Source organism: Myotis yumanensis, unplaced genomic scaffold, assembly GCF_028538775.1.
Source record: "Myotis yumanensis isolate MYYU_CA2020_CCGP unplaced genomic scaffold, mMyoYum1.0.hap1 SCAF_16, whole genome shotgun sequence".
NCBI lineage: Eukaryota > Metazoa > Chordata > Mammalia > Chiroptera > Vespertilionidae > Myotis > Myotis yumanensis.
In genome coordinates this window covers 39,776,652-39,897,896 of record NW_027223767.1, presented here as the reverse complement: position 1 = coordinate 39,897,896, position 121,245 = coordinate 39,776,652, and the positions used below count along the sequence as shown (strand labels likewise).

The following is a 121,245-nucleotide window of genomic DNA, read 5'->3' as shown; positions in this document are numbered from 1 at the left end:
ATTCAGAATTCTAATTCAAGAATGCCAAATTCTAAACTTCTTTTATATTTATAATCTTTTTTTAACCCTAACCTAAGGGTATGTTTTTATTGACTTTTTTGAGAGAGGCGGGGAGAGAAACATTGATGTGAGAGAGAGATTCATCAGTTGCCTCCTGTACTCGCCTCTATGGTATCAAACCCGAAACCTAGGTATGGGCCCTGACTGGGAATCAAATCCGCAACCTTTTGGTGTATGGGATGACGCTCCAAACAGCTGAGCCACCCAGCTAGGGTTCTTTTGATATTTTATTGTTTTTTAAAATATATCTTTATTTCAGAGAGGAAGGAAGAGAGAGAGAGAGAAACATCAATGATGAGAGAGAATGATGGATTGGCTGCCTCCTGCATGCCCTCTACTGGGGATCAAACCCACAACCCAGGCAGTGCCCTGACCAGAAATTGAGCCGTGACTTCCTGGTTCATAGGTCAGTGCTCAACCAGAGCCACACCAGCTGGGCAATTGCTAATCACTTTTAGAACTTGAGGAGGGCACACGTAACTCTTGTGGTATTAACAGTAAAGCAGTTGTCCTAAGGTTATTGCAGGGTGGACAGAAACTTCCCATGGAACACCTGTGTAAGACTTCCTTGATTTTTATATTTGTACATGAATCCAGACCTGGAGTGGAACCTCGCCATCTTTCCAACATAAGAGCTAAGTGAGTTACAGTTATTCACCCAGAATTCGGTTCATTAATACAGTGTAGGGGTTAAGAGCCTAGGCTTACATCCTGGCTCTGCTGCTTCATGTGACCGTCACTTAACCTCTCTTGTGCCTTAGTTTTCTCACCTGTAAAATGGGGATAATAGTACTTACCTTATAAGGATGTTATAACTATTAAATTTCATAGCACAGTGGGGCCTTGACTTACGAGTTTAATTCGTTCTGAGACCGAGCTCGTTAAGGAGCTCGTTAACTCAAATTACTCTTATCAACTCAATGCAAAAAAATCTGCCGAGAGACTGCTGGTATCTCAAGAAACTCGTTAGTCGGGACACTCGTAAGTCAAGGCCCCACTGTACATAGAAAGTTCTTAGAACAGCTTCTGATACTCTTAGTAAATGTTGGATATTTACTTTCCTTGAATTTTCAGAACACTAGGCAGAAATACCGTTAACACAGTTCCTTGATGACCAACAGCTGGGTTCCCCCGACCACTTTTAGGTGAGATGTTAGCTCGGATGCCTCTGGAACCTGGCTGCAGCGGTGTGGAAAGGCACCTCCACTCACCCTGCGGGAAACGGGCCAGAGAATGGACTAGAAATAGGGGAGGCCACACGCTCCACCGGGAGTAGTAACCACCTGCCTGGTTCTGCCCCAGGCCCCATCCCTGAGGGCCAGTCTCCAGAAATCACACATGCTGTGGAATTCCATCCGTTGTTAAAGGACAGCTATTTGACCTCTTGTGGGTAAAGGCGGAGAAGTGCCTCGTGGAGTTTCGGGCGGTCACAGGGTGTGTGTAACGCATCTGCCTGGGAGCTGCACAGGGCAGGTGCTCAGTCATAGACGGTGCCCTTGCTGTGCTTCTTGTTGGGTCCTCCCTGGGCTTGAGGTCTCCTTAGAGCCAGGTCAGTGGGGCGGGCTGTCGGGAAGGAGCACCCGTCTGCTCTAGTGCAGAAAGGCGTCCTCGGCTCCAGCACGCGAGGTCGTTATCTTGGGGTTGAGACGCCGGAGGGGGCCCTGCCGAGTTCGGTTCCATCGGGGGCACTTAGCGAAAGGCAGCGCCCCTATAGATCGCGCCGCCTGCGTCTGGGGTCCAGCCGGGCCGCGCGGGGGCGCCCCCTAGCGGCCGCCGGGGGCTTCGCTCCGTCCCAGGCTGGGCGGCGGCGCCGCTCACGTGACCGCGCTCGGGGCCTGCAGCCGCTGTCACTCACCGAGAGGAAGGAACAAGATGGCGGCTGCGGGTGCTGTAACTCGCCGGGCGTTCTCCCTCCACCGACCCGCCCTCCCGCCCGGTCCCGGGGGCCTTTCCACCCGCCCCGGCGCCCCCACCGCCACCTCGCCGCCCTCCGCTTCCCCTTCTCCCCGCCTCGGCTCCGACGTGAGGGGCCGGCGGGGCAGGCCGCACCGGCAGCCCGCGGTCCCGCCACGTTCAGACGCGACCCAGCGGCAGGTTCCGCTCGCGGCACCGCGGCGGCCGCCGGGGCAGGTGGGCGGCGGCCCGGGCTGCGGCGACGCCCCCCGCGGCCTTAAGGGGGCTGAGGGTTTAGGCAGGTCCCCCCCTCCCCTCTCCCTCGCCCGCGGTTTAACGTTGCGCTGAGGACGCCTCAGTGGGTCGGGGGAGCCTGTGGGTCCCGGGTTGGTCTTCATCCCTGAGCGCCGCCGGGCTCGGCCACAGGGGCAGTGAACGGCCGATGGAAGGGCAAAGCAGGAACCAAACCAAACCAAACCAACGTGGCAACGCACCCGCTTCGAAGTCAGTGTGGCAAAATCCAAAATAAAAGTAAGACGTCGCGGGCTCAGGCGGCTGTTGGTCCCTTTGCGTCGCCGGAGGAGCGCGGTGTCCCCGCTGCAGGGGACGGAGGTGCGGTGATCCCGCAGCCGCACTTGCTGAAGACGGACGGGCTTCTGCACCGACGTCCAAGCACACGGCCAATATTGGGGGCCTTCCTAGAAATGACCTCTTTTTATCCAATTTCAAGGGATAAAAGCCCTTCCTGGGTCTGTAATAAGTTTCTCCCTGGTGACTCTCTCCAGTTTACTCGCAGTCTCTCCAGGTTGGTGCGGAGATGCATTTAAAAAAAAAAAAAACCCACGCAATTACTGCTTTATGTTAAATATGGTAGTTGCATGTTCCTGAATTATGGAAAAAGCATAACTTGTAGCAATTCAAGATTTTTTCTTTATGTTTTTTAAAATATATATATTTTTATTGATTTCGGAGAGCGAGTGAGAGAGAAACATAAATGATGAAAGAGAATCATTGATCCTATTGGGGATGAAGCCAAGCAACCAGGGCATGTGGCCTGACCTGGAATCCAAGGGTGACCTCTGGTTCATGGGTCCGTGGTTCATGGGTCCACGTTCAACTACTGGGCCATACCGGCTGGGCTCTTTAAATGCTTGTTAACCTGGATTAACTAGGAATCCCGTTTTAAGAGTACTTGTATTTGAGGAAATAGGATCTATAAAAACGAAGGTGTGTCATTTGATTTTTCCAAAAGAGACGAGGGTAGCCCTGGCCCTATACTTATTAGAGAAGTATCAGTATTAAGCCAAGTGTAACCCCACTTAGACGGTCCTAACAGCAAATGAAAAAACTCACTTCTTATCCCCAGAATGAAAGACCCTTAGAGACTGACTTACACTATCCCAGCGCGTTTTGGCAGGGCAGTTCAGCTAACATTAACTTCTCTTTGAAGGCCTAGCAAATAACATTTAGGATTGATAGCTGTGTATATGCTGAGTTAAATTAAAATTTGTGGTTGGGTTTCCTTTTATGTTTTATTTATTTACTAGAGGCCCGATGCACGAAATCTGCACAAGGGGCTCGGCCCTCGCAGCCTCGGCTTTGTTTGGAAGGTCGTGCAGAAGGACGTCTGGAAGGTCATCTGGCTGTCCGGTTAATTAGCATATTGCGCTTTTATTATTATAGATTTTAATATATTTTTTTTATTGATTTCAGAGAGAGAGAGAGAAACACCAACGATGAGAGTGAATCATTGGTCACCTTCCTCCTGCATGCCTCCTACTGGGGATTGAGCCCAAAACCCGGGCATGTGCCCTGACTGGGAATCGAATCGTGACCTCCTGGTTCATAGGTTGACGCTCACCACTGAGCTGCTCCACGGTTTAAAAAAAACCACCTTGCATATTTATGTACTTACATGACATTTTGTTTTTCTTAACACTCAGTCGACCTTGTATATACTTGTCCTATCTTTATATGAAATTACAGATTATATGTGCTTATATTAATCTTATATAACCTGCATCTCCTAGCAAAGTGTCTTGCATGTAGCAGTAGCAGATGCTCACCAAAGATTGGTGGGATAAATGATTGTTAGTAGGTGAGAACTTGTAATAGATGAAGGTTTGATCATCTTCAGTGAGTGTTATAACTCTAAATATTTTGGATTTGGGAAACTAAAAATTTTTCTAATTACATTTTTTTTTTATTAGTTAAGGTATTACAAATGTGTCCCCATCCCCCCCATTAACCCCCAACTAGTTACATTTTGATAGGCAGTTTGACCAGTGAATGTTTTTAGTAGCAGAATTAGTGTGTTTTGAGCTGCTATTTCATATTGCTTGCCATGCATTTTCCTTTCTTTATTGGATGTGGTGTTAACTTGTTGGATGCTTTACTTTTCAAACACATTATTTCTCAAGATTATGGTAAAAGCGCACATCATAGTGACCAGTTGTTCAGTTGTTCTGCCGTTCGGTCTATTTGCATATTAGGGTTTTATATATATAGATAGAATGAACTTGCTTAATTAGACCTGCTTTCTGATTTAGCTAAACTTTTTCCAGCCCAGTGAAGCACCCCAACTTCTCTTTAGGTAACTGTCAGCAACACGGCAGTAAATATCAACACAAAGCAGATTATTATTGTAGATCATGCAGGGAGGACAAAGGGTAAAATATTTCACTGCAGCAGTGTTTGACTATATTCTGTGCAGTGAGAAAACCTGAAGTCATTTTCAAGGTCCACCATTTCTTACTTCTTTTCAGTTGGGTCAAGTTTCTAAACTTTCTAAATCTCTGTTTTCCTAATGAAAAGAAAATAGGATTCTACTGAGTCTTCTATCTACCTACTCCAGGACTTCTGTGAGGATCAAATGAGATGAGGCACATGAAAACGCTTCACAAACATTTGGTTAAAATGTAAAATGTTTGCACCTGGCTATAAAGCAAGTCATGTTCCTGAGCTGAAGAAACTCCAAGGAGGCTAGTCCAGGAGTGGGCAAACTTTTTGACTCGAGGGCCACAATAGGTTCTTAAACTGGACCAGAGGGCCAAAACAAAAGCATGGATGGAGTGTTTGTGTGAACTAATATAAATTCAAAATAAACATCATTACATAAAAGGGTATGGTCTTTTTTTTTTTAGTTTTATTCATTTCAAACGGCTGGGCTACTCACTAGGAAGAGGAAGCCAGCAATTGCTACGTGAAATCATTACCTGGCGCCCACAGCAACTGTTTCCTGGCTGGGCTGGGCTGTGGGCCACATTTTGCACCAGAGGGTCTTGGCACATTGGCTGTGATTTGGTGGGGTATTGCTCTGGGGTGGTGGCGGGGCCTGTGTCCCACTTCGGGAAAGCTGAGTGTTGGTTTGTGGGTGTCAGATCTGCAGTGCCGTTTCTTTTTAAATGGCCAGTGCGCGTCATGGCAGCTCCTGCGTTGAGCTGGTGGTCAGTGTGCGTCATAGCTACTGGCCAGACGGTCGGATGGACACAGGCTTTTATGTATATAGATGCTGGCTTTAACACCCTAAGTGTCGTCTTCTTCTTCTTCTTCTTCTTCTTCTTCAAGAGAGGAAGGAAGAGAGACATAGAGAGAAACATTAATGTGAGAGAGAAACATCGATCTGACCAGCTGTCCTCACATAAGCCCCAACCAGGAACCAAACCCACAACCGGGGCATGCACCCTGACTGGGAATGAACCTGCCACCTTTTGGTGCGCAGGACGATGCTCCAACCAACTGAGCCGCACTGGCCAGGGCTTTTAGGTGCCTTCTCCATGTATGCTCACATGGTAGAGCTCAGAAAAGCAGCTGTTTGTTACTTTTCTAGATTAAGGGCTGTGTTGAGTGGGGGGGTGGGGGGTGAATATTTTTCCATACCATTATAAAGGGTGATTCACTTGGTTTCAGACTCTCTTTCCCCAAACGAATTGCTCACCCTCCAAAACCCCACCTATAGACATTTTGGAGACATCACGGGTTCAGTGGTAGCCCCTGTCTAATCGAGTGGCAAATTAAGAACCAGACACGGATCCTACAAATTTTGAGGAAATGGCAACATTTTAGAACTGTAAAGTGTGTCCTCCTCCCCACCACCCTAACTGCTGTCCGTTTTGTAGGTCAGCTACTTTTCTTGGAAGCAGTATGGCCCAGAGGAGGAAGACTGTCTCTCATATTTCAGCTTTCAGGGGTTCAGATTGCCCGAACTGGACTAGCATTTCTGAATTTCCTGGGATGCCAGGCTCTGTGGATTCCTTGGGAAGCTCTGCAGCTCCTCCCAAATCCCCACCTCATTTAAAACCCCTGCCCCCCACGTCCCTGGGCTGCTGGTGTCTGGAGCCGCAGGGTCTACAGCTCAAATCCTGCCTCGCTGTGAGGGGAAGGGGAAGCTCAGTGGGAGGTGGTTGGTCCCTGGTGATTCTGGGAAAAGGCTCACCCTTCTGCAGTCACTCTCAGAACAATGGTAACAAAGGCTGCCTAAATAAAGGTTGGAACCTGAGGCAGGGGAGGGGTGTTTGGTTGCTAAGGGGCACATGCATGACACGGATGCCAATTGTGACAAGGCTGCCAGTTGTTGGGCTTCCGTCCAGTGCCTGGGTCACTCACTGTGGCCCACTCACCTGGGTCACTTGCTGTGCCCCACTCACCTGAATCACTCGTTGTGCCCTACTCGCCCTATTCACCTGGGTTGCTCTCTGTGACCCACTTCCCCGAGTCCCTCGTTGTGACCCACTCGGCTGGGTCGCTCCCTATGCCCTGGACCTCTGCTTGTCATGTCTGGGCTGCACCTCTGGGCCTCCTGGCCCCTGTGTATGTGGCAGCTGTTGTGGCTGCTGGTCCAGGCAGCTCAACCTTCAGAGTTGGCCCTGGACCCTGTCCTGCTGACCTCCATCCCCTCGGGCCCGACCGAGCCCTGGCCTTTGGATCAGCAAAACCCCCCACCTGAGACTTCAAATGCCTTAAAAGAGGTTAAATCTCTGTTACTCCAACAAGAAGACTCGGCTCTGCCTACAGAGGCCCCTGAGGAAGTGAAACACCCTCCGAACCTTCAGGAGGCCCCAGCTCAGCAAGCCGAAGCCACTTCAACCCAGGCGGAGACTTCAGCTCAGTTCCCACCCCAACAAGAGGCCTCAGCTCGGTCTACAGTGTCCTCTGAGCCACTGAAACCTTGGTCAGTCCACCAAGGAATTCCAGATCAGCATCCCATCCCCGCTGAAAATGTTGAATCTTCGACCCAGTGGAAGAGCTCACTTCTGCCCCAAGTGCCTCTTGCCGGTGTAGAACCTTCTTCGGTCCATCAGAAGGGTGGAGCTCAGCCTCCAAAATCCTCTATAGATGTTGTAGCTCAACCTTCGATCCATCATGAGGTGACGGTCTCACCTCTAGGTTCGGGTGAAGCTCAGCATCCAGTGTTGTCCCATATGAATGTTAAAGATGTGGGTCTGGGGGTGTTGGTAGCTCCAGAGTCCACTAAGGAGATTGAACTGTTTGTAACTGGGCAGGAGGTCTCAGATCATCCTCCAAAGTCCACAGAGGAAGTCAAAGCTCCAACCCAGCAGGAGACCCCTCCAAAGCCCCCCGAGAAGACAGACTCATCTCCATTGCAGCAGGAGACCGCAGCGCAGCCTACTTTGGATGCTACAGCCCTGCAGCAGACTACAGCTCCTCCAAAGCACCCGGAGGTGCCACTTCCCCATCCAGAGACTGCTCAGGCTCTGCAGCCAGCCTTGACTGAAAGCACTGTTCTGCCTTTGGATCTGGAAGTTCTAATAACTCGTCAACCAGAGCCATCTGAGACAGTTCCTCCAAAGACTGAACGGAGTGCCACCACGAACATATGTGAGCTCTGTGCCTGCAGTAATGGGACGCTGTCCTGTATTGGTCTCGGCCCAACGGAGAGGCTCCGCAGAGTGCCTGTGCCAGAGCCCAACAGCTACAAGGGCACCTTCTCCGTCTTGTAAGAATTGCCTTTCCTCTTTGGTTCCCTGCATCCTACCTGACATGGCAGCCTTTTCCCTGAGGTCTCCCTTGGCTTTCCTCATCTTCTCCAACCCACATTGACGGACACTCTGTTATCATTTCTTTGTCAACTATTTCTTATCTTCATTCTCCTTCTTACTGTTGTTTCCTCCTTCATCAGTCTTTTAATTGCCCATATTATTTTTCCTTACCCGTTTTTTAGTCCCATTATTTTATTCCTTAACCTCTAATTACCTCCCACTTTTGCTCCATCCTCTTTACAGCAACACGGCTTTCTCCCCATCTCACTGGTAGTGATACAACAAAGCGGTTAAGAGTAGAGATTCTAGAGCCAGAGTGACTAGATTTGAGCCCAGGTAGGTCATTTATTAGTGTTGGGACTCAATTTCCTCATCTGTAAAATGAAGATCATGATAGTTGCCATCTCATAGGATTGTTGTAAGAGTTAGATGAGTGAATATATGTAAAGTACTTGTATCGGTGCCTAACATATGTATGTGTTAGCTATTATTATTATTAAATCCCTCAGTTATATCCAGAACTCATCTTTGCCTCCTGGCTTTCTATGTATATCACCCATTTTGTATCCAACCCAGGGCTAAGTACTGTGGGAGCCACAGAAGTGTGACATTGTCTATAGAACATGACAATGGTAGGTGGGAAGAAAGAGAATGTGCATAAAAAAGGAGGTAACATATAATTAAGTACTAAAAGAGATACAGACCAGAGGTGCAATACTTCAGCAGAATCTATAGTCATTGGGGTGTGGAAGTCAGGAAAAGCTGTATGGATAAGCTAGAACGTTAGCTGGGATTTAAAGGATGGCTATGGTTTGTTAAACAGAGAACTACTAATGAGGGCAGTCTAGGCAGAGGCGTGGCTGGAGGAATAGACCAGTCTGGTTGTAAAGAATTGGTTTGGGAAGCAGTGAAAAATAATGATTATGAAAAACCTTGGCTCTCAGCTATAGGGGTTTGGAAGTTACACTGAGATTAGGAGAGCCACTGGACGTTTTCAAGTGAGAGAGACAGATGATTAAAATAGGATTATTTTCGATTCCATACGTAGAGCTATCTAGAAAGGAAAGCTTGATTCGGGGAGACCAAATAGAATGTGCTAGCAAAATCTAGGAGTAAAGTGGGAAGGCGCTGAATCAGAGTAGTTGTGATAGGAGTAAAAAGAGAACCCTGGAAACACTATAAAGCAACAACTGATAAGGTTTAGTGACTGACTGGAGATGGGAGATGGAATGTACAGGAAAGAGAAAAATCAAATATGACCCTGTAAAATTTCTGCCCTGGATGATGAGGACAATGGTGATACGACAGGTGGACATCCATCGGTTGGGAAGGAGAGCCTGTGTGAGGGAGATGAGTTCAGTTTGGCCATCTTTTCTTGGTGAGCGTAAGCAACCAGAAGGCTTCGGCGGAGTGGCAATGTCCCCTAGGCAGAGGGGCCGGTAGGTGGGTGTTTGGCTTTTTCTGACCTTCCTGGAAAATGTGTCTGTAAACTGAATAGGTTGTTGCTGAGGGAAGAGGACAAAGCTAAAGGTAAAGACAAAGTCATCCACAGAGTTAGTGGTTGAACCTGAACCTCAGGAATTAAACAGCTTCTTTTAAATACTTGTAATTCATAGATATAGTCTCACTGTGTGTTTTTAAATGTCACAGAAGTTGTATAAAATGTGAAAATCCCGCCCTCTCCCACTCCTGTTAGCATTTTGTGTGTGTCTATCCTTCCATCCAATCTCTTTTCCTCCCTTCCCTTCCCTTCCCTTCCCTTCCCTTCCCTTCCCCCTTCCTTCTTTCCTTCCTTCCTTCCTTCCTTCCTTCCTTCCTTCCTTCCTTCCTTCCTCCCTCCCTCCCTCCCTCCCTCCCTCCCTCCCTCCCTTCCTTCCTTCCTTCTTTCTCTTTTTCTTTCTTTTTGCATTTTCCCCTAAAATATTAGTACTTTACTCCTTGTTCAGTGATTTGTGCTTTTCCCTGTCAAATATGTCTATGAGAGCTTTCCATATTAATCATTTCATTTCTAACTGCCCTTATACTTCTAAGACCTGGAGAGATTTCCACAGAGGCACTGAGCTAAAGCTGGGTGTGGCCTGGCATAAGGTTTCTTTATGTTTATTTACTGATAATGATAAATTTTTGCCATTTTTCTGTTGAATTATTCTTTTCTCATTGATTTGTAGAAGTCATTTTAGATTTTAGAAAGAGTGCATTCCAAGTCTTAACTGGAATTACCCATCCAAGAGAAGTTCAGGTTCTGAGAAGCTGCCTCATTACATGTCTTTGTTAATTGTGCAGAGTGGGAAGCTGATAGCTGTGGAAATCGGAAGACTGGTATTTCCTGCATTTGAATATTCCCCCACAAGGTTGCCATGATGTTTTACTTATTCTGTTCATTCTTTTCCTACTTATTCAAGGATATTAATTATTTCTTCACAGAAACTTGCAAGGAAACTCAATTTCTTACATCAATAAAGATACATGGAAGCCATACCGTTTTGTTGCAAAACTGTGAGTATATTCTCTCCAAAAATGAATATAAAAAATAACTAACTGCATTGTACGATCCTTCTTGGTCCAGAATTTTGAGGTCAGTAACTCTGATAAATGGTATTTCCCCCTCCATGTCCCAAATCAATCACCATTGATTTCATTTCTGTTTGTTTTAAAAATTAAATTTGGCAGGCCCTCTTTTTAAAAATATATATTTTTATTGATTTCAGAGACAAAAGGAGAGGGAGAGAGATAGAAACATCAATGATGAGAGAGAATCATTGGTTGGCTGCCTCCTGCACACCCCCTACTGGGGATCAAGCCCACAACTAAGGAATCCAACCCTGACCTCCTGGTTCATAGTTCAACGCTCAACCACTAAGCCACGCCAGCAGGGCTGATATATTTTAATTGTCCTCAAAGAAGTTGTGCCAACTTACACTCCAATCAGTGGGCCATGACAGCATCTATTTCCCTCTACCTTTTCACCACTGGATAGTCTCCATTTTTTGGCTGATCTAATAGGTGAATAAATTTGAATTTTTCTGATTAATTGTGAATTTAAGTACTTTTATATATGTATTGAACATTTGTATTTCTTCCCTGAATTTGCCCTGTCCTTTTTTGCTCATTTTTTAAATATTGATTTGTAGAAAAGTCTATTTAGGTACATAAGTGATTTGGGAAAAAATATTTACATCAAAGTACCTAGTATTTTTCATGACAGTTTGCGTGTCATCTTATTAGTTCAACTTGAACAGATTGTCATAAATGACTTCTGAATTATTAATAAAAGACATAATAATGGCACCATTACCCCATTTATATTTCTGTGCAGTAAATAGTTATAGTTATTTTGTATTTTGATCCAGAAATAACCTTTTCATTTTTCAGAAATCTCAGTGGAAATAATTTGAGAGAATTACATAAGGATTCATTTGAAGGCCTGATGTTCCTCCAGTATTTGTAAGTTAATTATATTTATTTGAGTTTTGTTTTTGTTTCTATTTGAGTTTTTCGTTATGTTATCGATAAAATAAATAAGGGTTTCAAAACAGATTATCTCTACAATTTCTCCCATCAATAAAATTCTACAATTTTGTAAGTTTGTGTAGGGCTCTAGCCCATCTCTAGCACTTAATATCTCCTATGCATTTTCTTTTTTTTAATCATATGGACAAGATACAGATAGAAAAACTCTTCAGTTATAGAGGAAAAGTGGTAATATGGTGTAAGTAATTATACACACCCATATGAGCCTTGTTATATAAGTGTTCATATACCATCTGCTTATTTTTATATTTAGTTTAGGGTCCATGATCAAATTGGACCTATGGTGTACGTGTTTTTACAACCCTTAAGTTAAGAATGATTTTTACACTTTTAAAGGGCTATAAAAGAAAAGAAACAAAGGAGGTAGGTATTCGAGACAGACTGTGGCCTGCAAAGCTTAAAATATTTACCACCTAGTCTTTACAGAAAAGGTTTTTGTTTGTTTGTTTGTTTAATATATATTTTTATTGATTTCAGAGAGGAAGGGGAAGGGAGAGAGAGATAGAAACATCCATGATGAGAGAGAATCATTGATCAGCTGCCTCCTGCACACCCCACACTGAGGATTGAGCCCACAACCTGGGCATGTGCCCTGACTGGGAATCTAATCATGACCTCCTGGTTCATAAGTTGATGCTCAACCACTGAGCCACACTGGCCAGACTACAGAAAAGGTTTTTAAATGTTGATTTAGTAAAATGAGAGGAATTCAGGTTAACCTCAAATTGTCTCCTATAGGACAAGAAAATATAGAGCACCTGCATTAATTTGAATGCCATTAACCCAGAATTTTTTGATAATTTAATCTAAATTAGATTAATATTTACACATTAAATGTTTAACTAAGCAGATGAATTATGTAAACATAGTATTAAGAACATAGTAAATTACCTAGAGAGCAGACTGGTGATAAGGATTTCAATACAGGAATTGTTATATCAATATTAAAAAATAAATGCTTAAAATGATGGTTAAGTGGTATAATTAGAAATGTCTACACTAAATAAGCATATCAGAAATGCCCCACCTCCACTAATTACAAAATAAAAATCTCTCCAGCCTCCTTGTCAAGGAAGAAATGTTTGCCTAGTAATTCTGTTTATTTATAAGGAGATTTTCTTTGCTATAAAACTCAATTATGATCCTTTGTCCATGGCATCCAGAGCTGTGTATGCTTAATCCTTATTAAGCAAATGAATGATGCTCTTTAGCAAATAGATTCTTTTTTCAAATGTAAGCCTTTTTCAAAAAAGGCTTAAGGGAAGTGAGTATAAAGAGTCTCATAGGACACTAAAAATAGCCCTTTGGATTATCAAACATTTCAAGCCTCAGGAGGACAACCACTTTTGTATTAGTCTTGGGTGTCTGCCATCTGGGTTCCAAACCTTACAGTTTGGAGAAAAGCAAATGAGGTAACTGCTCAATAGATTAGGTTATTGATTACTTCTATTGTGAAATACTTTGTAAGCTAATTATTTCATGCTATCATAAGTATTCCCATTCATTTAAAAATGCCAATCAAGAAATAAGCTAGTAAAGACTAGCACTGTACCTAGAATTGTAGGCACAAAGATGGGTAAGACAGGGTTTCTACCCTTCTAGTAACTCATGATCTCATGGGGAAAGTCAACATAAGCTCAAACCATAGTGCACAAGTACTAAATGGAAGACAACATGCTGTAGAGGCACACAAGAGGGAGCCATGAAGTGATAAAACTGAAAATCATTTTTCTCCCTCTACTTCCCAACTATTTGTTTATTTCATAAACTAGAGGCCCAGTGCATGAAATTCGTGCATGGGTAGGGTCCCTAGGCCTGGCTGGCAATCAAGGCCAATCGGGGCCTTCTGGCTGCTGGCCAGGGCCTTCCTTTGTTCTGCACCGCCCCCTGGTGGTCAGCTCATGTCATAGCGAGCAATCGAACTCCTGGTCTCCCGGTTGAACTCCTGAGGGGACACTTTGCATATTAGCCTTTTATATAGAGAGAGATACTTGAATTTTCATATGTTCACATGTCTGTTTTTAACATAGTAGACAATGCAAATGAGCAAGACTCAGTGCATACTTTCAAGGAGTTATTCTCAGAAGAAATAGGATGCAAAAATAACTTTTAAAACGAGGAAATAGATATGGGCAATGAGAGCTATCAATTGGTTTTGGTTACAGCAGAGGGAAAAGAGACTTCAAGTTGGATTAGCAAAGATGTTACCAGAGTAGCTTTTTGAACAGGACCTTGAAGGGCCCTTGGGGATCATCAGACAGACATCTTGGGTAGAATAAGCTTTCAAAAGGAGCACATGGAAAGGCAAGACACAGGAAAAATACATTGTAGAGTACAAGTAGAGAGAGTAGGAATTTAGAATCAGATCATCTAAGGCTTTGAATGCCAAGCTACCATGTTATCACACCAGTGCTCTAGAACAAGCGTTAGCCTACAACAGAATCACTTGGAGGGCTTGTTAAAACTCAAGCCGCACCCCACAGGTACTGATTCAGTAGGTCCAGAGGAGGATTGAGAATTTGCATCTTCAGTAAGTTCCCAAGTGATGCTGGCTGGTATTTGAAAGTCACTTCTGGAGAGCTAATCTAGTGACTGTGCAGGATGGATTAGAAAAGAGGAGACTACAGAGAGAAATACCAGTCAGAAAACAGTTATACCCATCCAGGTGAAAAGTGAGGGACTAAAGTGGAATCAATGGAAATAAGAGAGCCAACTATAGACAACAGTGGGTGTTTTAATTCAGTGCCATGTTGTTTTCTGTTGCCCCACCACTGTACAACTGAAGCAATTACATTCATGGATTCTTAAAGCAATGTAAAATAAAAAATGAATTTCTATTAATGTAATAGAAAGTATCATTCTAAATTAGTTCAAAATTCTGTAGTATTAGAGAAGTACCTTCCTTTCAAGTTATGTGAAAAGGCATCTTTTATTTCATCTGATATTGAATTGGCTTAGACAAACAGAACTAAACCAGAAAGGTGTGTAAATGTGAGACCACTTCTTTTAATATTATACATTTATAAATACATATGAACAGACAACCTTTGAGCTCATAATCTAAATTTGATGGGACCATAAAAGGTTATCTAGTTGATTCTTCTGCTCTCAGGAAAGATTACCTTTAAATTCTATCAAGATCTGTAGTTGCATATTTTATTTATGAAGATCATGAAAGTGAGAGAGGTGAGGGCAGGGTTAGAGGCTCTGAAAGGTTCAAATCACAATTCCTAAGATTTTGAGTTTAGACTAAAGTTACATTTTCAATATTATCTAACCTCTACCAATTATTCCTACTAATTAGATATCTAGTAGCTAATTGAGGCACTATTTTTCTTTTACTTTTTCTAGAGATTTATCCTGCAATAAAATAGAATTTATTGAAAGGAATACATTTGCATCACTACCTTTTTTGCGGTATATGTAAGTTATAAATATAACTTCATTATTTTTATAATTTTTATAAAACTTAATTTTAAACCTCATGGTTATTCACTGTTTTATATCTAATGTACCACATATTAAACATGAAACCATAAATCATAAGAAAATCTCTTCTACAGTGAGATTTATTTAGTGTGTGGAAGGAGTATTGAAGTTGTTTTATCATCCTATCTAATAATAGACAAACATGGTAATTGACAGTACCTTCGCTACGCTTCCCATTGGCTAATCAGCATGATATGCAAATTAACCACCAACAAAGATGGCAGCTAATTTGCATACTACAGGCAAATCCCACTGCGCCGCCCTGCCTGGGGCTGGCGGCAGCGTGATCCCTAGCCTCTGGCCGCCCCAGTGCAAGATCCCGGTCTGTGGTGTGTGGGGCGGGGCGGGCGGGGCGGGCGGCAGCGATATCCCCAGCCGCCACCCTCCCAGGACGGGATCCGGACCTGCCCTGTGCGGGGCGGGCAGCAGCGCAATCCCACCCCAGCCTGGGATCCCAGCCTGTCATGTGTGGGGCGGGGGGGCGGGCGGGGCGGGCGGCAGCAGGCGTCTGACCCAGCTCGGGATCTGGGCCTGCCAACCGGGAAAGACGGGGCAGACACCGCAGGATCGGGCGTGCCATCTGCTACCAGGGGAGCAGGCCTAAGCCAGCAGGTGGTTATCTCCTGAGGGGTCCCAGACTGTGAGAGGGCACAGGTTGGGCTGAGGGACCCCCCCCCCCCCCGCCAGTGCACAAATTTTTGTGCATCAGTCTTCTAGTATATAAATTAGAATCACTGCCAAAAGATAAATGATCTGAAATAATATTTTTTGTCTTCTTTTGCTTATGTCTTTTTGTAGAAATCTTGGTTGCAATTTAATCACAAAAGTGAGCTTTGGAACATTTCGGTCCTGGCAAGGAATGAAGTTTTTAGACAAGTTGTAAGTGAAGTAGAAGATAAACATATGTAAAAAGCTATGTGTAACAACATCATACAGTGATTGGTTAGCTGGATGTAAGCCCAGTTTGAATTCTGAAAAGTATGGCTTATTTTTTATTCAGATGAGGAAACTAAGGTACAAAGAGACCAAGAGACTTGTCTAACTCATATATGGCACTGTCTGCTTTCTTAGTGCTGACCTTTGGCATGGGCAATAGAAGGCACCAAGCACATAACATTCAAAGTAGCATCGTCATGGGGATCCCAGTGGTGCTGCTGCTCCGATATATGAATGGTCCTTGAAATTCTACACCTAAATTTAACTTTGATTCCTGTTCATGTGCAAAGTTCCAAACTGCTTAAATATATGCAACATAGAACTGAAATAATTAAGTTTAGCTCAGAGTTCTCCAGGGAGCAAAAGGTGTGGGTGTTTCCTCAGCCATGAATCTCTTTTACTAATAAATGGTAAAGCAGAAAGAATTCCTAAAAATCTGCCACAGGGTCCTTCTCTCCCCAGTCACCCAGAACATTATTTTTCAGAAAGTATTGCCTCTGAAGTGAATATGGCTGTGTATGCTAAGGTGTGGTGTGAAAAAATATAAAGAAAAAAATAAATAGCTGTAGCCCCATTCCAGTTTCTTTCCCGACTCTCGGAAGGAAACCATCCCGTCACTCTGCATTGCTCTAGAAAATCCTGTCTGTTCACAGCTGTAGGTACAGCTGTAAGAGTAGAGGCAAACAAATTAATTTTAAGTGTTGACTTCAAATAGTCGAGTGTCAAGAAAACAGAAACCACAAAACTGACCCCAAAATTTGGTAGTGAAACCAGGATGTGTGAGTCCCCCCACGTTGTTCCTCTTTATCAAGATTGTTTTGGCTATTCTGGGTCCCTTGAATTGCCATATGATTTTAGAATTAGTTTGTCACTTTCTGGAAAGAAGTCAGTTGGGATTTTGATAGGGATTGCTTGAAACCACACATCATTTGGGGAGTATGGCCATTTTAACAGTATTATCTTCTGATCAGTGAACAGAGCATGTCTTTCCATTTATTTAGATCTTATTGAATTTCTTTGAACAGCATTTTGTAATTTTTAGCATATGAGTTGTAAACTTCTTTGGTTAATTTTTTCCTAAGTATTTCATTCTTTTTGATGCTATTACACATAGAATTGTTTTCTTCATTTTATTTTTCTATTACTCAGTTTTCTATTACTCATTGTGTATAGAAATATAGTTAATTTTTGCATATTGGTCTTGTACCTTGCAACCTGGCTGAACTCATTTATTAGCACTATTGTTTTTTTCTAGATTCCCAGGAATATGTCTCATGGTTTTCCAGTTTTCCAGACATAGGTTAGAGAACTTCAGAGTCTCTATGGACACCTCATTTCTCAGCTTTTATTTTTAAGTTTTTTGGTTAGGCTATTTTTTTGTGTTTTTGTGCTGTTATACATTGCCTCAGCGGCTGCCATGTTAAAACATTTACCTGTAATTGTTTTCAAAAAAATTTCCCCTGAGGAGAGAGGCTTTTGGCAGAGGCAGCTCTCAGTCAGGTCAAAGACAAGTCTTTCAAGTGAGGTCTTCCAGGGAACCATGAAACAGTTCTTTGGGAATGAGATTTTGTTTCTGCCTGTACTGGGGATGTGGACTATTTTCCAGGGTTACCCATGGGAGGGAGAGCAAAGGTCTAAAATGAGTTCAAGCAATACAGATCACTGTTCTTATGATTAATTTAATTTTTCTTGAATAAATGTCCCCTGAATTCCTGTAAGCCTGTTGGTTAAATTTCCAGAGTTTGAAAAAGTTGATTCTATTTTTGCCAGCTGTTTTATGTTGCCCTTTTTAGGGATGAATTTTCAGGAGCCTTACTCCACCATTTTCACTGATTTACCTACACATGGTTTTAAATCTCTAAAGTCTCAACGACTACAAGCTAGTTAAATATTTAATCATGGGAGGTGATTAGGAAACAGAAATAAAAAGAGAAAATGTAATTTTCTCTCCCAGATGGGCATATGACATTTGAAAAGGTATTTCTATGTTTGGTAGCCTCAAAATTAAGGTTGAACTATTTTAAACTCCTTTTCTTCATACAGGCTAAACACAGGCTTTTAAGTCAGAACTGAATTCAAATTCCAGCTCTGCTTCTTACTAGTTTGACAACCTAGGGCAACTTATATAACCTCTCTGTGCCTCAGTTTCCTCATTTGTAAAATAGGGTAATAATATTTATCAATAAGGTTACTGTGAGGATTAAATGTGAAATGCTCATCACAGATGCCCAGCAGCCTAATTGGTATTAGCTGTGATAATTATCTTTATAATATTCTGTAAAAGTACACTAATGATTCTTTTTTGTTGTTGTTAAGCCTCACCTAAGGATATTTTTCTATTGATTTTTAGAGAGAGTAGAAGGGAGGGGGAGAGACAGAGAGAAACATTAATGTGAGACAATCGATTTGTTGCCTCCCGCACGGCGGGGATCGAGCCTGCAACCCAGGTATGTGCCCTTTACCAGAATCAAACCCTCGACACTTCAGTCTGCAGGCTGATGCTCTATCCACTGAGCCAAACCAGCTAAGGCCACTAATAATTCTTGAGTAGAGTTAACCTAAAGACAGGTTTTCTTTTCATCCTGTTTCTCCTTGTTTTGTTTTTTGTTTATTTGTTTTGTTTTTAAAGAATTGAGGAGAAAATTTATTTTACCATTTGGAATGAAATTTTGTGTCAAAAACGAATTTGTTCATTGTATTGATATATAAACAAAATGTTATTTATTTATTTATTTATTTATTAAATATATTTTATTGATTTTTTACAGAGAGGAAGGGAGAGGGATAGACAGTTAGAAACATCAATCAGCTGCCTCCTGTACCCTCCCACCCCCCGGGGATGTACCCACAACCAAGGTACATGCCCTTGACTGGAATCGAACCTGGGACCCTTGAGTCCACAAGCCGACGCTCTATCCACTGAGCCAAACCGGTCAGGGCATGTTATTTATTTATTAAACAAACATTTATTAAATACCTCGTAAATGTCAGGCACTATGTCAGACACATTGTGGTCCCTGCCCTCAAGGGGCTAATGGTCCAGGAAATGTACAAGTAAACAGGTGATTACATACGATGCAGGCCTGTGATACAAGAGTAGACATGGGAGTATGTGGTGGGAGCATGGCTTTCACCAGGTCCTCTTAGATTTATCCCTTCTTTGGCTCCAAAACCAAGGAATTAGTCCTATTTTTGTCTTTAACTGGGTGGTTTAAACTATGGAATTATTTAATTTCTAGAGATGAAAGAAAGTCCCTTAAATTATGAAGGACACTAGAAAAAGTATTTCCTATAGAGCATAGTCACTTCTAGGGTTTTCATTCTGAAAAGTTCTTCAGCAGTTTCCCCCTATGTTGTCTACTTTCCTCCTTCCTCCTCCTCCTCCTCCTCCTCCTCCTCCTACTCCTTTACTTTCTCGTCTTCACTTTATCATTTAGAAACCTGGGTAATTCTCTGAAAAGGAGTGCTGTACGGTTTCTAAGGGTGATCTATATGGATAAAGACAGAAAGTTATTTTTTTCAACCTTCAAGTTTTGTACCAACAAAACGAATGTAAACTTTCATGGCAATTATTGAAAATGTAGATAATTTTAATTCCATTGCATTTTTCAGAATTCTTGATCGTAATCCTCTGACGTCTGTCCACGATCCATATCTTTTTAAATTGCCAGCATTAAAATATTTGTAAGTATTGCTCATGAGATGATTTCTGCTTTCTTACTTTCATCAGTGATTAAGTACTTTGTGTTTTGACTAAAAGGTCATAATTTACATTTTAACTGGGCGATTGGATAAGAGTTATTGGCACAGAAAAATGATTAAGAAAGAATGCATATGAACAAGACAGCCAACAGAGGAAGGGAGCGGCGTTGAAGAACACATACAGATTTAGAACATGTAGATGCATGTAGAAATACTGTTGACCTCAGAAAGAAAAAAGAAACAAGTTGTGTGTTACGTATTAAAAGAGTAATCAAGTGGTGGACACAATAGAGAACGAGAAGTAGGATAGGGGTTTTAATAAAAGAAAAAAAGATTGTATCACCAAGGTCATTCATTTGATGACACAAATAAATTTAAATTTCAAGAAGAGCTCTCTGAAATTATCATCTTTGGCTTTGATTTTTTACAGAGAGGAAGGGAGAGAGATAGTTAGAAACATGGATGAGAGAGGAACATCGATCAGCTGCCTCCTGCACACCCCCTACTGGGGATATGCCTGCAACCAAGGTACATGCCCTTGACCGGAATCGAACCTGGGACCCTTCAGTCCGCAGGCCGATGCTCTATCCACTGAGCCAAACTGGTTAGGGCGCTAAGTGCCTTTGTAAGTTACAGCTTTTGTCTTGGGGTTTATATCATGCATGTCTGGGCTTTCTCCTCCAGAGACATGGGGAGGACACAAGTGTCACTTACAACAGTTGTGAGCGTCCTCATGATGACCCCTCAATTGGAAAAATTGTAAGTTGATTTTTCTTATATTTACTTTCACTTAGTCATTCTTTAGGCTTCTTTTATAATTTTCTTAAGTCAGGCTTCTTGAGGCCAGGTAATCACATAAAGTGTTTTATGCCCAGAGTAATTTCTAATATATGTGCCATTCACAATTAGGAATTGAGAAAAGGGACTCCATAAGATGGGGACTTATCCAAGAGTCTTCTTAGAAGTCTTCCCTCTTCCTGTGTATTCTCAACCCGAAGTGAGACCTTTGGGTTGGGAAAAGGAGATACTTCTGAATTAAACTACTTGTTAGTGTCACCCAGTTGTAATGCCTATCACCTTTATTCTAGGCATTCCATACCCACTACCATTCTTATCCTTCTGTTGGGCACTTCTGTCCTCCGCTCTATTTATTTACTATATTCAAGAGTAGCAAATGGCCAGCTGATCCCTACCAAACTGCTTTTGTTGTTGTTAATCCTCACCCAAGGATATTTTTTTCCATTGATTTTTTAAAAAAATTTTTAATCCTCACCTGAGGATATTTTTCCCATTGATTTTCAGACACAGTGGGAGGATGGAAGAAGGGAAGAGAGAGAGAGAGAGAGAGAGAGAGAGAGAGAGAGAGAGAGAGAGAGATTGACGTGAGAGAGACACATCAATTGGTTGCCTCCAGCACATGCCCCAATCTGCCAGGGATTGAATGTGCAACAGAGGTATGTGCCCTTGACCAGGAATCAAACCCGAGACGCTTCTGTCCCCAGGCTGATGCTGTAACCACCGAGCAACTGACCAGGACTCCATTGATTTTTAGAGAGAGAGAGAGGGAGGGAGGGAAGAGGAGAAAGAGAAAGAGAGAGAAACATTGATGTGAGAGAGACACATCCATCCGTTGCCTCCAGTACTTGCCCTGACTAGAGCTGGGATCCAAATCAAGACCCTTCATTGTGTAGGCCAACGCTCTAACCATGGAGCAACTCTGGCCAGGGCAGCCCCAACAATTCTTTTCTTCACAGCTCTGTGGTAGCCTTGGTCTACCAACTCAAGTAGCTCCTTTGTCACTAATTTAATTCTCCGTGTTTCCATTTATAGGATCTTACCTAGCCATTTGACCTGCTGCCTCTGCCAATTTAGAAATAATATTGAGACTGTTGCCAAGACAGTCAAACTGCACTGTGACACTGGATGTCTGAAAAATACGCCTTGTGGTGAGTCTGAATTCCCAAAGATAAACTTTTAAAATTTTATTTATGTTTTAATTTTTTATTTTTAAGCGATGATAATAAATTTTTAAACAAATAATGTAACTGCATTGTTTTTATTCATTCATTCAGAGTTCAATTGCCTAGATTTCTAAGAACTACACCTTGCTCAAAGTCAGATAAAGAGCAAGAGAGGAATAGAGGGGGAAGAATGGAAGGGAGGAGGGAGTTAACAGCAGTGGCCACATAGTGTGTGTTGTGCTCTCTGCTTGGTGCTTTACTTACAAATGAGAACTTGTTCATTAGTGTGTCAGTTTGTAAACTGGTTTTGTATGCATGAGGTTTCAATTGCCCTTTGCCTTGTAGGACAGGTATAGATACATCATTTTAAAAAATATATTTGATTTTTTACAGAGAGGAAGGGAGAGGGATAGACAGTTAGAAACATCGATCAGCTGCCTCCTGTATCACCCCCCACCACCACCACTGGGAATGTGTCCGCAACCAAGGTACATGCCCTTGACCAGAATCGAACCTGGGACCCTTCAGTCTGCAGGCTGACGCTCTATCCACTGAGCCAAACTGGTTAGGGCTAGATACATCTTTATTTTGTTTATTTTTGCAATTTCATAAAAAAGAGTACAAATGATGCTGTTTTATTTGGAATTTGAGAGTTTCTGGATCCATCCCCAGAAGCTGCCACCCAGCCCTTCTAATGGATGGGAGGGCTCTTGTATCCTTAGACCAGCGGTCGTCTTAACACCATCCAACTCTGAACTTGCTCTGAAACACAAGGTTTTCTATCAACCAAACACACAAGTGCTTTTAAGTACCTTCCTACGTATTAGGCTATTGGCACCTACTTGATAACTTCCAAACTGTGCTTTCATGCCCAGATAGCACAGGTCTCTGTCAGTGATCTGGGGCACATCATAAATAATAATGCTGTTGCTTATTTTTCAAAACAATGTTTTGACCAATTATGTTACTCCCTTTTACCTCAAGGGTGGGCAGAACAGGCATTTTAATCTCCTTTCCCAGGTGAGTAAAAACAAGGTCAGAAAGTGCTAAGTGCTGTCACCTAGTGCCAGGTCTTTGGTTTCAAGTTGGGGCTCTCCGCAAGCCCATGTTCCCTCTTTCTCAGGACCCTTACCTCCTTCTCTGGCCCTCACCACCAGCAGCAATATTTGTAATTGTTCGGGGAAAAAACCCCAGCTGCACAATGGTACATTTGACCTTCATGCAGTCAGAAGCTTTGGATGGTTCCCCAAGTCAAGCTGAAAATATAAGAAATGACATGAAATGAAAGCAAAGTAGGCATCTGACAAAAGTTGCTCTTTTCACCCTAGCCCAGTGGTCGGCAAACTGTGGCTCGCGAGCCACACGCGGCTCTTTGGCCCCTTGAGTGTGGCTCTTCCACAAAATACCGACTTCTGCGCATGGGCCACAAAGTTTCAATCGCACTGTACATGCGCACCTGCACGTGGTATTTTGTGAGGGAACTGAAGGGTCCCGGGTTCGATTATGGTCAAGGGCACGTGCCGTGGTTGCAGGCTTGATCCCCAGTAGGGGGCATGCAGGAGGCAGCCGATCAATGATTCTCTCATCATTGATGTTTCTGTCTCTCCCTCTCCCTTTCTCTCTGAAATCAATAAGAATATGTATTTTTTTAAAGTTGCTTTTCCCCCAAATATTATTCCATAGATTTATTGAACATTCCACAGTGGCACACAACCTGGCAAATCTCTTAATCTATGTCCCAGATGCCTGCCTAAATTTAAGCAAGGAGCAAGAGTGGACATAGTGGTTTTTTCTGTATAGAGCCTTCTGTTATGGGGGCTGGGCTATATGGAAGTAGGGACCAAGCTAAGGAATCGATGGGTAAGTGGAGAAGAGTGTGTCCAGATGAGGACCTGTTAGCAGAGGGCATTAATCATGGTCATCTGTGATGGTAGCAAGAACACGAGCTCCCTGAAGAATGGAGAGAGGAAGCCTCCAGCCCCCTCTGCATCTCAGGCAAGACAGGAGGGGTACCTGAATGTGGGGAGTCACAGTAGGTCTTCAGGTTCTCACTGAGTGGGTCTTCCAGACTTGGCATTTCTTCAGTAAGTGGCAATTGGCCCTTGGGGACTAATGGAATAATCCTAAATATAGTTACTATATTCCATACTATTGAATGTTCTCAATAAACAACCACTTTTAAAAATGATACCTTTTCTCCTTTTGTTGTGTTGACAATAATAAGTTTAAGTTGGGGTTTATTTTTCTCCTAAATGGTACTCTCGTATTTGCTGATTCCCAATTTATCTGACTGGGATGGATGGCTGTGGACGGACAAAGAGCTGTCCCGTGAAAATTTCAGTATCAAACGTTGCCTCTTCTTTTTTGACAGATGAAGAACTACTTATAGAAGGACCGTTTATGAAAGTACTGCCAGGCCGGAAGGACACCAGCACTGAACTGACTATTGAGCCAGAGAGGGCATCCTCAGACAGAAACGGAGAGAGTTCATCATCCCTAATGCGTGAGCAGCTAGACTTTAATAAGAGTGATGTTATGCGTGCACCAAATTACATATTGCCCTATTTCTTGGAGGAAAATTCAGAAAATATAGAACCAATGTTATTACCATTCATTAAACTCCTTTTTCAAATGTGCAGGATGGAGACATGTCCCTGAGTCATTTGATAAACAGCAGAGGGAATCTCTCTCTTAAACCTGAATTTTACCATTAAAGTTACAAAAATAAATTGAGGAAGCTATTTTCCGGAACAGGCCCCCCGAAGGCGCTGCTCAGTAAACAGCAAGAAGAAATTGTTTCCAAGGCAGTGCGGGATGTGGGTCAATGGATAAAGCAGAGGCTGGAAGCCCAGGGTGAACAGGAAGAGGAGGAGCCCAATGAGGTGAGGACAGCTCCCCAAACATAAGGCCTGGACTTCTAGTCAGCTTAGGACACGCCATGAAAGCACCCAGGCGGGAAGGCGGGGCGCCGGATCCCAATCTTGTCTTGGCCAAAGGAGGGGCTGAGGCAGTGATCCCCTCCTTTGCTCATTTAGAGAACGGCGCCACTGTTCCTAGGATAGACGAGAAAAGATAAGTAAATTGTACAGAAAATGCTAATGCTCAGATTACGCAGCACATTAGATTTGGTATGTTCTTTAAGAGCCTACAAGCTATTCACCTGAAAGAATGGGGTTTTAGAGTAGTAGATAAGAATATTTAGCCCTGGCCAGTGTGGTTCTATGGTTATAGCATCGGCCCACGCATGGAAGGGTCAGTCTCTCCCTTCCACTCTCTCTAAAAATCAATGAAAAAAATATCCTCACATGAGGATTGACAACAACAACAAAAGGAATAGTTAGAATAGGCTAGAGAACAGTTAGTTTTTATCCTTTTCATCTTTTTTTTTTTTTTAATACGTCCTTTGTTTTTGTTTTTAGCTCACAAAAGAAGTGCCAGGATATGGCTATAACAAGAATCTCATCGTGGCAATAATTGTGACTATAGTAACAATAATTTCTATTGTAATTTTCTGTCTCATTGTGGTAAGACAACAGTCGATTCAGATTTCCAAAATATATTCCGTCTTTAGAATAGATTCAGAGCCCACAACCTGAAAATCAAGTTCACTTTCCCACCTACTCCTACTTGATATTCCTCTTTAGTCATGAGCACTGAGAAATGCTTTGTTCTTTTACTACAAATTATATTCCAGGGATTTTTAAAGGAAGCCCACCCCACTCCCAGAGATCTCTGTGGAAGTGAAATCAAGATAACAAGAATAGTTTGAAAAATTAAGTTTAATAAGCCAGAGCTGACATGATAGCAAAATTTCTTCAATTCAAAATGGATGATGTTAATTTGATGGACTCACCAATTACTCTCTTTCTATCGCTGATTTCTTTCCTTGTTGGCTGAAGTGAGGAGAGATATAGGATCTCCACCTCATGGAGCTATGTCACCCTGGAAGAAAGGACGTGGCTAAAAGATAAAAGTGTGGTCTTGTCAATTCATAAGATTTACTCAGCAGCTTTCTTCTCCAGTGTGTAAGATACAGTGTAAATAGGTTCAGTTAAAACACAGCAACCTGAAGCCTGCATCAGGCTTCTTTAAAGCAGGTCATGTTAGAGTCACCTGTTCCTGGCCCTTGCCTGTGTCCCTTTTGTTCAATTACTTGATGCTGTATTTTCCCTACAGGCAGGTTGCTAACATTAAAGAGTGACTTACTAAGCTGGGGATCTTGACTCTGCCCTACTATCCAAACTAATTTACCTTTTCAACAGTCATGGCAGCCCTCCATTCAGACAAAGCGGCCCCTCACCATAACCCAGCCACACCATGCCCGTTCCCACTTTTGTTTGTGCCTAGCCCACCTAAAATCCCCTTATTTTTCTCTGCCTGCAGAAGTCCTGTGAATCTCTCAAAAGCCAGTTCAAGTTCATCTTTCTTCATGAAATCTTCCCTGAGTATTCCAGCCCCGCTGGTCCTACTTCTTTTTCTTAAGTTTTGTCACCATTTTTTTTTTCAGGGCAATAGTGAGGCATTCCCCTCCCCTGAGAACCTAAAAATATGGTAAACAATTTTTACTCCGCATCCTAGCCAATTTGGTTCAGTGGATAGAGCGTCAGCCTGTGGACTGAAGGGTCCCTGGTTCGATTCCGGTCAAGGGCACATGCCTGGGTTGCAGGCCCAATTCCCAGTGTGGGGCATGCAGGCGGCAGCCAATCAATGATTCGCTCTCCTCATTGATGTTTCTATCTCTCTCTCCCTATCCCATCCTCTCTGAAATCAATAAAAATATATTAATAATAATAATAATAATAATAATAATAAAAGGTGGCACGCCAAGAGAGAAATACTAAGGTTAACACGTCATGGAGCAGAGTCGAGATGTATAAGGACCAAATGGCTTCCTGGTCCATCAGACTTGAGTAAAACCTGATGGGATGTATTAACTGCTAAGGAGAAACCTGTCTATGGGCAGGAGGGTTGGTCAGCAAAAAGCAGAGGAAAGGGGAAGAGGAGACCAACATGAGCCCTGTCCATCCCAGCATTGCTTACGTGTGGGGATGGCCTCTCAGGAAGCGGATGTGGAGAGTCAGGCCCACTAGCCAGGCTGTGCCTTTGGGGAGACAGATGGACCCTGCTCAGTCCTTTCCGTTAAACACTGGATTCAGCTCATTCCTTTTGTTCTAATTCTGTTCTCACCAGTGGCCTTCTGATTGTGCTTTAGTGGGCCATGGTGGCCTATCTCCTCAGAATGTATTTCCCTGATCATGTAGAGACAGATGCTGTCTGTGGAGCAGATGTAGTTCTCATTGTCAGGTCATAATCTGGCATTCTGATTTTTTTATTAATCCTGCGGTATTGATAAGGTCAGACTTCCCCTGTAGGAAGAAGTGAATTCTCTCTTGGTGAGGACAGAGTCTGATTTCCAAGCTAGGAGGCTGGGGACCAGCATGGGGATCAGTTGGCCAAGGCCCCTGGGAAGAAAGTACCTGGCCATTGCCCAGACAGTACCCTCTACATCTCCAGGTGGCATATGGCTCTTTGCTTTTTTGGAATTTCTATAAACTCCTATACTGCATTTAATGTCTATGTAATTTAACTTTACATTTATATATATGGTTTCATTATTTCCTTTCCCCACTTAGATAAGCTTTTTTGAGGATGTGGACCATGCCTTGTTTTGTTTTGTAGTGGACAATAATAGTGTTCAAAGGCAGAAAGATGAGGCATTTTGTCAATTTCACAACGAGGACTTAATATTTATTTGAAGTAGCATACAGAGTCCAGCAATAGACAGACCCATGTGTTCCTAAGACTTTTGAAATGTCATCTTTCAACATTTTAATCAGTGAAATATAATTAAGAAATGGTAATCAAACAGCTACTTAACTATTTGAGGGAGAAATAATAGCAGATCTCTATTTCTCACTTTAAACCAATGTATGTATATACGTAAATGTAAAGAAAAAAAAAAAGAACCTGTAACAGTACTAGAAGAAAATAGAAGGAATACTGTTGTAATCTAGTGGTGGGAAAGAACTTTTTGAGCCTGATACCACAGGCAGAACCCTTTGATAGATTTGACCACTATGGCACCATTGGCAAACTTAGCATTAGTTTATGCCAAGCATAGGATGAACAATTTTCCATATATTGTTCGATTAAACCCTGTGAGGATGATAGTACCACCCTCTTCCATAGATGGAAATCAACTTAAGGCCCCAGTGGCAGAACTCCATTTTGCCCGACTGCAAAGCCTGTGCTTCTTACTCCACCGTTCTGTCTCCTCAAACACAAAAACACTGGGGAGTATTTGAAACACTGAAATTCAGTGAAAGCTACTGAAAGGAGTAAGATAAATGAACAGGAAGATGATAAATAGTCAAGGGGAGAAGAGGGCAAGGGCTGTGAAGAGTAGGCTTTGTGTTGACAGTGTCACCATATCTGTCAGTCCTCTCATGGCTTATTGGGGTGTAGGTTTTGTTAACAAGGCCTTTGTCACCTGGTGGTATAAAAGTAGTCTCTGGTATTTTCTTCAAGTCCTTTTTATAACACTTCTTGTTATTTATAAGTTTTTAAAATCTGTCTATCATTCATTTTGTTTTTAGTCTGGTTGACTGTTTATCCCCCACACAAAGATGCAATTGTTTTAGAATCTTTTATTGAATGACTCATTCTTTCTTCACTGATCTAAAATACTCTCTTTGTCTGGTTTCTGTTCTGTTGATCCAGGTTTTTTTTCTGTACCAGTAGCAGTATCACTATATAGTTCCAATTCCTTTTCATATATTTTGATATCTAGTAGGATAAGCTCCTGCTTTTTTATCTTGTTTCCCTACATTTCATAGCTATTCTTGCATATATTTCCTATTAAATGTCAGCTGGCCGGTTTTTGTCTTTTTTGGGTGGGGAGCAGTTTTGTTTAAAAACTATCTTGGAATTTGAATAGGATTGCAGTGCATTTGAAGGTTAATTTGTGGAGAATTGACATGTTTACAACATTCCAGGAGCTCGGTCATCATTCTTCCTAATGTCCTTCAGAAGAGTTTTAATGTTTTCATCACATAGGTCTTACACATTTTTTGTTAAGTTTATTCCTAGGTACTTTATGTACTTTCATTGATATTGTAAATGGGCTCTTTCATTTTTTTAACTAGTTATTTGTGAGATATAGGAAAACTATTGAGGTTTGCATGTTGATCTCTTGATCATGGATTTAGCCCTCTTACTGAATTGTTGTAGTACTGACAATAAAATTTAATAGATGCTTTTGGGCTTCTTAGGTTATACATCATCTCATGTGCAAATATGTTTTATCTTTTTTCAATACTTTGTTTTTTAAATTAAATTGATTAGGACCTCCTAAAAATGATGAATAGTAACAGTAATAATAGGCATCCTACTCTTGTTCTTGACCTTAAAACAAAGCTGCTATGTAGGTTTCTGGTAGATACTTTTATTTTTCTACTTCTAAGAGTTTTTTGTTAGGAATTATCTGCTGAATGTTCTCTAAAATAGCCAATAAAATACATTGCCAGCTGCATGCAAAATTCTAAGTTAGGAACTATGGAACAAGAGTCAAAGGAGATAGTGGTCATTGTGATGAATAATCATGATGTTGTTTTCTTCCAAAACAGATTTATTGTCGTAGAACACCATCAGAGGAAAGTAAAGAAGGAAGCTCAAGGTAAATATGAGTCTGGCAATTTTTAAAGTAGAATTTTAGAAGTAGAGGAGCTTCCTCTTCCCATAAATAGCTTGAGGTGACCTGAAAATGGTTCCTTATTCACTTGACCCAGAAAACCCCACAAAATCAGGCAAATCAATAGATTCAAATCTTCATGTTCACTTTAAGAACACTAGTGAAACCCAGCCACCATGGCTATGTTTGAGCGTCGACCTATGAACCAGGAGGTCACGGTTTGATTCCTAGTCAGGGCACATGCCCAGGTTGTGGGCTCGATCCCCAGTGTGGGGCGTGCAGGAGGCAGCCAATCGATGATTCTCTCTCATCATTGATGTTTCCATCTCTTTTTCCCTCTTCCTTCCTCTCTGAAATCAATTTTTTTTTAAAAAGCCACCAAACATCCTTCAGATATGTGCCATTCTGGTTAAAATGGTAGAGTTAGTAGATATGCCCAGGCCAAAGAGTAGGGCTAGAGGCAGGGTCGGGGGCCCAAAAAGAATGCTCAATTTTTGCAGAGCGTAGGGATGTAGATGTAGATTCTCTGGTCATTTAGCACATCTAACTGAACAAAGCTCCCAAGATGTGGCACAGAACTCACAGAGCTCATGGGGGGATTAACCCATAGATATGTTCTCCCTGCCACATTGAGGTGATCCTTCCTGAAAAAGAACAGACTGTCCCTCAACCAGAAGAGGAGGATGCACAGAAGAAGAAAAAGAAAAAAGATATCCCAGAAGAAACTTAAGAAACAAAAGTGTATGGCCTCGGAGTAAATTCATCATAAAATAAATACTAATAAAAGTTAAAAGAAAAGAAAACTAGAGAACTTAGAACTTATCAATTTCAGTCTCCTCATTTTCAATGAGGAAACCACCAAATTTGTAAAGAATACTTATTTATCCTGATGCTTTGTTTGGATTTTGCAAAATGAGCTCCCAGCCAAAGCTGAGATAGAATGGGACTGACAGATGCGTCTGCTGTCACTGGTCCTCTAAGGAAACGGTGCAGAGGGAGAGGTCTTGGTTGGACGTGTTTCTGCTGGTGGTGGAGGCTCTAGGGAAGGGGTCGGGAAGGCCACATGGTCTTAGGGTAAGGCCACTCGTCTCCTTCAAGGCTGATGAAAGGTAGAATATATGAGTTCTTCCTGTAAAATAGCAGGAAAACGTCTCATCCTATTGGTTTTCAGGCCCCTACTCTATACCCTTTATCCAAACCTCATAGAATTTTAACTGGGAGAGACGTTAGACAATAATTTGTCTTTTTCTTTAATTAAAGGAAATGGAGAAGGGGAAAGGGAAGATATCTTGCTCCATGGTCACACTGCTAGTGTTAACGTAAAAACATTCAAACCTGTAAAGAATTTTTGTGAGTTTATTTGAGCCAAACTATTGACAATTGTCGGGAAGCAGAATCTCAATGGATTGGGATAATGCTCTGCAGAATGGTGGTTTTTCACCTATTTTTATACATTACAATCAAAGGAGGAGATGTAGATGGGTTACATGAAATCCATTGGTGACAAAGTAAAGAGGTGGGAGAAAGCAAGACAGGGTGGGGGGCGGGGAGAACCTCTGGGATTGGATAAAGAGTAAAATGATAGACTCATACTTCTTTTACTTAGTTAGGTACAGGATAGTTAACAGTCAACAATTAACATAACAATAACAATAAAGAAATTTGTTGTGCCCTGAGGGGTCCGGGAAAAGAGAAGTTAGAAGTTACCCTGACATTTCAAGGATATGTTATCATAGATGCAAAAAGCCAATAGGCTCAGTTAAGGTAAAGATTGACCTTGTCAGGGAAGATACCGGCCTAGGACAAGACTACCCACCATAATTGCTTTTAGTTAAAGTTTTAATTTCAGACCATCCTTGTGGCTACTTTAGGTCTTAGAGTTTGCAAGACCGCCATGCAGGCCTCCCCTGAGCTTGTCAGGTTAGCATGTGGCCCCTTTCGTCCACAGTAGTGTCAGAAAGAAGATGGCTCCTTTCCCGTTGGGGACTTCTTCATTGATTGTACTGTGCTTGGCTGTGAGGTACAGTTTATGTCACAGCTCAGTACACACATACCGCACAGACATAAGTAGTTTCTAAGACAAAATTATTATGCAGTCTGATTTTTTTTTTCTATTCTGTTTGTATTCCAAAGGGAATATTTTGTATTTTGGTGCTGGTTATGACCTTTATTTATTTATTTATTTATTTTATATATTTTACTGATTTTTACAGAGAGGAAGGGAGAGGGATAGAGAGCCAGAAACATCGATGAGAGAGAAACATCGATCAGCTGCCTCCTGCACAGCTCCCACTGGGGATGTGCCCGCAACCAAGGTACATGCCCTTGACCGGAATCGAACCTGGGACCCTTGAGTCCGCAGGCCGACGCTCTATCCACTGAGCCAAACCGGTCAGGGCGCTGGTTATGACCTTTAAACTGATTTCACAACTCACTCATCTGTGCCAGCCTGCAGTATGAAAGTCGGCGAGCTAGATAACCTGGCTAGTTGAACTCGGACATTTAGTTGGTGTGTTTTAACTTATGGGATAAAGCAGCTAGCAAAATAAAAGCACCCCCCCGCCCCGCGCCCGTGCCCGCACCCTGCCCCAGCAAATGATGCCTGTGAGACCCAGTCTGAAGCGGACCTATGTACCATGTTTCTGCCCAGTGTGGTGGTGCTTTTTTGCTTTCACTGCATGAGGGCACTTGGTCAAGGGCCAAGAAAGCGAGTGGGGCTGAAAATCCTGCCTGTACTCTATGCCAAGCCACATACAGAGTCTCCCCCAGAGACCTTGTGGGGCCACTTTAAACAGACAGAGAACTTCTGCAAGTCCAGCATGCAAGGGCTCATTTTCAAGGCCCCAGGTCTGTGGTGACTTTGAGTACGGACCCAGGCACCCATTTAGTCCTAATAAGACCAGAGCTGTGCATGTGAGAGACATGGAAATGGCATGAATCACTAATTGTCAGCATGTGTTTTTCCTCCAAGGGGCTTTTTCCCATTTTTCCAGCGTATGAGACGGTCACCGGAACACAAGATGGAGGTAAATGTGAGGAGGATAAAGTACTGTGGGGGGACAAAGTAGGAGGAACACAGAGTTCCTATTTCCCTGTCTGCTCTCTAGGAAGGCGGTTTCTGGAAGAGGCAGCCGCTCTGGCTGAGAGATATATATAGACCTCTCAGTGCCACACAGGTAGAGAACATGGCACAGGAGCTACACGATAAGGATTCGGCTACTGAGGATGAGCTGTTCTACAAAATGTAAATGATTGGGAACAATTTGGAATTCTTGTCAAAAATGAGGGAGTAATGAAGAGTCTAATTGTTCCTCTCAGGAGTAAAAGCCTTGGCCTTCTTCTCACTCCAGGTTGCGTGGCGAGTTCTCAGTGTTGAAGGTTGCTGCTACAGACCCTGCGGCCAAGAGCCCAGCAAATGAGCACATGACCCTGCCACCCAGCGAACCCCCTCGTCAGGCTCCCTGAAAATGTTATTGACCTATGTGTACAATAAATATTGTTCTTTTTTTTCGTTCATTATCTTGTGATTTTTTTTTCTAGCTTTATTGAAGTATAGTTGACAAATGATAAAAACTTTTAAATCCTTTTTTTCTTTCTTAAGGAGGGTGGGAAGAATCAGCTTCCTACAGCAGAACCCAGAAGAAAACCAGCTATTCCACTATGGAGAGAGATGCATGAATGCTAGTTTGAGGATTCCAATCTGATGGCAATATATCTGGGGTTCAAACCAGAAAGGATCTGGCTCCAGTGCTCGGAAGAGCAGTGAAAGGCAGGAACGTGACTGGCTTGGAAAGGTGAGAATGGCCAGAACTGTCGTAATAATAGCTAGTCATCTTCAAGTGCTTGCTACAGACCAAAAACTCTCCTGAGGATGTGATCTCATTTCATCCTCACATCAGCTGATATCTTCCCCAATTTAAGGATGAGGAACTGAGTCTCAGAGAGGTTTTGAAACTTCCATGAATTCACACACTCTGACCCCTCTTCCCAGCGCTAAGGGGCCATGGGTGGTGTGACCTGACTTCTCTTTTTTGAACATCAAGAGGAGTTTCTATCTTCAGTGTTAACTCAAAGGGCCTATGAAAAAATACAGGCACTGTGGCAGGTGTCTTAGCCCCACGCTTATTGGGTTGCCTTGGGCCCGATTTAGGGAGGACCCAGAAAACAGCACGGGGTAGAGCTGGGGTTCGAACCTAAGCATTCCTGGCTCTCACGCCCACTTGCTCTCTTACTGAGAGAACTACGCTCCCCTTCCAACTAGACTCAGAAAGAGCTGGGCGAGAATTTATTATCTGTGCAGCCTTGGGCCCCCCACGTTGGCGCTCTCAAGCCTGTTTTCTTATCTGTACCATGGGAATGACAAAGGCACTTACCTTCCAGGTGGCTGGTAACGACACATGTTTTTACCTGGCAAACAGCAGGAGCTTCTGTTTACCACGAATATTAAAACCCCGACTCCCTCATCTCTTAGGTTAGGGCAGAGCATCTCACATTTTACTACGTTTTTATTTCTAATCTTCCTGCTCAACCATTAACCATAGTGTAGGCACTTAGCACTCACTCACCTAGCCTAAAAGCTAGGGAGCCAGTGCGTTTTCACTCCTGGAGAGAGAATTGCACCGTGGGCCGGGGCGGGGCCACACCCCAACAGCTGATTCTATAAGTGGGAACAAGCTCTGGAACCTCACCTTCTCAGAGATGCGAGAACCGCTTCATTTCAGGAAAGGGCCATAGAGCACAGGAACCCTTCTCTCACCTCCCACCCCCGGTTCCCCTCACTCACTCCCCGCAGAGGTCAGTGCAACTTGCTTCCCAGAACTGGCCTGATCCTCAACCAGCCTGTAGCCACCCACAAGGACCGACTCCCTGGACCCGCATCTAGCCCTACCTCCGCATCCCTGGTCACACCAATGCTCGCATCTGCCAAGTGTCTGAAGCGCCGCAGTCCACCCCTTGCTATTTCTGTTTTGAATCCATTAGAAAGAGAAACGTCACGTCTACGATGAAAACCAAACGTAACTATGGCTCGTTGAGCTTTGCGTCTCCCTGCCGCTGAGCTGGGTAAAGGAGAATGCCAAGGGGCCTATCGAGGCGCGTCCTCTGAGAGTAAGGTGTGGGCTCCGTGATTTTCCTGAACGCCTCCAGGCGGGAGGCTCCGACGTGGCCCCGAGCCCTGTCCCCGGGCTGCACTGATGGCCCGGCAAGGCAAGAATGGGGTAGCGGTCATTGATCCCGTGTTACAAGTGGGCAACCTTCGCTGCAGGAGGTCAAGCGGCAGCCCCAACGCTACGCAGCCCCGTGCTGAGGCCGAGAGGGGGCAGGCACCCCGATGCCGAGTCTAGAGTCTGACGCAGACCCTGCGGAGAGCGGGCAGCGAGGACGCGATCGGCCCGACGACCGGCCTCGGCTCTCCGAACCCGCCGGGTCACCAACCCCGAGCCTCCTAGAGCCACTCGGGGGCTGGGAACCCTGGGCTTCCTGGAGCGCCAGCCCCGCCCCCGCCCCGCCCCCGCTCCTCCGGGCTCCGCGATAGGCTCCGCGGGCCGGGGGCGGGGCCGGACGTCGAGCCGACGTGATGGCGTCAGGCGCCCTGGGCGCAGCTTGCTGTTGTCAGTAACTGGAGGCCGCGGGGTTCGGGGCGAGCTTCTGCGGCTGCGGTGGCCGGGGGTACCTCCTGCCCCGCTCCCCACTTCCTTTGGTGAGTTGGGCAGCGGGGCGTGGAGGGCGGCGGGCCGAGACGCGGGCGGGCGATGGGCCAGCGGCCCTCGACGTGATCCCGAACCCCCGGTTGCCTTGAGACCGCCGTGCTTCGGAGCCCTCACCCTCCCCAGCCCAAACCCCGCGCCCCGCTTCCTCCTCCCGCTCTCACTGCCGCTGCGGCCGGTCCCCTCCGTCTTCTCCCCCCGGGACCCGACGCCAGCCCTTCCCCACCCCTTCAGCACCCGTCTTGCGTAAGTGCAGTCTCACCCTTGACCCCACACTAGCCCAGTTCCAGCCCCGATCGCGGCTGCAGTCCTCCGGCTCCCGCTGACACATGTCATCCTCACCCCTCGGCCCCTTCGGCAAGCCTAGTGCTCCGCGCAGACCTTGAGACCCACCATTCTGGTTGCCTTTTTCGGGGTCCGCTTTCTTACCCCAATCTCCCTACAGCTCAGCTTCCCAAGACCTGCTCCTCCGAAACACCACCTCTGCCCACTCTCACGTAAGACCCACCACCCAAGTAAACTTGGGGCTCACCCCTTTCTTCTCGATAACTCTGGTCACAGTCTCGTCCCATCCTGTATCTTGTCTGCACAGACTCAAGCCGGAACTAGGACCTAACCTATCATACTTCCTGTCCATTTCCAGCCATCCTGAGGGCATCCTCCATCCCTAACTCTTAGCTAAACCGCCCCCAACGCTTGCTGCCTCAGTTCCTACCGCTCCCACTCAAAAACTTGTTTAAACGGGGGTCTCCATATCCTTTCGCTTCTGTTGTCTTCACCCCAACCCCTCTACCCATTCTTCCCTTGACCCAGCACCGCCCCCCCATTCAATCTGAGATCTTAGTTTAGTGTCCTGCCCGCCCCACCAGCTGCCCCTCTACAGCCAAATCTAGGTGCTTGTTCAGTCTAACAGCCGGGCAGTTAGAGACTGAACAGCTTGCCTGGTGCGTGCAGGGCCTCAGATGTAAATAAGTATGGAGGAGGAGAGATACACCCCCTTCAGTCAGTGGCTTTTCCTGGATACCTGGTCCCCTATATCTGTCCCAGAGATTATTAAATTATGTGTGCTGGCCCCTGGAATGGTAGGTATCTTTCAAATGCCTGGTAGGTGAGGAATGGCCACCCATCCAGCTCACTCAGTCTGGGGCAACCGAAGCCATCACTTCCTTTTGGCTGGTGTTCTGGCCTTGAAGAAACCTAGAAAGTACCGCTGTGCAGGATTGGCTGTGGTTACAGAACTATGTCCATGTGTGTTGTCCTAGCACCTGGAGAGGACCCTCACAGAGTGCTCCTCCGGACTAGAGCTGAGAACAGACCAGTCCCAACACTGAACACAGGGAACACTGGGAGCCAGAGGAGATGTTACATGTTGTAAAGAGTGTAGGTGAGTGGGTCCTGGGAGGCTGAGGCCTAGGTGGGCATGGAGGCTGTTGAATCGCTTCCTCTTTTTGCAGGGGTTGCATCATTGACTTTTGGCCCCTTGGTTACCTATGAACACAGCTTAGTTGTCTCAGAGTAGCTCAGGCAGAGGACACGCCTGGCCCCAGGCCCCATGCTCAGCCTGTATAATCTGGGCTTTTGAGTGCATGTTCCCTCCAAATTCTGGTGACCTGGTTTCATAGGATTGGCCAGTTGACAGCAATTTTAAAGGGCCCCAAACAGAATCATTGTCTTCCCTTGCCATTTGTAGTCTTGTTCATTTGAAAATTGAATGCCCTTCTACCTCCAATATCTCCCCATGAAGGTGTGATAGGTCAGAATGGTTTTCAGCCTGTTGGTAGCTTGGTCTAATGGAAGGAGTTCCCACCTCTGAAGAGTTGTATACTTCAACTCTCCACAGTCTATGATAGGGAGATACCCACCCTGAGCCTTTATTTTATTCATCAGTTGACTCAGCAAGTATTTTCTGAGCCCTACTGTGTGCCATGCACTGTTCTAGGCACTAGAAATGTAATGGTGAATGAACTGGGCAAAGTACCTGTTTTTATTTGTTCAGAGTTTGGCCCTTGCTAGAATCCTAAGGGTATTGGACAAGAATATGGGGGTGGGGTGGGGTAGGGGGACGGGATGGTGGTTATTGGATGGAAAGAAAGAGGGAGGAAAAAAGATAGCCAGTGTTAACTGACTTCACATTTCTGGCCTCACCCACTAGCCCTTGGTCTGGGAATCACAAGCTAGAAGTTTCTCGCCCTCCAGTTGGACCAGAAATCCAATTTTCTTCAGGTGGAAGGAGATGCTGTTTACTCATTCATCGCTCACAAGGCTGAAAGATCAGCTGCCTTTCTGAATCAGAAGATAACTTTGTCATTCTTTTCCAACTGAAAACCATGACTCATCAATTGGTACTGTAGGAGCTGAATGACTTAAACGCCAGGCTGCTCTGAACAGCCAGGTACAGGATTGGATTCAGGCCATCGAGTGGAGGCTGTTGGGAATGGCTGAGAAGTCTCTAAGGAGAGGAGGTTGCTGTTTACTGATGGGTGGAGTGTTTTAAAGTGGTGAAGCCGGTCATCCATTTCTTCTTTTAATGTGAGTCTCATGTAAGCCATTTTTCTCTTTTCTTTCTTCCTTGGTTTCTGGAGGAAGTGAAATTGCACATACTTAGGGGTTAGGCAGCATAACGAAGAAAAAACAGCCAGAACAATTCTTTCCTAACTGCGTGTTGGAACATTTAAGAAAGGATGGCTCTGAAATTCGGCTGCCTCAATGGGTTGGGGCTACAGATCTTTTCAGCAAGATGGTTTCCTGTTGATGTTAAGCCTTATTTGATAAATGGAGTTTCTGAGTGCCTCTTAAGGCTCTGTAAGTAATAAGTTTGCCTGAAACTCTTCGGACCAAAGACCTGAGGCAGTTTGGTCTGGCCACAGGCACAGGATTTAGAATGAGGAAACCAGTGAATGCTGTTCCCTACCTGGGACCTGTTGGCACTGAGCTCCAGTGCTCTTTATAAAACCCTCCTCTCCCAGGACTGTTGTGGAGTTAAATGAGATTAGAGAAGTTTGAAGAGCTATGTCGGGGTGGATTAGTACTTACGGGGAGAGGCAGACTTAGCAGAGTGTGGAGTTTCCTAAAAGTCAGAAAGTCACCTTTTCCCCTAAATTCCGCTGGTGCTGTTTGAAGAACCCTTTCAGACAGTAGTGCTGCTCAGGGTCCCTCCGTACTCCCTTCAGCCTAGGCCTCTTTGGAGCCACACCTCCCTTTGGTTTGGTTCTTAGTGTCAGTGAAGAGTGTTCTGTGAAACAAGCCCCATAGACTATGGGCTACGTGGTACAGCCCCGCAGGCCAAGGCCAGGTTCTCTGGCTCCAAAGCCTAGGGCTCCATCTAACTAACCCCTTTCAGCAATTCCAGTGGCCCAAGCCTTCCCTCAGGCCTGCCTTCTACACAGAGCTTGGAGATCCCAAACTGACCTTCCCTTGGCCAGCCACAGGCCAGGTCCATCAGGGCTTAGACCTCAACAATCTGAATCATAGCCCCCCACAACCCAGGCATGTGCCCTTGACTGGAATTGAACCCAGGACCCCCCCCCAGTCCGCAGGCCGACCTTCTATCCACTAAGCCAAACCAGCTAGGGCTGTTTTTGTTTTTAATTATTGATTTGAGAGAAAGAGAGAGAAAGGGAAATGGGGAGAGAGGGAGAGAAACATTGGCTTGTTGTTCCTCTTATTCATGCATTCATTGGTTAATTCTTGTATGTGACCTGACCAGGGATCAAACCCATAACTTTGGCGTATTAGGATGATGCTCTAACCTACTGAGCCACGCCGGGCAGGGCTACTTTGGTTTTTAGTAGGCCTCTGCTTGGCCAGAGCATCCACTTATTGATAAGCCTCCCCCCCTCCAATGAGTACTCTCATATTTTCAGTTAATTAGTTAATGAGGTCTTAATGGGCCCAGGCTATGATTCAGATTGTTGAGGTCTAAGCCCTGACGGGCCTGGCCTATGGCTGGCCGAGGGAAGGTCAGTTTGGGGTCTTTAAGCTCTGTGTAGAAGGCAGGCCTGAGGGAAGGCTTGGGCCACTGGAATTGCTGAAAGGGGTTAGTTAGATGGAGCCCTAGGCTTTGGAGCCAGAGAACCTGGCCTTGGCCTGCGGGGCTGTACCACATAGCCCAGAAGGAGCCCAGCCTCCAGGATCGGGCATGTTTGCAGAGGTACTCACATGCCCTTTTCCCTGTCGCCCTGGTGGCCAGAATGTGGAGCTGATCTCCTGGGGGTGGCCTGAGGATTCTGGGTAGGTGTGAGCAGGAATAGAGTTGAAGGGTGAGGCAGGCAGACAGGGCTGCAGCCCAGGCCCAGTGTTCTTCCTGGTGGTCTGTCGCACCCTGACTAGAGCTGGCTCTGCAGGGCCCTCCTCGTGCACACCTCCCTCCCTCTGCATGTCCTTACTTAGCGAGGTTGGCTCTGGGTCCTGTTTGCCCTCTGCCAAGTCCAGGATTGATCAGAGCCTTTTCCACCAGGGCCACCAGCTGAAGAGCCTTCCTTCCCCCATCCCTCATTGCCCCCTTTTTCCCTCCTGCGCCCTTTCCCCCAACCCTTAGCCCTAGCTCGCACCAGCCTCTTCCAGAAGGGAGGGGATTGCACTCATTCAGGAGTCTAGAGGTTTCCCTTGAGCTGGTGTTGGCATGGTCCTGGCTGGGGTAGTCTGCCATATCAGCTCTGGGATCTTAGGAATTTCCTTGACCTGGGACAGCCTCTATTTCTTATCAGTCAGATTGTGGTAATACAAGAGCCTTCTAGAGTGGTTATGAGAAATAGAATGAGGCAATGTATGTAAAGGGTCTAAAACTCATTTAGCAGGCCTTGGTTTTGTGAACTTCTTTAGGCCATGAGTTTTGGGGAGCAGAGACAGCAATCACCTTTTATTTTTGGTGTCCCCTCAAGCTCAGCTGTGTGCTCACTAGAGATTTGTTTAGATGTTAATGTGCCTGCCTGGTCCTGGCCTTTCCAAGTGGCTGGCGTGGGGCCAGGCCAACCAGCAGCCCCCTCAGACTAAGACCACAGCCCCTACCCCCACCCCACCTTCACCCTCAGTCACTACTCCTGGGAGGAAGCCAGCTGCATGAGGGATTTTCCTGTGTACTGATTCCACCTACTTGTGCATATTCATTTACACAGTGGCATTCTCTGCCTGTAGATTTAGGTGGCCACATCCACTGGGATTATAGATACCGTTTGTCCTTGGTACATATTAGCCCTGTCCTAGGCACTTTCCACAGTCATATTCTCCATTTGAGAGGCTGATACAGTGCCCCAGTGTGCCTAGTTCGTTAATGGCAAACTGAGATTAGAATTGTCAACATAAGAAACATGCAAATTTACAGAGAATTTTTGTGAGTTTATTTGAACCAAACTGTCGACAATTGCCAGGAAGCACAATCTCAAGGGATTGAGAAAATGCTCCAGAGAATGGCAGTTTTGCACCTTATTTTATACACTAGAGGCCCGGTGCATGAATTCATGCACTGGTGGGATCCCTCGGCCTGGCCTGCGCCCTCTCGCAATCTGGGACCCCACTGGTGCACGATCAGGGCTGGGGAGGGACCATGAGAGGGCTCCAGGGCGTGTCTGGCCAGTCTTGTCCAGTCCCAATTAGCTGGACCCCAGCAGCAGGCTAACCTACTGGTCAGAGTGTCTGCCCCCTGGTGGTCAGTGCATGTCATAGCTACCAGTCGAATAGTCAAAACGGTCACTTAGGCTTTTATATATATAGATTACAGCCAAAAGAGAAGATGTAAGTGGGTTAGATACATCTTTTACATAGTTGGGGACAGGATAGTCAACAATTAACATGATAAAAATAACAATAACAAGGAGAGGATTTGTAGTTTCTAATCTGATCCATTGGTTGTGCCTTGAGGGGTTTGTAAAATGAAAAGTTACCCTGAGCCCTAACCAGTTTGGCTCAGTGGATAGAGCATCGGCCTACCGACTGAAGGGTCCTGGGTTCGATTCCGGTCAAGGGCATGTACCTTGGTTGCGGTCACATCCCCAGTAGGGAGCGTGCAGGAGGCAGCTGATCGATGTTTCTCTCTATCCCTCTCCCTTCCTCTCTGTAAAAAATCAATAAAATATTTTTAAAAATTTAAAAAAAAAGTTTGGGGCTCCAGTGGCGCAATCGGTTAGCGCGCAGTACTTATAAAAATTTAAAAAAAAGAAAAGTTACCCTGACATTCCAAAGGTATGTTAACATACTAGTAGATCAAGCAAGCCGTGAGTTTGACATGCTTGATGTAGATGCAAAAGACAATAGACAGGCTCAGTTAAAGGTTGGCTGTTGTCAGAGAAGATGTGACTACTTCCATAAATTGCTTTTTAAAAAAGTTTTAATTTCAGACTATCTTTTATGGTTACTTTAGGTCTCTGAGTTTGCAAGGCCGCCCCACGCAGGCCTTCCCTGGGCTTGTCAGGTTAGCATGTTGCCCTGTCCGTCCATAGAACCCGTGTTGTTCCCCTTTACTCGAGTCCCTGTGCTACTCAAGCTTGACTTTCGCAGCCCAAAGGAGAAGCAGATGTGTAACCAGAGAGTCTCCCTTTTGAAGCTGTTTTGTTGTAGGCAGCGGTAGGAGCAGTGGGGTTAGATCAAACCTGGGTTCAGCACCCTCGACATTTGGGTTCTGGCTAGGAAAGAATACAAAGCAAGACCCAAGCTGTAAGAGAACATTTATTGGGTAAATTACAGAGGTAGAAAAAGTAATTCCTGGGAGAAATGGGCTTAGGAAACAAGTTATGGAAGTAAAGGAAGGGCCTTGGAGCTTGGGAGTGAGGAAGCTAATGGCAACCTGCTGAGGGGGTGGGGTTGGGAGGGAAAGGCTCTGGGCCTGCTCCTGGGAGGGAGAATGCGCTGGGTCCTCCGTCCTAAGGGTTTTAGGGGTGGAGATTTTAGGGGAGTCCCAGGAGAAGATCTCAGTAGAACGTTCCGTAGTCTTCCGGGTGTGTCCATTCAGGATTGATTGGCCAGCAGCAGGGCAGGGGGTCATTATTCAATGCAGCTGGTCCTGATGTCAGCCTGGCTGGTTTTGCTGCTTATCTGGGCCTGGAGCTGAAACACACCTGAGGCCTAGATGTTATCTCTAGGGAGGAAAGATCAGGGGTCCAAGCCTCATGACCTGCGATATGCCAGCGATATGCCAGGGGAGGAAAAGTCACCCTGGGGCAAGGTCCCGCCGACAGTTGATTGTCTATTGCTGGGCACCTGCGGCTTTCCACCCTGGTGGCCTTCCGTACCTGACCCTTCGTCCTTGCTCTGCTCACGTCTGTCTAACTGCCTACAACACTGTTCACTGCTGCGCGGCAGACACCAGGCTGAGACAGGAGTCAGAGGGGCGAATGCAAGGCCCAAGCCTTGACTGACCTGTGAGGCCTACTTCCTGGTCCCTGCGGGTTCTTTGCACAGACAGCTGCAGTGTCCCCTGCACCCTCAGCTCTGTATATAAATCGTCAGCCTTTCATTCCCTGCGTTTGTGCCAGCGTTTGGAGTGGCGTTAAGGGTACTTTCCACCCACTCCTTGGGGCAGGCCCATCCCTGGCACACAGGGCTCCTTCCCTCCCAAGATCCAGGCCCTCGGACTTTTTCCTTCCTTTTTTCCTTCCTTAAAACCCACTTTCAATTTTTTACTTTTATATTCAGAGGCCTTTCTTTCAGTTGCAGTAGAATGGGCTGACCTCCTGCGGCTGCTTGGGGGCCTAGGGATTGGCTGGGGGTGGTGAGTTGGGAGCTTGCTCACCTGGCCACCATCTGTCTCAACAGGTGTCATGTGGTTTTTCCTGGGAGCTGCTGCCTGAGTGGAAATGCTGTCAGTGGTGGAGAATGGAGTGGACCCCCGGGATGCCATCTCGGTAGGTGACAATGGAGGATCAAGAGTGGGGAAGGAGGTGCACAGAACAGCCATTTCATTGGCTTTCCTCACTTTGAAATGTATGGACACTGTCTGGAAAGAGAGGCCTCAGGCTGAGAAAAAAGTTATAGCAGAAGCAAGCTCTGAGGAAGTCCTGCCCTTTCTAGGCCATCTTATTGGTGATAAAATGAGAATTTACCAAAAAACAGTTGGGATTTAATAAAGGTTACCTGAAAATGAAGGATTTCTCCAAAGAAGATATATAAGTGGCCAGTAAGTACATGAAAAGATGCTCACCATTATTAGACACTAGAGGTCTGGTGCACGAAATTTGTGCAGGAGAAGGGGGGGCCCTCGGCCTGGCCTGCACCCTCTCCCAGTCCGGGACCCCTCGAGGGATATCTGGAGGGATCGAGTCTAAGCTGCAGTCAGACATCCCTCTCGCAGTCTGGGACCCCTCGCTCCTTACCACCCGCCTGCAGTGGAGGCAGGAAAGGCTCCCACCACCGCCACTGCACTTGCCAGCGATGAGCCTGGCTTCTGACTGAGCAGTGCTCCCCCTGTGGGAGCGCACTGACCACCAGGGGGCAGTTCCTGTGTGGAGTGTCTGCCCCCTGGTGGTCAGTGCACGTCATAGTGACCAGTTGTTCCATCATTCGGTTGATTTGCATATTAGGGTTTTATTATATAGGACTAGAGGCCCGATGCACGAAATTCGTGCAAGGGGCTCAGCCCTCACAGCCGCAGCGGCTTGTCTCGGCCCTCATAGCCACTGTGGCTGCCTCGGCCCTTGCAGCCCCGGCTTCATCCAGAAGGACGTCTGGAAGGTTGTTTGGCTGTCCAGTCTAATTAGCATATTACGCTTTTATTATTATAGATTAGATAAATGCAAATTGAAGCCATAATGAGATAGTTCTTCACACCCCTTATGATGGCTACAGCCAAAATGGCAGACAATAATAAGTGTTGGTGGGCTTAAGGAGAAATTGGAACCCCCATACATTGCTAGTTGGAATGTAAAATGGTGCAGCCATTGTGGGAAACAGTTTGATAGTTCCTCAAGAAGTTAAACATAGTGCTTCATAGGACCCAGCAATTCCACTCCTAGGTACATACCCATGAGAATTGAAAACATATGACATATGTCTACACAAAAACTTGTTGAAACTGGACAACCAGTGGGTCCCGGCTGTCTGTCACTACTTGAGCCAATTAAGTAGAGACAGGGTTGAATCATGTATGAGCATTTATTCCAATAATGCGGGTAGTATGGGAGAGCAGCAGGTCAGCCACAAACATCTGCTCTCCAACCCTCCCCCTCCATAAGCCAGCTGCTTATGTTGGGTAGGACAAAGATTACATGGGGAAGTAGGAATTACAGGCAAGGGGAAGTAGGCAGTGGGGGCTGGGGCAGGACTCCATTGTTTGGGCAGTGAGGTTGTTAATATTTCCATGATAATAGTTCTTGAATGAGAATGGAAGGGATTCCAAGGTTGACTCCCAGGTCTCAGGGGCATACAACTCCCAGCCAGGGTAGAATGTCCTTTCTTTAATCAGATCAAGGCAATCACGGTACATATTTCTTATAACTATAGCTAGTCCCCAATATTCTGTTTTTGCCCCTAACATTGTGGGTGAATGTTCATAGTGTTAATGTAAAAACATTCAAGCCTGGTAAAGAATTTTTGTGAGTTTATTTGAGCCTAACTGTCAGCAATTGCCGGGAAGTAGAATCTCAATGAGTTAGGACAATGCTCCAGAGAGTGGCGGTTTTTCATCTATTTTTATACATTGCAATCAAAGGAGGGGATGTAGGTGGGTTACATGGAATCCATTGGTGATAGATTAGAGAGGTGGGAGAAGGCAAAAGTGGGGGGACCTCTGGGATTGGATAAAAAGTAAATGACAGCACATTACTTAGGTGGGTACAGGATAGTTAACAGTCAACAATTAACTCTGATAATAACAACGAGGGAATTTATGGTTTCCGCCTTGGTGCCATTTTGTTGTGCCCTGAGGGATCCAGAAAAGGGAAGTTACAAGCTACCCTGACATTTTAATGCCATGTTATCCCAGAAGCAAAAAGACAATAAGCTCAGTTAAAGTAAAGATTGACCTTGTCAGGGAAGATATTGGCCTAGGAAGTGACTACCCACCAAAACTGCTTTCAGTTAAAGTTTAATTTCAGACCATCCTTTGTGGTTACTTTAGGTCTTAGAGTTTGCAAGACCGCCATGCAGGCCTTCCCTGAGCTTGTCAGGTTAGCACGTGGCCCTTTCGTCCACAGTAGCAGCATTGTAGCCAAAAGGTGGGAACAACCCAAACATCTATTAACTATGAGTGGACAAATAAAATGTGGGATATCCATGCAATGGAATACTACTTGGCATAAAAATGAATGAAGTACTGATGCATGAAGAATGCTACAACCTAGAGGAAAAGAAGCTAAAATGAAAGAAAACATGCTACTAGTAAAAGGAAAGAAGTCAGACACAAAAGGCTGCCTATTGTCTGATTCCATTTATATGAAATGTCCAGAACAGGCAACTCCACAGAGACAGAAAGGAGATTAGTGGTTGCCAAGGTTTGGGGGAAGGGAATAGGAGGTGACTGCCAGTGGGTACAGTATTTCCTTTTAGGGCAATGAAAATGTTCTAAAATTAGATAGCGGCCATGGTTGCACAATTCTGTGAATATACTAAAAACCATTGAACTGTATACTTTAAATGAGAGTATTTTATGCTATGTAAATTACGTCTCATGAACGTTGTTATAAAAAAGGAACATTTAACTAACAATATAATATTTATCCAGAATCCTATCACCTAATGATTCAAACCAGTTTTTTTTGCAATCCCTTCCAGTCCTTTTTCAAATAATTGGGTAATTTTTAAATATATATATATTGATTTTAGAGAGGAAGGGAGATGGGGAGAGATAGAAACATCAATAATGGGAGGGAATCATTGATTGGCTGCCTCCTGCACACCCCATACTGGGGATTGAGCTGGCGCAACCCAGGCATGTGCCCTGACTGGAAATAGAACCATGACCTCCTAGTTCAGTGATGGCGAACCTTTTGAGCTCGGCGTATCAGCATTTTGAAAAACCCTAACTTAACTCTGGTGCCGTGTCACATACAGAAATTTTTTGATATTTGCAACCATAGTAAAACAAAGATTTATATCGTTGGTATTTATTTTATATATTTAAATGCCATTTAACAAAGAAAAATCAACCAAAAAATGAGTTCACGTGTCACCTCTGACACGCGTGTCATAGGTTCGCCATCACTGTCCTAGTTCATAGGTTAAGGCTCAACCACTGAGCCATGCTGGCCGGGCTACTTGGGTAATTTTGACATACTTCTATTTTGACAGAACTCTCTTTACTCTGTATTTCCAAAAGACTTGTATATTTTGTAATTTATTCATTTAACAAACATTTATTAAGGACACAAGGTTGAGTGAAAAGAGGAATCCCCCTCCCCCGCCCCCCCCCCCCCGTCCCCCGCCCCTTGCTGCAGATCAGGAAATATTCTTTCCATTTAACAGGTGAGGAAAGTGAGGCTCAGAGAGGTGAAATGTCTGAGGTGCTCCAGCTGGTGACTGACAGCTGAGACTAAACCTGATTTCTCTGAATGTAGACCATACTCCTGTTTGTTGGTGTTTTTATTCTTCTAAAGCAGCACTTGTTGCCTCTTAGCTTCTTGATTCTGTGTGGCATCTTGGTCACGTAACTAAGGTGGAACACCTCACCTCTGTCCTAGATGGATTTACCCAAGTCCCATCGCCATTACTAATGATGGAGCCAATGCTTAACATAAGGTTTATGTGGCTATCAGTTTATTGACACTTGGTTTAAAAAACAGAAGAGCCCTGGCCAGTGTGGCTCAGTTGGTTAGGGGTCGTCCCATGCATCAGGAGGTTGCCGGTTCAATTCCCAGTCAAGGGCACATGCCTGGGTTTCGGGCTCGATCCCTGGTAGGGGGCATGCAGCTGATTGATGTTGCACTCTCACATTGATGTTTCTCTCTCTCTTCCTCTCTCTCTAAAAATCAAAGTATTCTGTAAAAAAATAGATACACAAATATCTTTGCAAAAAATAATAACAGTATCTCTGGATGGTGTGTGTGATTTTCCTTCTGTATACTTTATCTTTATTTTCTATAATTAGCATGTGCTAGTTTTGCAGAAGGCACATGCAGATACATACATACAGGTGTGTGCATGTGTAGTTGTCCATGTATTTTGTGAGTTACATTCCAGAGTTACATTCCAGGGGTCACCATGGGATATATTCTAAAGGCCTGTGTTACGTCTGACCCCGCCCAGGTCATCAAGAAGAAGCTAGTGGGATCCATGAAGGCGTTGCAGAAGCAGTATGCATCCTCGGACACAGTGGTCACCAGTGAAGACGGAGATGCCAACACCATGTGCAGCGCCCTGGAGGCCGTGTTTATCCACGGCCTGCACGCCAAGCACGTCCGAGCGGAGGCCGGGGGGAAAAGGAAGAAGAGTGCCTACCAGAAGCCTCTGCCTCAGCCTGTCTTCTGGCCCCTCCTGAAGGCCATCACCCACAAGTGAGACCAGCCCGGGCGGGTTTGCATTGGGAAGGAGCTTTGGGGGGTGGGACATGGGGCTCTTCAGCTTTGTGGGAAAGCAGCAGGCGCTCCTGTGTCTAGAACATGGGTGGCTGAGGTGGGGGATATTGTCCGACCAAGCCTCATTCGCCCCTCCTTCCTCAGGCAACAGCCTGGCACTGCTTCGAGCCCCTGGCTGGTCACCTGCAGCAGGTGCCGTCTTTTGGCCACACCCTGCAGAGTTCGGTGGCTGCATCAGAGGTGGTGTGGCCTGCAAAGCCTAAAATCTTTACTACCTGGCCCTTCACAGAAGTTTGCTGACCTCTCCTTAGAACGCTTGACCATCTGTGTGCTAAGTATTTACTCCTAACATGGCATAGGGAGTTTTTTGTAAAAGAATGGAATCCAGGAAGAGCATCTGAATATTTGCTCTGAGACACTTGTCTTTGTGGCCCTGCCCCTAACTGCCTGGACTTCGGAGCAAGCAGCTGGCACTGTGCCTCTAAGGGCTATTAAATGCCACCTTCAGCCCAATGGTGCTTTGTCAGTCTCCAGTCTTCCTTCCCATGCCTACTGCCACTGCCCTATCTCGGGTTCTTACCTCACTCCTGGGTGACAGTGGCTTTCTAATTGTCCCCCTTATCTCATTCTGTCCTTTCTTGACATTTACTGAGCTTAAGCGAACCGGAGCCAATCACTGCGTCCTATAGAGCATGGTCTGTCCTCCTATGAAGGGGACATGAGCAGGGGACGGTGGTAGTCAGAGGCGGGCATTTAATCAGATCGAGGCATTCAGGAACTGAGTTTGGTATACCTGAGTCTGATCTTATCCAGAGCAACCCACCCTAAAGTCTGCATAGCTGAGGTCAAGTCACCTTCCTGTGGAAAAACCTATAGCCCACAGGCTCCCAAATGCTAGCCGGGAGCCTGGTTCACTCGGTGGGGGGGGGCCCAGAATCTGCATCCTGACCAAGTTCCCAGGTGATTCTGAGGCACAGCCTAGTGTGGGGACCGTTGCCCCACTCTGCCTCAGCAGTTGGATTCTCACAAACCTGCATTACCTGGCTCTGCCACCAAATCACCCACTCCTCCCCACATTGTAATGGCAGTGCTCCCCACTCCTGTTACAGCTCTGTGGCTTTCCTTCCCTTTATGCCTTTCCTTCTGTTAGTTTCATGTGCCTACGAGGCCCTCCTATCTATTCCCTCTTGAAATCCCACAAGGCCCAGCTCAGAAACTGCCCATTCTATGACATTATTTTCACTCCAACCCGAAAATGATCACTCAGTTCCCACCCCAGCTCTACTAACAACAGGTGTGCCCTGGAAAGCTAGTTACCTGGACCGAGGACAGGGACCATGTCTTTCCCCCGTGTCATTAGTATGGCTCCTGCCAACCAGTGTATAAAACGACATCTCCATGATTCAAAGTCCTTTCTTGACATAATCCCGTTCTCCCCCTTCCCAGGCACACCGTCTCGGACTTGGAGCACCTGGTCTTTGTCAGCACGGACGTGGGCCGCTGCCGGGCCTGGCTGCGGCTGGCCCTCAACGACGGCCTGATGGAGTGCTACCTGAAGCTGCTGCTGCAGGAGCCAGCCCGCCTGTGCGAGTACTACCAGCCCTCCGCCCTGCTCCGAGACCCCGAGGAGAGCGAGTTCCTCCTCAGCTTCCTGCAGGGACTGACATCCTTGTCCTTCGAACTCTCCTACAAGTCCTCCATCCTGAACGAGTGGACGCTCACCCCGCTGGCCCTCTCTGGGCTTTGCCCGTTCTCTGAGCTCGACCCTCTCACTACCTCGGGGACGGAACTACAGCGGAAGGAGTCTCTGGATTCCATCTCCCATTCCTCAGGCTCAGAGGACATCGAAGTCCAGCACTCGGGCCATAAGATTCAACGGAACAGGCAGCTCACTGCCTCCTCCCTCAGCCTGGACACGGCCAGTTCGTCCCAGCTGTCCTGCAGCCTCAACTCTGATAGCCTCCTACTCCCCGAGAACGGCTCCAAGAGTCCAGACCACTCTGAGGAGCCCATGTCCTACGACTCAGACCTGGGGACAGCGAATGCCGATGATTCAGACCCGTCTCTGCAGGAGTGAGTACCACGCCTTCCCTCTCTCTCTGCTTCCTTCCTTCTTCTCTTCCTCTTCCCCTTCCTCCTTCCCTCCCTTCCTCTAGCATGTGATTGCCTGTCGCTGCACACTGAACTCTGTTAGGGCATAAAAAAAGGCAAAGGGAACCTCTCTCTTCCTCAGGGACCGAGGTTGCTGGGAGCTGTAAATGGGGGCGGTGAGGAAATGGATTTAGACAGCGCTCAGGGCTGGTTCAATCCAGCTCTGTCCTGGGCGACCTTTGACAAGTTATTTCATCTCTCTGGGACTCAGAGAAGACAACAATATTTTACACTATCTAGAGAGAAGGAAACTAATAGTTCAGGGCTATATTTACAACTGCCAAAAAATACAGTGAAGCTTGATGCAAAAGGATGGTCTTCGGTGACCTCCCAGAGGATACAAACCTGAATGCTGCCTGGAGGAGGTGGTGGACGAACGGGGCCACGCCCAGCTGTGGAAAAGGAATACGTGGAGCGACGACTTTGACTAGAGAAGGGAACCTGGGTAGAGCCTTCTTCTTCTTTTTTTTTTTTTATGTGTTTTTATTAATTTTATTTATTTTTATTTAAAAAGTATTTTGATTTCAGAGAGGTAGGGAGAGAGAGAAATACCAATGAGAAACATCGATCAGCTGCTTCTTGCATGCCCCCTAGTGGCGATTAAGACTGGGAATTGAACCTTTGACCTCTTGTTGCATGGGACAGTGCTCAACCAACTGAGCCACATTGGCCAGAGCAGAGCCTTCTTCATTCAGGCTTTTTTAACATTAATTTTTGAATAATAGTCTATTTTTATGGTTAAAAAAAATCTAAAAAGTGTTTCCCACCCCTATAACCATAATTATTTTCTTGCTTAGTCTTCCAGTGTTTCTAAATACATCTATAACAAATATGCATATGCAGATTTTAAAATTGTATTTCTTATTCTCCCCCCTCTTTCCCCAAAAGCTGGTATAAATACACTATTATACACCTTGTTTTGGAGGTGATCTTTTCATATCAGAGTTTCTTTTTATTTCCCCTGTGGCATAGTTTTTCATTGTCTGGAAGTGCCTTAGTTTATTTAATCAGCCCCATATGTAGTGGACATCGGAGTTCAGTGTTTTATAAGCAACCTTGCGTGTGTAGTTTTTTTATTTCTCTGCAGTTATCTCTGCTCAGTAAATTCCCAGAAGCAAAATTGCTGAGTCAAAGGATAGATGAATTTGTCATTTCACGGATATTGCCTGTTTACACTCTATTAGCCTTATCAATAGACGGTATTATCAAACTTTTGGATGTTTGCTCATCTGATAGGTAACAAATGGTAACCTTTTTATTAACTATTTTCTTCAGTTGGATCCATGTTCCATCAGTGTTTAGGACCTTCTTTTTCATTCCTGCTGTCCCACCTTTGGTTCAGGTCTTTACAGGGATGCCACCTGGTGTGGGAATTGTACCAGTTTGGGGTGGTGGTACGTACTGGCGTGGAGCAGATCTCATTTCAAGCCCCGTTCTACCACTTACTAGTCCAGTAATGTCAGGCAAGTTGCTGGCTCTTTTTGAGGTTCTGTTTTTTCATCTTTAAAATGCAGATTGTGGCCCTAGCTGGTTTGGCTTAGTGGATAGAGTGTCGGCCTGCGGACTGAAGGGTCCCGGGTTCGATTCCGGTCAAGGGCACATGCCCGGGTTGCGGACTCGATCCCCACTGTGGGGCGTGCAGGAGGCAGCCAATCAATGATTCTCTCTCATCATTGATGTACCTATCTCTCTCTCCCTCTCCTATCCTCTCTTAAAATCAATAAAAATGTATTTTAAAAAATAAATAAAATGGAGATTGCCTCAGAGGGCTGGTTGAGGATCAGATCAGATGCCTGTTAGTGAGTTGCGCACATAAGAATGTCTGATAGGCACCAGAAAGAGCTTCTGAGCACTGAACGCATGAGATAGAATTTTCAAATGTCAAACGGAAGGATTGAGCTCGAACATGTTGGAAAGGAGCAGGCCCTGCCCCAGCACGGCTGGGCCTGTGGCATGACTAGGCTCATTCACATGTCTCAGATATTTGTTGCCTCTCCCTCCTCCCACAGACCAGCCAGCTGTCTCTTTGTCACATGTCTTTTCTTTATCTTTCACGAATCTTGTGATTGGAAAATTCCAGCTTAAGGTCATTGAGCCAGTGGCCATCCACCCTGTGTGGTTATTATGGGGAACTAACTCAAGGGAAGAGGGTCAGGATGTACAGACCAACACTAGTGTGAGGAACCAACATACACTAAACACAGATGTGCAAACACATACGCAGCCTTCTTAGAGCTGGGCTGGAAGTTAGTCTTTGAACATCCACAGAGACTAGCATTTCTTGGAGTGTATGTTTTAAGGGTAAAGAGTCTCACCAACAGTTGAAAGTTCACTTAAGCTATTTTTATATTACTTAAACGTAACTTAAAAATTACCCACACATACCTTGTGCTTATACCTCTTAAAGCTGTAAAACCAGAACATCTACAAATAGCCCAGCCAAAGTGGCTCAGTTGATTGAGTGTCATCTTGTGCACCAGAAAAGTTGCCAGTTCGATTCCATGCCCACATTAAAGAGGATTTAGTCCCTGATTGGGGTGCATGTGGGAGGCAATCGACTGATGATCTCTCTCTCTCTCCCTCTCTCTGAAATCAATAAAAACAAATTTTTAAAAATCCCTACAAATTAAACTTAAAGAAAAGTACAAAACACTAACATTCAAAATGAAATATATTGATATATTATTTCACTGAAACCAAATTGCACTTTGCTTCTTTTGTGTGTTTTTGAGTCTGAATTATAATTATCACTGAGAAGCATAGGCACATTCTAGTGGTTGAAAATGTGGACTCGGGAGCCAGACTGCCCGAGTCTTCCTTAACCAGCTTTCTGACCTTGGGCAAGTTACTCAGTCTTTCTGACATTCACGTCCTCATCTGTAAAATGGCGATCAGAATGTTCCAAAGGGATGCCAGGAAGATTAGATGAGTTAAGATAGTGCTTCGGGCAGTGCCTGACGCATGGTGAGTGCCCAATAGGTGGTGTTATTGTCCTTTACTGCTAAGTCCTCCTGAGAACTGATGACCTGAGTTCTACTTCTTGTCTCTGTAAGCAGTGCTGTGAATAGCTGGTTAGTAACATTTGTCAGCTGTCATCATGAGGTTTTCCCTTGTGGGAAATGATTCTGAGACCATGCAGCCCACCTCTGTGCAAGAAACCACAGGCTCAGACCACTTGGCAGGGGTTCTTTCCAAGGCGGCCATCCAGAACCTCCACGCCATGCTTTTTATTTATTTCACACATGCACACATAGATACTTACGCATGTAATAATGTGCTTTTTTAAGATTGTTTTTTAAGTGAATGTGCAAAGAAATTTTTTGAACAGACATTTTTGATCACCACTGCCCTGAACCAGAGAGAAGTGGAAAGACTAGCAATTTCAGTTCTTTTTTTTCTTTCTTTCTTTTTTTTTTTTTAGAGAGAGAGAAAGCAATAGAAACATCGATTTTGTTGTGCCACTTATTTATGCATTCACAGGTTGATTCTTTTATGTGCCCTGACTAGGGATCGAACCCACAGACTTGGTATATCAGGACAATGCTTTAACCAACAACTGACCTACCTGGACAGGCCTGTTTCATCTGTATGTTGCATTTTACTCAAAGTTTTCTCTTTTTTTGCCTTTTCTTCAAAATCTCATTCTTGCACTTTTTCCAGTTGAGGTATCTATCTCTTATTCTCATTGGATCCTGAGACCAGAACTGATTCCGATGAGGCTCTGTGAACTTGATTTCACCTTGACCTTGGTTTTGGTTTGGTGGAAGCTCTAATTTATTGCACAATCAATTTTGGTGGCATTTTTTTTATGCATCACTCATTTTAACACCCAGTCTACTCAATCATTAAAATCTTTCTTATAGAGTAGGGATCATTTATAACTAATAACCATTTTGGTAATGCTAGTGAGTATTTACATAATTCTCCTTTCCTTACAGTTCTATATTTGTTTACATGGAGGCTAAGCAGTCTTATCAATAATAATAAAAGCAGCTACAATAACAAATTGAGGCTAACATTGAGAGAAACTTGTGCAAGACACTCTTCTAGGCATTTTGCATATATTATCTCATTTAATCTTTATCACAGTCATAAAAGTGGGTGCTGTTACCATGCCTGTTTTACAGATAAGGGAATAAAATCTATGAACTGTAGGTACCTTTGTTGGGGTGCTTAGCAATGTTCTAACCAAGGCCAGGAGGACTCTTGGCTCCCTGCTTTTAATCACTTACTACTCTATCTCCCAGGAGCCCATGAAGAGCTGGGACTTTACAGGGGATATAAAAATCTGTCTCCCTTGCCTAGCTGGTTTGGCTCAGTAGATAAAGTGTCAGCCTGCAGACTGAAGGGTCCTGGGTTCGATTCTGGTCAAGGGCACATACCTCAGTTGCAGGCTTGATCTCAGGCCCGGCTGGGGCATGTTCAGGAGGCAACCAATCAATGTGTCTCTCTCACATCGTGATGTTTCTCTCTCTGTCTCTCCCACTCCCTTCCACTCTCTAAAAATCAATGGGACCCTAGCCGGTTTGGGTCAGTGGATAGAGCATCGGCCTGCAGACTGAAGATTCCAGGTTCAATTCTGGTCAAGGGCACATGCCCGGGTTGCACACTTGATCCCCAGTAGAGGGCGTGCAGGAGGCAGCCAATCAGTGATTCTCTCTCATCATTAATGTTTCTATCTCTCTCCTCCCTTCCTCTCTGAAATCAATAAAAATATATTTTAAGAAAATCAATGGGAAAACATATCCTAAAATCTGACTCCCTAGTTCATTTCATAACGTGGCCCAGTCTGTCAGAGTGGTTTGGACACATACAACTGGTCAGCAAATGTCCCTTCCTCCTTGGCCAGTGGAGACTAGCCCTGTGCTTCCAGAACTCAGCAATCCCTGTGCCCTGCAGGTTGCGCCACTGGACTTTTAACTCTCTGTCTTTAGAGTGAGGCCATAGAGCAGGAACCAGCACCCGCCTGCATCCTCCATAACTATTCTACAAGCACATTTACACCTTTCTCTGATAGGTCACCTTGTTTAGTGAGAGATGATTCACAGGCCATAAAATTCACCATTTTAAAGTATACAGTTCAGTCGTTTTTAGTATGTGCACAAAGTTGTGCAACATCTAGTTCAAGAACACTTCGATCACCCAGTGAAGAAACCCCTTACCCATTAGCTATGCATTTACCTATTTTGGACATTCCATGTCAGTGGAATCATTTAATACCTGGCCTTTTGTGACTTCTTTCACATAGTATGTTTTCAAGGTTCATCCATGTTGCAGCATGTATCGTGACTGAATAATGTTTCCTTATATGGATATACCACAATTTGTTTAGCTTTTTTTCAGTTAATGGACAGTTTTTTAATTATAGCCATCCTCGTGCATAAAGTAGATCTCATTGCAGTTTTGATTTGTACTTCACTACTGTCTAATGATATTGAGCATCTTTTTATGCACTTATTGGCTATGTATAGGTCTTCTTTGGAGTAATGTCTATCTTTGCCTATGTTTAAATTGGGTTGTCATTTTATTACTGGGTTGTAAGAATGCTGTATAGCCCTGGCCAGTGTGGCTCAGTTGGTTGGAGCATCATCCTGTACATCAAAAGGTTGTGGGTTCGATCCCCGGTCAGGGCACATATTGGGAGGCAACTGATCAATGTTTCTCTCTCACATCTCTCTCTCTCTCTCTTAAAAAAATAAATAAATAAATAAACCAGTAAACATATCCTTAGGTGAGGATAAAAAAATCTATAGCCCTGGCTTGTTTGGCTTAGTGGATAGAGTGTTGGCCTGCGGACTGAAAGGTCCCTGGTTCAATTCTGGTCAGGGGCACGTGCCTGGGTTGCAGGCTCGATCCCTGGTGAGGGGTGTGCAGGAGGCAGCCAATCAGTGATTCTCTCTCATCATTGATGTTTCTCTCTTCCTTTCCATTCCTCTCTGAAATCAATAAAAAAAATTTTTTTAATCAATAAACATGTCCTCAGGTGAGGATAACAAGAAAGAGTGCTATATATTCAGGATACTAGAGCTTTATCAGGTATATGATAGTATCTGCATATAAAATATGCAAATATTTTCCCTATTCTCTGGGTTGTCTTTTCACTTTCTTGGTAGTATTCTTTGGAAGCACAAAAGTTTTTATTTTTATGAAGTCCAATTTATTTATTTTTTTTCTTGGCTGCTTATGCAGTAGATGTCATAGCTAAGAAACCATTGCCTGACCCAAAGATATGAACATTTATACCTGTCTCCTTCCAAGAGTTTTATGGTTTTTGCTCTTACTTTTAGCTTTTTGATCCATTTTGAGTTACTTTTTTAACATGGTGTGATAGGAGTCCAACTTAATTCTTCTGCATGGAACTATTCACTTATCCCAGCATCATTTGTTGAAAAGACTATTCTTACCCATTAAAATGTCTTGGCACCTATGTTGAAAATCGATTGCCCATAAATGCCTGGGTTGGTCACCTATTCTTGACTGGAATGTCTTGAATTGTTGTTCTGGATTAAGATGGTGTTGTGTAGATAAGAGCAGAGTTCAGCCAGAAGGTGAAAACTTGAGTTCTGAAATCTTAGTTTCCATAATCCCACATGAAGGAGAGTTTGATGTGTCTTCTAGACCCGGTTTAAGCCATTCGGGCAGATGTGTGCAATCTCCTGGGCTCCAGACAGCTTTGCTGTCATCCGAACCTGCCTTTATCCATGACGGACTCAACTGGGTTCATCAGCAGCAGAGGAGCCAGCAAATAGACTTACTTCAGAAATGGAACTTAGATTCCCAGAAACCTCAGGAGAGGGAGGACGGAGCAGCCACTAGCCAGTGCACATTCCAGAAGGCCCAGAAGTATGTTTTTGCGTGCATGTGTGCGTGTGTGTGTGTGTGTGTGTGTGTGTACACAAAGTCAGTAACACTGGCCCCAGAAGCACCACTTAGGGGCAGGAAGAGCCAGTTCCGTTGGGAGGAGTGAGCAGGAGCACACCTCATGTATACTTGTATGCACACTTGCACACCTTGTGTACACTGACCCCCAGCAGCAATTACTGGGAAGGGGAGCCTTCTCTGACTTCATAGCCAGTCCAGCTCTGAGGTGGACCAGCCCTTGCACCTCACCCCAACCCTACTGCCCAGATACTATTCCAGGAACAAGGTGGGTCCTCACTTCAGCTAAGTCCATGTCCCCGGGGCTGGAGTCCTGGTGCCTCGGTGCCGTTGGGAGCCCAGCTCTGAGACGCTCTGTTCACGGGGCTGTGCCACAGTCGGCTTCGGGAAATGACTGCCCACACAGCCGTTGGTTTGGTTGGGCAAACTCTCCAGGCCCACAGGGAGCCTGTGCAGCCGGTAAAGGCAATCAGTTCCCGTTCACATCAAGTCCTTTCCTCTGCTGTGTGAGCTTTTCACCTGCGATCCTGGGCTCCACAGCTCACTTGCCAGCTGCGGAGAAAGGGTGGTGCTGAGTGTCAGAGGAGGCGGCTGTGTGACCGGAGGAGAGCAGTGGGTGATGAAGAGTGTTGTTTCACCCTGGCCAGTGTGACTCAGTGATTATAGGGTCTGTCAGCCCAGGCATCAAAGGTCTCGGGTTCATTAGCAACCAGTCGATGTCAATGTTTCTTTCTCTCTCTCTCTCTCTCTCTCTCTCTCTCTCTCTCTCTTTCTCTCTCTCTCTCTTCCCCTCCCTCGCTCCCTTCCATTCTCTCCATTGGAAAAGCAATGGAAAAAATATCCTCAGGTGAGGATTTTTTTTAAAAAAGAGTGTTGTTTCTTAAGTCACAAGACAGCAGTTTTCCATTCTTACCACAACCCAGTAGCCATGGGCATTCTAGCTGACAACCTGTCACACAGGTTTCTTTGTTTAAAAACTTCCAGGGTGTTGTCTGAATTCAACAAAGCCCAGGTAAACTCTGTGCCAACCAACGGACTGAGCCGAGAAACGGAGATGCCCGCACTGCAGGCCTCACTCTCCCTCCACGGCCTCTGCCTCGACACCAGCACACACCTGCACATCGAGGCGCCCGCAGAGCCCCTCCCTGCCCGAGCAGCCCCGGGGACTGCAAATGGTGGCCACAAGCAGGAACCGCTTTCCCTGGCACCTGGCATCCTGGGCTTGCAGCATCTGGGCACTGCCCAAGCTGTCACTTCGAGGAGCACTTCAGACCAGCAGCCTTCTAGTCCTGTGAGAGCAGTCGGCCAAGGGGATGGGCAGCAGAGGCCCTCGGTGGATGACGGAGCTGGACTGAGCCTCATGGTTTCCTCACCCACCAGTCCGGTGAGTGGTTCAGGCTGTTCTGGGGGTGGTCTTGGTAAAAGGTCTCCAAGCCAGGATTTCCCCGGTTGATGACCCCAAGTGGTCTCTGCCTTCTTCCCAATTACCCCCTCTCTCTGGGTGGTGTTAGTGTTAATAGCCTCATGATGATGGAGCTGGTGTTTCTTGGTGTGTGAGTAGTGGACATAAGCTGGGCATCATGCCCATCAGTTCCCATGGTTATCTCCTGTCATCTCTGCATCGACTCTATGACAAGATAATTCTCACTTGACCACAGACTCTCTGCTCTTAAGCAACTTAAGGCCTTGGGCCAGGAACTTCACCTCACTGGCCCTTGGTTTCCTCCTCAGTACTTGTTATTATTTTTTTTTAATATGTTTTATTGATTTTTTACAGAGAGGAAGAGAGAGGGATAGAGAGTTAGAAACATTGATCAGCTGCCTCCTACACACCTCCCACTGGGTATATGCCCGCAACCAAGGTACATGCCCCCGACTGGAATCGAACCTGAGACCCCTGAGTCCGCAGGCCGATGCTCTATCCGCAGAGCCAAACCGGTCAGGGCCTCAGTACTTGTTATTAATAAATTGATATTTTTATATAATTCTTTTGAAAATACTCATTTTGCAACATGATCCAGGTTTAGAACTGTGCTGTCCAATTTGACAGCCACTAGCCACATGTAACTATTAATTTTACCTGCTTCTTTTTACATTTTTAAAAAATGCGGCTACTAGAACATTTAAAGTGACATATATGACTCATTGTATTTCTATTGGACAGCACTGTTCTAGAATAAGCCAATCTAGTTGTTGATAACCCAAGGGAAGTCAATCCTGGGAATGTCCTGGAGAAGTGTTGGCCAGTGGAGCAGCAGTCAAAGCTGTAGACCTAAGCTCTTCAGCTGTTTCCGTTTGTTCTTGTGTCATGGAATGCAGAGGCAGGAATCTATGTACGTGTGCTCCTGGACACAGGAAGCCAGGAAACTGCAGCCTGGGGCTCATGTTGGTGCATGGTCTTACTTTTCAGCTCCATCCATGCACATCTCTCCTTTGGCCTGTAACTTCCAGATCCTGTAACTCAGGACGGGACCAGGGCCATGCAAAGTGAAAGAGGCACACACACACCCTTTTTAAAACAGCTTTAGTGCATTTAAAATTGTTATTATTTTAATCAGAGAAGAAGGGAGAAGGAGAGAGATAGAAAACTCAATGATGAGAGAATCATTGATTGGCTGCCTCCTGCACGCCCCCTACTGGGGATCGAGCCCACAACCTGGGCATGTGCCCTTGACTGGAATCAAACCTGGGACCCTTCTGTCCGCAGACCAACACTCTATCCACTGAGCCAAAGCAGCTAGGGAGTCTTGTTCTTACATTTAGATATGTGGTATATTTTGAGTTCATTTTTGTATATTGTATAAGGATGAGGTCCAACTTCATTCTTTTGCATATAGATATCCAGTTCTACCAGCACTATTTGTTGAAAAGACTATTATTTCCCCTTTTTAAAAAGATTTGAGGAATGATGTATTTAAAGTATACCAGATCCTCAATGTATACCTCAATGAGTAATTATATATGATATGCACTCTGTAACCACCATCCAGATCTAGATATTAGAACATTTCCAGCCCAAAGGAAACTACCATAGATTCATTTTTCCTGTCATTGAACTCGTTATAAATGGAATAATACAATATATTACTCTTTGCTTCCTTCACTGAACTGTGCAGTTCACCTGTATATACAACCTGGGACTATAGTTTGGTCTTTTCCACTGATCTATAGTATTTCATTATAAGACTTTATCATAATGTGTGTCTCCATGCTCCTGCTAACACACATTTGGGTAGTTTCCAGGTTTGGGGCCATAATGAAGAACGTTCTTGTACTTGCCTTTTGGTGAACCTATGTACTCATTTCTGTGGGTATATATTGAGGAGCGGAATTGCCAGGCCATTGGGTAGCCATATGTTTAGCTTTAGTAGATACTGCCAAACAGCTTTCTAACAGTCTTGTACCAAGTTATCCTCACACTAGTAATATATGAGCGCTGCCATCTCTTTCTCCTAGCCAGCGGGGTCGGGACAGGGCAGTCCACTCATCAACAAAGCTCTTCCTCTGTTCACCACGTTTTGACCCCCTGGCCTCCTCGCAGCTCCTGACAAAGCAAGTTTCTTGTAGCCCCAGGCACTTCCATTTTCTGTTCCCTGTGCCTGGACCCTTTTATGACTCACTCCTTTCCCTCACTGCTGTCTCGGCCTTCCCTGACCACTCTGCCTCCAACACTGGTGACTCCCTTTCCCATTCATCTGCTTCACTTGGTAACACTCACACTATGTGAAGTTATATCATCTCTTCATTTTCTATTTGTGTATTTCCTGTTTTCCTGACTAGGCTGTTGGCTCCATTATATGAGAGACCATGTCCATTCATTCTGTATTGTCGGCTCAAGCACTGTACCTGGGAGAGAATAGGAATCAATCACTAGTTCTTGAACTCTCTCTTGAAATGCCGGCTTGTAGATTTACACTGAGAAGTGCACCAAGTGCAGAGGTGGGCAGGTTGGTCTGACCAGGGCAGGCTCCACCTCCTTGCCGCCTCAGGGGAGTCTGGTTGCTTGGTAACGTGGAATCAAAGCACCTACTGCTGAGTTCAGTGTGTGCTTGCCCTTTCTGAAGCCCATCTCCTTTGGGGAGTTGTGGATCCAATCATTCCTCCACTCCCTAGTCACTGGGCAACACTGTGTGGCCCGCCTACTCACATTGACCTGGTATCTTCACTCCTCAGCCAGACTCCCCTCTGGATTTCACTGTTGTATAAAGTGTCCTAATGTCCAGGTGGCATTCCTGGAGCGATTTTGGTCCCTAGTGGTAGATGCTTTGGGTCCCTGGTGGCAGGTGCTGCTCTGGCCGAAATTCTTGGTCAGTGGTGATTTCCCCCCACTGTTAAAGGGGCAGGGAGCTGCAGCCAATTAAGCCAACCATGCTCTTTTCCCCATGGGAGCCTGGTGTGCAATGGCTGCAAACAGCATCCTTGGTAGTGTACGAAACCTGTTGCTAGTATGGGTTGCCTTAAGGGACCTTGGATACAGCCCTTTCTGGTGGACACTCGTGTCTGAACTCATGCTGTCCTCAATCTAGAAAAAAAGAAAAAGAAAAAAGGGGGGGGGGGGCAGGGAACTGGCCAGATATGGGCCCCGGAGTGAGCAGGCTGTAGGCAGGTGGCATGAAAGGGAGACGGGAGACAGTTGTGTGCTCCTCTCCCCTACCTCCCTTTCTGCTTTATAACTGGAGGCCTTGGCGTGGGCCACAGCCACAGGACTTGGTCCAATTCCATGTGCAGAAGTTCCAAGGACCCAGTGTTCCCACTTTTTTTTCTCCATTGCTTAAGAGAACAAAAGGTTTCCCCGAGAGTATGATTTCCTGGTGGCTAACCTGTGGTCCCTGGAGTGTGTCTGACCATTTCCTGCTCGTCTCCCTCTCCGCTGCGGATGAAGGAGCCCTCACCAGTGACCATACATCATCTCAGAATCCACATTTGTCTCCTTCTTTCCACTTCCCTCACCTCATCCTTGTATTTTATGTTAAAGATGTTTGGAAAGTCAAGATTTGTTCTTTCATCTGTTATAACTCTATGCCAGGCACAAATAAAAATGTTCCAAACAACTTTGGGGGTAAATCCAGAACTCCATGGGAGCCCCCGGGTGGGATGGAGGGTTCCTAACCCACCAGGAGGGTGGGAATGGGGTAAGGATGAGTCAGGAAAGCTTCCAGGAGGAGGAAGTAGATGACCTCTGAGCTGAGTCTCAAGGGATAGTGGTCTCTCCCAGTAAAGCCAATAGCAGGGGCTGGGAGGTGTGTGCCAGGCTCCCTGAGGCTGCCTAGACAGCCAGGGGTTGCTCCTGCCTATTTTCCTCAGGGAGTTGCCTTGAGTCACAATGACCCAGGCAGGCTTTGTTCAGAGCCCTATAGCCAACTTCATTGACACATTGTCCTGCCACTGGCAGAAGGAAGCACCTGCCAAGTTTGAGGGTTTTCAGAGGAAGCCTTAGAGGCCCAGCTCTGTGAGCCTCCCCCCAAACTCCTGGCTCAGAACTCTCACTCTTGGCTGAAAGGACTCTTATAGCATCGGAATGAAATAAATTGTCTAAACCAATCTTTCGGGGAATCCCCAGTCCTACTCCCCTTCACTGTCTAGGGGAGCAGGGAGGGCAGTCTTTTTTTTTTTTTTTTAATATATTTTTATTGATTTCAGAGAGGAAGGGAGAGGGAGAGAGAGATAGAAACATCAATGATGAGAGAGAATCACCGATTGGCTGCCTCCTGCACACCCCTTACTGGGGATGTGCCCGCAACCAGGTACATGCCCTTAACTGGAATCGAACCTGGGACCCTTCAGTCCGCAGGCCGACGCTCTATCCACTGAGCCAAACCGGTCAGGGCAGGGAAGTCTTGATTTAGGGGTTGGAAATAGCAATGTCAGGTTGAGGTTGGTGGGACTTAACAAAACAGCTGGTCTGGTCCCCCCTGTGTGACTCATTTCCTCTGTGTAGACAGACATGTCTGGTGGCCCAGCCGGCTTCCTTGCCTCTGCTCTTGCACACTTAGGCACAGAAAGGCTGGGAGCGCTTGAAATAGTGGAGGGTGGAGAGGGGCTAGAATCCATTCCCTCAAGCCCCTGACCTCAGACCCACTCCACTTCTCAAAGCCAGTGAGCAGCTTCAGACTCAGAGAGATAGCAACAGAAGGGAAAGAGTAGGATAGGCTGCCTGGGCCCTAGGGGGCCTGCTCTGAAGCGGGGAGCTGAAGCAGGGGTTGCCAGTGAGAACTCTGGGTCCTTCTCCCCCATGCCTCCCTTACCTCAGACCCTACAAGCAGAGCCGAAAAACTACATCCCTTAGACAAATGGTGCTAGGACAACTGAATATCCAGATAGAAAAAAATAAAGGTGGACCCTTCCTCACGCCATACATATAAATGAACTCAAAGTAGATCATAGACCTAATTCTAAGATCTAAAACTAAAGCTCTTAGCAGAAAACAGGGGTAAATTTTTGTGACCTTGAATTAAGCAATGGTTTCTTAGATACAACACCAAAGGCACAGACAGACACAAAAAAATAGATGAATTGGACTTCATCAAAATTTAAAAATTTTGTTCCTCAAAGGGCACCATCAAGAAAGTAGAAAGACAACCTACAGAACTGGAGAGGTTATTTGCAGATTGTGTTTGTTTCCTAGGGATCCTGCAGCAAAGTACTATAAACTGGATGGTGTAAAACAACAGAAATGTATTCTCTGCGAGAAGCCCAAACTCCGCATGTTGGCAGGGTTGGTTCCTCTGGGATTCAAGAATCTGTTCCATGCTTTTCTCTTAACTTCTGGTGTTACCAGCAATCCTTGGCATTCCTTGGCTTGTATACCCATCGCTCCAGTCCCTCCCTCCATCACATTCCTTTGCGCCTCTATCTTGACTTGGCATTCTTCTGTGTGTGTGTGTGTGTGTGTGTGTGTGTGTGTGTGTGTGTGTGTCTTTCTCCTCTTATAAGGACACAGTCACATTAGATGAAGGGCTCACCATACCCCAGTATGACCTCATCTGAACTAATTGCATTTGTAATAATCCTATTTCCAAATAAGGTCACATTCTGAAGTACTGGGGGCTCGGATCTCAACATATCTTTTTGAGGGATAGAGCATCAACCTGCAGACTGAAGGGTTTGATTCTGGTCAAGGGCATGTACGTCGGTTGCAAGCCTGATCCTGGCAGGTCGATGCTCTATCCACTGAACCAGACTGGCTAGGGTGGAAAGGGTTGTTGTTTTTAATGGAGTAAGGAAAATGTTCTAAACTTAGTGGTAATGGTTGCCCAATTGTGTGAATATACTAAAACTATTGTATTATACAGTTTAAATATATTAATTTTATGATATGGGAATCATGTCTCAATTAAGATGTTTTTTTAAAAAACTTAAAAAACAGCCTGTGTCTTTATTTCTTTCCATAGAAAAGCAAGAGCTGGATCTCGGAAGATGATTTCTACCGGCCTCCCCAGGAACAACCCCCGGAGAGTCCTTCAGATGGCTCCGCAGCTTCTCCCAGAGGGACTCCAGAGTCCAGGTCGTGTCTTCTCAGGCATTTTTCTCAAGGACCAAGAAAAAGCTCCTCCATGGGGGCCTTAGACAAAGCTTGTGTGCCTTCTCCAGGAAGCAGGAAAAGCCCGGCAGCCGCCTCACAGGAGCATAAGAACTTCAGGGTGGTGCATCGCAGGCAGATGGGTAGGTAGCTGCAGCATTCCAGGCCTCTCCGCAGGGGCACGCCTTTCAGAAAGCCCTTCTGACGGCCTCTTTTCCATGACCAATTGGGTGGCGTCTTCTCACAAGAAAACACTCATCCTGTGATGAGTAATTCAAGAAAGCATTACAGGAAAAGTGTTATGTATATTTTCTTATACAGTCTCAAAAGTAATGCCCAAAATTGCCTACAGAGTGTAAAAATACTGTTATTATATATTATTTCAGAGAGGAAGGAAGAGGGAGAGAGAGATAGAAACATCAATGATGAGAGAGAATCACTGATCGGCTGCCTCCCATCTCCCTACACTGGGAATGGAGCCTGCAATCTGTGCTTGTGCCCTGACTAGGAATCAAACCATGACCTTCTGAACCACTGAGCCACGCCAGCCGGGCTACTGTATCATATGTTGAGATGGAAACTATTTTCCCTGAAATTACCCTATAAGCCTTATTATATGGAACTCTTAGTTCTGTCTTGATCTCCACACCCTCCCACTCCCGTGAAGTCCAGAATGCATTAAATAACTATAACCTAATTTTTCTATAACCCTCATAAATGAACTTCCTGTTTCAAACAAGCAAAAAAGTGTGCCCCAGAGTCAGTCTCTTTCTCTCATTTTCTGCTTGCAGTGATCCAGCAGAGAATTCTGGCCAGGTTTCTGGGGCCCTGGTCCATGCTGGCTTCTTTTAGGTTTTTCTGTCAGCCTATGTGATATGGTTGTAACCATGTTGGAGAAGGTGAGCTCAGTCCTGGGTCTTCCTCTCTGTCGACACCCACGTCCCAGCTGATCTCACCTACTCTCAAGGGCCTTACGCCAACAGCTCCCCAATGTTTAGCTCCAGTGTGGACCTTGCCCTTGAACCTCAGATTCTCACCTCCATCGGCTCCATGCATGTCTAATAGGCTTCTCAAAATTGACATGTCCAAAAATGACTTCCAGTGATTCTCCACTAATTACAACATTATCAGGTTATTTTGGAGCAGGGGCATGGTACCCTTTCAAATATTTTGCAAGTGGGCACAATTTTTTTAAATTACAAAAATGGGCTCATACTACTCAATACTGTCCAATACCACTTTCTATGCTGATAAAAATGTCCTATGGGGTTATGTTTCTCATCTCATAAAATGCCCAACTTCCTCCTCCCAGATGCCTGGGCTGAAAACCTTGTAGTTACCCTTGACTTTCACATCACACATCAGGTCCACCAGCAAGCCTGTTGGCATGTCCAGAGTCTTCCACTCCTTACCACCTCCACCACCTCATGGGTTCAGCCCACCGACATCCCCGGCCTGGGTTACAGCAATGGCCTCCTAACTGGTCTCTCTCCCCCTGTGGTCCTTCAACATATGAAGCCAGGATGACTCCCCCATTTAAAATATGTCAGATCATGTCCCTGCAGCGGCTGCTGTCCCCTCAGAGCCGAGTGGCTGGCTGGTATTCTGATGGCGGTCATTTCCCCGCACCCATTACAGGACCTCGGGCCCAGGGGTTTTTTCTTGGGCGATAAAGGGACAGGCCCGTTGTCTAAAGTGCCTCTTTCTGCCTGCAGGACTGTCCAACCCGTTCCGGGGCCTCATGAAACTGGGCACAGTGGAGCGGCGGGGGGCGATGGGCATCTGGAAGGAGCTCTTCTGCGAGCTCTCCCCCCTGGAGTTCCGCCTCTACCTGAGCGGCGAGGAGCGCACCTGCGTGGAGAACTGCTCGCTGCTGCGCTGTGAGTCCGTGGGGCCGGCCCACAGCGACGGCCGCTTCGAGCTGGTCTTCTCCGGCAAGAAGCTGACCCTGCGAGCCTCTTCCCAGGACGAGGCCGAGGACTGGCTGGACCGGGTGCGGGAGGCCCTGCAGAAGTGCCGGCCGCAGCAGGAGGAGGAGTGGGTGAGCGTCCAGTACCCGGAGCAGCCCAGCGACCTCCCCGAAGGCCCCCAGGGTGGCCTCCCCTCCCACTCGGAGCCCACGGAGCCCGAATCCCTGCAGGGCACGCAGTTGGATTGGTCCTCCGCCCAAGTGCCCGAGCCGGACGCTATTAAAGAGTCCCTCTTGTACCTGCACACGGATAGGACCTGGACGCCCTATATCTTCTCCCTGTCCCTGGACTCCCTGAAATGCTTCCGCGTGAAAAACAACGAGAAGATGTTAAGTGACAGCCACGGAGTGGAGACCATCCGAGATATCCTGCCAGACACCAGCCTCGGGGGCCCGTCCTTCTTCAAGATCATCACGGCCAAGGCCATCCTGAAGCTGCAGGCCGGCAGCGCCGAGGAGGCCGCCTTGTGGAGGGATCTGGTGCGCAAGGTGCTGGCGTCCTACCTGGAGACCGCGGAGGAGGCCGTGACACTGGGCGGGAGTCTGGACGAAAACTGCCAAGAGGTGCTGAAGTTCGCCACCGGCGAGCAGGGCTTCCTGCTGCAGTACCTGGTGGCCATCCCCACCGAGAAGGGCCTCGACTCCCAGGGCTGCTTCTGCGCAGGTGCCGACTTGCCCTCCCGCCACCCCCAGCCCGCCAGCCCCCCTCTGCCTCCGATGGGGTTGCTGCCTTAGGCTCTGCACCCCTTCCCGGCCCTCCACGAGCGGCCCACCCCACCCCTGGGGTGTTGCTGCACATGAAGCTATCTGCAGCTGTTGCAGCAAATAGTGTCTGCTCCTCCCAGCACCCAGTGAGCCAGTGCCCCTGCCTGTGGGAATCCATCCTTTGCCCTTCCTACCACTCCTGCTCAGGGGGGAGACCTGTGGGAGGCAGCTCTGCTCTGTGCCCCTCTCTGCCCAGGGGAGTTGCGGGAGCTAAGCTCCCCGCTCCCTTCGTTATCAGATTACAACATTATCATGCTATTTTGGAGCAGGGGCATGGTACCTTTCAAATATTTTGCAAGTGGGCACAATTTTTTTTAATTACAAAAATGGGCTCATACTACTCAATACTGTCCAGTACAACTTTCCATGCTGCGGAAAATGTCCCATACAGTAGCTCCCAGCCACATGTGACTGCTGGGTGCGTAAAATGCGATTAGTGGGACTAAGGAACTGAATTTTTTACTTTATTTCATTGAAATGGATTTAAATTTAAAAGGGCCACCCGTGTCTCATGGCCACCATGTTGGACAGCACAGTGGTATATATTGTTCTGCAACTTGGTTTTTTTCTAGTTAAAAATGCATTATGGGTATTATTCCAAGTCAGTGCATCTGCTATATCATCATCATCACCAAACCTCATTCTTCTGGGCTGGGTACTGGCCAGATGCTTCCTTTGAATTGTCTCATTTAATCCTCACAACCACCCTGTTGGGACAGGTGCACTATTATCTCTATTTATAGCTGGGGAAACTGAGTCACAGGGCTGGTAAGAGCCTGTCCCAGGTTCACACAGCTATCCAGGGGCAGAGCCAGTTGAGGGCCATGTTGGTCCCAGAGCTCTGCTCTTAGCCGGGTCCCCAGAGGCCCTCTCTACTCCCTTGTCTTCACGGCTGCCTGATATTCTGCTGCTCATGTTCCGTCTTTAGCTCTTCCCTCCCAATCCAACCAGCCATTTCCCTCACGCTGGGCCCTCCCAGCGAACTGAGCGGCGTGCCTGCTGCAGCGTGCCAAAGCTACGGATGCGGCTGCAAGTGGGTTAGGAGCTGTCCTGTCGGGTGGAGCCTGTGGGACTGGAGGGGAAAGCCTGCTTCAGGCGTCTGGGAGGAAGTGGTCTGTGGTCAGCACCCTTCGGAAGGCAGAGCAGAGTTTCCTGCTGAAAACTTCAAGCCCCCCCCCCCCCCCCCCCCGCCCGCAACCCCCGCCCTCCACTAACACACCCCTTCACCCTCTTCGAGGTGATTCACACTGTGGATGTGAATGAATGCTGGCAGGGGCAGCTCTCACTGTCCCTGCCACCCGCCAGCCTTCACCAGCTTTTGGGCAAGACTGAAACTGGGGAGCCTGGGCTTCCTCTCCGCCTGTAAGGCGAACGCCAATCACAGCCATTTGGCTTGTATTTCATAGTTTGTGGGGCACTTTCAAAACCGGTCTCATTGAAACTTTGTAATAACCCACAGAGTAGCCAGTAGTAGCTGAACAGATACTGAAAGGGAACCTGGCAAAAAATTCACTGAAGGTCAGGATGAGGCAACTGGTAAGCAGAGGAACCGGCCTTGCTAGTCCTGAGGCCGGAGGGATTCTTGTCCCCTGGCCCCGTGGGAGGCTGGGCACGTGCTCAAGATTTGAGCCAGACCCTTGTTTGCCCTAAGCACAGCGACTCTCACTCCCTCTGCTCCCTACTCCAGGGACCTCCAGCTGAGGAGCTGAGGCTGCCCCACACCCCTGTCCTGAGGTATCCAGCAGCTCTCGCTTCAAACGGGCTCCAGGCCCTGCCTCCTACTGCCTTCCTGCCCACTCCCTATGCCCGACTTGCAAGGCCCTGACTTAGTTGCTTCCTTGTCTGGGGCCCAGTGGAGGGACAGACCTAGAGGAGGCTGACATTGGTGAGCCAGCAGCGGGAACATGGAAGAAGGCAGCTAGTTATAAGAGAATGCAGGCTCTCGAAGCAACACAGCCCAGCTCTGAATCCTGGCTGTGCCGCTTCATCCCTGTGTGACTGACAGGTTTCCCAACCTCTCTGCATCAGTCCTTCAGTGGTAAGATGACAGTGTTTTGTTGTCAAGATTAATTAATAGGGTTGATTGTGAGTGGTGGCTGTTCTTATCTTTATACTCTCCTTTTTTATCTTTATACTCTCCTTAGATAGCAGGCCTATCCACCCTGGTTGCTTCTGTGTTACTCAGGAGCTGACTCTGGCCCCGCTGCTGCTCACTCTCCCCATATCCTTCTCCCCAGGCTGCTCCCGGCAGATCGGCTTCTCATTTGTACGACCCAAGCTCTGTGCCTTCTCTGGCCTCTATTACTGTGACATCTGCCACCAAGACGATGCTTCAGTGATTCCGGCCAGGATCATCCACAACTGGGACCTCACCAAGCGCCCGGTGAGTCCCAAGCCCAGCCTATCATGGCCACACAGGGCTGCTGAATGATAGAGACGTTTCTCTATGCTGCTCTATGCTGCTGCTCTTCATCTGTTGGGAGGAGCGTGGCTCTAAAGAAGGCAGGGTCACTTGTTCAGGCCTCGTGATTTGGGGAAACTGATAAAGATAAAAACTTGGTGCTGGTCTAGAGCCTCTGTGCAGAGCTCTGTCAGTGCCTGCCGTGGTCCTCAGGTAGGAGTCTGAAGATGGTTTTCTGCAGTTCCTCATGGCTGCAGACAAAACTTTAAGGCACCAGCAACTGGATGGATGGGCGGGTGGATGGATGGATGGGTGCGTATGGATGAATGGATGGGTGGAGGGGTGGGTGGATATGGATGGGTGGACGGGTAGACGGATAGGTGGTTGGATGGATAGATGGGTGGGTGGATGGGTGGGTGGATGGATGGATGGGTGGATAGATGGATAGTCTGGCCAGCTGGTTGCAAATCCCCTTGGAGCAGTCAGCCTTTTCTGTTGTCAGTGTAAGAACCTGACAATGGAAAAAACTAATGACAGTTACTGGGAAGCAAGATCTCATATACTCTAGACTGCAGTGGTTCTCAACCTTCCTAATGCCGTGAGCCTTTAATACAGTTCCTCATGTTGTGTGACCCCCAACCATAAAATTATTTTCATTGCTACTTCATAACTGTAATTTTGCTACTGTTATGAATCGTAATGTAAATATCTGATATGCAGGATGTATTTTCATTGTTCGAGACCCATAGGTTGAGAACCGCTGCTCTAGAGAATGACAGCTTTGCACTTTCTTTTATACATTACAATTACAGAGGGAATGTAATGAAGATTACATGAAGATGGGAGAAAGCAAGGCAGGGATTGGACTTTAGAATAGTTAACAAAATTATGTGCTCTCTTGAGAGTGGTCACACTTTAGGAGGAGGGGGTTTAAAAAGAGGCATTTCAAAGGTGTGTACCCGAGATGCACAGGAACATGGACAGCGCTTGCTGAAGGCAGAGATAAGCCTTTTGCTAGAGAAGTTACAGGCCTGGGGCCTGACTACCACCCTGGCCTGCCCCGTTGGGAATTTACGATCAGATCACCTTGTGAGGTTAGTTTCGGTTAGATCCAGCACCTCTTTTTGTCCACACCATGCATCTATGTATAAATGTGTCTACTTTCTTATAAAACTGGGATTATACTGGACTCACATTGTTTTATAACACATTTGGTTTACTTAGTATTACATCTTTGATACTTTCTTAAGTTCACCAAATGCTTTTAACTAAGATGTATTTTAAGATGGTTCAGGCTTTCCTCTTCTCCAGCTGAGCTTACCCACTTTTCTGGCTGTGTTACCGTGAGCAAATTGTTTAACCTCAGCCTCCTCATCCGGAAAGGCGGGTTACTACTGTTGTAATGTACCCCGCGAATCACAGAAGGACGCCTCAAGAAGTCGAATTAAAGAGTCATATTTATTGCAATCCGGGACTATGAGGGGCCATTCCCCAATCTCATAGTAATAAGATGGCCGCAAAACCAGACTTATATAGGCAAAGATCACAAAGGTATTGGTTACATCCCAAGGTTTGGAATGAGGAACCTGGTTTGCAAAAAAAGCAGTTTACAGAAGCAGAAGCAGCATGTTATCTAAATTACAGTTTTGGGTCTCCAGGTCACTGAATTGACAGAAACACATTATCTAGAGCCCTCGGGTCTGGAATGAGGAACCTGGTCAGACTTAAGCATGTTATCTAAATTACAGTTTTGGGTCTCCGGAACACTGAGTCAACAGGGACACGTTAACTGGAGCCCTCTGACCTTGGGATAACTGTGCTGTCCTTCCCAGGTAAAGGAAAATGTGCTTCCTAAGACCAGTATGACCACAACCCATGGGATATTCACAGTACAATCAATAGGGTATTCAATCGAATGGGGTGATTTATATAATTCAGAAAATCAAAATAACTTTTCTATTATTTTAGCAAACAAATAAGTACAGAAACCAAACAGCAGGGTTAAAGTTAAACTACAGTTTCTACCTGAGATGATTGCTACCATACTTCATTACCAGTGTCTGTTTCGGGCTCGTGTGAGGACCGAAGGAGACAGTTCCCTCCCGTCACTCGGGCGGTGCCTTTCCCCTCTCCCGAGGCAGGTCACACTGGCCCCTGGGTCACCCGTCAGGGTCCATGCAGTCTTGGCATGTGGATGTGTCCTCGCCAGGGCACAGGGAGCGTGGGACTGAGTCTGTGCCATCCCAGCCTCTACCCTCCTGGGGATGGGAACCCCGAAGACGTTAGCTTCATCTTGTTCTGTTTGTGTGTTTTTTGGTTACCTCATCCCCACCCATACCCTCAATGTTAAGTATTTAAATAACTACATGGAGAAAATTACACCTCAAAATCACCACAAAGGCAAAGAAGCCTTTGACCATAAAACACACTCACTGTTTACAACACCCGGATATTTCTGTTGGGCCATCTCCTTATTCATTGCTGTAATTCTGGTGCCACTTCCTCGTTCCAGCTAGAGAATGACAGTCCTCTTCTCAGCGTGTCTGAGAGTGGGAATATCCAGCTCGCTCTCAGACCCTGGCTTGGGGAACACAGGGAAATTCAGCCTAGAAAGTGCCCGGCTCTCAGGGATGGGCCTGGCTGCTCACCGTCACTACCCTGGCTGACCCACTTGTGCGAGGCCTGCCTGGCACTTGGCAGGACGTGAGGCCAGGACTGGGGCTGCTTTCTTTGTCTGTCGCCTCCACACGCGCGGGATAGAAACAGTCCCTGCAGCACAGAGCCCCTGCCCGTCCGCGCAGTGCTCGGCTATTTTCAGCCACATTCCGTGTGTTATTTCATCTGAGCCTCACCCGAGGCCTGAGGCTGAGTTGTGGTCAGGGATGGGATGGGTGGAGGCTGGGGAACAGCAGTTTGATCTGACTCACAGGGGCTTGGACACTGGGCTGCCCATTGACTGGGGCTGGTACCCCTGGGACATGGGAAAGAGGAGTTGTCCATTGCTGGGGGAAGCGAGAGATGCCAGTGGAGTTGGGGGACCAGAAGCCTCCCGAGGTTCCTGTTACATTCCTGACCCTCCGGGGGCAGCTGGTCCACAGCAGCTCAGCGTCTGATGGCAGCCCCTTGGCTGAGTCTATGCTCCGTGCCAGGGGCTTACATAGACTTTGCTATTGTTGTTGATCCTCACCCCAGGATATTTTTCCATTAATTTTTTAGAGAGAGTGGAAGGGAGGGAGAGAGACAGAGAGAGAGAAACATCTATGTGAGGGAGACACATTGATGGGTTGCTTCCCGCAGGTGCCCTAACCGGGGCCGGGGATCAAGCCTGCAACCGAGGTACGTGTCCTTGACCAGAATCAAACCAGCAACCCTTCAGTTCGAGGGCTGATGCTCTAACAACTCAGCAAACCTGCTAGGGCACTTGGATTATTTTTTAATCTAAACTCAAAATAATTCCAGGAGACAGGTGGTTTTATTTTTTTCCAATTTACACATAAGGAAACTGAGTCACCGAGAGGTTAAGGAAGTTTCACGGGTCATAAGGTAGGAAGTAGTGAGCCAGGATTCAAATCCAATTCTGACTTGAAAGACAGACTCTTAGCTACTGCACAGTAATTGACAGTGGAGAAGACCGCACCTCAGCTTAGACCTGGTCTCCACTGCCTACAGGTGGGTTGGATAAGCCACGTCAGCTTCTCTGAACCTCAGTTTCCTCACCAATGAAGTGGGGATGATGGCACCTTCCCCTTTAGGTTGTTACTGGGGATGAAGAAAGAGCTGGTCAGGATCCTCAGCCCAGTGACTAGCAAACAGTAGGTGCTCAGTACTTGGCTTTGGCATGAGGGCGGGGCCTGAGGGTAAAACTTTCAGCACCCTATCAGGTGGGACAGGCTGAGATGGGTCACTGAACTCTGCATGGAGACTCGGGGAGCCCTGGTGCTGCTGCTGGCAGAGCCGGGGGAACTGGGGAAACCTCTTGTCAAGCTGCGTCTGATCTGTGGCTTCCTGTGGTTGGAGCCTGACTCAGCCAGTCACCTGGTTCCTGAGTCGGCCCAGGAGACAGTGCGTTTCCTTTAGGCAGGAAAGTGGGGGCTGGGAGGAGAGGAAGTCCTGGGAAGGGTCCCTGAGGCCCCGGGGGAGGGGGACCCCTCCTCCGTCCCAGCATGGTCTGGGAGGGCAGCAGCGGGTGCCATGGAGGGAGCGGAGGTTTGGGGCTCATAGAATCTGGGTTCAGATCTTGGCGTTTATGAGCCGTGGGCCCAGGCCAAGTCAGTTCATCTCTCTGAACCCCAGTTTCTTCATCTGTAAAATGGAATGGCACCATCCTCTTGGAGGGTGGCTGCAGCCTGAGTGGGTGGGTGGGTGGGTAATGCAGGGCCTGACCCAGAGGCGCTTTGGAAGGGCCTTTCTGTCTCACCCCCATTGCCTGGTGGTGTCCCCAGGTCTGCCGGCAGGCCCTGAAGTTCCTGATGAAGATCCGGGCCCAACCCCTCATCAACCTGCAGCTGGTGAACCCATCGCTGTACGAGCACGAGGAGCGGATGCACCTCATCGGGAGGAGCCGGGAGCAGCTGAAGCTTCTGGGGGATTACCTGGGCCTGTGCCGGAGCGGGGCCCTGAAGGAGCTCAGCAAAAGGTGAGCTCCCTGCACGTGGACACACGCTCAGGCATCCTCTGGGGACGCGCAGGAGGCAGCCAATCAATGATTCCCTCATCATTGTGTGTCTCTCTCTCTCCCCCTCTCTCGTCCCCTCTGAAGTAAATAAACATGTTTTTTTTTAAAGAAATATATAGAAAGATAGATATGCTTTTATTGATTTTAGAGAGAGAGAGGGAGAGAGAAATAGAAACATTGATGAGAGAAACATCGATTAGCTGCCTCCCACACGGCCTCCACCAGGGATCAAGCCCAGGAATGTGCCCTGACCAGGAATTGAACTGGTGACCTCCTGGTGCCTGGGTCCACGCTCAACCACTGAGCCACGCCAGTTGGGCCATAAAAACATATTTTTTATAAAAGAAGCAGAACAGGCACGAGAAAGAGCACAAGAGGAGCCTCTGCCGGGGCTCAGACCCACTGTGTGATTCAGGGAAGCCGCTTTACTTCTCTGAGCCTCATTTTTCTTGTCTGTAAAATGGGCAAGTCACCCCTGTATTCACGTGGCCTTCTGAGTTGTGGTGAAGGCTGCATAAGAGGCTTAGAGTCGGGGAAGGGACACGGACAGGCAGACAGATGGACCTGGTTCAGCGTGGCATGTGCCATGAGAGAGGGCACCTGACCCAGCTTTGGCAGGGCCCAGAGGGCCAGGGTAGCCACCAGAGGAGATAACATCTGAGCTGAGTGTTTGTGGAGTTCTGCCTTTTCATTAAGGAAAGACAATGTTTTTCTTCTTGCAAAGATAATATTCAAAGAGTAAGAATGAGAATCAGACAGAAAGTTGGGACCCCCTGCAGTCTCACCTGTGGGTATTGTTTGAGCTTCCAGACCTCACTCTGCCTTACACACAGGAAAACAGGGTTACCGCAGCACATGGCACCCTGTGTATAAGGAGATGGGCTTAGAAAAACTAAGGGGAAGGGAAGGCCCGGCTTTCCTGGCTAAGGGGACCTGTGGCACGGAGGGGGGTGGGAGTGTGGCTCACCAGGACCCACAGGGGGCTTAGTGCAGCCGGATTGTGGGTGCAGGACCAGACCTGGAAGGTCCCGTGTGCCACACCAACGGCCCCTGTGTTTTATTCTGCCAGCAGTGGGAGCCATTGGAGGGTCAGAGCAGGAACTGTCACATTCCGATCAGGAGTTTGAAAAGACCGAGTTTGGCAGCAGCCGTAGTAGCTCGCCTAGAGGAAAGGTGGCTTGGACTGAGTCATCCGGGTGGAGGGTGAGAGGACGAGAGGGCTGAGAAGGAATAGGCAGATCTTGGATGTGGGATCCCCTTTCTCTCCGAGGACCCAGCCAGGGGGCTGCCACCAGCAAGGGGGAGCTCCCCCCACCCCTTCGACTTCACCTCCCTCTGCAGTTGTAAGGCCTCTGAGTGTGACAGGCCCAGGTGCAGTGGCTCGCAGGGAAGGCTCTGGACCTGATGGCCCCCAGGGCTTCCATGACTGAGCAGAGGGCAGATGATAGAGGTGACTGTCCATCCAAATCAGCCCCACCCTTCCTGCCAACTCAGGAACAGCCTGAGCACCACCCCCACCCCCGCCCCCTGCGTTTTCCTGGTGATAAATGGCGGCTTCCTGTTCCCAGAAAGCTGGGATTTTCCTAGGGAGACCAGCATAAAGTACTGAGTGTCTAGTCCTAGCTGGTCTGGGCCAGTGAATGGAGCTTCAGTCTGTGGACTGAAGGGTCCTGGGTTTGATTCCCATCAAGGGCACATGCCCGGGTTACAGGCTCAATCCCCAGTGTGGGGCGTACAGGAGGCAGCCGATCAATGATTCTCTCTCATCATTGATGTTTCTATCTCTCCCTTCCTCTCTGAAATCAATTGTGTGTGTGTGTGTGTGTGTGTGTGTGTGTGTGTGTGTGTGTGTGTGTTTAAAAGAAAGAAAGAGCCAAACCGGTTTGGCTCAGTGGATAGAGCGTCGGCCTGCAGACTCAAGGGTCCCAGGTTCGATTCCGGTCAAGGGCATGTACCTTGGTTGCGGGCACATCCCCACTGGGGGGCGTGCAGGAGGCAGCTGGTCGATCTCTCTCATTGATGTTTCTAACTCTCTATCCCTCTCCCTTCTTCTCTGTAAAAAATCAATAAAATATATTTTTTTAAAAAATAAAATAAAAGAAAGAAAGAACTGAGCATCCAGTTGGCAGCGTCCTCACACCACAGATCACCCACCATGTAGCCTGCCTGGCTGCTTGGAGGGACTTGCCATCTCCACCCTGGATTGGCTTCCCCCCTGGACCATAATTGAGGCTGTGGAGTGAGCCATGGCCAAGCCCCCATTCCAGACACCCCAGGGTCTGGCCCCATCCGGCCCAGATGTTCAGAGCATCCTGGGGCAGGTTTGCAGGCTTCCTCGGAATTGGAGCATTCTCCCCAGACCCCAGCACCGTGCACACTCACACTGCAAGGCCAGGCAGGCTTTGTACCCGGGGAGCGTCTGCAGGTGTTTCCTCTCTGTCCCTCAGGATGTAACCCTGGGACCTCTGCCATCAGCGGGGTAGAAACCAGAGCCCGGTTGGTGGTGGAGCTCATCCTCTGTCTCCCCGCCTCCCCACCCACCTCTGAAAGGGGATCTGCCGTGGGGCTGAGGACAGGTCTCAGGTCCTCACAGGGCACCGAAACCAGATGCTTGAATGTCTGTCCCTCAGCCAGACCAGGGCTGCGGGACGGCAGAAGCCAGGTCCTGTGCATTTCTGTCCCCAGCACTGTCCCTGATATGTGTTGGGGGCAATAAAGACAACAGCTGACACCTACAGACATCCACAGGGCAGATGAGAACAGGCTCCAGAGCCAAGCGCTTACTCTCAAACTCCAGCTCTGCAGCTTCCTAGCTGTGCGGCCACAGCAAGTTATTGAACCTCTGTTCCTCCATTTCCTCTCCTCCTCAAAGTGAGTGTTACAATAGTGCTGACCTCAAAGGATTACTGTGAGGAGTAATAAGTTTATATTTATATATAAGCTTTCAGCCCAGTTCCTGGTACCAACTGTTAGCTTTCATCATCCTCTTCCTCATTATTATTTTTATAGACATTTACTTTATTTTATATACCTTTAAGTTAAAAAAGCATTTTTAGCCTTATTGAGGTATAGTTGACAAATAAAATTGTAAGGTAGTGTGTACAGCGTGTTGATTAGCTATATGTACACATTGGGAAAGAATTCCTCCCATCTGGTTAATTAACACACTCACCACATTATTTACTTATTTATTTATTCAGAATTTTTTTTTGGTAAGAACATTTAAGTTCTGCTCTCATTGAATTTCAATTGTGCAATACAAGTCTAGCAACTAGAGTTAGGTAATTATTCATTGTTTACGATGTGCGAGGCACTGTGCCAAAAGTTTTAAATAAATTATTTAACCCTCAAAACAGCTCCATTTCTCAGGTGTGGAAACGTGAGGCTCGGGGAGGTTGAGTAACCTGCCCGAGGTCCCTGTTAGTCAGTCACTGGAAGGCCAGGTTCCGCCCGGCTGGCTGGCTGTGCTCCTTGTCAGCACTCGCCCAGGTGGGAGGTGTCGGTGCCTGCTTAGCCTGGCTCAGGGGATGAAAACAGACACAGGTTGGCTGGGGCTTGGAAACCCTTCTAAGGGACCTCTTGTGTTTTCTTTGAAGGCTCACCCACAGGAATTATCTCTTGGAGTCTCCCCACAAGTACAGTGTCGCTGACCTCCAGCAGGTGAGAAAGTTGCCCCCCTCCCCACTCCCAGACCTCTCCAGAGGGACCCCATTCCTGGAAAAAATCAGAAAGGGAGGTGGGGGTGGTGTTGCTGAGTTCACTGAGACAACACAGAGGTCTGCAGCTTTTCAGGACCTTGGACTGGTGTCCCCCGGTCCCTTGCTTCCTGGGGCAGTGAGTGAGCCCGCAGCGCCCCGGGAATAAGCAGGCACTACAGCAAAGCCCAGGATCACAGGGGTGAGAGTTTGAGACATTCCTTTGCTCAAGGAAAGGAACAGTGGATTTAGGCCTCGCCTATCAATCCCGTGATCCCCACCTGCACAAAAGCTGATGCCTGTACTGCTCGGCCTGATTTGGGGAGGATCTCATGCCCAAATGGAAAGACACTTCTATTGGAATAGGAGTTGTTGGGTTTTTTTAATATGTTTTTATTGATTTTTTTTTTTTTTTTGAGGGAGAGGGAAGGAGAGATAGGAAGATCGATGAGAGAGAAACATCGATCGGCTGCCTCCCGCACACCCTCCACTGGGGATCCAGCCTGAAACCTGGGCATGTACCCCGACCGGGAATCGAACCAGGGACCTGTTGGTGCCTGGATTCATGCTCAGCCACAGAGCCACACCAGCCGGGGAGTCGTTCTTCAGGCAGGGTGCCACCAATAGGCCACGCTTTGCAGACGGCCTTGGCCTCAGCACAGCTCCCTAAAATGCCTGGCGGCCTGCATCTGCCCCTACAGATCTCGGAGGGAGTGTATGAAGGATTCCTCAAGACCCTGATCGAGTTTGCCTCCCAGCATGTCTACCACTGTGACCTGTGCACCCAGCGTGGCTTCATCTGCCAGATCTGCCACCACCATGACATCATCTTCCCCTTCGAGTTTGACACCACCGTCAGGTATGCAGGACACCCAGCCAGATGCCCCACCCCTCCCCTTCCCCCAGCATTTCCGGGTGGCGTGGCAGACCCGGGTCCTTGAGTGGGAACACACTTAACATCCCCTCTGCGCTAGTGCCTCGGGTTAGTGAAGTTGTTTAGAGCAGCTGATGCCCTGGGCAGTCATGGTCAGCCCCAGTGCTGCTCAGGGGACAACACAAGCCCTCAGAGAATGCTGTTGGCTCTCTTCCGGGGTCTCAGTTTTGTCACCTATGAATGGGTTGGAGGAGGGACTGAATGAGTTATTGCCCTGGAGTGTTGGACAAGGCCCCGCACAAAATGGGCAACTGGTGGGTGACCTCTGCCCCTGTCATGGTCGTTCTTATTCCCAGTTATCACTCGCTCATTATCAGAAGCCTCTAAATGGACAAATTCATCCACCAAACCTTCCTTCCAACCCATGTGGGAGTGGAAATCTGAACTGGTGGGAGCATTCATTCATTTTCAGTAGGTGTTCCCTGGCCCAGATTCAGCCCCTGAACAGACCTGGGCTGAGTGTTTTCAACTGCAGAGTATCTTAACCATAGGCAAGAAGTCATTAGTGAGTCTCAGCAGCATTTATAAAAAATGAAATAGAGGGTCAGCAGGCATCACATGACCTTGGGTACGCATCGCTGCAAGAATCTCTTCTCCCTGGATGGAGAAGTGGTGCCTGCGGGCCGGGGGTTGTGGGTGGAACACAGCCCGACTGTGGGCTCTGGTCAGGAACACTGGCCAGCCTCAGGCCCCAGGGGAGGCCTCCGCCCATTCGCACAAGTAGCACTTGCCTCTTTCTCCCAGGTGTGGCGAATGCAAGACCGTCTTCCACCAGAGCTGCCAGGCCGTGGTGACGGGCTGCCCCCGCTGTGCCCGCCGGCGCAAGTACCACGAACAGAACGCTCTCACCTAACCCAGTCTCCTGACCCCCCTCAAAGGCCTCGGGGTGAGGGTTCCGCTCAGCCATGCAGCTGGGTTTGCCATCAGCCCCGGCCACGCTCTCAAGGTGTCAGAGCTGTCTCCCTCGTCAGGAAGACTCTCAGATGTGACTAGAGCATGAGCCTACCAGAGGGCTTAATGATTGATGCCCTCCCCCCCCCCCCCCCCCCGCCATCTGCTCCAGGAGGTGGGACACCAGCAGATGCCCCCTGTCAGGGGTGCTGGGGGCGGGGGGACTTTGCACTAATCAGCTCCAGCTCATCTCACTGACATGGCACCCCCATCAGGGCTGTTCACACACTGTGGAAATAAGACTTGGGGCGCATTTTCAAATCCACATGCCTGATTAAAAGGTCTAGTTTTTTAAGGTGGGTTTTCCCCCTTCCTACTTCAATAGAAAATATTTTTTTATTCTTAACCCTATACAAGTCACCCAAGAAATCCAGGCATTCTCACCATGAGCGAATGTGCAGGTACCGCCAGGCCTGGTCTGCAGACAGGCAGGTGGCTGGGCATCCCTGGGACAGAGCCCGTCAGCTGCCTCTCCTTCACCCTCCCTGGACGCTTGCTGCCAACAGCTCAAGTGCAATGTGCCAAACCGCCCATGGGGCCAGGCGGGTCAGTCCTGATGCCACCTTCTTCCTCTCCCTCTCTACTCCCTGCCCCATGCCCCCCACCTGAAAAGCCCATCTTTCTCTGTGTCAGAGCCCCTCGGCTCTTCTGTGGCCGGGATTCTGGCCCCTGCACGAGAAGGGGCATGACTTCAACCCAGCACTGTCAGCACTTTGCATCATCCTTGGGCCAGGGGCGGGCCCACCCCTCAGCCCCATGCCCTCCCCACTCCTACCCTACACTGGGACACTCTCAGGGGTCCCACCCCTGCCTGCCTGACCCCTGCTGGGACAGAGGTAGTCTGGGCTCACAGAGAGGGCAGCGAGCCCAGGCCGGGGCCGGCCTTGGCACACACTGTGGAACAGTGACCCGTCCTTCACGAAGCGTGCCAGCCCCGCTGCTGAGATGTGCGGGGGCCAGCGGGGGAAGGGCCACGGAAGGGCTTCACCTCCGTTCACAAAGCCATGCATTCACACAGCTTTGCCGGACTGGCCCGGGAGGGGCGCCGCTGGAGACTGGGAAATGTCATTGAAACACCATTGCCATTTGAAGGAGTGTTGGAATGGTTTTCAAATGATATTTAGACCCTTGGGGTTTGGGGGAATCTGCTGCATCCCTCCCTCCTCTCCTGAATCCAGCCCCCCTCTGCCCTGGGGCCCTCTGGTCATCTCTGCACTCAGCTGGAAATTGGGGGCCTCATGTGAAGACCCACCTGTCCTGCCAGGAGATGAGCTTACTCCCACTTCTCCCTGGGGGTGATTTGGCTGCTCAGTCACCTGTCTAGCCCCGTGGAGCTGGATAAATTGTGCAATAAAACAGAGGAGGTACTAGGCCGGTGGGGGAGGGGCTGCCACACAGCCTCCCTGTCCCCTCTTGTAAGATGGTGCACACCTGTGCCCAGCACACCAAAGCCTCCAGAAGCAGAAATGGATCCTTATCCTCATCCCACCCCTCAGAACATTTATGCCAGCACAGCCTGATCGGAGCCCCGACTGCCCCAGATCCCTGAGTGGGCAGGAGCCCCGCCTGGGTGAGCAGTGTGGCCCTGGCTGGGCCTGTGTGTTCTATATTCCACGAGGTGCCCTAGGAGGGGGCAGGAGTGAGACCTTGGAGGCACCCACTTCAGTCCGCTCCACCCCCGCGCTCCCAGAGATTAGAAGCATTAAATCTGACGCTCCCCATCCCCAAAAGCTGCTGCTGCTTTCAGATGAGCTGAGTTGCACCTCCTCTCCGATGGAAAGCTGATGTGAACCCCAGTAGTGGCCACACTATTTTTAAAGTGTCACTTGATGCAATAAACTTTGCAGTATGGGGCCCTGGTGCTTGGCAATGTACTGAAGGAACTGCTGCTGTGTGTTGTTCGAATGATTTTGCAGTAAAGATCTGATATTTCTAATCTCTGGTCTGGCTTCTGAATCCTAACGCTGCGGCTGATTGGGGGAGACCCTGGGCCATCCATTGCCAGTCTGATTGGGCCTCCACTCTCCTGTTAGTCCCTAGGCACCGGAGAGGAGAGGATGGGGAGTGGTAAACATTTGCAAGCAGGAGACTTGTGTGCCAGCAGTGGGCATGGAGGAGAGGGCAGCCAAGTTCAGTATATACCCCACCCTTGGAGTCTGAGGAGGCAGGGCCCCCATGGGGTTGGATTTCAGGGAGGTTTATTCCTATGCAACAACTGAAGCTGATGCCTGAAAGCCCACCACCATGGCTTCTTTCCTGTGCCTTCCATGCCAAAGCGCAGACCCCTGGCCCCGGAACATGGGAAACCTCAGGCCTACATTTCCCACTGGATTGAGCAACAGGCTCAGGAAGGACCGGGCTCATGGACATAGGCCCTGATTCCGCCCTCATGGTTTGAGGGCTCACATGGGCTTTTATTTGTCTGTAGACCTTCCTCAGAAGGTCCAGGGGGCCCCCGCAGGGGGAAGCCCACCACTGCCCACTGTACAGACAGAAGAAGGAAACACTAATTTTCAGGGAAATCAGGTTGCAGGGAAATGGGACTGGAAAAGATGACATTTAGGTCTGCAGTTTCCTGTCCTTTCAGCCCATGAGGGAGCACCCACTGCCCATCCCATGAGCCCAGCTTCTGCAAGTTCACCTCCCCCCAGGGGCAGTAGGTGGGGGTGGGCTCCAGGAAGACAGGAGGAACCTGGTTTGAGGGCTGGGAGGTGCGGTGGGGAATGGGGAGGAGGGAGGCCCACCTGGGGCAAGAGGACCAGGGGCAAGTGACCTGCCCTGCGTTTGGACTCAGTGCCTTTGTCCTCCGCAAAGTGCCTCTGAGGACTCTTGCCCCCCACACCCACCACCACCCTCTAGAGGAGGATGGGAGATTTGGAGACCTCATTCCAAACCCAAAGAGGCTCCTCTCGTTATAAAAGTAGTGTTAGTCAGGCCTGGCCAGTGTGGCTCAATGGTTGAGCATGGACATAGGTCACGGTTCTATTCCCAGTCAGGGCACATGCCTGTATTGCAGGCTCAATCCCCAGTAGGGGGCCCGCAGGAGTCAGCTGATCATGATTCTCTCTCATCCTTGATGTTTCTGTCTGTCCCTCTCCCTTCCTCTCTGAAATCAATAAAAATGTATTTCTCTAAAAGTAGCATGAATCACAGCTAATACGCTGTGTGTTTTATAATGATAATGTGATCATAACAACATCGCCCTTAGTGCATCTCATTTAATCTTCTCAACAATCCTGTGAAGTAGGTGTTCGTGTCCCCAGCCCACCGGAAGCAGCTGCAGAGATAAGGTGAGGAGCATGAGCCCGGCCCCAGGAAGTTGCTCTGATCTTACCCTGGAGACGTCGGAGGGGCGCCCTCCTCCCCAACCAGGATCCAGGAGAAGGTGAGAACCAAGTCGTTGGGAGGGAAATTCAGCCAGAAGTAGGTGAGGAGACCCGACCCTCTCGTCCTCCTGTCCTGGTCCTGCTGCCTCCACCTCCCGGGAGCAGCCAGGTGCGGCCCCGGGTCCCGGGAAGCGCTGGGGGAGGGGTGGCGCCTCTGTTCCCAGGGCGCTGGCTCGCCCAGAGGGGACAGGAAGCCAGGACACCGGGGATTGTCTCTCGCCGCCGCAGCCCTGCCCCAGCCCGGGAGGAAGTTCTGCCTGGTGCGCTCGGCTGGTGCCTCCCTCGCTATATTGTTGAACAGGAAACCCGGCAGCGCGGGAGCTGGGCGGTGGAGGAGAGCGAGCGCCGGACGCCGAACCCACGCGCTCTCCGCCGGGACAAGCGGAGGCCAGGCTAGCGAGTGGACACCCCGAGGTGCTAAGGCCGGGCCAGACTGGGCGGGGGTGCTGAGCCGCGGGTGGGGGGTCGGGTGCCGCAGGTGCGGGTGCCGCCGCGCGCTGGCTCCTCTTCCTATCGCGTAGGGACTGGAGCTCAGGGGCCCGGGAGGATGCCGCGCGGGACGGTCCCCTCCCTGCGGAGGACGGGGGACAGGGGGGGGGGGGGGGGAGAAGGGCGCCCTCCGTCCGGGGATAGGAGGGGCCCAGGTCCAGGGCCCCAGCGCCGATCCGGGCGTTGGCGCCGCTGTGATTCGCGTCGCAGGGCACCTCCTGGCGACCGGTCCGTCCTCTCGCTCCAGGGATCCTCCCCGCTCCCCGCTCCCCGCTCCCCGCATTCCTCCCTTCCTCTTCGCTCCCCCAAGGGCAAGGAGCCGAGGCCCGGGTGCCATCCTCACCCATCCCAGGACCCGCGCTCCCGTGAGCGGCCCTGAGCGAACCCGCTCCGAGTGTTCCCAGGCCCCGCTGAGCCGCCGGGAAAGCGTCGGGAAGGGCGGGGCCCGAGCGCGCAGTGCCCGCGATCCGGCTGCAAAGGCTCATAGTTGTGATTCGAGTGCAAGTGGCCTCGCTCGGGTTGAGAGTGCCCCGGGCAAACAACAAGCCAGGGTCCAGCAGTCCTGGGACGCAGAGGCTCGTGGTCAGCAGATCCCGGGAATGGGGGTTGGGGGGGCAGGGGCGGGACTCTACCTTCCAGCGTCTCTGCTTGCGACCCGCCAGCGCCCCGTCACTCGGAGCGGGGTTCCCAACAGGGACGCCCACAGCCCCCACCCCCACCCCCTGTCCCTACCTCATGGTTTCTCCTGCCCCGGGACCAGCTTCCAATGTCTTCGTGGGCCCCAGTCAGGCTCCCCCTCGCCCCCTCCCAGGCAAAGCTGCTTTGGGGGTTGGGGACAGCCCGCCAGATCGCCCCTCTCCCTTTCTGTCCCCCTTGCCAGCTCCTGCTTACAGAAATCTCTCCAGCCTAGCCCTTGAGTCCCGGCCCGACGAGATGGCAGGCGCCTAACCTGCACCCATCGCAGGCGCAGCCCATCCAGCCCATGGGCTCCCGAGGACCCGCCCTGCCAACGTGAGTGCGCCGCGAAGGCCGGGGAAGGTGGGGAGAAGGGCGTCCTCCCGGGGGCTGTTGGCTTAGCTCCCGGCAGCGCGCGGATCCCGCCTCCCGGGCCCAGTGTACTGAGTGACTCAGTTTCCCCATCGAGGAAAGCTTGACAAGGTCCAGAAGGAGCGTTACGCGCCCCTCCCTCCGCGGGACCCCGTCCCCGGTCCCTCCGCCTCCGCGAGCAGCCGAGCTCCCACGGCGGGTCCCCGGCCACCTTTTGGGGCAGGAGGTGTGGTCAGTGTAAAGGCTGGGAGGAAGCAGCCACCTCCGAAGGAGGCCACCGACTCAGGCTGTGATGGAGGGTCGCAGGCAGACGCGGGGTTAGGCTCCGAAGCCAGGCCGAACTGGCACGGAGAGGCTGGGCCTGTGCGCTCGCTCCGGGACCCCCGGAGACAAGGCGCATTCTCTCGGGGCCACTGTCAGGCGGCGACGTAGAGATCCCGGGGCAGGTAGAGCGGCCCCGGGGCCCACCCCTTCTCGGAGCGGGAGGGGGAGCCGGAGAGCAGAGGCGGCGAGGGCCGGTTTGGGCGGGCCAGGCTCCGGGCTCACGTCTGCGGCAAAGCCGCTGGGGAAGAAAAGAAAAACCGAGAGAACCGGTTTCCCGGCCTCGGGAGTCCGGCCCCTCGTGCCAGGGCTCCGGAACTAAGTGAAGCAGGGACACCCCGTGGTTGCGCGGCCCGGGGCCAGGAAGGGGCGCCGTGGACTCGCATTCTTTCAGCGCTGGAGGCGGCCAGGTGGGGCGGGATGTAGGGAATGGGTTGTTCTTCCCACTTCACGGAAGGGGAAACTGAGGCCCACTCAACCGTTAGGCAAATTGTGGTGTCGACTTGATCTCGGGCAACCACCCTATGTCAGCAATTTTCAACCCGTGTGCTGCAGCACACTGAGGTGCCAGAAGAATTTTTTAAAACATGCAACATCTGACTACTAGTCAAAAGCACCCACCTCTTCTCCCTTGGATTGTCAAATGAAAAAATGACAACAGCCAACACAATAGCCGTCCGTTGTGAATAAATCAAAATTACACTTTTTTCCAGATTTTGGTGCGCCACAGAATTTTAGTTATTAGTTTATGTGCGCCATGAGATGCAAAAGGTTGAAAATCGTCCTCCCCACCCCCCCCCCGTGTGTGTGTGTGTGTGTGTGTGTGTGTGTGTGTGTGTGTTTTGTTTGTTTTGCCCCATCTCTTTGAACCAAGGCTTTCCTGGCTGTAAAGTTGAACCAGTATTACCCACAATCCTCCACCAAGGGATTGGATGAAAGGGTTGCCGTAATCCCATCCCTGGGTGTAGGAATGAGAATTTAAGAGATTATGTTATACAAGTCTCCCATTTTAGAGATAGGAAAACTGAGGCCAGAACGTAGCACTAGTGCGGTTGCCTCCCGTGTCCGCGGCTCTGACCTCCGTGCCCCTCCTCCTTGCTGTCCACAGGGAAAGGCCGCGGCCACGATGGCGGCGGACGTCGAGGGGGACGTGTATGTGCTGGTGGAACACCCTTTCCAGTACACTGGCAAGGACGGCTGCCAAGTCGCCATCCAGCCCAACGAGCGCTATCGGCTGCTGCGGCGCAGCACCGAGCACTGGTGGCACGTGCGGAGCGAGCCGGACGGACGCCCCTTCTACTTGCCCGCGCAGTATGTGCGCGAGCTGCCAGCCATCGGGGACCCGGCCGCCGCCCCGCCGCCGCCGCGCTCGCCCCCGCGCGGCCCCGCAGTCCCGGAACCGCTTACCTACGACTACCGCTTCGTGAGCGCACCGGTGCCCGCGGGCCCCGACGGCGTGCCCGCCGAGCCCCGCGGCCGGGTCGGCTCTCTGTGCGGCCCCGCGCTGCGCGGCGCCCGGGCCCATCGCAGCAGCCTGACCCCGGGCCAGCCCGCCTGCCTGTACACGCGGCCCGCGGCGCGAGTGAGGCCCGCACAGTCCCTGGACGACCTGGCGCGCGCCGCCGCGCCCCCTGCCGGCCTCCTCGGGAGCGCGGGCAGCTTCAAGGCCTGCAGCGTGGCGGGCTCCTGGGTGTGCCCGCGGCCCCTGGCGCGCAGCGACTCCGAGAACACCTACGAGACCATCGAGGACGTGCGAGGACCGCCGCGGGAGGAGCGCCCGGAGCAGGTATGTTTCGGGGAGCGGAGGCGGGGCGGGGGGCTGCACCCGCCGAGGAGACTAGCTTGACTTAGCGGCGGGCTCCGCAGGGAGCTGCGGATGGACAAGCTCCCTCACACCGAGCGTCGCTCTCCTCTGCCATGAAACAAGGGGCACAGGCGCACATCTCTTATCTGCCAAATGCCAAAGCTTCCTGGAGCCCAAAGGTTTTTCGTACAAAAAATGTTTGGCAAAATTTGTCTTGAACCCATGTAAGGCCGTTGGTGGCCTTTATTCATCACATTTAATGTGAATATTCAGCTTGTGCTACCAATGAATGAACTTGATGACAGGGTGCTGGCCCAGGCCTCGCACCCACGGCATCAGGTGTGTGCGCCGCATCATCATTCTGAAATCGAACCACTCAGAAACGCATCGGGCATGACATAGGGGGTTGTGGCCCTGCGCCGGCTCTTTCTCACAGGAGCTTGGGGTGGGGGTGGGGGGTGTCAGACGAGATAATGGATATGACAGTCAGGAGGCTGCTTCCCTTTTTGGCTCCTTCCAACATTTCAGTTCCCTCTTAAAAAAAAAAAAGAAGAAGAAGCTTGATGGGTTTGTTTCAGAAAGAAGTCCAGTCATAGTGGCTTTTTCTTTCTTTTTCGCTTCAGATTCTAGTTATGTTGATTTGGGAAATCGAAAACAGAGCACGTTTTAAAAAGTCTTACATCCTCAGAAATCTGCCCACGGCATGACTTCTTGAACTTAGGAACTTTTCAGGAAGGGGAATGGAGGGGGATGCACAGACATCTGTCACCAGCTGTGTAATGATGGTCAATTCGCTTCCTCCGGGGGCTCTGTTTGTCCTTTAGCCCAAAGAGGGGCAGAGGAGGGGAGGATGGCTGCATGACCCTTGAAACTTAGGAGGCTATAGTTTCTTTGTAGTCGATGTCATTTCAATAAACACTGATCCCTGCCAAGTCCCAGGACCGAGTCTGGGATGCCCAGAGGAAGGAGGCACCGTCCGCATAAGCGAGCTCCTGGGTACCTCTTCCACCCCATGTGGTTATAGCGCGAAGGGCTCGGGATTTGAGACTACAGAGACCCGAATTTGGTTCTGCTGAGTCACCGGCCCCTGAGTCACGCTCCCGCCCCAGTGTTACCGTGTGTAAATGTAGGACAATACCTAAGGATTCAGGTTGTTGACAGCTTTCAACGAGGTGAGCTTGGACCCGCGGGGCCCGTAGTAGGCGGTCCGCCAAACACTGGCTACGGTCCCACTTAGTATCCTTTCCTCCTGCTCTGCGCCGCCCACGCTCCGGCTTCTGCAGGGGGCAGCCCGCCCCCTTGTGGTCAGCGTGCAGAACAGCATCGGGATGCAGGGGGATAGGGTGGGGAGCGGAGGGGTCCTGGTGCCCGGCGCCCGGCCTGCCTGCCAGACAGTTTCTTTGGGATAGACGGCTGGATGCCAGCGCTTCTTCTCCCGCCGCCCCTCCGTTTCCTGGGCAGACTCCTAGCGGCGCAGTCCTGAGCCTCAGCACTCTCCGTCCTAGTGATAGTGAGGTGTCTGTCTGTCCCGCTGAGGGGTGCCCCTGAGGTGGAGGACTGCCTTGCCCTCTGCACCCCCGCGCCCCGCACAGAGCCTGGCCCAGAGCGTGTGCAGGGTATGGACTAGGGACGAGGAGCCGCAGCTCCTTTCCCATGAGCCCAGGCGCTCAGGTCTACCCAGGGACACCACCCCAGAGCTCTGGACCAGGGGGGAAGGTGCGGGGGGGGGGGGGGGGGGGGCCAATATTCGGTTCCTCCTGAGAAATTCTCCGCAGCCACAGTCACTGCGGAGGGGCTCCGTCCCCAGGCTCCCTGCAGTGGCAATGGAACATTGGAGAGGGTGGTGGTGGTGCCTCCTGGGGAGGAGCTGGGCACCTGCCAGACCCGGTGATTGGCGAAGAGACTGCCGGGCCCCACTGCTGGCCCTAATCCACTGTGTGGCCTCAGAAGGTGGCTGAGCATCTCTGGTTCTGTTTCCTCCTTGTGTGATGGGTGTGAACCACGCTCTGTGACCCTGCTTTCTTCCAGTGTCAGCTGTGGGTCTCCCCGACACCCCAGCCCCCACCCACTTCAGGGGTGGGGCGTCGGTTCTCCCCAGAAAGGAAATGCCACTCCGCTCTTAGTTGTGCGAGGCAGCATTTAGAGAAGGAATTTCCTGAAAGGTGAGCCGGCCTGTTTTCTTCTGGGAAGAGCCCGGAGAAGCAGGTGCTGCCCTTCCCTCCGTTTACTCACTCGCTCGCTAAGCATGCATGGACCCAGCCTGGCAAACAGCGTGAGCCTCCAGATCCAAAGGTGACCGAGGCCCAGCCCGGGCCCAGCATCGGGGCCCAGCATCGGGGCCCAGCATGGGGGCAGGAGGATGTCAGGAGGGGACAGAGGCCCAGCCCAGCCTGGCACAGGATGTCTGTGTCCAGCCACGCTCAGGTGCCTGGGCAGAGGTGGAGGTGTGACATGTGGCACCGTTGGGGCCTTGCAGCCCCACCCCACCCTGTGCAGCTGGGTTCAGGAATGGGGGCTTGGGTGAGGGGTGGGCAGTGCCTGCAGGGCCTCCCGGGCTCTGTCACCGGGAACGGGGGCTTTATCCTGGGAAGGCTCTCAGGAGAAAAGGGGGTGGGTTTGAGAAAAGACCCCGTGGCAGGACTTCGAGAATGGAGGTGGGCCTTCATGGTCTCCTGGACACTCCATGATGACAGGAGACTTGGGAGGTGGACTCAGCAGGACTCGGCAGCCCATGGGCTGAGGGGTGTGTGAGGGAAAGCACAGTTGGCACGCAGGGGGTGGGAGGGGGTGATGGGGAGGGGAGGAGGAAAGGAATGAGGCCGAACCACTCTGGCCCGGCTGGGCTGGGCTCAGGAGGCAGTTGGCTCGGGGCGGTCTGCTGCCCCAGGAGAAGGTGCTCCCCATGTGATGTTGGAGCCATGGGTGTAGAGAGAGTGGGGGTGTGGGGACCGGAGTGCTGAGACAGCCCTGGGGCTACCACGTCTGGGCGACAGACAAAGGGAAGAGAGAAGAGCCTGAGAGGAAGAAAGCACCAAGGAACAAGGAGGAAAACCAGGCTAGTGTTGGCTCAAAGCTGAGGAGAAGTGGCCAGAAGAAAGGGGAAGCTAGATAAAGGCCATTAAACATTCATCGGAAGTAGCCACCAGACGTCAGTGGCCATCTTATCGGGAACGGGTCAAGGGGGTGGCTGAAGCCAGAGGTCAGAGGATGAAGGGGCGGATACGGACTGAGCGTGTAGACAACTCGCAGAAGCTTGGCAGGGAAGGGAGAGACGCTGTGTGGCCAGAGGCAGGTGTAGGTCCAGGGTGGAGACTTCCCCGAACCTAAGTGAATGGGCAGGAGCTGGGAGAGGGGGAGGCTGCGGATGGTGAGGGGGTAGGTGATGAGATGGGGTCCCCAGGAGAAAGGATGTGAGGCAGGGCCCAGCGCAAAGGGCGGGGAGGGGCAAGGATGTGCAGATGGAGATGACGTGGAGTCCTCAAAGAGGGTGGGAAACAGCATCCAGTCGATGGACCCCTGGGAAGGGGGTAGCAGAGGCAGCGACCACCCCCCTCCCCAGATGAGAGGAGTCTACACTATACAGTATTTTACAGCCTGGTCACTCACCAGTCACTCAACTAGCACATAATGACAGCTGGTGTCCGCTGGCCACTGTGCTGGCCACTGGGGACACAAAGCCTGGTCAGATGAAACCTGGTCCCGTGGGCTCTCACTAAAGGCTCACCCTCCCAGGAGCTCTGAAGGCAGGCCTTAAAGCAGCGGTTCTCAACCTGTGGGTCGAGACCCCTTTGGGGGTCGAACAACCCTTTCACAGGGGTCGCCTAAGACCATCGGAAAACATATATAATTACATATTGTTTTTGTGATTAATCACTATGCTTTAATTATGTTCAATTTGTGACAATGAAAATACATCCTGCATATCAGATATTTACATGACGATTCATAACAGTAGCAACATTACAGTTATGAAGTAGCAACGAAAATAATGTTATGGTTGGGGGTCACCACAACATGAGGAATTGTATTAAAGGGTCGCGGCATTAGGAAGGTTGAGAACGACTGCCTTAAAGGCACCTCCATTTGCCCCGAGTACAAATAGAAGTTCAGAGAGTTTCAGTGACTGGCTGGAAGGCACACAGCCAGGAGGGGGCAGCATTCAGGTCGGCTCCGGGCCTCCAGACCCCAAACCCCACTCTGGCCACCAGACTCAGTCTCAGCTGCGTGGCCTTCAGGCCTGGCCACCCTGTTCCCCTCAGCAAGGACAGTACAAGCCGAAGGCAAAGAGGGAGTGCCCTGTACGTGCCCGGCCCGTTGTGGACATGGGCAGCAGGGAAGGAGGCAAACCTAAACCCTCCTCTTGTTTCTGCAGCTGAGGGCGTAGTAGGAAAATGAGAGGAACCGGGAGAGGGCGAAGCACCTGCTTCTGAGCAGGGAGAGATGGAGGACAGGGGAGGCAAGCTGGAGCACTCTACCCCCTCGCCCCCTCGCCCCTCCAAAGAGGTGCTCCAGGACCCAGGGAAGCTGGGGAGGAAGGGACCTGAGACTCCTCCTCCTCTGTGGCTTGGGGCCCACCCCTGGGCCAGGGGCCCTCCTGACTCAGGGTGAGGTCACCATCCCCGCCCAGGCTGGCCATCTGGACTAGCCCGCCCCTGCTGCCTGGGCATTGGCCACAGGGAGGAAAGAGTTACAGCCCCGGCCTCTTAGGCTTCTTATGCAAACAGCCCAGGAGGCACCTCACCTGAGTAGGCGGTCTGGACTGGAAGAAGCCCCAGGGCCCTGGTTTCTCCCTCCTCTGCCAGGAACTGTGAGTGACCCTTCAACTCCAAATGGAGTTGGACGCTGGGGCGGAGGGCAGTTTTCCCACTCTCTCCCCTGCCTCCCGTTCCCACCGGCCTTCCCCTGCACCATGCTGAAGCCCACCCAGTGACCGACCGCTGCAAGGCGCCCTGCCCTCCTCTCGGGATCCCAGGCTAGCACCCACTCCCCAGAGCAAACTCCAAGGGCAGCCCAGGCAGCTATGATTGAAACAAAAGAACTGGCCTTGAACAGATCCCTTTGGGCCCCCTTGGGGGCCAGCCAGGCAGCCTTTAGGAGAGGGAGGCTGGTAAGAGCAGGGCGCTGAGCCAAGAGGAGGGGTCCCGTGAGTCCCCTTGTCTGTACTCCCTCCTCTCAACAGCTCTCCCTAGCCTCTGACAAGGGCAGTTGGCCTGGGTGGCCCAACTGGTTTGTTCACACTTGACCTGACCTTTTACCCCCATGACTCACTGGCAGCCCCAGGCTGACCCAGGATCCCCGCTGCCCATGCTGCTTCCTGGCTTGTGGAAGAGCAGGTTGTTGGGTAGCTCTGTCCCTTCCTTCTCCCACATTCCTGACCCGAAAAGCCCTCCCCACCCACAGCTCACAGGCTGAAAGGAGCAACCTCTCACCCTGTATGTGGCTGGTGCCCCCTGGGCTCTCCCCCAGCCTGGGCCTCTTTTCACGCCCCGTCTCTCATTCTCTTCTGCCCCTGGATCACCTGTCTTCCCACTTCCTTCCCGAGCCCCAGCAGCTGGCCTCACTAGATGGATTTTCTCTGCCCTTCCTGGATCTGTGTTTAGCAGTGGGAGGAGCCGGGACATCGGGACTGAATGTCAGGCCTGAGTGCCAGGTCTTGGGCATGGAAAATCCACCGTCATCACTGGGGTTTCTGATGATCAGAATGCGGTCAGGGTTCCACGCTAGGGTGTTGGGGAGCGAGGAGATAGTTGATGTTGGTTGGTGTAGAGGGAAATGGGGCTCTACCAAGGCTGGGCCCCAGGGGCTTAGGGGCTCTTGCTTAAATTCAGAGACTCTGTTTCCAAATTGTGAAAGGATTGTGGTGTTGAGGGGATTTCCAGAGCTGCTGCCTAGGCAAACAGGCCTGCAGGCCCCTTCTGTCCAGGCCAGGCTTTGGGATCAGGTGGTGCCGGTCCACCACGAGGCATACCGGTGAGCGGGGCTGGGGTCTGTCTAGACCTCCATGTCTGCCTGGGGGCTGGCTGGACCTGAGCCCAGGAGAGGAAGCAGAGGTGCCAGAAGGGGCCTGCCTCCAGACGCTTTCAGCATCACCCTTCCTCTTCTACACCTGATGACTCCCCCTTGTCTGAATTTATAAATGACTGTCCCCCCTACAAAAATAGTTTATCCCTATTACAAATATTTGGCTGATTGGGGGACATTTCAATCTAATGACTGTTGGCTTTTGGTTTCTTTCCATCCATTCTGCTTTCCTGTGTGTTGGGAGTTTTATAGACATGGAGATATGCTGGTGTGCTGACAATGATGCTGTAATTTTTCACTTACTGTATTCATTGATTCAGTGAATGGCACATGCTGTACTGTGCACTGGGAGGCAGTGAGAAATAAGGCAAGGTCCCTGTTCTCAGGTAGCTTACTGTCCAGGAGGAGCTATTGCCAGCAAACTGATACTGTCAGGAGGAAATATTGCTAAGCAAACCAATAGTTATGATCTAGTGTGGTGATTGCACCTATTAGGTACTGGGGCGGGGAGCACGTTGGAGGAGCCACCACCTCCCTGGCCCCCCACCAGAGGGAAGCCCAGGATTACCTCCTGGCCGGGTAACTGATGTCAGAGGGGAATCCAGCCTCCTCTGTGAAACCCTCCGGACCTGGCAGACTTTTTCTTCTCATCAATAAGAATTGGTCTTTGCAAATTTCCCACTAGTTCTCCAATTAATTTTGATTATTTCATATTTTACTAGGAAAGCACTGTGTTTTTGTTTATGGTTGTTGTTGTTTTTTAGATTTATGAAATCCCCCTTTTAAATATATTTATGGATTTCTTTGTGGCCAAGTTAATGATATTTTCTAGTTAAGGTTCCATATGGATCAAATCTAGTTTATTGGTTATATTATTCAAATGGGTATTTCCTTTGTGTAACTTCTTATTTTTTATCCTTTATTCTAATTCTGATAGAGGTTTATTAAATCTCCCATTCAACTTTCCTCTGTAGAGTTCTTCTTGTACTTTTAATAGTTTTTGCTTTTTATGTTTAATGACAGTGTTATTGGGAGCATACAGATTTTGACTGTTCTGTTATCACAAGTTGTGCCTTTGTATCATTATTTTGTATCATTAGCCTGAAATTCCACCTTTCTGTTATTAATATGGTGGCCAATCTTCCTTTTTATTTCAGTTCATTTCTTTTTTCTTTTTTGCATTTGCTGGTATCTTTAGTATCCTTTTATTTTCAACCATTATCACATTTTTAAAAACATATTTTTTGTATATATCTATTATATGACTATATTTTTAAACCCAAGCTATGTCTTTTAATGGGATAACTCGATCTGTTCACATTTAGTTTAACAGCTGAAACACTGCACTTGATTTTATTATGGTTTATTTTACCTTGTAGTTTTTTTTTGTCGTTCAATCAGGTTGCTATTGATTCCCTTTTACTCCCCCTGTTAATCTGTTGTCCTCCTACACTTTCCAATTCATCTGTGGCTTCTGCTTTTCCCTGGGGTTCCTAATCAGACAGATTCTATAGAATGTGCAGACATGGGAATTCCTATTCTCAGCACTTCCATCTGGAACTCACAAAAGCCTGTCAGCCTGTAGACTCCGGCCTTTTTTCAGCTTAGAGAAATCTATTTGTTGCATGATTATTGTTTCTTTTATTCTTCCTCGTATTTGCACGTTCCTTCTCCTGACTGGATCCTCCCAGTTTCTTATCTTTTCTGTCTCCATGTACTTCTGCCCTGAGGCTTAAGATATTCCTCTGCCTGATCTTCCAGGCCACAGATTTGAATCTCAAGAGTGCCCAGTTCCTCCTTCAGTCGGTCATGTGTGACGTATTTTAAGTTCTGGAGTAGGCCTTTTTATTTTTCCTTTGGTGCTTTACTTGACTCTCCTTGTGTGTTCTTGTTTTTTGTTCAAGTTGTAATTGTATTTTCCAGCCTCTCTGATTGATGGCCTCAATTTTTTTAAAACCAAGTAATATACATACATAGTTTTTAAAAATCAAAGCAATATTTTAAAGTATATAATAAAAATTCTCACACACTCCCCTGCTTCCATGCCCTGTTCTCCATCAGCTCCAACATCACCGCTTTTATTCATTCTTTCTCTATGCTTCCAGGTTTCTTTCTCCTTTTTTATTTATTTTTTATTTTTTATTTCCGAGTGGAAGGGAGAGGGAGAGAAAGATAGAAACATCAACGATGAGAGAGAATCATTGATCAGCTGCCTCCTGCACACCCCACACTGGGGATCGAGCCCACAACCCAGGCATGTGCCCCAACCTGGAATCGAACCATGACCTCCTGGTTCTTAGGTCAAGGCTCAACCGCGGAGTCATGCTGGTCGGGCCAGGTTTTCTTTATACAAATACAAACTAGTATGAATATACAATTGGTTACTGGATATTCTGTCTGTCTTACACAAAGGCAGCCCTAGCCGGTTTGGCTCAACGGATAGAGCGTCCGCCTGTGGACTGAAGGGTCCCAGGTTCGATTCCCGTCAAGGGCACATGCCTGGGTTGTTGGCTTGATCCCCAGTGGTAAAGAAGAGTAAAAATATCTCTCTCATCATTGATATTTCTCTCTCTCTCTCCCTCTCCCTTCCTCTCTGAAACCAATAGAAATAAATAAAAAACAAAGGTAGTAGGCAGTACGCATGATCCTACATCTTGTTTATTTCTTGCCTTTTTGGTATAACAATGTTATCTTGGAGATTGTATATAGAGAGTATCCGGCTCCTTCCTTTTAGCCTTGTGGTTTTTCATTGTCAGGATGTATCACAATCCATTTAGCAGGTCCACTGTTGGTGAACACTCGTTTTGTGTCCAGTCTTTGCCTATTATGAACAATGCTATAAAATATTATCTTAGGGTAGTTTGAATGTGCATTTTCATATATTTAAGGATTGTTGTTGTTTTCTGCAAATGATCTGTTCATATCTTTTGCCCATTTTTCTATTGAGTTTTTGGTCTTTTCCTTATTGATTTTGAGGAAGTTTTTCTATATTAGGGAAAATAGCCCTTTATCTTTGACATGAGCTGTAATCACCCCTCCAAATTTGCCTTTCTACTTTGCTAATGGTATTTTTAGCCACACTAGTTTTCTTAAAATACATTTATATAAGAAATATGTAAATCACTTATTTTATTATGAAGGCCTTTTTTTGTTGCTGTTAATCCTTACCTGAGGATATTTCCCCCCATTGATTTTTAGAGAGAGTGGGAGGGAGGAAGAGGGGAGAGAGAGGGGGAAAAAACACATTGATGTGAGAGAGACACATTGATTGGTTGCCTCCTGCATGCACCCCGACCGAGGCTGGGGATTGAACCTGCCACCCAGGTATATGCCCTTGACCAGGAATCGAACCCTTGACCATTTGGTGCACAGGACAACGCTCTAACCACTAAGGCCAGGGCACAAAGGCCTTTTTAAAATATAGAATTTTGCTCATGTTTCCCTCTGAGTATTTTTATGGTTTCACTTATCAAATCTAAATCTTTGATCCTTTGGTGGTGGATGTGGGGGTAATATCTGAGTGAAAAGAGTGAGATGTAGACCCACCTTTAATTGCTTCACCTCTGATCAACAAATTCCTCTTTCCACCATGATTAGCGAGGCGTCTTTAGCACGTCCTGAGTCCCTGCCTTATTGGGGTCTGAGAGCAGTGGCTGGTTTGGTGGTCTTGTTTGTCCCTTCCAGCCACTGGGCTGTCGGAGGAGTGGAGTTTATGTGTGTTTGCTCAACAGGACGGGGGTCGAGCTGTTGGGTCACCTACCTGGTGAGGGGAGAAGGGGTGGTGGTCTCTAGGAGTGAGGGTTCCGCTGGCCCCTGCAGTCCAAGATACCACCAGGGATTCTGCCTGTCCCCACCTCCTCCGTGCTCCCAGCCTTAAGGGCAGAGAGTGGGGCCTTTTTTGTTTGTTTCTTAAATATATTTTTATTGATTTCAGAGAGGAAGGGAGAGGGAGAGAGAGATAGAAACATCATTGATGAGAGAGAATCGTTGATAGGCTACCTCCTGCACACCCCACACTGGGGATCGAGCCCACTACCTGGGCACGTGCCCTGACCAGGAATCAAACCATGACCTCCTGGTTCATAGGTCGACGCTCAACCACTGAGCCACGCCGTCTGGGCAAGGGCAGAGAGTGTTTAGCTCCCCTTCAGCTCCTGGGGGTCTGGTACAAGGGTTACCCTGCCTTTACCCTAAAGTCTCATGTGGGGACCCAGTCTGCCCTGGGGTTTCCCAGGTGTCAGACACTCTGACCTGTGCTAGCCAGTCCTGCCCACCCAGCTGCCCCAGCCCCTGCTTGGCTTGGGCAGTAGAGCGTAGCAGTTGGGAGAAGAGGAGAAACAGGGCATGTTTAAGCCCTTGGCCCCAGAGCTGCATCTTAAAGGAAGAGAAATTCCTTGGTCTCTGTTAGATTGGAGGAAGGGAGAACTGGAAGGACCAGTCTGTCTCCAGATAAAAAATAATGAATACCTCATAGAGTAGTAATAACACTTAGAATGTGGGAGAGTAAAAAAAAAAAAAATTTTTAAGGGTTTCTTTTTCCCCCTTTTTATTATGAAAAATTTCAAACATGCAAAAGGGCAAAAAGAATATTAAAGTGAATATATCCATACATATTACCTAGATTTAACAATTACTGTTTAAGATCCAGGCCATAGTTAAGTGTCCCCCCCTTAGCTAAAGCAAGTTCCTCCCAGCCACTGTGAGCCAGGATCCAGTCAAGGGCCATCCCTTGCATTTGGTTGTCTCTTAAGTCTCTCTTGACAACCCGCTCCCTTTCCTTCTGCCCTGACAGAGATTTGTGAAAGAGACCAGACCGGTTGCCCTGCAGAATGTCTATTTTAAGCTGGAATGTTGGCTTCCCCGTGGCGGTGCCCCGTGTTCCTCTGACCCTTGTGTTACCTCAGGGTGGTAGGTCTGAGAGGCTTAGGTAGGTCAGACCCCCAGGGCTCAGGGACAGATCATCCAGGGGAAGCAGGAATCAAGGATGATTCTAGATCTCTGTTGGAGCAACAGAGGTGATGCCGAGATGGGGAGCTCAAGTCGGGTGGAGACGCTCTCAGGCTGAGGCAGGCAGCTTTTCAGTGTGTCGGGGACATCCAGGTTGGATTGCTGAACCTGGGGATGCAGTTGTGAGTTGTTAACCTAATGAGGTCAGTTGTGTTTCTCCCGGACAGTCGAGTGAGAAGCAGAGATGAGACACCAAAGCACCGAGGAGATGGCAGAGGAAGAGGAGCGTGGGCCCCACGAGCTGAGAAGTAGCAGATAGAGGAAGAGAAAGCTGACCGAGAGGCCATGTCCGAGGCAGTATGGGAGGGAGAGGGTTGTGAGGACTAAGTACCAGGGAGAGTCAGGCCAGACAAGGACCAGATTTGTCTGAAAGGAAGTTGTGGGAGGCCTGAGCAGTGGGCTGGATGTTGAGTGAGTGGATGGCGAGACAGTGGGGCACACACACCCCTTCAAGAAGTCGGCTTTGAAAAGGAGGAAGGGAAAGTTGGGTCCAAAGGCATTCTTTCTCTTTTCAAGATGGAGAGACTTTGCCCGGCCCCGGTTTAGCTCAGTGGGGGCGGGGTGTGAGGGGGTTTGAGCGTCAAGCCAGGAACCAAGAGGCCACTGATTCGATTCCCAGTCAGGGCATTTGCCCGAGTTGTGGGCCCGATCCCCTCTGGGGCGCGTGCAGGAGGCAGCCGAATGCCGATGTTTCTCTCTCATCAATGTTTCTATCTCTCGATCCCTCTTCCTTCCTCCCTCTCTAAAATAATCAATTAAAAAAAAAAAAAGATGGAGAGACCTTGACTTTGCTGAAATGCCAAAGGGACAAAGGTGGAAGGATTGGAGATTTGAGGTGAGGCAGCTTTTGAGCAAGTGAGAGGCAATGAGGTTGGCTGGGCATTGGGTTGGCAGGGACAGGAGGACCCTGAGCTCCCCCGTAGGGGAGGGAGAAGGAATGGTGGCTACAGGATCAGATACATTTGAGGGAGTGGGCAGGGGACCACTGCCATCACATCTTTCCACCCCCCTGAGACTGCCATCACCACAGCCTTTGCTTGACAACTTCCTTGGCAACCATTGGCGACTCCTCCTAGCTTAGCAGCCAGAGAGCTGCCAGCCTTACTCAGAGCACAGGGACTGGGAGTCATGAGGGGCTCCACCCCAGGAGCAGGCTAGGCAGGCAGCCCCATGAAGTCACCCAAAGGCTCGGGCAGAGTCCAGAGCCAAGGGCGAGCCATCAAGACCCAAAGCCAGAAAAGCAGAAGCGGGGAGCAGAGCCTGCTCTTTCCCATGTCCTGTGGGTGTGGGAACTCGGGCTGCTGCTGGCTATTTCACAGAAACCAGCCTGTGAGCGGGAGAGAATGACAGCCCAACCTCTGGATAAAGAAACCGAGGCCCAATTGCAGGCTCCATCCCGGCCCCTGTTGGGGTGTGTGCGGGAGGCAACCAATCGATGTCTCTCTCTCTCTCTCTCTCTCTCTCTCTCTCTCTCTTTCTCTCTCTCTCTCCCCCCCTCCCTTCTACTCTCTCTAAAAATCAATGGGAAAATATCCTTGGGTGAGGATGAACAATAATAGAAAAAAAGAAAGAAAGAAACGGAGGCCCAGAGATTCAAGAGGTTGTCCAGAGAGAAGCCGAGGCAGAGAACACACAAGTTGCTGGACTCCTGCTCCTCTCCTCTTTCCTTTTGATTGAATGAAGCTTCTGCCCCAAACCCAGGAGGAAAGCCTTGCCGCGGGCCATTGTGTTTGGAATCTCATGCTACCTGCATGCGATAAGGTTCCACTGAGCCCCCTGGGCCTTCACACAACACGCAAGGCCCAGGCCCCTGCCCGGGCTGGTGACATCAGACTCTCGGGCTTGCGTGGGTCCCCGGGGGTTCTGAGGCTGGAGGACCCGGATCCTGCAGGTGACCCAGCCTCCCCACTGCACATGGGTGGAGCTGGGGTGGATACCGAGTGAGGCCGGACTCTGCTCTGGAGCAGGTGTGCTCAGGGGAGGGACAGTTCTGTGCACGCGGCTAAGCTTCCAGAGGAAAAGATCACAATTCATCCTCACGCTCCCTCCGCTCAGCCCAGATGGCACGGAGCAGGCTCAGTCAGCAGAGGAGGTCCTGTCCCCTCCCCAGTCGAGGGTTTGTGGGTCTTTCTTTTGCCTCTTGCCCCAGAGACCTGCTAGGATTTTCTGGTTGCACCTGCTCTGGTTGCCCCAACCCTTCCGGGAGGGTTTTGGACAGAGGGGTGAGCACAGAGGGCTGGAGAGATGGATGATGTGCAGTTGGCTTGTTCTGTCCCCTCCCCCACCATGCACCTCTCAAGGCTTGAGGGTGTGGTTGAGAAAAGAGGACCCCACTGGGGAACCACTGTGGTCATCACCTTTTCTCGCTGGGGGAGGAGTAGCCCAGGCAAGAGGCCTGAGGAGCCAACCTCCGTCATCGAGAGCAGCCAGAACTGTGTGGGTTTGGTAAGTGGCTGTAGTGTGGGGCCAGGGCCCGCTCGCTGGGGGACCCCGCCATGCAGGCCAGGCCTCTTACCGTGGGAAGCAGCAGGTGGAGTTCTGGTCCCAGCCCCCTCTACTGTCACTCCAGGTTCCTGCCACACGGAGACCCTGCTTCCCAATTCCCCCTGCAGGGCGGAGCCGAAGGCCTGGGTTCCCACTCCTGCCCTCCTCTGCTCTCTCCCCTACCGGACCCCAGCCCCTCCCTGGTGCCTCAGAGTTTCTGGCTGCTCTGGAATTTACAGCTGTTTCCATCTCCTGGGCGTGGCTCCATAACTCTTGTTGACCTGTCGTGTGTGTGTGTGTGTGTGTGTGTGTGTGTGTGTGTGTGTCTCTGTCAGGGTGGGGTACGGTAGTGTGTCATGTGTGTGACACATGTGAGGACTTCAGGCTCTCGGGAAGGGATTAGTCTACTTCTGGGGTTCGGAGCCGGGGCACAGGAGACTGTCCGGGAGTTTTTGGGGTAGAGTAGAGCATAGGACCCAGAATTGCTCTGGATGTGGTTCCCCAAGTGTCCTAGACCCCAAATCCAGACCACGCATGGCTTACTTGGGTGTCTCTGTGCTGAGCCCATTGTGGGTTCAGGGGAGGAGAGGCCTGGGGAACATGGGAGAAGGGAGAGCCAGGTCTGGGGGCAGGAAGATGACGGAAATGGGAGAGTAAGAGATGGGAAGTCGGGGACCCAGGGTGGGAGGGTGGGGTCAGAGCCTAAACTGGGACCTGAACAGCCCCTACGGGACAGCCTGAAGGCGGGCAGGCGGGCGGGCAGGGTGCTGCCTGGCACTTGGGGCTGGGGAGGAAGCACCCCTGAGGGGATTAGTGAAAACAAAATGGTCCCCAAGGGGTGGGAGGAGGGGCTGCTGCTTCTCACTGGGGACGTGCTGTGTCCGCTGTGCATGAGAGGGTCAAGGGCGGACAGGCCAGGAGGAAGCTCTAGGGTAGGGCTCTGGAGCTGGTTCCTGTCCCCTTCTCCAGGGGTTGGGAGAGTGGGGGTGGGGCACAGGCAAGCTTGTTTACGTAGGTGGACACGTGGCGGAGGCGGCACATGCCTCGCGGAGGCAGACCGAGGCGGTCAGGCGGGTAGATGGTGATGTGGTCAAATCCTTCCTGCCCTCCACGTGCTGGAAACCCATCCAGAGACCGGGTTCTTCTGATACCAATCTGCCCCTCCCCCTTCCTCTTTGAGACACCCACCCGCACAAAGCTTCCTCTTTCCCATCACACCCTCCCTGGGCCTTGAGGGAGCTGATGGTCACTCATTGTCCTGCCTGTGCCAGCTCAGGCCCCAACACCCAGCCGCCCCAGGCTTGTCCCCATCTGTGAAGCCTCCCCCTCCCCCACCATTGCTCCCATGCGCCCTCTGTGGAGCCCGTTCTGTGCCTGTGTCTGGGCCTAGGAGTCAGAGCTTATCCATAATCAGAGCTGAGTGAGGCAGCCAGTGGTGTCCCTGGACACAAAAATCTCCCCATTCTTCCCCCTGCGCCCCCCCCCCCCCCCCACACACACACACACACCCGGCCTCAGGCAGCCTGCCTCATGCAGCACTTCCGCAGCCCTGACAGGAAATGGGCTGGAGGCTCAGCCTCCCACCATCTCAAGGCCACTTCTTGTTTCCCTATTGCCCTGTGCCAGCCCGGGGTTGTGCCCCGTGGCTCCACCCCCAAAGCTTCCCAGGGCTCCATCCCAGCAGCTCAGAGGGGACAGGATGGTGGACGTGATTGCCAAACTGACCAGGAGGCCGAGTCGGGCCCTTCGGGTGCAGGTAGGGGACCTTGGCATCGGGGGCTGAACCTGGCCACTGATGGGGATAGCAGACGGGCCTATGGAGTCAAGGGGCCAGTAGTGGACCTCCATCCCTGGCCCTGTCCAGAGCTGGGGGGAGCTGGGGTTCGGAGCAGGGAGTCTCACGGAGCTTGGGAATCCTCCCTTCTTTCCTCTTTCCTTCTCCGAGGCCTTGCCCGTCCGAGAGGGGCTGCAAAGAGGCTGAGAGGTGGTGATCAGCTGGGGGAAGAGAGGCAGGCCTGCTCCCTGCTTGTGGGTGGGCATTGAAGACAAGAGGAGCTGGGGGCTGGGAGCTCTGAGTGTGGTGAGAACTGGGCCCCTCTCAGCTCCGTCCTCTGAGGCGGGAGGACACTTCCTCTTTCCCACTAGGTGTCCCTGTGTCTCTGATGACTGTGACTGGGCCCCTGAGAGCCCTTGGTGTCCTAGACAGGCTGCATCTGGGTCTTGTCTGGGCCTCTAGGAGTTGGGGGTGGGGATGGCAGGCCCCGCTCTAACCCAGGCGGGTGAGCTCCCCCGGGAAGGCCAGGGGACATGGAGCGGCTGGCCCACCTGGCTTCCAGGAGTTGGCCTGATCCAGGCTGAGGCTCTGCCAGAAGGGAAAGTACCTCTGTCTTAGCACTGGGGGCTCTGTAGAGTTCTAGAGTTTGAAGGGCCTCAGGGCTGCTGCAGTCCAGCTTCCTCACAGGACTGCCACATCCCTATGGCGGGGATGGGGAGGGGGGGTTGGGGCTCTGCTTGCTCACCTCCAGCCCTCCAGTGAAGGCCCCTCACTACCTCCTGGGGCAGCCCCCATCCATAGAAGGTGCTCCCTTCAAAGGGACACTGCCTTGCCCCCATTTAACCTCCGATCTGCAGTCTGGAGCCCCACAGTATGATTCTGCATCTTCTCTTCCTCATGACAGCCCCGTCATGCTGGAGGCCTGGACTTGTACCGCCCAGGTCTCCTCTGTACCTGCGGGGAGTGTTCCTTATGCAAGATTCCCATCAGCTCCACCAGCCTGAGGCTCCCATGGACTCTGAGCCAAGTCCAGCAGCCTCACCAGGCGGAGATCCCTGCTCCAAAGAGCCTGGCTCCTTATTGGCTGGTCCACTGCCCATGCGCCCTGTCCTGGGGTTAGCTGGGGTGCACAACAGGTGTGTCTGGCCGTTCACCTTCCTCTGCTGCCTCCATCCTGTCATCCCAAGGTGTGTCCGGTTCCTTTGCTTGAACCCTCGTTTTCAGGAAGTTCTTGCTCAAGGCTAAGCCCGGTCTCTCCTGCAGGGTCAGGTGTGTGCTTGTTGCTGAAGTCTGGTATGGAAATGACCTGTGTTCTCAAGCAGGAAGTGCTTTGGGTGGATCTGCATTGGACCACCCACTTCGGGGTGACCATGGTCAGTTATAGTCACTGAGTCTTGCTCTGAAGAAACTCATGCCTTTAGGGGCAGAGAAGGGAGGTAGGTGGGTGGACAACGAACCAACCACCAAGGCAGCATGCCGTCAGGCCCCAACAGAGCAGAGAGAGCAGATTAGACTTTTCTCTGGAGGGAGAAAGCCTCGCCCAGTGAGGCCTGTGAGCGGAGCTCCATGGAGGAGCAGGATTTGGCTGGGCAGGGAAAGAGCCAGGAGTTCCAGGCTGAGGGCATGGCTGGAGCAAAGGCACGGAGGTAGGAAGGTGCCTTTGTGTTTGGGGGCCGGTGTGGTTGGAATACAAGATGCCACAAAAGGGCTGTTGTGAGTGGAGAGAAAAGAGAAGGGGGTGGAGGGTGGTCTCAGCCGTGCAGGAGCTGGTAGGGGAGGGAGAGGAGTGATGAACTGCTGCACCCAGCTCTCCCTGCCCCCTAAGTGCCTGGGACCTGCCACCCTGTGTACAACTGCCACACCCCCTTCTTTGGCAGTGGTTTCGTTCTTTTGTTAGCAGCAACCATCGCTGACATGCTGTGCATTTTACATCACCCTGCTTCCCCCCGCCATTTGCACACGTGTGCAGGCTGCCAGGCCAGGGATTTGTGTCCGTTTCTTCACTGCCGCATTCCTAGTGCCTGAAACCGTGCCTGGTGCAGAGTAGGAGATCTCTGTTGGACAAGTGAGTGTTTTTGTAGGCACCTAAGGCTCAGGGAGAGGCCACCTTGAGCAGGACATGCTTCCCCTCTTGAGTTTACAGCTTAGTGAAGGTCTCGCAGCAACAGAGAAACTTCTAGACTTAAAAAAAAGGTTTAGCCCAGAGGATGTGGCTCAGTGGTTGAGCATTGACCCATGAGCCAGGAGGTCACAATTCAATTCTCAGTCAGGGCACATGCCCAAGTTGCAGGCTCAATTCCCAGTGAGTGGGGGGTGAGGGGGGGCACCGGGGCGTGCAGGAGGCAGCCAAGCAATGATTCTCTCTCATCATTGATGTTTCTCTCTCTCTCTCTCTCTCTCTCTTTCTCTCTCTCTCTCTCCATCTCTAAAATAAAAAATATATATTAAAAAATAAATTTTAAGTTTATTGGCCCTGGCCAGGTGGCTCAGTTGGTTGGAGTGTCATCCCATACACCAAAAGGTTGCTGATTTGATTTCTGGTCAAGGCACATACCTGGGTTTCAGGTTTGATCCCAGGTCAGGGCACATAGTGGAGGCAACCAGTAAATGCTTCTCGCTCACATCATGTTTCTCCCCCCACCCACCCCCCCTCTTTCTAAACATATCCTAGGGTGAGGATTAAAAGCTTAAAGAAAAAAACTAAATAAAACAAATCCAATCCCTATAATTATACCTCTGTTTCTAAAAACACAATATTGGAACTGTGCTAAGTTTATCATCTTGAAATCTTCTTTCCCTTGTAGCATTTTGTATTCTTAGAAAACAGTATTAATCTTGTGCTATTCTGCTGCCTGGGGTTTGAGAGTGTCGCTATCTACCCCTCTGATGGGCTGAGGGTGCAAGGCTGTGGTGGGCACACAGGAAACTTTGGGGAAAGGTCTTGAACCTGACACCTGAATTGAGTCCTAAGGGATTAGGCGTCAGCCAGGTGAAAAAGGGGTGGGGAGAGGCCTAGGCAGGCTGAGAATGAGCTGAGGCCTATAAGAGACACAGCAGAGAGGGTGGGGGCGGTGCTACAGGAGCTTAAAGTTCAAGCTCAGGAGCAAGGAGTGGCAGGAAATAAGGTGGAAGACAGGCAGGCGATGGGCTGCCTCTGGTGGCCTGTTAAAGGCTTAGACTTTGCCCTGCCAGGCTGCAGGCAGCCTTGAGGCTGTTAAGCATAACCAGGCTTATCTTCTGTGTGACTGAATCCTCTAGCCCGCCTCACTTTCCTTTGTGGGGAGAGGGGGGTTTCACCTTTCTTTGCCCCTCCTCCTTTTTTCTTTTTAATCCTCACCCAAGAATATTTTTCCATTGATTTTTAGGGAGAGTGGGAGAGGGGAAGACAGAGAGAAATATCAGTGTGAGAGTAACACAGCGATTGGTTGCCTCCTACATGAGCCCTGACCAGGGCCTGGGGCCAGGGAGGAGCCTGCAACCAAGGTACTCACCCTTGACTAAAATTGAACCCGGGACCCTTTGGTCCACAGGCTGATGCTCTATCCACTGAGCCAAACGGGCTAGGGCTGCCCCTCCTTTCTCCCTCCCATCTGGCTGTCCTCTGTGTTTTCCATGTCTGGAGTCGATTCAGAGGCCTGCAAACCCCACATCCAGGAGCTTCTAATCCCAAATCCAGAGGCAGTACTGATCCTGGCCCCAGAGCGCTCCCAGCCAGGAGGGAGGTAGGGAGGGAGGGATGTAGAAGGCAGCAAGACCCTGGTCCCATATGACCTGAGTGGGACAGGGAAGGGGTGTGTCCCAGGCCATTTCTCTGTTTCTGCCCAACCTTTGATTCTCCTCTGTGAGTGCACAGCTGGGAGAGTTCGGTTATCAATATGTTATTAATAAACTAGAGGCCCATTGCATGAAGAGATTCATGCAATAGGCCTTCCTTCCCCTGGCTGCCGGCACCGGTTTTCCTCTGGCACCCGGGACCCAGGCCTTTGGTCTGGCCGCAGCAAGGCTTGGCTTCTCTCTTCTGGCCGCAGCGGAGAAGCCAAGCCTCTTCAATCTTCAATCTTCAGTCTTCACTCCACGCCTGCATATGCAAATTAACCACCCTCTTTACTGGGTTAATTTGCATAGTCACTCTGATTGGCTGGTGGACGTAGCAGAGTGACACCAATTTGCATGTTTCTCTTTTATTAGTGTAGATAATTCATGGCATTGCCCCACCTTATCTGGGGCATTTCATACGTTACAAAGCACTTTCAAGAACATTTCCTCATTCTCTCTTCACTACAGTTTCCAGAACGGCAGGGCAGATATTTCACAGCTGGGGGAACTGAGGCAGGGAGGTGTGGTGACTTGCTGCAGGTTGCCCAGGTGGCAAGTGGCCCAGTCGAGACTTTGTGACCCGCAACTGACCTGTCTCCTTCTTGCGCAGGTGGATGAAACCCCAGAGCCTGTGTACGCGAACATAGAGAGACAGCCTCCGGCCACTTCACCTGTTGCCGCCGCGGCCCCCGGACCCGGCCAGGTGTGGGAGACACACACAGACGCGGACACCGGGCGGCCCTACTACTACAACCCAGACACGGGCGTGACCACCTGGGACTCGCCCTTCGAGGCTGCGGAAGACGCCACCAGCCCGGCCCACTCCCTGTCCTCTGTGGGCAGCCACGAGAGCCTCGAGACTGAGTGGGGTCAGTACTGGGATGAGGAGAGCCGCAGGGTGTTCTTCTACAACCCGGTGACAGGCGACAAGATCTGGGAGGAGGAGGCCCAAGAGCCCGAGGAGGAGGAGGACGACGAGGACAACACGTTGAAGATGCAGCCAGGCCTGAGCCCCGGCAGCCCCAAGGACCAGAGGGTGAGGGGCGGGGCCTGAGCAGGGTGGGCGGGGCTGGCTCCTAGGCCTCTGACCCCTCCTCCTCCCCACAATCCTGGGAACTTGGGGTGAGGGGCGGTGCCTGGCCAGTGGTGGGTGGGGCTGGCTCTGAGGGGCCTCTGACCCAGTCTTTTACTCCCTGCAGCCTCCCACCCCTGAGACGGACTACCCTGAGGTACTGACCAGTTATCCCGAGGAGGACTATTGCTCTTCGGGCTCCTGCAGTGAGCCCGGGCCGGCCTCTCCTTTTGTCACACCTCCCGGCTGGTCATGCCACGTGGACCCGGAGGGGCAGACACTCTACACCAACCAGTTTACCCAAGAGCAGGTAGGGAAACAGACATGTGGGCCCAGAGAGTCTCAGGGACACGCCTCCAGCCCTTCCTCACTAGTAGCTCCCGTTAACACTGAACTTCGGCTCCTGCTCTGGCTCCAAGCCAGCCTAGGGCACTGTGTCACCTGCACCTGTCCCTCCAGACTCCTTGGGTCTATGTTGGGCTCTGGTTAGAGGGAACCTTTTCTTCTCCTCTCTTGAGGCCACTGGCAGCCCTGACCTTCCCTCTCCCCACAGTGGGTGAAGCTGGAGGACCAACATGGGAAGCCCTACTTCTACAACCCCAAAGACTCCTCTGTTCGGTGGGATCTGCCCCAGGTAACTGACTGAGAAGGGAGAGCCCTAAGGAGAGGGGGCGGGGCGGGGGGAGGCGCGGGGCGGTTATATATGACAGTGTCTTTCTCCCCAGATCCCAATTCCTGCCCCTCGAAGCATCCTCAAATCCAGCCAAGACAGTGAGACCCCAGCCCAGGCCAGCCCTCCGGAGGAGAAGGTAAGGAAAGGGGCATGGAGGTCCTGGGGTCTGGAACTGGGCCAGGCATGTCTCCCCATAAGCTCCAGCACTAGCCTGGGCTGGATGAACCTGATCTGGGTCATCTCAGGCCCAGAGGTGGGCCGGGTTGGGAGCTGGGAGGAAATCTCTGTTGCTGCTGTGGGAGCAGGTACCCCACCATCAGCAGCAGCAAAGAGGGTTCAGTGGAGGTCCAGGCCCAGCCTGTGGGGCATTGCTGGCTGAGGGGGAGACTAGCCTCGGTCCGCCATGGCTCACATCCTTCACTGCCTCCTCTTTCCCCTTCTTTCTCTAAGATCAAGACCCTGGACAAGGCAGGCGTGCTCCATCGCACCAAGACAGTGGACAAGGGAAAGCGGGTCCGGTGAGAGCCCTTCTGCCCCCACAGAGGGCAGGGTGGGCCTTAGTGACGACATTCGCTGAGCACTGCCCCATGCCAGGCTCTGTTCATCCTCAGAGCAACTTTGTAAGAGGTCCTGTGAGGACACTGAGGCACGGAGAGATAAAGGGAGTCCACCTCTAAAAGTTGGGTGTCCCCAAGCTGTGATCTTTTCTTTAAAAAAACATTTTTATTGATTTCAGAGAGGAAGGGAGAGGGAGGGAGAGAGAGAAAAACATCAATGATGAGAGAGAATCATTGATCGTCAGCCTCCTGCATGCCCCCCACTGGGGATCGAGCATGTGCCCTGACAAGGAATCGAACCATGACCTTCTGGTTCAGAGGTTGACGCTCAACCGTCGAGCCACTCTGGCCAGGCCCCAAGCTGTGTTCTTAAGCTCTGTGTCCTGCTCTGGGGTGGGAAGGAGGCCTCAACCCAGGGCCAAATCCAAGCTCTGCCACTCCCCACTCCCCATCCCCACCCAGGAAGAAGCACTGGAGTACCTCCTGGACAGTGCTGGAGGGCGGCATCCTGACGTTCTTCAAGGACTCGAGGACCTCAGCTGCAGTTGGCCTGGTGAGGCCCAGGCCCCCAAGGCAGGGACCACCCCACCTGCTCCTGACTCCTGCGGGTCTTTACCTGATTTGTCTTGTCAAAGGCCAGTTCTGAGACAGTGGAACATAAATGTCCAGCGAGCCAGGCCTTTGGCAAAGACAACAGCAGATTTACCCCGGGATCAGCACCTGCAGCCATCCTGGGCATGGGGAGCTGTCCTTGAGGGCCGACAGCTCCAGCCTCCTGGGCAGGCAGCTGGGGACTAGGTGCCCTGTTTGCAGGGATGGGGGCTGCGCACTTTTCTCCTTTCCTCTCCTGGGAGGGCAGGCAGCAAAGGACCCACCAGCCCGTAGGTTCTGTGATTAAGAAGTTCCAGGATCTCTGGGTTCCAGAAACCCTTGGGCCCCCTTCTCCCAGAGCTGTGACCCCATCCTGTCACTAGAGCCGAGGGGGCCTGGTGGACTGGAGTCGGGGTCCTGTGGCAGGCCTGTCCAAGTTGAAGTGAAGGCTCTCTCCTTCCCTCTCCCACAGAGGCAGCCTCCTAAGCTCTCTACCCCCGAGTACACAGTGGATCTGAAGGGGGCCTCTCTTGCCTGGGCCCCCAAAGACAAATCCAGCAAGAAGAATGTGCTGGAGGTGAGTTGTGGGGGTGGAGAGAAAGAAAGGGGGCTTCCTGCGGCTTGGGGCTCAAACTAGGCAAGTCCCAAGAAGGGGGGGCCTGGGGAGAATTGGGGCTGGAATTCTCAGGGCTCAAAGCTAAAGTTGCCCCCACCTTAGGGATCCACCCACAGTATTCCTGGCATCATGGATTCTGCAGTTTCCTCTCCAGGACCTGAGTTCCCCAGTCCTTGGCCTTGGAGGGTGATGAGAAGTAGGAGGGGTCTCTGGGGGACAAAACTCAGCCATGACTTGTGTCTCTCCAGCTGCGGAGCCATGATGGCTCAGAGTACCTAATCCAGCACGACTCGGAGGCCATCATCAGCACCTGGCACAAGGCCATTGCCCAGGGCATCCAGGAACTGGTAAGCAGAGCCTGGGGCCTCTAGGGCTGGTAGGGAGGGGATGGCCAGCCATTATGCAGGGCAGCTGTGCCCACTGTGGGTGGGGTCCTCTACTCGGACACTGGGAGCTCCATGGCACCAGTGGGTAGTGCCCCTCCCTGCAGATGCAGACCCCCTCCCCCAACCCCCGTCCCTCCCATCCTTATGGCTGGATGGCAAGAGGGCTGCTGAAGAAACAGCCTTTCTTATATGAACCAGCCTCTGAGGTCGGCCCTGCAGGAGGATTGATTCTTCAGGTAGGGGTGGAGGCACATCCTAGAGGAATGTCCCATTTTCAGGGGCGCAGAAGGAAAAGAAACTATCTGAGAAATAGCCTCAGGCTGGAATGACAGGCTGAAACTAGAAGATAAAATTTTTAAGGGTTGAATTGAAGAGTCTACCATTTTTAGGTTCAAAATATCAATTGCATACGTAGAGATGGGACAGTCCCCCTCTGACAGCGATTCCCTTCGCCTGGAAACAACCTGGGGCTTTTTGAAATCCCCTAGGACCCAACACTGGGTGCGGCATTTGGCTGTATTACTAGAGGCAGGAATCCAGATCCAGGGAGGTGATTCTGGTGTGGTGGTTGGCTCAGGCCCCAGCTAGAACTGCAAGCTCAGAACTGGGAGCCACATACTGAGGAATCCTGACCTAGTGGAGTGTACAGAATTGCTGAGAAAAATATGGAAAGGAGGGGGCAGGAACTGGGACATGGGTAGGGCAGAACAGGAGGACTGCCTCCCAACACCTAGAGAGCTTCATGCAGCTAAGAAAGATGAATGTTCTGAGCGCCCATGGTGGAGATGAGGGGAATTATCCTGGTTAAGGGGAGGGTGAATTTTGTGGGGTCAGGGGTCACCAGGCCAGCAAGGCCCTGCCTCTGAGGCTCTGTGGTTCTAGTCTGCAGACCTGCCCCCGGAGGAGGAAAGCGAGCACAGCAGTGCGGACTTCGGGTCTAGCGAGCGCCTGGGAAGCTGGCGGGAGGACGAGGCACGGCCTGGAGCAGGTGTGCGCCGGGATGGGGGAGTAGGGGGTGGGGGGGTGGGGGATGCGGGTGCAGGTGGGGTTGGGGGTGGGGTGAAGGGAATCTTTTGGAGGGGGTGGTGACCCGGATGGGCCTGCTGGGCCACCCCGGCGCCACCGACTGACTCGCCCTTGCATTCCCTGCAGCAGCCGCTCCTGTCCTGAGCCCTGGGGTCCAGGAGAGCGACTTGAGCAAGGTCCGGCAGAAGCTCCTCAAGTTCCTACTCAAGAGGCCCACGCTGCAGTCGCTGCGGGAGAAGGGCTACATCAAAGGTACCGGAGGGACCTGGAGAGCGGGCGCGGGTGGCGCAGGGGCGGGCGCTGACCAGCCTCTCCCCCAGACCAGGTGTTCGGCTGCGCGCTGGCCACGCTGTGTGAGCGCGAGAGGAGCCCGGTGCCGCGCTTCGTGCAGCAGTGCATCCGCGCCGTCGAGGCCCGCGGTACGTGCGCCGCAGTCTGCGGGGGGCGGGGGGCGCGTTCAGGGCGCCTCACAACCTCCGGACAGGACCCCATGGGGGAGGCCCCTGGGTGGGCGCAGGTGGAGAGAAAAGGGCCGCGAGCCGATCGTAGCCGGGGCTTTAGCCGCATCCCACGGAACCCGGGCTGAGCGTCTCCCCTCCCCAGGGCTGGACATCGACGGGCTGTACCGCATCAGTGGAAACCTGGCCACCATCCAGAAGCTGCGCTACAAGGTGGACCACGGTGAGGCTCGCCCGCAGCCCTGCCCCGGGCCGGCGGCCGGCGCGAAAGGTGCTCACCCCTCCTCCTCCCGCCCCGCTTTTCTCCCCGCAGATGAGCGCCTGGACCTGGAGGACGGACGCTGGGAGGACGTTCACGTGATCACCGGCGCCCTGAAGCTCTTCTTCCGAGAGCTGCCCGAGCCCCTCTTCCCCTTCTCGCACTTCCGCCAGTTCATCGCCGCCATCAGTGAGTGGGGCGGGGGCGGAGGGGGTGGGGGTGCAGCTGGCCGGCCGGGGCGGGACCCCCCCCCGGACCCCCCCGCACACCGGGGGGTAGCTCCATCCGTCCCCCTCGCTTCCCTTCGCCAGAGCTGCAGGACCAGGCCCAGCGCAGCCGCCTCGTGCGCAGCCTGGTGCACACGCTGCCCGCCCCCAACCACGACACCATGCGGCTCCTCTTCCAGCACCTGTGCCGGTGAGCGGGCGGCCATGGGGGTGGGGAGGCGGGCCCTGCGGGGACCCCCACACTCTCCCATCGCTGGGCCCTGATTCCCTGCACCCCATGCCGCTGCAGGGTGATTGAGTACGGGGAACAGAACCGCATGTCCGTGCAGAGCGTGGCCATAGTGTTCGGGCCCACGCTGCTGCGTCCGGAGACGGAGGAGGCCAGCATGCCCATGACCATGGTGTTCCAGAACCAGGTTGTGGAGCTCATCTTGCAGCAGTGCTCCGACATCTTCCCGCCGCACTGACCCGCTGCGGGCGCTGAGGACTGGCACTGGCGCTGGCCACGCGTGTCCTGCCGCGCGGCTAGACTCGATTTCTGAAACCCTCCACTTCCCCCGGTCCACAGGCCGCGGGGAATTCTGCGCCCCTCAGTTCTGAGGGTATGGTGACCCTGGGTGGGTAGCTCACAATGTGATTTCCCCCTCGCCTGTCCTGTTTTGGGGTTAGTTGGGTTCTGTTCTTTATTACAGCGCCACCTCCTGTGTGTGCGCGGGCGCGCACACGAGAATGTCGTGGGGGGCGGGGGCGGTGAGGGTTGTTTTCCCGGATGCCCAAGCCCCTTGTTGCAGGAGTAATTTGGGTGAGGGGCTTCCTGGCTTCTGCAGGCTTGAGGCCTTAACAGAGACCCTGTGGGCTGGCACTGTGCCCGTCATGAAGCACCTTCCCTGCTGCCGAAACAGGACTGACCCCGGCCTCCAGCGCGGCAGCTGAACCTGCCTTCCCTCAGGCGCCAGGAAGGAACTGCTGCCCAGCCCTCCCACTGGCTGGCTGTGGACAGTTTTCACCTGCTTTCTTGTTTGCGGTTCTGGGATTCTGCCCTCCTTGACCCACTTATGTTCTGTGCAAGGGGTCTTCCCCTTGGGTACATGTGTGCCTGGCACCTGCCACCTGACACGCACCATTTCCACACACAACCCCACTTTACAGATGAGAAAACCGAGGCTTGCAGAGGCAAAGTGACTTGTTCAGGGTCCAGTGGGTGATCTGACTCCCCAGCTCAAGCTCCCCTTATACCAAAGCACAGCCTCGTGGTGGGGTAAAATCAATCCTTTCAGCTACCCCCTAACCGCAGCATGGAAAAAAAAAAAACAAAAAACGAAGCTGGGTGGATTCTGTCTGGTCCTGGGGAGGTACCTGAAGGTGAAGAGGGAGCCTGCCCAGCTGTTCTTCCCTGGGGGGAGTGGAAGTGGCACTAGCAGGAGCCCCTCTCCGCACCTGGCTGTCAAGTATGCCTCCCTGGTGGCTGCCTTGCCACTCGGAGCTGGGAGAGGCCTGCAGGATGGAGGGGAGGGGGGTGTAACCCCCACAAAGGCAGTGTGGACCCCAGGGTCAGCAGCCCCCTTCCCTCATGCACAGACCACATCAGTTTGTGGGTCTTACCTCCCTGCCCCACCCACCCGCGCACTTACTCCACAAGCAATAATAGCTAATATTTATTGACATTTGCACCGTGCCAAGCCAATATTTATTCCCTGCTCTTCTGTGCCAGACACTGTGCTCTGGAGCGGGGGTGTCGCCCGTTGCCTCCCTGGTGGAGCTTCTGGTCCGGTGGGTGAGGCTGACCCAAGCCCACCCCTGATGCCAGCGGGGCTTGGGCAAGTGTACAAATGGAGGCCACATCTGTCGAGATACTGTAAACTTACAAATCAAGCTAACAACATTCAATAAAATGTGTTTTGTTCTCCTACTTTGGCAGATATACTTTCATGCTGACCTGGAAGGCCAGGTTCTGATGTAAACTTGCTCTCAGCCTGCCCCCTGTATCTTCCCACCCCAAGGCCCATCCTGCAAGGAGAAGGTCATGTGCACAGATGTGGACACTCCAGTCCATGAGTGCAAACTGCCACACCCCCTGCAACCCGCTTCCCCAGGCCACTCCACCTGGTCCACCCTGAGGGAATGGGCCTGGGCCACTTGGGCAAGGGATTTGGGGTCCCGTGTATCAGGAGTGTGGTCTAAAGGAAAGGACCTAGGCCAGTGATGGCGAACCTATGACACGCGTGTCAGAGGTGACACGTGAACTCATTTTTTTGGTTGATTTTTCTTTGTTAAATGGCATTTAAATATATAAAATAAATATCAAAAATGTAAGTCTTGGTTTTACTATGGTTGCAAATATCAAAAAATTTCTATATGTGACACGGCACCAGAGTTAAGTTAGGGTTTTTCAAAATGCTGACACGCCGAGCTCAAGAGGTTCACCATCACTGGCCTAGGCTCTGAGAGAGCCCCACGGATTCCTCATCCTATGGGATCCAGGGCAGAGCAGGGCAGGGAAGGGACCCCCGCATCCAGGTGTAAGGTTTGGAACTTGACATATCAAACACCTGATGACTTGGTTAAGTACATTTATAGAAAAGCTAGGGAAAGGCACAGGGTCCTCTGAAGCTATGGCACTGGAGTGTGACTGTCTCCCAGGGACCTGAGATGTCTCTGCAGAAGCCACATTTGAGCCAAACACTAAAGAATGAAGAGGAATTAAGGGAAGAGTATATAGTCAGAGGGAACAACATAGGCAGAGGCTCTGAGGCAGGAAGGCTTGTGGGGAGAACAAATCTAAAGACATCATGATCAGAGCCAGGAGATCCCATAGGCATGGGTGTGGGAGAGGCTGTCAGGGGCAGAATGTACAAGGCCTTGTGTACCCCAATAAGGGGCTCTGTGGTACCCGCTGGACAACAGGCATGAGGATCCCTGGGCAGGGATGTCTTAGGAAGTGTCAGCTCAGTGTGAGGACATTCACACCTCAGAGGCTTCTTATGATGATAAAAGGAGACGTGTGCAATATACGTGGCCCACAGCCTGGTGCAGGAACCTTCATAAAGCCTCTTACTACCTGACTTTCCTATGAGTTTGTTAGTACGATTTATTTTATAATTACTACCGGATTTGTATATTATGTTTTTTTCAATCACTGTTACAAGACCACCTTCTTTCACCATACACAAGAATAAATTCAAAATGGATTAAAGACATAAATGTTAGACTTGAAACCATAATACTCTTAGAAGAAAACATAGGCAGTAAAATCTTGAACAGTTCTCAAAGCAATATTTTTTCTGATATATCTCAGGCAAGGGAAAAAAAATTTTAAAAAATGGTACTACATACAACTAAAAAGTTTTTACACAGCAAAAGAAGCCATCAACAAAATGAAAAGAACACCCACTGAGTGTGAGAGCATATTCACCAATGATACATCTGATAAAAGGTTAATATCCAAAATTTATAAAGTACTTATACAACTCAACAACAAAAGAACACACAAACAATCCAATTAAAAAGTGGGCCAAGGACTTGAATGGACTCTTCTCCAAAGAGGACATACAGATGGCCAATAGACATATGAAAAGATGTTCAATGTCACTAATTACCAGAGAAATGCAAATTAAAACCATAATAAGATATCACCTCACACCTGACAGAATGGTTATCATCAATAAATCAACAAACAACAAGTGTTGGTGAGGGTGTGGAGAAAAGGGAACCCTCATACACTGTTGGTGGGAATGCAGACTGGTGCAGCCACTGTGGAAAACAGTATGGAGTTTCCTCAAAAACTTAAAAGTGGAACTGCCTTGTGACCCAGAGATTCCACTTCTGGAAATATATACAAAGAAACCCGAAACACTGATTCAAAAGACTATATGCACCTCTGTGTTCACTGCAGCATTATTGATAATAGCCAAGATTTGGAAGCAGCCCAAGTGCTCACCAGTAGATAATTGGGTTAAAAAAAAAAAAAAAAAAAAAAGCTGTGGTTCATTTATACAATGGAATACTACTCAGCTGTAAAAAAGAAGGAAATCTTACTTTTGCGACAGCTTGGAGGACCTGGAGAGTATTATGCTAAGTGAAATAAGCCAGTTAGAGAAAGACAAGTACCATATGATTTCACTTATATGTGGAATCTAATGAACAAAATAAACTAACAAACAAAATAAAAACAGACCCATAGATACAGAGAACAGAATGACAGCTGTTAGAGGAGAGGGGGTCAGGGGGCTGGGTGAAAAAGGTGAAGGAATTAAGCAAAAACAACAGCCTCACAGACACAGACAACAATATGGTGATTACCTGAGGGGAAGGGGGTTGGCAGGAGGTAGAAGAGGGTGAAGGGAGGATAAATAGTGATGAAAGGAGACTTGACTTTGGGTGGTGAACACACAATACAATGTATAGATGATTGTACACGAAACCTGTATAATTTTATTAACCAATGTTACCTCCAATACAATAAAATTTTTTAAAAAGAAGTCGTCGCATAAGTAGTACAGAGAGGTCTGTGTACCCATCACCTAGCCTCCCCCAGTGGTGACAGCTTACAAAACTGTAGTGCAGTGGTTCTCAACCTGTGGGTCGCAACCCCTTTGGGGGTCGAACGACCCTTTCACAGGGTTCGCCTAAGACCATCCTGCATATCAGATATTTACATTACGATTCAGAACAGTAGCAACATTACAGTTATGACGTAGCAATAAAAATAATTTTATGGTTGGGGGTCACCACAACATGAGAAACTGTATTAAAGGGTCGCGGCATTAGGGAGGTTGAGAACCACTGCTGTAGTGCATTATGAAAACCAGGAAAGATGGCACTATACAATAACTAGGCTCCCGACCTTACTCGATTTCACCATTTTGTGGATGTGCTCATTCTTTTGTGTGTCTTTGTGTTGAATTCTGTGACATGTTATCACATGCATAGATTTATATAACCACCAGCACAATCAAGATAGAGAACTGTTCTATCGCTTAAAAGAAATTTCTTATGCTGCCCCTTTATAGCCACACCCTTTCCCCCCTTCCCTAATGCCTGGCAAGCTTGCCTGCTCTCCATCTCTGTAATTGTGTCATTTCAAGAATGATATATAGATGGCATCATAAAATATGTACCTTTTGAGATTGGCTTTCCGCGCTCAGCATACCAGTAATGCCCTTAAGATCCATTCAAGTCATTGTGGCTATCAATAGTTCATTACTTGCTATTGCTAAGTAGTATTCCACAGATATGCTTTTTAAATTTTTTTTATTGATTTCAGAGAGGAAAGGAGAGGGAGAGACAGATAGAAACAAAAATGATCAGAATCATTGATTGGCCGCCTCCTGCATGCCTCCCACCAGGGATCAAGTCGGCAACCTGGGCATGTGCCCTGACCAGAATCAAACGGGGACCTAGGTGACCTCCTGGTTCATAGGTCAACGCTCAGCCAATGAGCCACGCAGGCCGGACGTCCACAAATATGCTTTTAAAGAGACTCTCCCAGCTGTGTATGGAGAGAGGAAGGAGGGAGGAAGGTGGGAGACCCGCTAGGAATCCAGGTAAATATCACAAGCCAGACCTCCATCCTGGCTGGCCTCTGCATACCTCCCTACCGCTGACCCTGACCGTGGCCCCAGATGTGTTCAGGCCCTAGGGGTCAGGGTTGGCCACGGGGAGCGAGCGATTGGATTGTTGACGCAGAGCCGCCAGTAGAGGGCGCCAGAGGTCTTTTGTCCAAGAGCTGACTCTCAACAGTGAACCACAGAGCGGGTTCCGGGGAGCTTTGGGCCTGCTGTGCGCATGAATCAAGAGAACCCCGGAGTCTTGTACCCTTCCGGAGCCCAGCCCCCAAGTTTCAGTGCAGCCCTGAGTTCCAGGGCCGGGGGAGGAGGCTGACGACGTGTAGTGGAGGAGGAGGCAAGGTGAGGCCAGGACCTGGAGGAGGTGGGCTGGCGAGGTGCGGAGGGAGAATGCTCCAGCTCCCCCACCCCCACCCTACGCCCCAACCCCCACCCCGCCAGCCCAGGGCTCACGCTCAGAGGGTGTCTCTGAGCTCAGGCCGCCAGACTGGGCCCTGGCGCCTCGGCCCGTCCATCCTTCCTCATCCCTGATGATTGCCCTCAGGTCCTTGCCCACTTCTCCTAAGAGAACGCTCCCAAGACCCTGGAGCTTGTCAACCGGCCTGTCGCATCTGTATAGCCCTCTCTCACTTGCCTCCCTGCACCACCGCACCCTCCTGCACGCGCCGCCCGCTGAGTGGAGCTGGCATTTGTGAAGCGAGCAGAGTGGGCCCCTACTGGCCCCCGGCACCTGCTAACCTTAGGGCCAGAGAGAAGCTCTGCTGCGGTGTTCCGAGGGCCCACTCTCCTCCAAACCCGCGCTGCCCCGTCGCCTTCCGAATTCAGCCCCCTCTCTAGGCATGATCTTCACTCTGCCGTCCCAGGCTCCCTGCTCCCAGGTGCTTGCGGATGCCCTGCAGCTTCCCACCTCCACGGCCTTGCTCAAGCCCTTCCTCTCTGTCAAGGGCCCTTGCGCCTATTTTCTCGCTCCATGTCCACTCCCCGAAGAAGCCTTCCCCAGTGCCCAGCACAGAGTGGGCTAAAGGCAGGCATTCCCATCCTCCGTGCTCCCACCTGATGCCCGTACTTCCTTAAGAGAATCTGTTTCATGTGGCCTTGCTAACAATTTGTAGTTTACAATCTGCCTTGCCAGCGACTTCTCATTCCTCTCTTATTCCCCAGAGCCCCATGCCCCAATTTGGATACATGAATGAACGCAGCAGGTGACAGATCTTGGACATCCTCTTCCTGTGACCGGCTTCTGTCCTCCATCCCCTCTGATTACTCCTGGGTGGGTTTCTTTGCCCCTCCCCCCACCTCTAAACACTGGCGTTCCACCCTCCCCTCTGCCAGGCTCGCCTACACTGACAGCGTTAACTGTTGCCCTTGCTCTAAAGGGACCCCCAATCCACCTCACAGCCCAGAGCCCTGAGTCCTGAGTCCCGTGCATACAGTCCTTGTCCTTATGTGTCTTCCCAACTACGTATCTTTCCCACAAACAATAAGCTCCATTAGAGCAGAAATGTTATCTGTATGATCCACTGCTGCACCCCTGGCACCCGTACATGCTCGGTAAATATTTATGAAATGAATGAATGGGAGACTCTCCCTCTGAGGTCCTGTGAACTATTCAAATTCAACACATCCCAGATTAATTTCATCGTCTCCTCCCTCCTCACAAGGTGCTTCTCCAGTCTTTACTGCCTCTCTCCTCTCAGTCCTCCAATTTAGAAACCCCACCGTCACCCCAGACATCTCTTTTACTCTCTCACCACTCTCACTCAGCCACTACGTCGCCCAGGTTCTACCTCCCATCTTTCCAGCTCCCACACTCACCCCAGCCCCTGGCACACCCCTAATTTAGACCCTTGACAGCACCTGGACCTGTTCAGCTGCTTCTAACTTGGGTCCCTCGCCTCTGTTTTTGCTTTTACCCACTTTGCCTACTGGATGATTTTTCTGAAACATCAATCTCAGTATGTCAGCCCCTAGTTAAAACCCTCATTACATCCAGGTCCCTTACAGCTGTGTTTTCCCAAGTGTAGACCTCACACAGTGGGTGGCAGAGGACATAATTATAGAAGGTTCAAGGATAAAGGGTTAGAGGGTGTCTGAGGCAATGAACAGGAAGCTGAATAATAAGAAAGTTATTTCTTTTCTGATTCTTGGAGAAAGTCTCCATGTGGTGCTAGAATGTCCGGAACACCTATTTTTCACCTGCTCATCTCTTAACAGGAATCAGGACTCTAGCCACATTGCCAGCCGCAAGGTATTTAGCTAGAATGTAATAACATTGTCTTGTTGTATTTATTTCACAGTTACCTACTCTCTATGGTATGTGATATTGTTTTCTTATTTATAGTGATAATATTCCATAAAATAAATTTATTTAGGAAAAGATATTGCAAATCATATATCCATCAAAGAACTAACATCCAGAATATATAAAGAACTCTTACTTATCAATAAGAGTAACCAATAGAAATTTTAAAATCAAAAAGAAAAATGAGCAAAAGACTTAAACCCTTCATAAAAAGAGGATATATAAGTGGCAGTAAACAGATGAAAAGTGCTCAACTACATTAGTCATCAGAGAAATGTGAATTAAAACCACAACTTGATATCCTTGTACACCCACCCACCAGGACTAAAATGAAAAAGAGTTCCAGTATCAAATGTTCACAAGGATGTGGAGTAATTGAAGCTCTGACTCACTGGTAGTGAGGATGTAATTTATAACAGCTACTTTGGGAAGCTGGCCATATCTACTGAGCTGAGCACACCCATCCTACCCTCTGACCCAGGAATTCAACTCCTGGGTATACTTCTAACAGAAATGAATACTCTTCACCAAGAGTCATGCATAAGAATGGTCACAGCAGCTTTCTTCATCATAGCCCAAAATCTAAAACAATCTCTATCACAGCAGTAGAATGGATAAATACATTCTGGTCTATTCACAGAATGGAATGCTGTATCAAAGTGAGAATGAATAAATTAAACTATACAAGTGTTGAGCCAGACACAAAAAAAGAACAGTCTTTTTGGTTCCATTTCTATGAAGTTCAAAAGCAAACAAAACTAATCTATGCTGTTACTGTTGGCGGCAGTGAAAATGGCACCGGGTGTTAGACCTGTGGAGTCAGGCCTGACCTCCTGCAACCTCGGTACTTGAGTTCTGGCTAAGAAAGAATTCAGAGCCAAGACTCAAACTTAAGAGAAAGTTTATTTAAAAAGTCACAGAGGGAGGAGAAGTGAAGCTATCAAAGAAATGGGTTCAGGAAACAAGTTACAGAGGCCAAAGAAGGGCCCTTGGAACTTAGGAGAGAGGAAGGTAAAGGTAATGCGCTGGGGGTAGGAGAGAGGGACTGGAAAGGAGCGAAGGCTCCGGGAGGGAGAGCCTGCATCCTCAGTCCTTTGAAGGGTGGGGATGGTAGGGGAGGTCCCAGGGGAGAACCTCAATAGAATGTTCATCAGCTTTCCAGGTGTGTCCTTTTAAGGTCATGGTCTCCGCTGGTTGGCCGGCACCAGCTCAGGGGGGTCATTCGTCAATGCAGTTGGCCCTGATGTCAACTGTGGCATCACTTGTCTGGTTTTGCTGCTTTTCTGAGCCTGGAGCTGAAACACAACCGAGACCTAGATGTTATCCCTAGGGATTAAATGCTTAAGGGATTGGTCATGCAAGGGCCCGCATGAGAGTTGTATGAGGCCACCCCTGTTTCTTCTCTAAGGTGGTCCTACCCTATGACCAGCGAATGCCAGGGAGGAAAGGTCAGGGGAGGGTCAGAACTGCATGACCAGCAATCTGGACGGTCAGGGGGTCTAAAGCACATTCCTAGCCTACCACAGTACAGCTCAGGCTGGCCACCAGCGGGCTGCACCTGGGAGGAGGCACAAGGTGAGCTGCTGAGGGGCTCATAATATTGTTTTGATCTGGGTGAAAAGTTACTTTTGTTACATGAGTGAAAGTCAATTTATTTGTGTGCTTCTTCCTATATATGTTATGCGTCAAGAAAAATTTACTTAAATTTAACTTTTAAAAAAGTAAATTATTTAAAGACAAGCATTAAGAAAATGGAAGTCTGGCCCTGAATGGGTAGCTCAGTTGGTTAGAGCATCATCCTGATATGCCAAGGTTGTGGGTTTGATTCTCAGTCAGGACACACAAAGAATCAACCGATGAATGCATAAATAAGTGCAATAGCAAGTCTCTCTCTCTCCCTCTCTTTCTCTCTTTCTCTCTGGAATAAATTTTTAAAAAATTAAAATCTGAGGACATGACAGTTCTCTTGAAGGTAGGGTGCAGATGGCACTGTGTTCAGGGCACTATGCCCTCTACCATCAAG

The 121,245-nt window shown here is 49.4% G+C and overlaps 3 protein-coding genes and 1 non-coding gene across 18 annotated transcripts; all 4 read left to right on the top strand.

Moving 5' to 3' along the window:
* Positions 1–10,382: 10,382 nt before the first annotated feature.
* Positions 10,383–32,734, top strand: LRRC37A (leucine rich repeat containing 37A). Its single transcript, XM_070393609.1, has 14 exons — positions 10,383–10,448; positions 11,325–11,396; positions 14,835–14,906; positions 15,771–15,851; positions 19,521–19,592; positions 20,295–20,369; positions 21,441–21,556; positions 23,943–24,074; positions 24,326–24,453; positions 24,991–25,095; positions 29,197–29,246; positions 32,233–32,287; positions 32,369–32,505; positions 32,612–32,734. Exons 2-14 carry the CDS (start codon positions 11,380–11,382, stop codon positions 32,724–32,726), a joined length of 1,155 nt encoding a protein of 384 aa, XP_070249710.1. The 5' UTR covers positions 10,383–10,448; positions 11,325–11,379; the 3' UTR covers positions 32,727–32,734.
* A 2,138-nt stretch (positions 32,735–34,872) lies between these two features.
* On the top strand, positions 34,873–81,278 carry PLEKHM1 (pleckstrin homology and RUN domain containing M1). 6 transcript variants are annotated; one of them, XM_070394696.1, is made up of 14 exons: positions 34,873–34,959; positions 36,229–36,350; positions 37,119–37,495; positions 42,713–42,801; positions 47,135–47,382; positions 48,850–49,476; positions 57,418–57,817; positions 63,825–64,095; positions 65,668–66,585; positions 68,924–69,069; positions 73,530–73,723; positions 77,359–77,422; positions 78,159–78,316; positions 79,136–81,278. In XM_070394696.1, exons 4-14 carry the CDS (start codon positions 42,754–42,756, stop codon positions 79,242–79,244), a joined length of 3,183 nt encoding a protein of 1,060 aa, XP_070250797.1. In that variant the 5' UTR covers positions 34,873–34,959; positions 36,229–36,350; positions 37,119–37,495; positions 42,713–42,753; the 3' UTR covers positions 79,245–81,278. The 6 variants fall into 6 exon arrangements, with proteins under 6 accessions (XP_070250797.1, XP_070250800.1, XP_070250802.1 ...); XM_070394699.1 differs by having other exon boundaries at positions 37,119–37,506; XM_070394701.1 differs by lacking the exon at positions 37,119–37,495.
* LOC138995217 (small nucleolar RNA SNORA70) lies at positions 60,781–60,912 on the top strand. Its single transcript, XR_011468547.1, has one exon. It is a non-coding gene; the product is annotated as a small nucleolar RNA SNORA70 (small nucleolar RNA).
* Positions 81,279–82,603: 1,325 nt separating the features above from the next.
* ARHGAP27 (Rho GTPase activating protein 27) lies at positions 82,604–113,265 on the top strand. Of its 10 annotated transcripts, none has more exons than XM_070394709.1 (19): positions 82,604–82,837; positions 82,957–83,142; positions 84,098–84,228; positions 85,694–86,371; positions 106,102–106,527; positions 106,691–106,873; positions 107,117–107,197; positions 107,289–107,372; positions 107,687–107,754; positions 108,256–108,346; positions 108,857–108,961; positions 109,249–109,347; positions 110,269–110,374; positions 110,542–110,664; positions 110,733–110,831; positions 111,016–111,093; positions 111,184–111,318; positions 111,441–111,546; positions 111,646–113,265. In XM_070394709.1, the coding sequence occupies exons 4-19, from the start codon at positions 85,712–85,714 to the stop codon at positions 111,821–111,823; spliced, it is 2,622 nt and encodes an 873-aa protein (XP_070250810.1). In that variant the 5' UTR covers positions 82,604–82,837; positions 82,957–83,142; positions 84,098–84,228; positions 85,694–85,711; the 3' UTR covers positions 111,824–113,265. The 10 variants fall into 10 exon arrangements, with proteins under 10 accessions (XP_070250810.1, XP_070250806.1, XP_070250808.1 ...); XM_070394705.1 differs by having other exon boundaries at positions 82,605–82,727; positions 83,030–83,142; positions 110,539–110,664; XM_070394707.1 differs by having other exon boundaries at positions 82,605–82,837; positions 84,123–84,228; positions 110,539–110,664.
* Positions 113,266–121,245: the final 7,980 nt, after the last annotated feature.

Bases quoted from the DNA above. Each gene is read 5' to 3' on its own strand.
- LRRC37A (XM_070393609.1), top strand. The intron at 15,852-19,520 runs GTAAGTGAAGTA...TGCATTTTTCAG, and splicing joins ATGAAGTTTTTAGACAAGTT to AATTCTTGATCGTAATCCTC. The intron at 24,454-24,990 runs GTGAGGACAGCT...TTTTGTTTTTAG, and splicing joins AAGAGGAGGAGCCCAATGAG to CTCACAAAAGAAGTGCCAGG.
- PLEKHM1 (XM_070394701.1), top strand. From the start codon at position 42,754: ATGCTGTCAGTGGTGGAGAATGGAGTGGACCCCCGGGATGCCATCTCG. The intron at 57,818-63,824 runs GTGAGTGGTTCA...TTCTTTCCATAG, and splicing joins TTTCCTCACCCACCAGTCCG to AAAAGCAAGAGCTGGATCTC. The intron at 66,586-68,923 runs GTGCCGACTTGC...CCTTCTCCCCAG, and splicing joins CCAGGGCTGCTTCTGCGCAG to GCTGCTCCCGGCAGATCGGC.
- ARHGAP27 (XM_070394708.1), top strand. From the start codon at position 85,712: ATGGCGGCGGACGTCGAGGGGGACGTGTATGTGCTGGTGGAACACCCT. The intron at 108,962-109,248 runs GTGAGTTGTGGG...GTGTCTCTCCAG, and splicing joins GCAAGAAGAATGTGCTGGAG to CTGCGGAGCCATGATGGCTC. The intron at 110,665-110,732 runs GTACCGGAGGGA...CCTCTCCCCCAG, and splicing joins GGAGAAGGGCTACATCAAAG to ACCAGGTGTTCGGCTGCGCG.